This window comes from Littorina saxatilis, linkage group LG2, assembly GCF_037325665.1.
Source record: "Littorina saxatilis isolate snail1 linkage group LG2, US_GU_Lsax_2.0, whole genome shotgun sequence".
Taxonomy (NCBI): domain Eukaryota; kingdom Metazoa; phylum Mollusca; class Gastropoda; order Littorinimorpha; family Littorinidae; genus Littorina; species Littorina saxatilis.
The window spans coordinates 95,229,673-95,372,172 of NC_090246.1; the positions used below are offsets into that span (position 1 = coordinate 95,229,673).

At 41.8% G+C, this 142,500-nt stretch overlaps 3 protein-coding genes across 9 annotated transcripts in view; all 3 read right to left on the reverse strand.

Annotated features, from left to right (window-relative positions):
- Positions 1-2,278: 2,278 nt before the first annotated feature.
- On the reverse strand, positions 2,279-41,421 carry LOC138960228 (wings apart-like protein homolog). Its single transcript, XM_070332016.1, has 17 exons — positions 41,306-41,421; positions 37,395-39,388; positions 36,111-36,176; positions 34,946-35,119; positions 33,967-34,103; positions 33,417-33,528; positions 32,067-32,330; positions 31,526-31,637; positions 28,822-28,925; positions 20,822-20,898; positions 17,562-17,710; positions 16,770-16,885; positions 15,312-15,446; positions 12,749-13,040; positions 11,939-12,027; positions 11,720-11,815; positions 2,279-5,486 (listed from the first exon to the last, which is right to left on the reverse strand). Exons 2-17 carry the CDS (start codon positions 39,384-39,386, stop codon positions 5,421-5,423), a joined length of 3,981 nt encoding a protein of 1,326 aa, XP_070188117.1. The 5' UTR covers positions 39,387-39,388; positions 41,306-41,421; the 3' UTR covers positions 2,279-5,420.
- A 710-nt stretch (positions 41,422-42,131) lies between these two features.
- Positions 42,132-62,988, reverse strand: LOC138960229 (erlin-2-B-like). Its single transcript, XM_070332017.1, has 13 exons — positions 62,917-62,988; positions 62,355-62,519; positions 59,918-59,940; positions 59,127-59,207; positions 58,717-58,763; positions 58,066-58,127; positions 56,560-56,685; positions 55,225-55,357; positions 51,196-51,287; positions 50,116-50,205; positions 49,444-49,523; positions 48,672-48,830; positions 42,132-44,613 (listed from the first exon to the last, which is right to left on the reverse strand). Exons 1-13 carry the CDS (start codon positions 62,972-62,974, stop codon positions 44,602-44,604), a joined length of 1,128 nt encoding a protein of 375 aa, XP_070188118.1. The 5' UTR covers positions 62,975-62,988; the 3' UTR covers positions 42,132-44,601.
- Positions 62,989-70,162: 7,174 nt separating this feature from the next.
- Positions 70,163-142,500, reverse strand: part of LOC138960235 (uncharacterized) — an 83,836-nt gene continuing 11,498 nt past the window's right edge. The window contains exons 1-8 of one of the 7 annotated variants that reach the window (XM_070332034.1): positions 128,053-128,413; positions 110,581-110,733; positions 93,616-93,926; positions 91,460-91,510; positions 82,400-82,558; positions 80,948-82,009; positions 76,828-76,935; positions 70,163-71,604 (exon numbers count right to left, since the gene is read on the reverse strand). In XM_070332034.1, coding sequence (XP_070188135.1) covers positions 71,585-71,604; positions 76,828-76,935; positions 80,948-82,009; positions 82,400-82,558; positions 91,460-91,510; positions 93,616-93,926; positions 110,581-110,681 — 1,812 coding nt within the window. In that variant the 5' untranslated portion in view covers positions 110,682-110,733; positions 128,053-128,413 and the 3' untranslated portion in view covers positions 70,163-71,584. Of the gene's footprint in view, positions 71,605-76,827; positions 76,936-80,947; positions 82,010-82,399; positions 82,559-91,459; positions 91,511-93,615; positions 93,927-95,582; positions 95,964-104,336; positions 105,260-110,580; positions 110,734-128,039; positions 128,414-142,500 lie in introns of those variants that run through there. The other 6 variants (XM_070332033.1, XM_070332036.1, XM_070332040.1 and 3 more) reach the window with 6 other exon arrangements.

The following is a 142,500-nucleotide window of genomic DNA, read 5'->3' on the forward strand; positions in this document are numbered from 1 at the left end:
TGTTCAATGCAAAGATTATACACATACGTTAGGGATTCCACTATGTACGGTACGGCTAATTTAAGCAACGACGGGGGGATTTTGTCAGGCCCCATGGATTTATTATTCTGAAGGTTTTCTATAAATGTTCCAACTTCATGTACGGCAATAGTTGGGATAGAGAATGAATCTTGTGATTTCAATTTATGAATACAAAATTCTTTTAATCTAAACAACAGGAAGTCCCCACCCTCGACTTCTTCATTTACATTTTTAGATTGTTTCAATCGATCAGTCAAACACAGAAAGTGCTCATTGAATTCGTCAGGAGAAATGGCGCTGTTTAATCTGCTATTTCTTCTTTGGGATTTACCTAACACTTCATTGATGGCTTGCCAAAGCGTGGCAACATCCTTTTTGTTTTCAACCAATTTATGAAAATGAAGAGAGAGAGCCGAGACTGAGAGAGAGAGAGACAGACAGACAGACAGAGAGAGATAGAGGGAAGGAGAAATAGCAAACTTGTCTGGGAATCGTGACTTTTTTATGAGAGAAAACAAAGAATCAACATGTGTGTGTGTGTGTGTGTGTCGTTGCGCCGGTGAGCACGGTGCGTGTGGACATCATAGTGTCAGTGCGTATTTAAGGAAGCTGACATTCATTATTACTGCCTATAGTTCCACGTTCTTCAAACTTCCGTAATGGCAGACTGCCGCATAATTTTGTTTATAGAAATGGTGTCGAACACACACACACATTTATGTACAGTAACACACTCAGTTTATTCACACACACACACACACACACTGACACACCCGTGACACGCACGAGGCCGGCAGAGATACACAGAGAGAGAGAGCGTTTTTGTTTTTTTAATTACTGACATGTACATGTACCAACAAACACTTTCTGGTTCAAACTCAATGCGACAACACAAGACAAGTTGACCTTCAAATGAACGATGGATACGGTCGACCCGCTGCTCCACTTGATAATCGAGAAAGCAAGGGAGGGAAGTGCTGCTAGAATCTTCCAAGACAAGAGTTCTCAGCCTCCGTGCAAACGGTCTGTGGCCAGTAACAGTGTTGTTTCTGCGACCGAGTCGAATGCAGTGGGGAAAGTGTAAACATAATTATATGAAATAATGGTCTTTACTCTGGAAACTGATAAAGTTTTGCCTACTTTTTGCACCGTCATGTCTAATGTAGCTGTGTGTGTGTTTTGTTGTGGTTGTCATTTCAGTATTAAACGTTTTGAAGGCTGAAAGTTTGTGTTCTCTACACTTGAACATGGGTGTGCCTGTGCCAGAATGTAACTTGTGTAAGCTAATGTGAAGGCGATAACGCTTGGGTTTATGCTGGTGTGTGCGCCTCTTGCCTTGTCCGAGAGTAAATAATAAATGTCACATTTAATACATAATAGCACTGAACAATGCTTTGAAACATTTGATATATGATATGATATATGATATGATATGTTGACAGACTGGTACTTAGGCTGTTGAGCCTTTGTCTGATCTTTTGGTCAGTTGCTATCCTAGCCTAACTTTGGGCTAGGTAACCTACATGATCTTTTCTTTCTTGACTTATAAATGCTAATTGTTTGTTTGTTTGTTCGTTCATGGGGTGAAACTCCCACGGCTTTTACGTGTATGACCGTTTTTACCTCGCCATTTAGGCAGCCATACGCCGCTTTCGGAGGAAGCATGCTGGGTATTTTCGTGTTTCTATAACCCACCGAACTCTGACATGGATTACAGGATCTTTCTCGTGCGCACTTGGTCTTGTGCTTGCGTGTACACACGGGGGTGTTCGGACACCGAGGAGAGTCTGCACACAAAGTTGACTCCGAGAAATAAATCTCTCGCCGAACGTGGGGACAAACTCACGCTGACAACGGCCAACTGGATACAAATCCAGCGCGCTACTGACTGAGCTACATCCCCGCCCTAAATGCTAATAAAACCAGGTACCATTTGCAAAATGACAGGTAAATTTCCCCCGAAATCGGCGTATGCTGCCTGAATGGCGGGGTAAAAACGGTCATACACGTAAAAATCCACTCGTGCTTAAAACACGAGTGAACGTGGGAGTCTAAGCCCATGAACGAAGAAGAAGAAGAAGACAGGTAAATTCATTGATGCTGGAAGAATGTTCGATTATAACCCACAAGTAAACCCAGGCTTAGCATTGCTTGTATGTCTGGCTTGTGTGTGTGTGTGTGTGTGTGCCTGCGGGCATGCATGCAATACAGATACTCTCTCTCACTTCTCTCTGACACAAGAAAACACAACACAAAGGAGAGTTATTATTTTAAAATACAAGTTCTAATATGACGGACATTTGCCTACAGTAACAAAGAGTGCAGCCATACATACATACATTGGCTAAGGACTGCTGGCTAAAATTCCACAAATACACCACTGCCACTGAAATTCTCAGAGAGAGAGGAAGAGAGACAAGGAGAGGAAGAGATAGAGAAGGAGAGAGAGAGAGAGAGAGGGGGGGGGGGGGGGGGGAGGCATCATCTGAAACCATCATGAATGAAACCATTCAATTCAATTCAACACAAGGTTTGGTGAAAAAGTGGAGATACACGACAAACTTGTTTGTGAAAAATCATAAGTATTCAAACACCAAATGCATTACAGATTATATCAACTGTCAAGACAATTTTTTTTTCTCATGATACACACATCACCAAACTGCGGTTTTCAAAGTTTTCAAACCAAACTGCGCACACATCAAAATACAAACAAGTCAGGCATCCATTTTTGTATCATCAAAGTGCAACCATTCTTTTCATGCATCGTAATGTTTTCCTCGCCCAGATTGTACACAATCAATCAGCAATTCACATTTTAAGAATATGAACAAAATTAAAATTGAAACAAGCACAGCAACAAGGTCAGTCAGAAACTGTACAAAACCCAAGACGGTACAGGTCTGAATAATCATTCGACATATGACCCTAACACCACACCTGATCAACATTTGAGTATGCAAATGCTCCAGCATAATTATCATTCACCTTGAGAGATGAACATGCGTCTACACTTGCTAAATCTTACGATTGATTTAAAGTTACACAAACAGATGAAAGCTATACTTTGTCTGACGTGACTTATAGGCTTTCCAGTTCAGAGACATCCTGCTTGCTGCCGCGCGGGCAGAGAAAATGTTGCCTCTTTATCTTCACCGCGCTGGCAGCAAAACCCCTCACGCGGAGGTGTTTTCAGACAGGCCCGACATAGGTTGTTTCTATAAAATGCCTAACTTTTCCAGACGCACTTTATGTAAGCAGCTTTGCTACATGTACCTGTGCTGGTTTATTCTTGAAGCACAACCCGTACTGATTTGTCTGTTAACCAAAACTAGTGCTGATTTCTTACTCGCCCAAATGTTGCTGATGTCTTATTTTTTCCATTTCCAAATGAACAGGGAGAGTGAGAGAGAGAGAGCTCCCTAAAAGCAAAAAACAAACACACAAAAATCAAGTAGGAACAAACCAAAAATAAAAACATACTGTACAAGACAAATTAAGAGTTAAGAGAAGTAACAGGGCATAAAAACCAAATTGATAGAAGAGCAGCAACCTCTTCTCTGCTATTCTTCCGTCAGCCAGATAATACAGATACAAATGACTGAGTGCAAAAAGTAAGGCTTCTTTTTAAGCCTACTGTCTATATGATACTTACCGAGACAGTACTATTCTTGCACATTATCTATTATAGGCCGAAAAAATTGGACAAAACGCTGAGTGGGTACAATTATCTCCCATAACCATGCGCCACCGTGGATCCCAAGCACTGTCCGAGTGCTTCCCCCTTACAGGATGTAGGTGGCGCGTCCTCTTTCTTTATGCAAAAAGTAATATTCAACTATCATTCATCAAGAAGGGAATTCCATGATTACTAACTCATGAACCAAAAACAGGGTAAACAATATTTTTTCTAAATTACAACAAATGGACGTACTGTTGTTAGTTTAGCATTGTTTTTTGTTTGTTGTTTTTTGTTGGTTTTGTTTTCCTTTTATTGTTACATGTTTGTCTACCATAATTTACCATTATTATTTTGACATTATTTCAAATTTGTTATATTAAAATCGTCCGCCAAATTTAATTTGCTTTTAAGAGTACGCTCATAAGCTTAGCTTGTTGTGCTCCATGTTCCTTATTTCATGTATGCGGTAATAGTACCAATGGAATTTACTGAATAAACTTGTTTAAACCAAATGGACAGACTAGCTTCTGTGACACAAGAAGAAACGTGCATATCAGATAGTATTGTACAAGCTGTTACGAAGACAGTTGAACCAATTTTCTAAAAATCAGGTGAAAAATGATGAATATTCATGTGATTCAACAAATCAAGCAGGGAAGATACAAAGGACAGTTGCTTGGTGTCTTCTCCAGCGAACATTTACACATGTACATAACGGTAAATTAGTAGCTGCTCATGTCAAGTTTAAAAAATTTACATGCAGTGGAAAAATACAGACACCCTTTAAATCAACTGTTAATTATCCATTTCAAAGATAAAAATCCCATTGCCTACCAGTACCAGACAAAAATGAAAATTTTATTTTCCTGAAAAAAGAAACAATTTTTTTTTTACAAGGCAGTCCAGTGATTAACCAAACAAATTACAGACAGACAAACACACACACAAATATCAGAGACACACAGCATCACCATCATCAATAAGCAGTCAAGATTCACATACATATGAACCTCTGAAAATAAATACTCACACCAACAAAAATAAAATGGATACTACAGAAAATTTTCCAAGTAATAAATGCACAGACATGTACATAACAGCAGTCATGAAAAAAAAAATGAAAAAAAACCGTCAGATTTTCTGCAAACTCTCCCTTTTGATTTTCTTAAAACCCAAATTGAATAAGAAAAAAATCCACAGCAATTAAGGAAACACAGAAATAATACAAAACACCTGAAACTCATTAACCTGTACGCTGCCAGAAAATATTTGTATGCAAAGCATTACCTGTATTTACCGGAATTGACAATTTACAGTGTGACCGAAAAGGTTAAACCAAGCTCCCAGAGTGACAGTAAGAAAGGCAAAAGGAAAGAAAATAAGATAAAATGGCATGGATTTTTCTGAACAGAAGAAAAAAATCAAATGAGGACCCCAAAAGAAACAGACAATTTTAAAAGAGTTTTTCATGAAGATCAAACAATCGAGTCACATCATGAAATGGTTATGTGCAAGGAAGAAAGCAGAAAAGCAAAATCATTTTTCTTTCAAACCGTAACGCTCCTGTAGGTTTTATTTACAACGAAACTAAATCCTGTGAGTGGCAGCATAAAATACACCAGTGAACTGCTCTCATTCACACAAGGAGTGTCATATATACTCAAAGATGAACACCCATTTAGCTGATCATTTAACCGATACACAAGTGACGCAGATCTCAGCAGGCCTCCAATGTGTCAATCACACGCTGTAAGGAATTTGCATCTGTTGTCCCAATGGCAGTCTGAAACACAGGGAAAGAAATCCTCAAAGTAAGGGTGACACCTCAACGCATCAGCTCAGTCATGATCACGTTAAAGTGGCTTTCTCTCTTGCACTGTCATTCTCAATACAACATTCAAACAAGTTTCACCGTAAATATAAAATTTCAAAAATAAATTTTGATTTAATTAATATACTTACCAACTCACATAGAAAGCATTAACTTCAGTTAAAGTGCTAGGACACTGAACTACGCTTCACCCCAAAGGGGAAGCAACCCCCTAAAAAAGAACGGCCCTGACCTCTAACCCAAGCTATACAAGAGTCGAGGTCATACCGTCACGTGACCTATCACGCGTGACTCAACCGCCGCCATGTTGAAACCTCACTCCCACTGAAGTGATCTGTTCATTTTTAGGGAAACCCTAAGCAATAACTTCGTTTTGTGATAAGACATTGAAGCACTCTTGCATGGCAACATGGGGAAATAACTCTGAAACAAAAACCGTATGCCATATAAGCCATGGTCCTTAGAGGTTATTTCCACTACCGGTGTACTGCGCCTGCGCAGGATGTATACCGGTGAAACTCATCCCGTATTAAAACATAAACCACCTTCAAAAAATTTGCGGGGCAGGCTGGGAGGGAATTCAATATGTGAGTTGGTAAGTATATTAATTAAATCAAAATTTATTTTTGAAATTTTATATTAAATTACATATTCTTACGCAACTCACATAGAAAGCAGATTGCTAATTTAGGTGGTGGGCAAATGAACTCACAGTTAACATCTTGCAAGTATCTGGCCTGTAGCTACAATAGCTGGCAAACCGAAATTTCTGTTCTGCCGAGCACCAGATACGTCCCCAGGAAAACATAAAAAGACATCTTCTGCAGAAGATGTCTAGTAGATGTGTGCTAAAATAGCGGGTACTTAAAATACCCCGCCGATAGAAACTCATGACTACGTCCCTGAACGTTCAATGAGCTGCATTCATGACTTATGTAAGTCTCTCAGACTTGAGAACAGGTAAAGAAGAGGCCTACACTCTGACCTCTTGAGCCCGTGCTGCCTGAAAAGGGAGGACTGACTGCCCCCACCCCCCCCCCTTTTTTTCTTGCCACCACTGTAGGCATGCCTAATCAATGTGGCAGTCCATTTAGCTAAGGTTGACTTCACTAAATCATTGCCTCTAGAAGAGGCTAATTTTGTCAAGGATTAAACAATCCGAACTCAAAAACTCCAAAACTAGGAGCAAGTCCCAAGTCGGGACTGGAGATTTGCTTTCAGCCAACCAAAGGGAGGTTCCCTTTAATCACGCTGGCTACAAAGAACCCAAGTGAAAATATTTTGCGACCTAGCTGTGTCAGTGCAACTGAAATCACATAAAGTCTTAATTCAGAGACGTGGGAGAAAAATCGGAAAGCCAGGATAGGTGGTTCGCCACCCGCATTGAACGGAGAGAAGTGGAGTTCTTTCCGTTAATATACGCCATTAGTTCCAAGCCAGTCAAAGTGACACAAAACGAAGACGCTGAACCCCTATGGAATCTCTAGACCAAATCCAGAGCTGGGGCAGGAGCCCCTGAGCGTCTCAATGATTCCCTTACAGTAGACACCCGTGTGGCCCGAGTGTAAAAACGGCGCCCTCTTGCCAGCCCAAAGGACTGGCAACCAAGATTGAATGGGCCCATAATGTGCGACCAACAGGCCGCTCAAAGTAAAATCGAGAGTATTACCCGGGAACAGGGAGACGAACATTTAGCAGAAGGTGATAGTACCGAGAGGCAAAACTTCTATCAGCGGCTTCTCCAAATTCACCAGGAGTAGAAGCGCGTAGTAAGATAGGGTCCAATCCGAGTGGACATTCTTGGCCGACTGACTAGAGTCTGCCAATAAATACATAGAGCCTCTCAGAAAGGTACTTCACCGCTAAAAAGATCTCGTGGTGGTAAAAACCACATCAAAACCTCGCATGCTCGCTGTGGCAGTGATAAGGGGCGAGATGCCACCCCCTGCTTATTGAGATAAAAGACCACTGTGGTGTTGTCTGATTGAATCAACACATGTTCTCCCCTGACAAGAGGAAAGAAATCCGCAAGAGACAGAACTGCTTCGCTGGTGGAGAGAGAACCAACGGGAACGCCCTGCATGAGCAGTGGTGTGAGAATCCAAAGATTGGTTGTGTCTGTGACCAGTCAAGAAAAGACACTAACATGTTCCAGCTCTTCATTTGATTGCTTAGAAACGAAACCAGAGCCCTGAAGATCTGAATTAAATATATGCACGATCTATATAAGTGACCCAACAGGAAGGGCCCCAGTGCCTCCCTCAATAAAGTGGAAGTTCTAATCGCCCCTCCAGCCGCTGTGGGAAAACACAGAGGCAGAGAGAAGAGTGGAGCCGAACGCTAAGACTCCAGTTGACAAGTGCCAAGAGTATGCATGAAAGCATGCTATTGTTTGCCCACTGAACCCTACCGCTAAATCGCCTCGAGGAGATAAAGTGGTTGGCGGGTATTTGGCAACGTGCCATGCCGAGAAGAAGATAAAAAACCAAAGCTGAGAACGGCCAGCTTAGCGCTTTTCTCTGATAAGAGAAGCCGAGGCCTGCCGTGGGCTTTTCCTTTTGCTGTGAGATTCTCTCTGTTAGAGAAGAGTCCGTGTGCAAATAAGAGGATTCGCAAAGAAGACCCTCGAGCAAGGAAGAGATTTAAGTCTCACCGACAGAACAATACTGTCGGCCGAGGCCTTTTCCCAGACGAACAGCAAAGCTAAACCCTTTGTATATGTGTCCCGACAGAACACAAAGGCATCCCGTGAGTACGAAACCGCACAAGGGAAAGAACGAATCAAAGTCTTGTACCAAGACGCGGATAATGGAAAGAAGAGCGGCCACAATCTTCCACAGCCAGGAGATCATTGTTCTTGAAAACAGACAGTTTCTCCTTGCTATGAACGTTAAGATGTAAGATCGACAAGTCCGGTGCAACCGGAAGCGGTTCCGTAGTACGAAGAAAAGAATAAACTAAGTTCTTAGGCTTGGTGTAACCTAGGACTACGGATATCGCTCAGCGAGTGAAGCGTTACTTGCGCGGGTGACGCAAGCGAAAGCAACGCCGCATCGCTGCCCACAAAGGAAGTGGTGGAAAAGGAGAATCATATGAGAAAACTTCCCCAAGTTAAAATTCTAGAGCCAGACAAGAAAGCGTCCCTGCGTGTGTAAACCGCAAGTGCGTACAACCGTGCCACGACTGACATTTGTTCGGCTGAAACCTTAGCCAAAGAGGCCAGGAGTATGGGGACGTCTTTCACGCTAGAGTCGTTTCGAAATACGAAAGGATCCGACGACACCGCGATCGACCGCGAAAGAGATCGAAGAAGTGTCTCTGAAAGAGACGCAAGTTCCAACGAGTATCTTCCCGTCTCATCCAAACCAAGTAATGCGCCTTCAGAGTAAGCACAATGTTTGTCCAAACGATAGACATCCTCTCTGAGATTAGCCGACTCCGGAGTGACCGGAAGCGGTGCACTCGGCAAAGCGTAAGTCTCAATAAGACTGTGATGACGACGGGAGAGAGCAAACTTGCGTGAATGAAACGAAGTGCTCGACTTCCGTAACTGGTCTGAGGCAAGCCATGGCTGAGCAGCATCAGGAGCCTGACCGTGTGCAGCCAGTAAAGGCACAGTATCCACAGGCAAGCTATTCTCAGAACCCGAAGTTCTAGCCAGCACCCTGGAAAATTCGTAAGCAACAGAAGGAGACTCGCTAAAACGATATCCCTGAACTTCCATTAAAGCAGGGCGGAAATCACCCACCACTGAGGGTGGTGGTGCCGCAGAGCTTGTCATAGCTGTCACCCCTTCAGCGAAGTACTTGGCAGACACCTGAGCTGCAGTAACCATAGCTGGTTTAAGTCTGAGTGACAACTTGACATCAACTTCCTCCTCAGAAACTGAGTGAGAATCGTCGAACTCCGAATCTGCTGTGGCCGGACCGTGAAAGTCACTGTGACTAGCTGCGTCACTAAAACGATCCACCACAGGCGAGGCTGATTGCAAAACGGAAGGACCGTGCAAAGCCTGCCCGAAAGCAGCTTCCTGCCCAGAGGGAGGAAGTTGAGACTTGTTTACATTCACCGGAGACATACCAGTCTGCCTGTGAGTACAACTGTCTCGTTGTCCGGTGTCGACCCCCCGTGAGTTCCGCTTGCTAAGAGCGATAGCCTCTGGGAAAGTCGAACTTTCACCCCCCGGCCGTGGCGGGGGGGCTACTAGTTCCGGCCCAACTTGTTGTCCGGTGTCGACCCCCCGAGTTCCGCTTGCTAAGAGCGATAGCCTCCGGGGAGTCGTACTTTCACCCCCCGGCCGTGGCGGGGGGGCTACTAGTTCCGGCCCAACTTGTTGTCCGGTGTCGACCCCCCGAGTTCCGCTTGCTAAGAGCGATAGCCTCCGGGGAGTCGTACTTTCACCCCCCGGCCGTGGCGGGGGGGCTACTAGTTCCGGCCCAACTTGAACACTTTCACCAGAGAACCTGGCTACCGGTGAACTTGACTAACCTGTAGAGCGTGAAAGCTCCTCGTATGAAGTAAACACACTCCTCTGCGTGCACGTCAGCCGAAGTGACTGTGCATGAAGGCGGAACCTCGATGCGTGACAACAAGCCGCGTCGCCCACTCCCGCCGGGAGCGAGCACAAAATCGACGAATGGCAACATGTTATACATTTGGGTCGAAAACATCTCAAAAAAGGGAAGAAAAACCATCTTTAACACAAGTATTCTTTCCCACTGTGTTTGCCTTGGCTGAAGTAACCTAAATTTAACCTGCTTCAGCACCGGCATGATTGAGTCCGAAAACTAACGGACATTTTCCTTTCTTCTTTATATGGTGTTTAAATCCATATGTACTCGATGACTATACACGCTAATTGCTTTACCCACAGCAGGAGACATGCTAAATTAAGTTCCCTGCAAGATATTGTGGTCTAGGGCCTCTTAAAAGTTGAGATATTTGAATTCTATTTTGATCTAGATCGTCCTATTTATCTAGATTTGCCAACAGAGGTAGCGTTGACGCAAGGGAAATCCTCCGCGTCTTTGTTGACATCCTCACCTTACAGAGGCTAGAACAAGCTGTAATACATGTATATGGTCCGCGCATGGCGACATATCGTCATTACATGGTCTTATGGTGCGTTTGACATCGATTATGGGCAAACTACACTTTGTAAACACGGGAGCGCGTACATATGCCTTTAACGTCGTTTTCAACCATTCAAGGTTATTTAACAGACGTAGTAGTAAGAGAAGCTGGGTCAAGAACAGAAATGGTAGTGCCTTAGCCTTTCTCTTTATGCGAAACTTAATAGGAGAAACCTCAGCAGCTACTGACTAGTCTGTGGTTTCTATTTCTCCTTGTCAGCCATTGCTGACAAAAAACCAGTCTGAGTTATGATATTGATAAACAACAACCAGACCGAACAACGGAGAAAGAAACAAACGCAAGCAAAAGCAAACAAATTAGAACGAGCTCACCCAAACTTGTGCATGAGAAGCAGGGACCTGTAGACGGGGTGAAACACTGTCCAGAAGACAGTAGGCTAAAAGCCTGCAGCGTAGTGTAAAAAGCGTCCGAGCTATCTGGTGGCTGAAGTGGGAGTGAGGTTTCAACATGGCGGCGGTTGAGTCACGCGTGATAGGTCACGTGACGGTATGACCTCGACTCTTGTATAGCTTGGGTTAGAGGTCAGGGCCGTTCTTTTTTAGGGGGTTGCTTCCCCTTTGGGGTGAAGCGTAGTTCAGTGTCCTAGCACTTTAACTGAAGTTAATGCTTTCTATGTGAGTTGCGTAAGAATATGTAATTGAATAAAGTTTACAAATACATTTAAAACCAATGTTTCTTTCCCTGTTTACTGACAAAAACTATTATCATGTCAAAATACTGGAGCGGCTTCGGGAAGAAAAGTACTCAAGGAATTGTTCTCTTATTTGTTTCTCACTGACCGTAGTCATCGTATTCTAGACAATCATGCGTACAAAATACGGTGAAATCGTACGGGTTCCCAGGTCTGAGACTAGTTTTCACTTGACCTTTTCTCTGTATCCCTCACTCAGAAAATGTAAAGGATCCACCCCCACCCCCTTTTTTTTCTTCTTGTAAATATTAATTAAACAGCAAACAACAAAACTGATGATGCAACAAACCAACTGACCAACTGAGAGAAGATGTTCACGAAAAAGCAAAACAACACTCACGGTAAGACTCATGAATCCCAGGAACTTCTTCAAAACCTTGATCATGGGCTCAAAGCTGCCATCAGGGAGATGTTCCTTCACAATCTCCACATATTCCTGCAATTGTAAAACATATTTTCAAAATACTTCGTACATGAACAAAAATCATGGCTAACTCTCATCTCTAGAAAAAATAAAAACTGCCAGTCAATCACGACAAAGGATCACAAGCCAACTTACCTTACTGTCTTGTATCAGACAGCCCAAGAGAAGCCCAACGTAAGAAGCAACAATGCTGTTCTCCATGTGTTTTCCTGCCTTGTGGAGTGCTGAAATATCAGAATATTGACAAAGAAATATCAGAATATTGACAAAGAAATATCAGAATATTGACAAAGAAATATCAGAATATTGACAAAGAAATATCAGAATATTGACAAAGAAATATCAGAATATTGACAAAGAAATATCAGAATATTGATAAAGTCAAACAGGATATACAGCAAAGATGCACAGACATGAATGCATTATAGTGCACACCACTATCCTAAGAAACTGGCAGGACGGACACAAAATGATCCACACATTTGCTGGTTTCTGAAATTTTCCGATTTCATGAGTTGAACTAAATGACCCTCTCACATAGCATCTACGAAGTAGTTGGTGGGTTTTTTTTTTATGTGCTTGTGAGGTTGGGTTTTTTTTTCTAAAAAAAAACCTTCTGCACCTCTGTCCTGCACTCATGCAACCTATTTTTAAAAGGCAGTTATTTTGTGCAAACTGCAAAATGCTATGGTACTGAAAACAAGGTAGGACTGCACTAGTGCAGGCACGATACTGAGCTAAAAGAGGTTTTGCCCGATTTAATTTTTAATTTTGTAAACTATCTTCTGGCCTTCTTCTGAAGCAATTACATAAACTCAAAGCTTAAGATTTAAACTTTCGTGGATTTCTGCAAAATCCCGGAGATGTACCACGCCTGTAATATTCCCTGTTACTCCACTTGAATACCTGTTTCCGTCTAAAAACTATTTCTTCATCAACACTGACCTTTGGTAAAGGTTTCCTCATCCTCCAGGATGCTGGCACCGTCGATGGACTTGTCCCCGTCCTCGCCGTCTTTCTTCTCCCCCTCCTTGCAAGCTGACCCTCCTGCCTCCATCGCCTCCTCTTTCCGCTCCTTTTCCGCAGCCTTGACCTTCTCAGCGGACTTGGCGATCCACTCGATGCCAGAGTCAGACTCTCGCCACTCTCCGCTCTTGTTGGGGGATTCCCCTCCCTTCACTGGGGTTTCCGGTGCCTCCTCCATCTGGCGAGCTGCTGTTTCACGCTGGAGGAAAACCTGCAAGAAGAAGACATTTGGAGATTGTAATTATACTAGAAAATTGTTGAAAATATCTGTAACTACACATTCTGCCGCCACATACAAACTGTACCTTGTTGCTTAAACAATCCTTCAACAACTCCTTTGTACTGGAAACTTGCATTCTCCCAGTAAGGTTATATATTGTACTATGTTGCAAGCCCCTAGAGCAAATTTTTGATTAATGCTTTTGTGAACAAGAAACAATTGACAAGTGGCTCTATCCCATCTCCCCCCTTCCCCCATCGCGATATAACCTTCGTGGTTGAAAATGACGTAAAACACCAAATAAAGAATCCTTCAACAAACGGAAGTATCAAGACACATTCGAGCAACCTGTTTTTAAACTAAAAAAACAAGAAAGGTAGGTTGTTGGCACGTTTGTTATTGACAAAACAATACATTCACAAATATTTCGACCCAGACAAACAAATATTCACAATATTGACTCAAATAAAATAAAAGAAGAGACAGTTGGGTCGAAATATCTGTGTTTTGTCAATAACAAACATTCCAACAACCTACCTTTCTTGTTTTTTTGATTCTGAATTTTGGAACTTTGGCAGTCGCTTTGTTTTTGGATCTGTTTTTACACTGTTAAGATTTATTTCTTTTGTTCACCAAATCATTTGTCTAAAATGGAAAAATGGATTCTTTCTTTTGTTTACAAATCATTCATACAAAATGGATAACGTGAATAAGACAGGCTAAAACACGACCTGCACCACGAGTAGCACCACAAAGCTTCACATACTCATCCGAATTTTAAACGTACAGTCCATGCAGTGTTCCATCAGTGAAAACAAACATACAGACACATGCACGAATGCTCACACACACACACACACAGGAATACAAATGGTAATAAAACAAGTCGCGTAAGGCGAATTACTACATTTAGTCAAGCTGTGGAACTCACAGAATGAAACTGAACGCACTGCATTTTTTCACAATGACCGTAGTCCGCCACTTGTACAAAACGGAGTGAAACTGACAAGCCTGTTTAGCACAAAAGTGGTTTCGCTGTGCTGCATAGCACGCTTTTCTGTGCCTCTCTTCGTTTTAACTTTCTGAGCGTGTTTTGAATCCAAACATATCATATCTATATGTTTTTGGAATCAGGAACCGACAAGGAATAAGATGAAATTGTTTTTAAATCAATTTGGGAAATTTAATTTTGATCATAATTTTTATATTTTTTTAATTTTCAGAGATTGTTTTTAATCCAAATATAACATAATTATTTAAATGTTTTTGGAATCAGGAAATGATGTAGAATAAGATGAACGTAAATTGGGATCGTTTTATATTAAAAAAAATTTATTACAATTTTCAGATTTTTAATGACCAAAGTCATTCATTAATCTGCCATTTGATTGAAAAATGAGGGTGTGACAGTGCCGCCTCAACTTACAAAAAGCCGGATATGACGTCATCAAAGACATTTATCGAAAAAATGAAAAAAACGTCTGGGGATATCATACCCAGGAACTCTCATGTAAAATGTCATAAAGATCGGTCCAGTAGTTTACTCTGAATTGCTCTACACACACACACACAGACACACACAGACACACACACATACACCACGACCCTCGTCTCGATTCCCCCTCTATGTTAAAACATTTAGTCAAAACTTGACTAAATGTAAAAATGTTCTTAGATAGACAGTCTGAGGGCACTGTACCAACACACACACACAAAATTACATACCATGGACACTGAAATTCAACTTCTAGTAGAAGTTCTACACATCAAAATAATTACAAGAAAATAAACACACGCAAGTACATATTACTGATCAGTATGAGCAACACGCCCACACACACAGCATCCACATACTAAGCTTCTTCTTCAGCGTTCCAGAATTTTCTGGTTACGTGTGAGTTTGTTTGCCCATTGGGGTTCCCCACACTATACTCTGAGAGCATAGTCAGCTTCACTCCACTTTCGTTGAGTAGGCATGCTGGGTATTTTCGTGTTTCCATAACCCACCAAACTCTGACATGGATTACAGGATCTTTTCCATGCGCACTTGGTCTTGTGCTTGCGTGTACACATGAAGGGGGTTAAGTCACTAGCAGGTCTGCACATAAGTTGACCTGGGAGATCGGAAAAATCTCCACTCTGAGTCTTAACCCACCAGGCGGCATTCGAACTCACGACCTCCTGATTAGGAGGCCGACGTCTTACCACCACGCCACTGCGCCCGTCTACATACTAAGCAAATGCAGCGACTAGCAACGTTACCTGTACAAGTGCCTGCACAGCGGTCATCTCGGTGGGGTCAGTGCCTTCCTTGATCTGAGCCAACAGCTTGGTCCCTACCAGCTGGCGTCTGTTCTCTGGACAGTGTTCCATCAGATTCACCAGCAGACCCAGACTCTGTGGAAAATACAAAACAAACATGTCAAACTGCACATGCCAATGACTTTTCTTCTGTCTCTTTCTGTCGTCCCTCCTTTTATTTGCTGACGTATACCTAAGTGTCGAAAAAGCGGTCCATGTTTGTGTTCATGTTTAAATGTCCATGTTTCTGGAGAGTACATTTTCATTGTTATTTTGTTCTTGAGTACATAAATAAACAAAACATTACACATGCACATGAACGCTGCTAGGGTTTAATGTCTTCCGCGAAGTTGCCGAAACGGCAATAACAAAGTTGGCAATTTTCAGAAGTTTAATTCTGGAGTTTGCCATAAGCAAATAACCTGCAAACCAAAGATCAAAGGGAACTGTCTCAAGCACACTTACGCATACCCATTGCACAGACCTGCCATCCCTTGTGAAGGCTCAAGTGTAGCAATTTAGAATTCTGTGACTGCTACTCGGAGTGAGTACCAGGACTCACAAAAAAAGTGAACTGTTGCATGCTTGAGATTATCTATTCAAGTGTAGCAACCTTTAGCTTGGTGTAGTAATTGCTCTTGAAATATTAAATATTACCGTACTTTCCGGGTGACAAGGCGCTTCGTTATTCAAGACGCACCCCCTTCTTTTTAAAAAAAATTGTAATCCAGTCACCCATTGGACGCAGGGGGCCAATAGGGCGCACCAAAATGACCCAGTTTTTGCCATGAGAGGTGGTTCCCCTGTCATATCTGAGAGAGGAAACACTTCCTGCACCGGGGTCAGTGACCGGTCAGTGACCGACTTTAACTGAGTGAAAATATGTGTGCTCTGTGTGTGCGGCCAGATCAAAGGCATTGTGATAGCTGGGTGGCCTTGTTTATAGACACGACCTTCTTCCCAGGGGTCAATGACCCAGTTTTTGCCATGAGAGGTGGTTCCCCTGTCATATCTGAGAGAGGAAACACTTCCTGCACCGGGGTCAGTGACCGGACAGTGACAGTTTAACAGAGTGGAAATCTGTGTGTGCGGCCAGATCAAAGGCAGGGCAGTACCTAGTAGCTGAAACATGCATTATCACAAGTTGTTTGACTGGTACTCAAGCGGTCTCTTTGATTTTTTTCGTATTTCATACACGGATTAGGCGCTTCCTTATACAAGACGCAGGGGTCGAACTCGAGGAAAAAAGTCGCGCCTTATGACCCACTTTCCGGTAAAACATTTTTTTTATTTACATTTTTTTCTTCTCTCTTCTCTTTCTCTCTCTTTACGCTTTTTTGTTTTTTTGTTCTTCTGTTAAATATTAAAACATGAAAGAGTAGCAGTGACAGCTCTGATTGCATAACGTATTTCTCTTACCAGCACAAGGAGGTCAAATCGCTGGTCAGGGGGCACACACCACTGAGTGCTGACCACACATTGCAGCACCGTCTCCATCAGACTCTCTTCCTCCCCAAACCGAGTGCAACCAAGCTCTGGAGACAGACACACAGGTCAATGGAAAATATCACACACAGACACACAGGTCAATGGATAATATCACACACAGACACACAGGTCAATGGATAATATCACACACAGACACACAGGTCAATGGAAAATATCACACACAGACACACAGGTCAATGGAAAATATCACACACAGACACACAGGTCAATGGAAAATATCACACACAGACACACAGGTCAATGGAAAATATCACACACACACAGGTCAATGGAAAATATCACACACACAGGTCAATGGAAAATATCACACACACACACACAGGTCAATGGAAAATATCACATCAGCAAATTGTTCACCATACAAACAAACACTGCAAACTGCTGGCAACAATTCATGTAACAACTAACATAAAGTAAAACAAAGCAGAAATATATCTTCAAACTTGTATATGTCTAGACAGTACATTCCACCAAATGCAAGACTTGAAAAAAGTAACATGCTTAAATTCTTTCTTTTTTCCTCGCGGTGTACATGTCGTTTATCTTGAAATCTGGTACATGTTCTATTCGTTTCATTTGCTGCAACAATCTAACTTTTATACAGTTTGTCATCAACTAAAACAGCAATTTGTTCTATTTGTTTTCAAACTTCAAACGTGACTAAAAGACATTGAACGCACGTATAAGCAAAGCAACACTCACCACTGTCATGGGTGATGTTGAGCATGACCCTAAGGATGGCCAGCAAACAGTCAAAGACGATCCAGCCTGCCTGTGCCTTCAGGTCTTCCTCATTCTCCACTTCTTGCAGTGGCATCGTCGGCAGACAGTCCGCACACTGCCGCAGCATTCTGTTTGAAGGACAAAATAGTTGGACAAAATGAACACATGAGAAAAAAATAAAAATAAATGTTTAAAAATTGTTTTGTTCAGAAATACTATGGAATCAAAAGATAAATTTAAACAAAACCCATGAGACTAATGGTTCAAACTGTTTAAAATTTACCCCCCTCACCCAAATCCTAGTCCCATCATAAGTTGACAATAATTTCACAATAATTCTGTTGACAAATATAAACTGTCTAACACTCCAATAATTGGAGAATGAGGAGGAAACCCAAATGTCTACCTAAACGAAACCTGTGAATAATTTGTTGAACCAACAGTTATTTCAACTATTCACATGAATCTTTTAAGTAGATCTTCGGGTCCTTCTCATTCTCTAATTCTTGCATCGGCATTGTAGGTAGATAGTCAGCACGCTGCTGCAGCATGCTGTAACCCCCCCTCCCCACAATAAATTTAAATTAAATTAATTTATAAACTTGTATAAAAGTAAAAAGACATTCACATTACTTTTCCAGTAAAGGTGCCTTCTTAAATGTCTTTTCAGAACTATTGAGAGAGAGAGAGAGAGAGAGAGAGAGAGAGAGAGAGAGAGAGAGAGAGAGAGAGAGAGAGAGAGAGAGAGAGAGAGAGAGAGAGAGAGAGAGAGAGAGAGAGAGAGAGAGAGAGAGAGCAGTAAGTCTAAAATTAAAAAAATTGTCCCTGTCAGTTAACAGTAATTTTGCTCAAATCACCTTCACAAGAAAACAATTGATAGCCAAAGTGCCAAAATTAACAAATAATTTCATCTCCACAACCTAATTGCCAAGCTAACTGTGCTACAACTAAAAAAAACAAAAAAACCCACTTCCCTATATTAGTTTCACAAACAGCAGACAAAACAATACACCCATTGTATCAACGTTTCACTTGCACAAAAAAAAAAGATAATTGACATTAAATTCATCACAATTTTTGGTTATCCTACTCAACTAAATTCGTTGGTGAAAAAGATAACTGGTGAGCCTACAACTCCACAAGAACTCTAACACTCCCTAAACCCCTTTTCCACCTTGCTGCAAAATTATCTCCCTTGAATATGAGCAGGGAGTTCTTTCTGTCTAATCGAACAGTCCTAAACACCATTTTGGCTGTGTTTCAAAAGGGAGGAAAACTTCAGACTGCCAACACACTTGCACAAATAATACTTGATTTCTGCTTTAAAATGAATGGATTTCAGTAGATTCAGCTCTGCGCGTATTCTGAGCAAGTGTTTTATAGAAGCTTCTTCCACACTATCCTGCTTTCCTTCCTTATTGTTGCCTGGTATACATGACTGTCAACTGCAGCCAAGCATGCATATTATTTCTTGCTCCTTCTAGAAAACCAGTGCTTGGCAGCGCTGAAAGTCCACGAAATGGGCACTAGCCTTTGGCTAGTACTTCTCATAATTTACTAGCCAGAGAGCAAATTTTTGTATTTTTACTCGCCAAACCAACCATTTGTTTCAGCAACTTTACTTGCATTTGGCGAGTAGATTTACATTTCTACTCGCCACACTTTCAGGCCTGCTTGGTAGTGCCACAGTATTGCACAAAGCCACGTGTTATAGTCATCAGATATGATCAAGTTTTAACATTCCTGCTTGGTAGTGCCACAGTATTGCACAAAGCCACGTGTTATAGTCATCAGATATGATGTTTTAACATTCCTGCTGAGCCAAATGGAGGGCGGGGATGTAGCTCAGTCGGTAGCGCGCTGGATTTGTATCCAGTTGGCCGCTGTCAGCGTGAGTTTGTCCCCACGTTCGGTGAGAGATTTATTTCTCAGAGTCAACTTTGTGTGCAGACTCTCCTCGGTGTCCGAACACCCCTGTGTATACACACAAGCACAAGACCAAGTGCGCACGAAAAAGATCCTGTAATCCATGTCAGAGTTCGGTGGGTTATAGAAACACGAAAATACCCAGCATGCTTCCTCCGAAAACGGCGTATGGCTGCCTAAATGGCGGGGTAAAAAAACGGTCATACATGTAAAATTCCACTCGTGCAAAAAACACGAGTGTACATGGGAGTTTCAGCCCTCGAACGCAGAAGAAGAAGAAGAACCAAATGGAGGGGGTACCTCTACCAATTCTGATTGTAGTTGTGCTAGACTTCATCTGAATTCTTATTTCTTGGCAAGTAAAATTCCTGGGAAAATAAATATGGTTTCTCTGATACACACAGGCAGTCTAACCTTGTAGTAGAAATATTTGTGGAGGAAAAACTCTCAAACAATAGACACGTCTGATCTGTGATTTCAAACAGAAATCAAATGTTTATTATTTTTATTGAAGGTTTTTATTTTCTTTATTTTTATTTACACAAGCACATGTGGCTTTTTATTGGTCATAACTGGTGCAAGGTGTGTCCCTGGTAGAGAAAAACAACTTTCTTTGTAAAGTCTTTCTTTTCTTTATTTGGTGTTTAACGTCATTTTCAACCACGAAGGTTATATCGCGACGGGGAAAGGGGGGAGATGGGAATAGAGCCACTTGTTAATTGTTTCTTGTTCACAAAAGCACTAATCAAAAAATTGCTCCAGGGGCTTGCAACGTAGTACAATATATTACCTTCCTGGGAGAATGCAAGTTTCCAGTACAAAGGACTTAACATTTCTTACATACTGCTTGACTAAAATCTTTACAAACATTGACTATATTCTATACAAGAAACACTTAACAAGGGTAAAAGGAGAAACAGAATCCGTTAGTCGCCTCTTACTACATGCTGGGGAGCATCGGGTAAATTCTTCCCCCTAACCCGCGGGGGGTTTGTAAAGTCTGCAAAATCGAGTTTTGTCATCTTTTTTCAAGAGTCAAAAAAAGTTCTAGGGTCGAGAGGAATAAGCTAGGGTCGTCGAGGAATGAGGAACATTGATTTTTTTCTTTGCCTAACAGACCAAAAACTACCATCTAAAATTATCCATGTTCTAGTTCCAACTTTGAAAAGTCAAGAGTAGGCCATAGATATTTCTAGACACGATTAAATGGAGCATCATGGAAACATATTAAATCAAAACAAATTGTAAGTGATAGGGGTCGCCTGAGAACTGTGAAAAGTGAAAAAGAGAGAACGCAAGTTGAAATTACACACCGTCCTGATGCACTGATCAGCAGTCCTTTGTTGTAGCTGATGAGATAATTCTGGTTGTCACTGTTCATAAAGGTGATCTGCACACACACACACATGGTAGGATTGCACTGTACTGTCTTCACATTTTAGCTCACAAAGTACAATGGAAAATTTGAATAGTAAATTTTCATTTGATTAATATACTTACCCAATTCTCATAAATGCATTGATTTCAATCTCACATGCTAGATGTCAAAAAACTACTCAAATTACCTGCCCTTGCAAGGGTGGTAACCAAGCTAAAAACAGACGCCATAGCCGTTGCTATGCCCTGTCCCACCTGGTTACCCATAACCCACCGCGCACCACGTGAGCGCCGGCATCCGGAATAATCATTCGAGACTTCTCAAAAACCCTTAGGAAATTAAGTAGCGGGGATGGATGGGAGGGTATTAACTAATCAAATGAAAATTTACTATTGAAATTTTCCATTAAATTACATATTCTTACTCCAATTCTCATAAATGCAGATTGCTCCTAAAGGCGGAGGGAACTTACTTATGTCCCTGAGAGAACATGTCCAGCAGAAACTAACGAGGGCAAGGCAATGGCCCCATCAAGTTAAGAGCAGGAGATGTCCAGGAGGTAAAAAATTAATGAACACGTCATCAGCCTCCAAAGAGCTGTTGGCAAAACTTCGCATAGGCGAGAGGAACACCACCAGCGAGAGAAGAACACCAGGCTCTGGACTCCTGAAAAGGAACAGAGGGAGGACTGAACCCCCCCCCCCCCCCCCCCCCCTTGTGTTCAATAAGCCACCACTCATAGGACTGTCCTATGAAAGTAGCAACACCTCTTGTGAGAGTCAATAAAGAGAAGCCTCTTTCACCTAAAGTGTAAAGAGACAAGAACATGAGCTTTTTGGCTCTTAGTTCCAATTCACTGAGCGCAAAACAAAAAAGGATTTTAAAACTCTAACCAGACAGTTAGAAAATCCAAAACGCCCAGAGCGAGAATCCTCCCGAGAGGAGGGAATTTAAACACCAGAGGAGATTGACCAGGTTTCTGATTCAAGGAAATCTGGCAGAAAAACAGTGAAAAAACGGAACTATAAGCTCCAAGGATACATCCTCCGGTAAACCCCAACAACGCATGTGCCTCACTACCCTTCGGGGCTGAGGCCCAGAGTAAGAAGAACAAAGTCCTACGCGTTAAATAAGGGGACGCCTCTAAACCTCTTAAAACAAGGTCCTTTGATCATGCCCACAAAAGCGCCATGAACATCAGAAGAGAGGCCTATTTGTTCCTAAGTAGCTGAGATAGCCGAGACGCCGGAACCTCCAAAAAGAGGCCAAGCTGCCCAGAGCCAAAAAGAAACAGAGGTGATTAACCACCTGGATTGAGAGAGGGGCGCTAAGGAGTTGCACCCCCGCTCTATACGCCAATTGGCCAAGGAGGCCAATGAGGGGCATACACAGAGAAAGTGGAGGACCTATGTGCTTCATGCACCAAGACCAGAGTCAAAACCCACGATCTGTAACACAAACAGCACAACCTCCAGCCCTGTATGCAGATGGTCCAACCCGTGTGCAAGCCCTGAGAGGTCCTGCTGAGCAAGTCGGCCAGATTAAAGAGCCGGCCGGAGAGAAATTCCCCTGAGAAATTGATTTAGTGTGAAAGAAACCAAATCAGAATCCCGTAAACTCTGTCTGACAGGGAGTGAGAACTTACTTCTCCCTGCTAGTTCACATAGGAAGCAACAGAAGTATTGTTCATATGCAACCGGACATGCCTGTATATAGCCAAAAAGAAAGGCTAGTAGACTGAGAGCTACTGCTCCTAACTCCAGGCAATTGAGATGCACAAGGAGTTGAGTCTACATCCCCAGCCTCAAAACTGTAATTGCCAATGTAGGCTCCCATCCAGACAGAGACGCATCCATGAAGCAGTCTAAGTCCGGTGGGGAACAAAGCTAGGGAAAACGCCCTGAGCGATCCAATTGGATTCCAGCCACCTACTCGCGTGGAGGAACCCACCCTGGAGGAGGACCCTCTTGTCCCAGACCTGTGAGGCCGAGTCCCAAAGAGACTTGAGGAAAGATTAGAGGGTCAGCATAGCCATCGATTCCGTCTGACCGAAGATCAAGGCTAAGGACCTCGCAGAGGTCTGCTCTCGTGCCAGTCTGGCAGTGAAAAGAGCCTAAAGCCTTTCTATTCTCTCCTGTGAAGGACGAACCTTCCAAGAGACAGTGTCGAACGGCATGCCCGGGTAAAAAACCTGGGATGGGGACAGCTCGGATTTTGCCTGGTTTACTGAGAACGCCAGGCAAAAAGCCTGGATCAACACCATCTGAAAGTGCAGCTGGCAAGCTGATTGACTCTGATAAAAGATCAACCAGTCCCCGAGGTCGTCCAGAGACGAATAACTCTCCAGAAACGGAGCCACTTCCTGTCTGCAGGAACGCATAAGGAAGGCTCGTGTGAGAGCACAGAGGAAAATCTCAGCCAAAGCTGATACCTCTAGACCATGCCGTCCCACCTCCTCCGGAGAGGGAGGAGACACTGAACGAAACACCCACCTTGTGACCGGGAGCGCATCAAAGCGCTGCTACTTGTCCATGAAGGAAGGGCAAGACTGAGGCTTCTGAGTAGGTTTTAACAAACCCCGAAAAAAGCCTGACCCTTGCTTCCTGTAACTGGTGTGAAATCAAACCCCTTGTAAAAGAAGGAGATCACACCTGGTGAAGACAGTGTGGGCATAGAACATCACTGACGAACTCATCTGCTCGGTGACGACCCTAGTCAGAGCTGCCAGCAGCATGGCTACGGCCCTATCCGAGGCATCCCCCCATAACCAAAAAGAGTCCAGGGAGGATAAGATGGCTCGTATGAGAGCACAGAGGAGAGTCTCAGCAAAAGCAGATAACTCTAGACCATGTCGTCCCACCTCCTCCAGAGAGGAGAGGGAGGAGTAACATCACGAAACCCCACGTTCCCTGTGGTCTATTTGTGAAGCCAGGAGACTAGTTCCGGCGGAGTGGAAAAACTAGCCCTTGGCAACGAAAAAGTCTGGATCAGATCCTGAGACTTGACACTCCAACCTATCTTCTTCCACACTAAACGTGAGAACGAAGCAGCCTGCAACCCAGAAGCCAGCCACTGGCTAGCAGAAGGAGGGGCTGGACCATGCGCATGAAGCAGCGGGAAAAGTGTAGGCTGAAGACCACTACCCTGAGGTGCAGGTCAAGCCAAGAGCTGCGACATGTGGTAGGCAATCACCGGAGACTCGGCAAATCAAAACGATTGCGAGTAAGCCCGCGTAAACTCAAAGTCATCCGAAAAGAGAGGGAGGAAGAGAGACACCCTGCTCTGAATCCGCCACCCCATCCGGGAAAAAGTAAGCTGCCACAGCAGCCGCTTTTTGCATAGCAAGCCTACAAGCTGTAGGCAGCGCTACACTCTCCCTCCTCAACCAAGGAGTCCGAATCCCGACCAGCCGTTGTGTCAAAACACAAAAGGAGGGGAGACGGGGGAGGCAGCGCACTAAAACTCCTGCTGATAACACCGCCAAGAGTGAGAGTGAAAAGCTTGATCAGTCTCTGCCTGCCAACCCAAACCGCCCACCTGACAAGAGGGGGGAGAGGGGTTGGTAGTTGGCAACAGCGCCCTGCCGAGAAGGAGGGAGAGTGGGGGTGCGAGACAAAGCCAAGACCGGCCAGCAGAACCCCACCCGCTGTGCGAGAGAAGCATCCCAGTGCTGAGAACCAGTCTGCCTGGTTTGAGCCACGCCGCTCCCTGATTGGGGAGGGGGGTGGTTCGTCACAGCAGTAACCCCTGGAGGGGGGAAAGACTGAATGAGGGACGCAACCGTAAATGGCCGTCCCCCACTCGTCCACCTGCTGACGTCCTGTAGCCCCACCGCTCACCCACCCCGAGGAGGGGGGGGGGGGGGGGGGGTGACGGATGCTGGCTGAGGACAATGACCACTGGCAACGCGAAACCCGCTGTGCGAGAGAAGCGTCCCAGTGCTGAAAACCAGTCTGCCTGGTTTGAGCCACGCCGCTCTCCGAGTGGGGAGTGGGGTGGTTCGTCACAGCAGTAACCCCTGGAGGGGGGAAAGACTGAATGAGGGACGCAACCGTAAAAGGGTTGAACCGAACTGACCATTTGCACCAGACCACGATGCGAAGCTGCCAAGGAGTACGCTGCCACAGTGGGCGGCCAATCGTGCCTGAAACAGCTGAGAAATAAACACATATTTCATCGTTAAGTCCCCCGAAAGTGGAAGACACTGACTGGTTCTCCTTAAGAGGAGAGGAGGGCTGGGAAGAAAAAACGAAACCTTATCCGCACGAACAGCTACTACAAAAGCAATACTACTCGAAGGGTCGACGACCCGCACAGAGATTTCTAAAAACAAGAAGAGCAAACGCTCGATCGAGTCACTTTCGCAGTTCTGAATATTATATGAGGCATCAGATGGACAGGAAGAAATTGCTATTCACAACACAATGAGTCACGTTCACATAAAATTTGAGCCCGGTCACTTTTATAGTTTCCGAGAAAAGCCCAACGTTAAGTTGTGTGTTGCCGAACAGAAAAGGCTAGTTATCTCCCTTGTTTTTCTGATAACGTTCGTAAAAGGCTACAGATGTAAATACTTTGATGTAAAGAATAATCCTACAAAGTTTCAATCACATCCGATGAACTTTGTCAAAGAAATAAAATGTCTAATTTTTCCTTTGACGCTGACCTGTGACCTTGAAAAAGGTCAAAGGTCAACGAAACCATCGTTAAAGTGTAGAGGTCATTGGAGGTCACGACTAAACAAAATATGAGCCCGATCGCTTTGATAGTTTCCGAGAAAAGATATAAAATGTCTAATTTTTCCTTTGACGCTGACCTGTGACCTTGAAAAAGGTCAAAGGTCAACGAAACCATCGTTAAAGTGTAGAGGTCATTGGAGGTCACGACTAAACAAAATATGAGCCCGATCGCTTTGATAGTTTCCGAGAAAAGTCCAACGTTAAGGTGGTGTCTACGGACGGCCGGCCGGACGGCCGGCCGGACAGACTAACACTGACCGATTACATAGAGTCACTTTTTCTCAAGTGACTCAAAAAGGGCTAAAAGCCTTATTCACTTCCTGCCTCCGTCGCGATATAACCTTCGTGGTTGAAAACGACGTTAAACACCAAATAAAGAAAGAAAAGACTTCCTGCCTAGCCCTAAGTTACTGCTTGCTATCGGCCATCTTGTAAAAGGCCGAAATCGAAGTCCACCAGAAAAGTAAATTTCTGAAGCGGCTGTAAACAAGCAGCTACCAAACAACAATTCAATTTACTGACCTGTTTACCCTAAACCCGAGGCAAGAGTACTTTCCCAAAAAGTTGAGTGTATTTTTCAAAAAGTTGGTGTACTTTGCAAGCAAAGCCATATGGGCTAGGGAAAATGTACGCGTGGGTGCAAACGTGTTTGTGTAAGAATAGCATGTCTTGTGAACACCTTCAGAATTTAACTCCTTCCAATACAACAGGAATAAAACAATTTTATTTACCTGTCAGTTTATAGCATTATAACCAGTGTCTTCCAAACAGATTGATAATGAAAAGATGAAGTTCATGAAATAACATCTGCGGTTGACATTGCTTCAGCGCGGGCTACAGCCTTTTCTTCTGGCAGGATTTGCTTTGCGGGAATGAACTTCATAATTCAGACCTGGGAACCCCTGTTTTGCACTTGAGTATTCTCAAACAAACTTGGTGTATTTTCAGAAAAATGAACGTACTCCACACAGCATTTGAACATCCATGATTCAAACATGCTTCACACGCGTCTGCCACATCGTTAATTAAGTTTACCTATACAGTCGAGATCGCTTTACACGAAATGAAAGGGACCAATATTTTTTTTCGAGTTAACGTTTTTTTGCGATAACGAAAATGATCAAACTGATCACTTCTTTTTTAAAAGCAAGATAAAGAAGATAAAACAGTGCCATACCTTAAAAAAAAAAGCCTCTGTAGTGTGCGGCGGACGAAGTACACGGTTCAGTCAGAGTCGGCAGTTTTGTCGTCTGCTACAGTTCATTATTTTGTTGTACACTTTAATTCCCCACAAAAAAGATTAAAATCCATTGCAGTGTTTAAAATCCATTGCAGTGTGTATGAATTCATACAGGACGAAAGAAATTCGCAAACTTCATCTGTTTGACAGGCTCACCGCACTTTCCGACGAACCGTTCAATTCTTGTGTACATTTAAAACAAATCCTTTTTTCAATTTTACTGACAAAAACTGTAATCATGTGTCAAAATACTGGATCGGCTTCAAGATGGGCTTGTGAATAAAAGTAGTCTAGGAATTTTTCTCGTCGTATTTTTTTCCCACTGACCGTACTGATCGTATTCTCGACAATCATGCGTACAGAATACGGCCAAATCGTATGGGTTCCCAGGTCTGATAATTCCTTGGCAGCTTTCAGCGGATTTCTTTGCAGCAACCTTGTCCAGGTGAGTTTTGGAACTGCAGTGTCATTCGATGTCATATTTCCCAGCATGGGCAACGGAGAAATCTGATTTACAATACTTGCAGTGTGTATGACTTTTTCCCATAGTAGACTCCACAATTCCTGGCTTTTTCTTATATTTCTCCAAGAAAATCTGCTGCTTCTGCTGTTTAGACTTGGTACAGTCATCCAAAACGGGCACATTTTTCCGCTTCATTTTGCCACGATTGTCCAGACGATCGCACGTGCCAACAAGTTACAACTGAACAAGGTTTCCACAGCTGAAGACTCGCTGTCATGGTTACCTCCCTTCGACCGAAACCGGTATCAGTTGTACCATTCCGTAATCAGCACACCAACACCGGAAAACGTATTCTAGACTTTTTCTTAGGCGTATTTTGTGCGTGTGTCGCGTATTTGCGTACCGATAATAATTTGGCGTACAAAATACGCCCAAATCGTACTGGTAAACAGGTCTGAATTAAATAAAAAGGGCAGGTCTCACCAAAAGAAAGGCGAACAGGTAAAGGCCCCCCCCAAGCCCATAAAGTCACAAAGACAAGGGCTAGGGAAAACCAAGTGAGCAGACGAATTCCGCATGTCTGACGTGTGTCGTCGAAAATCGAGAATGATTATTCCGGATGCCGGCGCTCACGTGGTGCGCGATGGGTTAAGGGTAACCAGGTGGGACAGGGCATAGCAACGGCTATGGCGTCTGTTTTTAGCTTGGTTACCACCCTTGCAAGGGCAGGTAATTTGAGTAGTTTTTCGACATCTAGCATGTGAGATTGAAATAAATGCATTTATGAGAATTGGAGTAAGAATATGTAATTTAATTCCTCATTTACTATGTGAAAGATTCAAACAAACAACATTTACACACAGCACTGAAAATGTAAGACATTTTTTCCAAGGACATCTGGAAGAAAATAACCAATAGCCAAAAATTGAGTACGACTAGCACATTAAAAAGAAAGGAAAAACAGTACAATGTAGTCCCCTTTAAATTTCAAACCGTTTTAAATCTAAATGTAAGAATTCTACGTTTTAAACTTATGCTAGTGGATTATGGCAATAAACTCTCAGTGACAGAGGACAAACCCACATCAAGGATAGCATATAAAGTTAAGTTCTCAAAAGGAACAAATTTACAATCAAATGGGACTATCAGACGGTGCATCGCCATCATGCAATGCACGACCCTACATCCCTGTGATCGTGTACTAGCTAAAAACAGGGCAGTGTTGTTCCCAAACTCACAAGACGATAGGTCCTGGCTACAAAACCATGTTGTCAGAAGAGCCTCTACATGTCAAAACTATCGGACAGTAGACCTACTAGGGGTCAGACCGATGAGTCAGATAAAAAAGTAAGCATCAATGACCGAAGAACAACAAAACTGATAGGTAAGTAACAAAATTAACATGCGTACTGTTAGTCAGGATTGCATGATCCCACCAAAGCGCCTTATGGTATCTACAGCGTCTGACTATAGCAATACCCACCGATACTTACATTTTCTAAAACTCGTAGACACCGGTCAAGTTTCTTGAGGCTGGGGGTATATGCGTCAAGGTTGGTTGACAGATCTCCCTTCATGGCTGACATACAGCGGTTGACTGAAATCAAAAGACATACCAATCAGCACAACAAAATGCAACAATAAAGTGCTTGAAGAGAAATCATTCGGTTTTAGCACATGCCATAAACAGAAAACTAGAACTACACAGATTGTGTCTGCTGTTGGCATTCTGCCACATTTGATTTTTATATTTAGTCAAGTTTTGACTAAATATTTTAACATCGAGGGAATCGAAACGAGGGTCGTGGTGTATGTGCGTGTGTGCGTGCGTGTGTGTATGTATGTGTGTGCGTGCTTGCGTGTAGAGCGATTCAGACTAAACTACTGGACCGATCTTTATGAAATTTGACATGAGAGTTCCTGGGTATGAAATCCCCGAACGTTTTTTTCATTTTTTTGATAAATGTCTTTGATGACGTCATATCCGGCTTTTCGTGAAAGTTGAGGCGGCACTGTCACGCCCTCATTTTTCAACCAAATTGGTTGAAATTTTGGTCAAGTCATCTTCGACGAAGCCCGGACTTCGGTATTGCATTTCAGCTTGGTGGCTTAAAAATTAATTAATGACTTTGGTCATTAAAAATCTGAAAATTGTAAAAAAAAATAAAAATTTATAAAACGATCCAAATTTACGTTTATCTTATTCTCCATCATTTGCTGATTCCAAAAACATATAAATATGTTATATTTAGATTAAAAACAAGCTCTGAAAATTAAATATATAAAAATTATTATAAAATTTTTTTTTTCGAAATCAATTTAAAAACACTTTCATCTTATTCCTTGTCGGTTCCTGATTCCAAAAATATATAGATATGATATGTTTGGATTAAAAACACGCTCAGAAAGTTAAAACGAAGAGAGGTACAGAAAAGCGTGCTATCCTTCTCAGCGCAACGAATACCCCGCTCTTCTTGTCAATTCCACGGGCACTGCCTTTGCCACGGGCGGTGGAGTGACGATGCTACGAGTATACGGTCTTGCTGCGTTGCGTTGCGTTCAGTTTCATTCTGTGAGTTCGACAGCTACTTGACTAAATATTGTATTTTCGCCTTACGCGACTTGTTTTCTTTTTCATTTGATATATATACTTTATTATCCCAATGCTGGGAAATTCGGGTCGCTTCCTCCCAGTGGAAAGCTAGCAGCAACAAGAGTCGCGCTACCCAGGTGTGTGCGTGTTTAGGTGTAATCAGCCACCTGTACTTATGGCAGAATGACCGAGGTCTTTTACGTGCCACCGTAATGACACAGGGGTGGAACATGGATACTGCACATAAAGCTGACCCGTATCCAACCCGGCCTGGATTCGAACTTGCAACCTTAGGATCACAAGTACAGTGCTCTACCAACTTAGCTACCGGCCCCCCGGTATAAACAGTCAAAAGCTTTACACAACTATCTCACTGATGACTTCACATACCTTTAGTGTTGCCAGCCAAACAAAACTTTATGCGCATCTCTTGCCCAGACCTGGGAACCCCTGTTTTGCACTTTGAGTATTCTCAAACAAACTTGGTGTATTTTCAGAAAAATCAGCCTTTGATCATCCATTGATTAAAACATGCCTCACGCGCGTCCGTCACAGTTTACCTATACAGTCGAACTCGCTTAAGACGAATCACTGGGGATCGGGAAATAAGTTCGTCTTAACCGAAATTCGTATTAAGAAATTCGTCGTGTAAAATTTCTAGCTTTCTCTCAAGAGAGATCGCTCGTTTCTTCTTGTTCTCTGCCAAGATGCGACATTTAAAACAAATGCTTTTTTTTAATGTTAACTGACAAAAACTGTAATCATACATGAGCCAAAATACTGGATCGGCTTCGGAATGGGCTTGCGAAGAAAAGTAGTCTATGAATTTTTCTCGTCGTATTTTTTTCCCACTGACCGTACTGATCGTATTTTTGACAATCATGCGTACAAAATACGGCAAAATTGTATGGGTTCCCAGGTCTGCTTGCCAAATTGTAATTAACATTTCCTGTGAACACGTTCTGGGTCAAAAGGGTGTGTGTGGTATGCCAAAATGGACCCAAATACCATGTTTTACAATTTTCTTACGTAATCAAACACAATATCTTGATGTAAACGACTTAAGATGTAATTAATTCTCCCTCTCGCCGAGACTAATAGGCTTCCATGTAGGCTTTTGACGTAATTAGTTCACGTGCGGGACCTGATGTCACCCTGGCCACATTATCCTACCAGGATAATTAGAGCAAGCCTTTTTAACGAAAGTTTTTGATTTAGCGCTATATAAATGTTCTTCTTATTATTATTATTATTATCCTACCAGGATAATTATGAAAAATAATTTGTAAAAAATTGCAGTTTTCCGCTCCTTGCAGGAAGGGCAATGAAACTTGGTATATTTTCAAATGGATAGATGCCTGAGGTATGACTGAAAGCCCTGGCAGATCTGTGTACCTGGAAGTGTCAAGCACAGTAACTTTAAGGAATTGAATCCTTATAATTATGTAGGTTTTCAAAGCTGTAAAGACACAAGATAACTGCATCGCATATCTTCTTTCAAAAGCAGAATTTCATTGAAAGGAAACAAAATTCTACAAAACCATTGTACCAACTGGGATTAATTAATAATTTACTACATCGCATAAATGAACATTAATGCTCACTTGTTTCGACAAAATGGTCTAGGCCACCCAGTTGACGAAGTTCCTCCTTGAACCATTCTCCAGCACGCCTTGAGGTCAGACTCAGCAAAGACTCCATGGCCAGGTTACCCGTCTGAAATTAAAAGGGACAGTGTGTCATATTTTATGTGTGGAGTTGCTGTTTCTGCAGAGAGAAAGTGTTATTAAGTCAGCAAAGGTAGAGCTGCCACTACCTCAAGTGCTGCACCGTACCTTCCCATGTTTGCCCCACAGAGCAATCATGACTGGAATAGGCCTCATCACCCACCTTTGGACCTATCAGACCGTGAGGACAGATGTCCAGAACAGTGCAGTGCAATTGGCTTGAATGAAGGTGGCGTGTTCGTCATAGAACTGACGCACGTCAGCCGCGACGGTGCCTGAGCTAAACATTGGCAGGCACTGCTTACAGCCTGGCACAATAAACATTTCCCCTTCCTTCACCTCTCTCGCCACCATTCACCCCACCCTTGGTCTCATAGCTATACATACAGTCACGCATCCAGCAGGCAAACACACTCACCGAAACAAAGTCAAGATCAATCTGCTTGGCGCTGGTTTCCTTCTGCAGTTTGTCCAGCAGTTCCTTGACCTTGGCCCGACACTTCTGCAGTTCACTGCTTTCCTCTGTGACCTCCTCCAACTGCTCGCTGTCGTCGCCATTGTTGCGTGGAATGTCCACCTCGTTCAGCTTCAGCATGAGGTGAAGGCTCTCCTTGTCCAGATCCATGTTGAGGCGATCTCGGGACAGCATGAACATCATGGAGGCTGTGCTGAGGGCAAGGCTCTGACAGAACACATGAGAGGTTTCATGCAAAGTTTTATTCAAATTCAAACTTAGGATTGTGAATGGTTGGCATGTTCTTCTTTAGTTTTCTCACATGAAAACCAGCAAAAATACCGGCAATGTCATTGAAAGTCATTTTTGTTTGTTTCTTTTTTTAGAAATTAACAGCACTGTAGAGCATTGAGAAATCAGCAAAAGTAAAGCGTAGGTCGGATACATTTTCCAACAAGAAGAGCAAACGCTCGATCGAGTCACTTTCGCAGTTCTGAATATTATATGAGGCATCAGATGGACAGGAAGAAATTGCTATTCACAACACAATGAGTCACGTTCACATAAAATTTGAGCCCGGTCACTTTTATAGTTTCCGAGAAAAACCCAACGTTAAGTTGTGTGTTGCCGAACAGAAAAGGCTAGTTATCTCCCTTGTTTTTCTGATAACGTTCGTAAAAGGCTACAGATGTAAATACTTTGATGTAAAGAATAATCCTACAAAGTTTCAATCACATCCGATGAACTTTGTCAAAGATATAAAATGTCTAATTTTTCCTTTGACGCTGACCTGTGACCTTGAAAAAGGTCAAAGGTCAACGAAACCATCGTTAAAGTGTAGAGGTCATTGGAGGTCACGACTAAACAAAATATGAGCCCGATCGCTTTGATAGTTTCCGAGAAAAGTCCAACGTTAAGGTGGTGTCTACGGACGACCGGCCGGCCGGCCGGCCGGACAGACTAACACTGACCGATTACATAGAGTCACTTTTTCTCAAGTGACTCAAAAATGGTGCAATACGTACATGAACATCATTATTACATCATGATTATAGGAAAATTGAGCATTTTACTTTTTGAATTTTTGAGAAAAAAAACAGACTTTAAAAAAATGCCCAAGTCAAAGCAGTTAGGCAACTCTACTCGAAGACAGAAGAACTATGCTGTTTTTTCATGTGACTTCTACTCCCCCTTTTCCCATTGTTATAGAAGTGATCGAGGGCAACAGAAAAGACTCTCTGCTTCAAAACTGCATAACTGTGAGTTATGCAATTATGTTAGGACTGTGAAATTTATATCCTGATTATTACTCACAGCGTCTGAGCAAGCGTCATGCACCAGACTGAAGATCTTGGTGACGGTTCCGTGTGCTCGCAGATGCATGCGGAATGCCGGCATGATGCACTTGGCCGCCAACTGGACAGTACTGAAAAACAACGTTTCAAATCAAAAACTGCATCAGGAGAAAAAAAATCTGCTACTAGACTTTTCTTGAATTTCGTGTAATTATACAGACATCAAACCCATCACCTTCGGCTTACAAGTTACACAAGGTAAGCATACTTGCTTGAAGCAATGTTGTTTGAGTCACAGCTCAGAACCTGTTGCATGGGTGGGACTGAACAATGTCATGAATCCTGAAGAATTGTAAGGGGGGGGGGGGGGGGGGGAGGTCTGGGGGCCCCCAGACGCTGAAGGATTTGTATAATTAACAACCCAAAAAACGTCACCACAAACATTACGAATCCGGATTTCCGGCTTATACCGGAAGAATCCCACCCATGCTGGTCTCTTTCTCAGCCTCTGCCCCCCCTACCCTGACATTTCTGTCACAAACAGTCATGCATGCATCCACAAAACCAACCTGAGAGCACGGATGGAGTATGGCTTGTCGTTTTTGAGGTTTTCCAGCAAATACTCCACGTCATCCATGAAGTCTTGCGTCTCCCCAGACTCTTGCACTTCGTGGGCCATCTTGACATTGTGTACCACCGTGTACAGCTGTGGATGACATCAAATATACACATTATTTTTAGGACACTGCCCATGACTGAGGCAAAGTTTCATGTCTCAAGACACTTGGAGATGAACCAAAACTGTTGCAGTAAAATACGAGTATGGTTGTACTTGTAGATGTTGCAAAGTTCTTTGCAGAATGATTAAAAAAAGATCTGGCAGATGAACTTTATTTAGACAAAATAAAGTAATGAGCCGAAATAGATACAACAAACTGTGGCTGTACTTCACTTTGCGTGTCAAAGTGATGTTATACACGCAAAGAATTTGAGCACGATTTTGACTATTTGGGTGTACTGACTCGACTGGAAATGAAGCTTACGTAAAACCAACTCATGATTATTTGGAGAAAAGTCGTTACGAGTCAACTGATGGTCGATCGTATGTCGCAACAGAGAGAGAGAGAGACGGAGGGGGGGGGGGGGGGGGGGGGGGGGGCACGTAATATAGAGGAAAGTAATACTAAGAAAAGGAAAATTTATACGGCAGAGAAAAACGGGTCGTAATAATAATACTGAGGGAGCAGTAAAATAGAGGGGTCGTTAAGGGAGGTACCCCTGTAGCCCTAAACATTCAAATCAGTCATCACCCAAGCTAACTATTCAAATTATCTACAGTCCAACCTGCCCTAGCGACCACCTCTCGATAACAACCCCCTGCCCACAACAACCACCACACATGAATCCCCCCCCATATAATTCACCTTTCTAAAGCGACCACCGGCCTATAATGACCTCTTTGGGTCAGTCCCCTGCTCTTTGGGTCAGTCCCCTGGGTGGTCGCTATAGACATGTTTGACTGTATTAGTATAAGCACCACACACACACCTCCTTATGCGCTTTTTGAACTCTGACAGAAGTGTAGGACTCTTCGTCTTTGTTCCTGGACCAGTGCACAGCACGCGTCAGCTTTGGCTCTTTGGATGCCTTCACCGGAGGCTCATCTTCGTCGGAGAATGGAATTGCCTTCTTGGCTTGCTTTGCTGGTGGAGGACCACCAGGCTGAAATACAAACAAAAAACAAACAGGTGAGTAAGAAAAAATGCACAGCTAAGCACTAGGCCAAAAAGAAAAAACTGCTCGTGTTAACTGTTATGATCAATTAATGATAACTAATATGCACAAGGAACAGTCTCAACTTACCACCTGACATGACGATTATATAATATAGCAAAACTCCATGTAATATACAGTTTTCTTCAGTACTTTCCTACATCCTGTCAGTAGCCAGAATTCTTACATAGCACTGATTCAACTGAATGTTCCCCAAACCTACCTTATCTTACCCCCAGGCACCCTTCCTTCAACAAGGTCTGGTTATCACAAACACACCAAGCAGTCAAGGGAAAACCAGTGCCTGCCTGGCCTGTCTAAAAAAACCTCAGCGTGAGGGATTTTGCAGCAAGCGACAGTGAAGATAAAGAGGGACAACTTTTCTCTGCGCTCGAGCCAGCAAGCAGGATGTCTCAGGACTGCAAGGTTCAAATTTAGAGCGTGTCCGATTGTGAAACCAAACACTGTAATCTCTGGTGAATCAGTGTGTCGGATGTACACCATTCTTTTCTGGTCAAACTCTATTCCTCCTGATTTCTTACTCCCAGCGAAGTTTCTCCCCTTTCCTCCAGCTGCTCATTTATCCTTCTCTTCTGTATTTCAAAACCACTTGATTCATCTTGTCATCAATCTACTATTAGTACTATTACACACCCCCGAAATCGGCGTATGCTGCCTGAATGGCGGGGTAAAAACGGTCATACACGTAAAAATCCACTCGTGCTAAAGTCATGAGTGAACGTGGGAGTCTAAGCCCATGAACGAAGAAGAAGAAGAAGAAGTACTATTACAAATAATCTTCGCTGTACTTTTTATTCAGGGAGGTGAGGATGGCACACAACTTTTCTGAGCAAGGTGCTAGTGCCATACTCAGACAGTCAAATCTGACCCATGAAAATGATTATTTCTCAACCTTTGTAAAAGGTCTGAGTATACCAACCTCTTTTTCTCCGGACTCCTCATCCCTTTGCCATGATCTGGCATTGTATGAGGCTTTGGAAGGGGACTGCACATATACATTGAATGAAAAATCAGCAATTACTCTTGAAGTATTCAGTAACCAGCATTTTGAAGTTTAGCAACTGTCCATCAACTGCCTAATGCCAGTGACTGACAATGAAATATAGATTGAATTAATGCAAATCACACACACACTCTCCGAGTCTGAAAGCATTTTAAAGCCTTCAGGTTTCATACTTCGTAAGTTTTACAAGTTACCCTCGAAACAGTGAATGAGTGATGAAATGTAGCATGAACAAATTGAAACAAAGATGTACATGGCTAAACGCACTTGCCTCGGAAGCGAGAGGTTGCGAGTTCGACCCTGGGTCAGGGCGTTAGCAATTTTCTCCCCCCTTTCCTAACCTAGGTGGTGGGTTCAAGTGATAGTCTTTTGGATAAGTCGAAAAACCGAGGTCCCTTCGTGTACACTACATTGGGGTGTGCACGTTAAAGATCCCCCGATTGACAAAAGGGTTTTTCCTGGCAAAATTGTATAGGCATAGATAAAAATGTCCACCAAATACCCGTGTGACTTGGAATAATAGGCTGTGAAAGGTGAATGCTCGCCCTAATAGGCTTGAGGTTTGCTGGCCGATGTGAATGCGTGATATATTGTGTAAAACATTCTATCTCACACAGTATAAATAAATCCCTGCGCCTTGAATCCGTGGTTGAGATATGTGCGCAATATAAATTGCATAAAATAAAATAAAATAAAAATAAATAAAATGTGACCCTCCACCACGGAATGAGTCGCATGTCATCTTTGCATGATTTTTATATTTTTACATTTTCCTACAGAGTTTTGTATGCTCTATCCAGTGGTGAAAACCGTGTTAGAAAAGAGCGAAAACTGTTTGAGTTATAAGCCTGTGACTAAAGTGACCCTCACACTGTTTCCAGACACTCCCCGGACTTAAATTAAGCCTAGCGCAGAACCGAGCGAGGTGACATGCGACTCATTTCGTGGTGGAGGGTCACAAATAAGATCTGCAAAGTAAGTGGGAATAGTTTTCAATGCAGGCCCTTGTCCTGTAAGATGCTTTGATACCTATTATTTTCAGAGATCTGTAGGAAACTCATATCATGCGTACTGTACAGCTGCCTGAGTCAATTTACGTATACATGACTTGGCTGGACAGTCCTTCATTTGTGTCAGGCTCTGTACACTACTGGTGCTACACTAACATTTCAGCCCACCAAGTTAAGCACTGAATATTACCTTTTCAAATACTTTACGCTGCAAACTTGAGGCACTGGAGGATTTTTTAGACTTGAAGAACCGACGAGGAGCTGCAGAGGTACTCTCATCCTTCTGGCTGCTCTCAGCTGAAGACGGAATCTCCTGTGACAGTTCCTGAGAATCGTCAGATGCTGCAGGGGAAGGTGTGTCCTGAGAATCCATAGGTCTCTCTTGTGAACCGGACAAGTCTTCCACAGAGTCTTGCGTTCTGTTGGACAAGTCTTCACTACTTAGCTGAGATACCTGAGAATCAGTCACTGGAGTGTCCTCCTCGGCAGTAGCAGCTTCAGTCTCGTCCTCGTCAAAGATGTTGGGAGGGTTCTGGCCTGGCCCATCATCCTCGTTTGCCGGATCAGGGACCTCCCTGGTCAGCTCAGGCATGGGTGGGGAGTTGGAGTCTGCAAAAGCCACCTCCTTCGGTGCTGGCTGAGGAGGGCCTCGCGATTTGAAAATCCTATACTGCTTGCCACCTGCGCGTGTCCTGGTATTTACACCAGCTTGAGTTTTTGCACCAGCTGAACTACCACTACTGCTAACAGAAACTACGCTGGAGGACACAACAGGTTTATTCCTCTGTGCTAGTGCGCCTCTGGTAGGCCTTTTTTCGGGTGATGGAAGAGACCTTGAACTAGTACTAGCGGGACTTGAACTGCTTTCATCTGCGAAGCGCACTCGTAGCATCCGTGTCGGTGTGCTGACAGAGGAACCCGACTCCTGGGACGATGCTGGGGACTTTTTCAGACTGGTGGTTGTGGGGGTAGAAGAGACAGGTTCAGCATCTGTGGACGATATCGTGAGGGCTTCCTCAACCTCGGTCTCCGCCGCCTCCAAGTTCTTGTCGGACTTGTCCAGCTCCTTCTTGACGTTCTTGAAGTACTTGGTCTGCACGTCGTCCTTCTTCTCCGACACTTCCACCTTGGGCTTACACACCACCACCAGTGTCGTGCCCGCGCTTCCTTTCAACTCTTTGCTGGAGACCACAGTGCTGTTGAACATACCGGCGGTCGGCTCTCTCCTGCCATGGGTCTCTTCGTAGCGTTTGCGATACTCCTCGATCAGACTGGGGTCCGTGTAACGTGACGGCTTGCGTCCACGGGGCAAACCGCTGGGCCCCTTCTTCCTTCTCTTCGAGGGAGGGTCATCCGAAACATCACTGATGGGCGTGATGATCTCCCCTGTGTACGTCTTGAGAGGCGTCCTGCGGAAGGTTACGGGAAAGATGTCATCTTCGTCGTCATCTAAGACCGACTTAAATTTCGGACTCTCCTCCCAGGAAGAAGAGGGGCTGTATTCTGGTTTGGCTTTCCTGGGGCTCTTCTCTTGGGAACTCGTTGGAGCCGGCAAGTTCCTTCCACTTCCAGGCACCTGGTCGGTCTTGTTGGGAGCATGAGGTTCAATGGAGTACACTACCTCAATACCAGAGTCTGTTTTCATTGTTTTTCCAACCTCTACAAACTGATCCATGATCAGCTGCTGTGATGAGGACCCAGAGCTCACGCGACCTTCTTGCGACCTTGTGTACGTTCTACCAGGACGGGCAATGGCCGGTTGTGAAGACGATTCACTACTTTCCTGGGATGAAGAGTTTCCCGCTGCAGCTGCGTTCTTCTTCGTCATGAGCCTAGATGCTGGCAGACGGGTTCTTGCTACCTCTTGGGTGGCTACCACTACCCGCTTTGTCGGGGTGGCTTTGCGCTTGTCCTCTCCATCAAATTCAAAGCTGAATGGATCTTCTGAAGTTGCCGGCTTGACAACTTGTTCAGGCTCCTGCGGTGCAGCCAGCTTTGATTTCTTTTCATCCCTGATGGCTACAAAGTTTGTCTTCCCCCATTTCGTGTAGGCTGCAGAAGACTTGATGGGTGCAGGTTTACCCGACAGCATCTCGTCAAAGGACCGACTGGCAGGGTTTTCCTTCGCTCTGCCGTAGGTCTTGGCAGTGCCAAAACGCCGCTGAGTACTTGGACTGCTCATGTCTGCACACAAACATATAGAATGACATTTTCACAGATGATAAGACTCTGAAGAGACTTAAAGTTAGAAGTAAAACTAAAGGCAGTAAACATGAAATCGAACCGCTGATGAACAGAACAAATAGTTCATAATATAATCATGAGATATGTGACAAGATGATGATCAGGACACCTTTTTCACTTTCAGTCCAGAATTTTTACTTTATGGGCATAACCAAGGATAGCCTCATGAAACAGAAAGTATCATCCCATTCCCACACTGAAATTGAAAATAAACCATCTTGAGATCTATGCGATTTGGTAATGAACTTCCAGTTCCATATGTACCCATTAGCCCAAATTGCAGAATGTGAATATTTAGAATGACAGTCAGATGCAAAAATATAGTGTCAAAACAAGGACTAGAGAACTTATTTAATTTAAGTACACTCGTGCACAAAAACCGGGAGCGGTTCTATGTGTCACAGGGCCGTTGTGTCACAGGCACACTGTATGGTCTGTGTGTCACAGGGCCGTTGTGTCACAGGGTCTCTGTGTCATGGGGCCGTTGTGTCACAGCACTCAAAGCCTCTTTTATAGGAATTTTGTTACAATACGGGTTTATACTTAAAACCCGGAATTTCTATTTTTTGTCTTTATATCTAGCTCAGTTTATAGAATTTATTGGTGGATCTCTGCAGTGCATATGTGGTTCTGACAAATCTTTATTGTTTAACCCTAACCCCCCCAAAAAAAATATATAAATAAAAAATGTTTTGTTGGTTTTGTGTGTGTGTGTGTGTGTGTGTGTAAACGCTTATGTTCTAGAAATCTAAATATCATGACAAGATGAATCATGATTTGCATCCACTTTGCTCAGTGAAGTCGTAATCTCATACTATGCCAGCAATAAGCTCTATTTGGTGGTTCCTTTGGTTCCTGTATATTTCCTAACAACTTGTGCCTTATGTTGACAGAAGAACTTAGGTTTAAGTGCTGCTGTCCTGGAGCTGGTTGGTCTTTGGAGACCTCCAACAGCAGCCTGTCCTCGTGCCTCAAGGCTGAGAAAGTGGGAACAGGCTAATTTTATGCCAACACACAGAGCAAACATAGTCAGGCCATATTAGTGTACATCCGTCTGAAACAGTTTCAGCGGTTTGAATAAAAATGAAGAAGAAAATAACGGTTTTTTCCCTCTCGTTAAGAAAAAGTATAGATGGTTAAGTTCTGGGACCTGCTAACATGACAACTCACCTAATCTTGAGCCTGTCTGAACAGTGCTTGTAACACAACTGCCCTGTGACACAACGACCCTATGACACAACGGCCCTATGACACAGAGACTCTGTGACACAACGGCCCTGTGACACAGAGACCCGGTGACACAACGGCCCTGTGACACAGAGACCCTGTGACACAACAGCCCTGTGACACATATATATAGCGCCCCCCAAAAAACCATGGGGGTTTTCTCAAGTAAGTGGTGTGTTTTTTAGCATAGTTTCGAGCATGACATGGTCATCTACTGCCAGCATAATATGTGGAAATTAGAAAAATAATATTGAAAAACAAAACTGTTCTGCGGATTAGTCCTCTCAAGTCTCAATCCCCAGAAGTACTTGACTACTTCCAGTTCCATTTTCCGGTCGTATTTCATACTGAAGAAACCATCAGAACTACTGCAACTGCAAGTGGTCATCTGAAGATAAATCACTTTGCATATGATAATAGAATAGCAAAGCTTCCACAAAAATGGCACAAACGTCAAAAACAAGCAGCAAAACCGATGAAATGAAAAGACCAAGTGGTTTCACAGAACTAGTGGACACCGTGGAACAGATTTCACTTGTTTACAAACTTTTGGGAGTCCCTGAGCCCACAACCTGGCTTAGATCAGTCAAAAATATCATTGAAATAGGAAGAATATGATAAACCACGTACCTGTAATGCGTCGACTACCTGAAAATATCTCCGATTTTCCTGCATGGGAGCAAAGTTTGCCTACAAAGTCTCTGGATCGACAACAGTAAGCGCCATTTTACTCCACAAAGCTCTTCTGCACAAAAGCGCAGGCGCAGAAACCTTGTTTAAGAAAAGTTAGCAGAGTTTATGTGGGTTTGTTTTCGTATAAAGTAAGAAAAGTAACTCTAAACGAAATTTAACGATGGGACTCGCTTGTCTCCCCTTTGACCGTGCTGATGTTTGACAGCTTCCCATACCATCCTTCCCTACTTTTGTTGTTTTTCATCAAATAAGTGGATTGTTCAGATTGGCCTGTTGCTGTGATGTGTCCTGCATATGATTTCTTGCAGTTACTGGCATTTTTCTTCACTAAATTGGTAATGTTATGACATTAACACAAGTATAACTGCTTCTTTTACTTCAATCAGAACTTGTCATTTGGGTCAACAAGTTTGAAGAAAACAAACGCGAAGCGAAAGAAAGAACGCGCAGAAAGATGATGAATGATGTACTTTCCATCATGACAATACACAATACATCACGTGCCGTCATTTCTTACTTGTCAATACCTTCCTGAAGATGTCAGAGACAGGCTGTCAAAATGTGATGAATTTACCGAAACTGGTTTCTGTTGTTTTCTTTTTGTGTAAAAACACACTAATTCTACTTGAAAAGAACTTTCACTCAGAACTTGTCATTTGAAGAAAGCAAACTTGTCCCCTCTGTGAAGACTGTAAAAAACAACATGACACAAAAGCACACTGATTCTTTCTTCACCATTCTCACCCAACAAGCACACTTGTAAGGCTGTGTTAAACATTTATTTTGATAGACAAGGTTCAAATAACAGAGGTAATTTTGTCATTTCAAGCATTACAAAATAGGTTTACCACATAAGCAACAATAACTCAAGCTAAAAAAAAACAAGAAGGAAAAAACAAAACAGCCAACAGCAGAACATTCAAAGGGAAACAAAACTGCAGACTAATGCCAAAATCAATGCTTGCCATACATGGTTGTATGTTCAGGACACATGTCCAACATATTCATTTTCATACACATAACACACAATATAATTATTGAATATTTCCGGAGAGTAATGCTTGTACATTTGTATTATTTCCACATAAACAGCAACAATTTCCGTAAGTTATACGCTGCAAGTACAGTACATGTACTCTCAACGCTGGAGCATGTTTTTGTTACATGCATCGAGTGTCTGTTACATCAGCTACTAGGCATGCACATTCCCTCTCTTTCTTGATGTTTACAATGTACATGTATACATTCCTTTTCACTGGCAAGGCACATATACACAAAAGTAATAAGATCAGAAATATACAAAAATATTTAGCATACACACAGACGTTCATAGATTTTCACACAACAGAAAGTGTAACGAAAGTTGAGAGAAAGCTGAATCATTTCATCACCTGTCGACAACAAAATAATAACAGAATAGATTTTGAAAAGAAATGCATGAAACTGCTTGAAGCAAAATTAAAAGAATTGGAATGATACATTAAACAGATTAAAACAAAAACTAAATATTTGAAGCTGAATATAACTACAGAAAATACAAAAAAAATTCCCTTTCCTCTTTCACAAGAAATTAAATGTTTATGGCATGAGAGGGAGGTGTGGCTGTTATACAAAAGCATTATTATGCATTGACACCGCTGCAATGTGAACATTAACTCATCAACAATCTCAAATCATTGCTCTGCATTTGCTTCATTCTCAGTACTCTACGTCAAGTATATAACATTATGCATCTGTAGATTTGAGTGTACACAACAACACAAGAACCACACCATCATAACACTACGCATCTGAAGATTCAAATTCACAAACACACACAAGAACCACATCATAACACTACGCATCTGAAGATTTTAGTGCACAAAACACACAAGAACCACACAGCATATTTTGCATAGCTCAAAAGGGTTTCAACATTACAAAAGAAATGGAACTCGGTACAATGACAATAGACAAGCAATTCATTCACAGCAAAGCTCATTCTTCTCATTAACAAATTCGTCAGTGACAATTAGTGTAAAGTTCCCTAGAATAAATACATATAGTTAAGTAAATAGGAGCAAGACATAATTGACAACACATGGATTCAGGAGCAATTAGCTGAATCAGTTATGTACATGTACATCCAAACACAAGATTACCATTGTGCGTAAGCCAGTAAAGGCTGGTTCAACAAAAATCAAAGTGAGCAATTTTAGTTTGGGCAGAATTACCTTTGTGAAAACAAAATCTTTACTTTGGTCAAAATGCCTCAACGTGTCTGATGATATCTCATTTGAAAAACGTCCCAGCTTATCCGACTGCCAGCATTATCTCTAAACAGTACAACTGCTGTTTTACGACACTAAACATTTTGCTGGACTTTCTCTTTAGTGTCGGTAAATTTACTTTCCTTATTAGGTGACATCTCTTTCAGTATCTGCATTTCTTAGATTTAGTGGAGTCTTAGAACAAAGGTATCACAGTACATCTTCCACACTCAATCTTCAATTTCTTCAAGGTGTTAACATTTAAATAAATAGCCCACTACTCCAGACACTTTTCAGTAAACTGCATGTCTTTGATTACTGCACACACCCAAGGCAATGGTACCACACATCACCACAGATACTAATGCATTAAATTAAATGTCATTTATTCCAAATTCACTTGCAAAAGTATCCACCGAAACATCCACTCTCTTCATGTTCTCTCTCGTTTTTGTGTGGTTGCAGTCGATGATGCTGTTTGTAGAGATCTTGAATCAGCAGGGGTGGGGTTGGGTGTGCTATGATTGTATGTGTATTGTATCTGCTTGCCCTTTCTCTCTCTTGTTGGTTCTCTCTCTCCCTTGTGCTCTTGTTCTCTCTCTCTCTCTCTCTCTCTCTCTCTCTCTCTCTCTCTCTCTCTCTCTCTCTCTCTCTCTCTCTCTCTCTCTCTCTCTCTCTCTCTCTCTCTCTCTCTCTCTCTCTCTCTCTCTCTCTCTCCCCCCCCCCTTCACTCACTCTCATTTATTTATTTATTCATTCATTCACTCACTCACTCACTCTTTCAGTATCTCTCACTCACTCACTCTCACTTTCTCTCTCTCTCACTTTCTCTCTCTCTCATATCTCTCTCTCTCTCTCTCTCTCTCTCTCTGAGAGCTACACAACCACATGGAGAGATGTGATGTAAGATGACTTTGCACTGGTACTTCTCGCAGATAAGGCCTGGAATGTTCCCATAATGCTGGCATGGCTTCTCCACCTCCGTTACCCTTTTACCTGCAACAAGCAGCAGAGAAAAACACACAGCGTCAGAATAACTGTAGTTAAGTATTCAGTCAAGTACGGGTAGCATGGTAGTTGTAGGAGCATGTACGTATTGCACTTTTCAATCCTGAACCTTTGTGTTCCTGACAAAACCAGGCCAGAAACTTCCAGCCTTGTTTCAGCAGGGATGGCCAAATTGTCCGCTCGATCGGCAGGGACGATTAAAAAATCCGCCAAACTAGTAGAAACCGCCTGGAAACTTGCCCGGCTAGCCAGTGAACATTCTGGTCCAATGCAACACTTTTGGTTGTAATAACGAGTTGCCATAAAAACATATAAAAACACTGCAAATGCAGCAACTGTGGTATGTACCGGGCCAGTGAAATTTCTGGCGCGCTAGTACCACTTTCTTGAAGCTACTCGCCTGGTTGGTGAGTTAACATTTTGAGATTTGGCCATCCCTGAACAGTCTTCACTTTCACAAGCATTCAGTCGACATGTGCTACGAGTCTTCGCAGTTTTAGTCTTTTACATGCTTTAGGCCTAGCAACAGCCATCGACTCAAAAACTCCAGGCCTAATAAATAACAGAAATAACACACTTCATGCCGACACATGGGTGTGTGTGCATGGGTCCGCAAGGGTTGCAATATTCGCAGTCAGACCAAGAAGACTTTGTTACAGTCATTAGCTTTTGTGCTTTTGGCCCAGTTATAATATGTCCGGTCATATATTAAGCTCTGGGTCTACTAAACATCATTGCACATACCGTACACCAGGCACACAGCCCAAACTTTAACACCATGACCATTTTTAAACTTGCCAGAAAAGAACAAACAGCAAGAAACACTAATACGCACACAAAATATTTTGATTACTCTATGATATATACTCTACTCATTTCGTCATATAATCATTCATTCGGTTGCAGCTTCGTGGCAGGCAGTAGAAAATTCCATCAAGAAAAGTTTTCGTAACTACGTAATTGTTTGTCTGCGCACTTAAAAGACCGTTGGGTCGATATATTTGTGAATGTAACGTATTTTTGTCAATAACAAACGTTCCAACAACTTACCTTTCTTGTTTTTTGATTCTTTACTCTCTGATACACTATTGACTAATCTTTATACAGTGGAACCCCCCTTTTAAGACCTCCAAACTCTGAGAAAACCAGGTCTTAACAAGTCGCGTAAGGCGAAAATACATTTAGTCAAGCTGTCGAACTCACAGAATGAAACTGAACGCAATGCAATTTTTCAGCAAGACCGTATACTCGTAGCATCGTCAGTCCACCGCTCGTGGCAAAGGCAGTGAAATTGACAAGAAGAGAGGGGTAGTAGTTGCGCTGAGAAGGATAGCACGCTTTTCTGTACCTCTCTTCGTTTTAACTTTCTGAGCGTGTTTTTAATCCAAACATATCATATCTATATGTTTTTGGAATCAGGAACCGACAAGGAATAAGATGAAAGTGTTTTTAAATTGATTTCGACAATTTAATTTTGATAATAATTTTTATATTTTTAATTTTCAGAGCTTGTTTTTAATCCAAATATAACATATTTATATGTTTTTGGAATCAGAAAATGATGAAGAATAAAATGAACGTAAATTTGGATCGTTTTATAGAAAAATTATTTTTTTTACAATTTTCAGATTTTTAATGACCAAAGTCATTAATTAATTTTTAAGCCACCAAGCTGAAATGCAATATCGAAGTCCGGCCTTCGTCGAAGATTGCTTGGCCAAAATTTCAATCAATTTGATTGAAAAATGAGGGTGTGACAGTGCCGCCTCAACTTTTACAAAAAGCCGGATATGACATCATCAAACGTATTTATCGAAAAAAAGAAAAAAACATCCGGGGATATCATTCCCAGGAACTCTCATGTAAAATTCCATAAATATCGGTCCAGTAGTTTGGTCTGAATCGCTCTACACACACACACTTCTTCTTGTCGATCACTCAGATGGAAACGCCGGTTCTCCGCCCATATGTTGCCGTGCGCTGTAGGTCGTCCAGACTGCCATAGAGCTTCCCTTGCACCGTGGTCGCCTCCGCCCAGATACACACACACACACGCACAGACACACCAGGACCCTCGTCTCGATTCCCCCTCTATGTTAAAACATTTAGTCAAAACTTGACTAAATGTAAAAAGGAGGGGCTCTGAAAATGGGAGTAGTTTTACAGAGGTTCTGAACAGAAAGTCTGAGAAAACAAGGTCTTAAAAAGGAGGGAGTCTGAAAATGGGGATCTTAAAAGGGGGGTTCCAACTAAAACAGGAAAAAGTCAGTCCATGCACATACCCAGGCAATCTCCTGAAAACAATGCATCATTTGTTTTGTCTGTAGCTTAGTAAACTTACTGCAAAAATTGCAACCCAAAGGAAAACTGCACTCAGAAAAAATTCTTTCAACTACGTTGAGATATGCTCATGTTCATACTTTCAAATTCAGTCTATGCGTGCGCCCAACAAAACCAGTCTGCCATGACTTATGAAAGACATAACAGTGGTACCTGTGATGAAAGGACACCCTTTGCACCTGTCAAAACTGTCCCTAAATATATTGCAGGTGGCCTCCCTAGACAGCTACATTTTGATAGAAAGAAAAGGGACAACAGAAGGTGTCTTTTGTTGGGAGGTGTCCTCTGATCGGATGGGCTTTAGATGAGATACACAAGTGTATGCGTGTTTAGGTGGTATCAGCCATCTGCACTTCTGGCAGAATGACCGAGGTCTTTTACGTACCACTGTGGTGACATGGGGGTGGGACATGGATAACGTCTCTGGGTCTGCACATAAAAATGACCTGTATCCTAACCCGGGCAGGATTCGAACCCGCAACCCTAGGATCACAAGTCCAGTTCTCTAGCACCTGAGCTATCCGGGCCGCGAATTTTTTTTCACACGTCAGTTACGGGCTTTCAATCCCGAAGGCTATTTCCGACTAGCTACGAACGTAAACGGAAGTTCCGATGTGTTCGAATGCTTATCGATTTGAGTTGTCGTTCGTGGCTCGCTGACCCAGTACACGGTAGCGCTGGAATGAGTGCAATCCGAGCTACGAACTTTGCCGATTGCAATCTAGAAATGATCGTCACTGCTGCAGGGTCAATGTGTGAATTAATTGGATAGAGCGAAAAGAATTGCACTCAGCACTCGCTCAATCCATGCTGAGGCTCAAACTCCCAGCCTGCAGAACATCATACAGACAGCAGTCTTTCTTTCCTCGCACCATTGGCGAATGGAACGCCTTCCCACCACAGGCACCTGTCACGAGCGGGTCGGGATCAAAGTGGGCGGGGCCTGTGCGCCCTCAAGACTACTACTATTAAACCATAAGGAAAGACGACCGTCCATCACAAGTGACATCCAAGTAAGACATAGGCCCCGCCCACCTCGTGACGAGTGCCTGTGACAGGCAGTATCATCAGCCTCGGTGGAAGCCTTCAAAACCCAGATCTAGACACCATGCACTGCAGCAGAAGACCTCTTGTACACCAGAGTTCTCATTTAATTGCCAGAAACACATTCACAGATACTTCAATATGTTGTTACTGGACTCCGAGTGCCGTTTTAGTTTCTACAAAATAATAGCACTGATGATGTAACGACTAACGTGATCATGTTCAGTTAGATCTAAGTTGTAACAGTGTACAGTCAGAATCACCAGCATCAGCGTGTGCCAGTGTGCATGCGGTTTGTGGCTCCCATACGCGTGCATGCTTTTTAATTAGAGGGTGTATTAGTTTTACGACAAGAAAAAGAAGTTCTTTTCTTCAAAATATCCAAAATATCCGTATTAGATGTTGTCGTTGAACATGTGTTGCACACAGCAAACATTTTGAAATCTCCGAAGCTGCTTGCAAAGACAACGCAGAGATCTGTACAGTATCTCTGGATGACGCAAGGATAGTGTTCGACACGGCTCTTTGACTTGGTAAACATCGGAACTTCCGATTACGTTCGTAGTTATTCGGAACCAGCCTTTGGATTGAAAGCCCGCAACTGACGTGTGAAAAAAAATTTCGCACCCAGGCCCCCATATATCAAGAACACGATGCCTCACCTTTTTACCCTGTGGCTGTTCTAGTGCTCCTGCAGCTGTGTGGGTCAAGATGGAAGGGTCAACAAAAATGTCAGGTATGTGGTTGCCAAAGAAAATCTTGGTGTTGGTGGCAAGGGAATGGTATCTGGTGAACTCCAAGAATTCCTTTGTCAGTTTCACCTGTGATGCAGAAGAACAAAATTAGTGAACACATTAATTTCATGAACCAGTCAGAGAAATTACTGCATGAGCAGACAGTTGTATGCAACTGCAGAGATACTGATTTTGAAGCCAAAGTCATTTTCCTCTGAGCATAGTTGATTTATCATGCAGAAATACAAATTACACACATATGCAGGGATGGCCAAATCTCCACATTTAAACTCGCCAGCTGGGCGAGTAACTTCAAAAAAGTCACTAGCCCGCCAGAAATTTCGCAGGCCCGGTACATATCACAGTTGCTGCTTTTGCTGTGTTTATAATGCTTTGAAACTGGATAGTATAACCAAACAACCAGAATTTTCACTAGCCAGCCGGGTGCGTTGCCAGGCAGTTTGCACTACTACTAGCCCGGCAGAGTATGTACTCGCCCATGGCGACCGGGCGAATGATTTGGCCATCCCTACATATGTTAACACAAATACTCACACACACTCATGAAATATCCCAAACACTAGAACAGTCTTCTGCCTGCAACCCACTTACAGACTTCTGGCACTAAATGTGGACATACAAATGTATTATTTGGATCGCAAAGAAAGATAGTTTGGGAAAAAAGTTGTGATCTGTATACCTTGTTAGCTTCTGCATCCCTGGACACTTTGTAAAACTCAGCGTCAGTCTTTGCCTTCTCCCTGGCAAGGTGAGTTGAATCTGGAAGCATGAAAAAAGCAGAGACTATATTCAACCACCATTAAAATCAAAATCGAGCAAGGAATTAAGCGAGTTTTACTTTGTTTTCATTCTGTCCGTTTCTTGTTGCTGCTCTCTGCCCCATTTTGTTTGTTAATCAGTCTATTTTTTGTTTGTTAGTTCCTTTAACACTTTCTACCCCACCTATGTTGACAAACTTTTTTTAGCCGAGACCGGCTGTGTTGCAGCAGGTCACTCAGAATTGTAGTAGCTGTGTAGAAACTGTGTATCAACACGCTGGAATGCAGGCGTTAGATCGACGTTACAGGAAGCGACTGAAGCTAACAGTCTGAGCGAATATATCCGTACCTGGTCAGATAGAGCCAAATGAGTGGGTACGGATATATCCGTACCTGGGAGACAATGAGTTAAGAAACTTTTGATAAGCTTATAAATCAAGTAGTTTCAAGAAGACACTACCAGTATCACATATGTATTCTATACAAAACAATTATGGAAAGTGCAAATGTGACAGCAGTACAATCAAAAAGAGTCAAACCTTGACATTAATCATTTTGTACAAAAAAAATAATTAACTGGGTTTTTTTATTACCTTCGATTTCTGCAATTTTCTGTTCCGATTCTTTCTCCATGATCTTCTGCTGCCAGGTGATCTTTGCCACCTGAGCTTGCTTCTCTGCCTCTGCACAAATTAATATATTCCGCAACAATTACACACTGTATTCAACCAACTTCTAATATTCCTGAAACTGTTTTTAAACACAAAGGGTATCCTGGGCACCAAGCTCTGGAGACCCGCTGCCGAACTGCTGAAGACTGCGGACTTCATGGCAGGTGCCGACCTGACGATATGACGGCCATAAATATCGAACGCAGAAGAAGAAGAAGAAACACAAAGGGGTTTTCACCAAACCACACAAATTTACAACATGCCACCCAAATAGGTGGCCATGCAATAACTTTGAACAAGAAAAACGCGTAGACTGATAAACTGAAACAAAATACAAGGAAATAAATCAAGTAATAAAGAAATAAAGTATGCATTTCCCACAGAACCTGAAGTAACAAGAACAGCTTGTGTTGCCCCTTTTGCTCAACTCAAAATGTTAGTATGATCTGTGATCAATAAAGGTCCATTATCTTGAAATAAAACATTACCAATAACAGCCTTCTTTCTCTATGTCTCAGCTTCCTTTCTCCATCACCTCCTGAAGCATCACCAACAGCTTTTTGTTTCCACTTTTGCTCCACTCAATGTTATCTGTGATTAATCAAGTTCTTTCTTTCTTTATTTGGTGTTTAACGTCGTTTTCAACCACGAAGGGTTATATCGCGACGGGAAAAGGGGGAAGAGGGGATAGAGCCACTTGTCAATTGTTTCTTGTTCACAAAAGCACTAATCAAAATTTTGCTCCAGGGGCTTGCAACGTAGTACAATATATTACCTTACTGGGAGAATGCAAGTTTCCAGTACAAAGGACTTAACATTTCTTACATACTGCTTGACTAAAATCTTTACAAAAATTGACTATATTCTATACAAGAAACATTTAACAAGGGCAAAATGATCCGTTAGTCGCCTTACGACATGCTGGGGAGCATCAGGTAAATTCTTCCCCCTAACCCGCGGGGGGTATTAATCAAGTTCAATCATCTTGAAACAAAACATTACCAATAACGGCCTTCTTTCTCTCTGTCTCAGCTTCCTTCTCCACCACCTTCTGTTTCTGGATAGAAATCAGCAGCTTGGTCTTTTCACCCTCCCTGGAACACACAATCATATAATGTTCAGTCCCCACAACATTAAAAGTGCCTTCTTTCTTGCGTTAGCAATCACATAGACCACCACAGTGGGGATATAGCTCAGTTGGTAGCGCGCTGGATTTGTATTCAGTTGGCCGCTGTCAGCGTGAGTTCGATCCCAGGTTCGGCGGAAATTTATTTCACAGAGTCAACTTTGTGTGCAGACTCTCTTCGGTGTCCGAACCTCCCCCCGTGTACACCACATTGGGTGTGCACGTTAAAGATCCCACGATTGACAAAAGGGTCTTTCCTGGCAAAATTGCTTAGGCACAGTTAATAATTGTCTACCTATACCCGTGTGACTTGGAATAATAGGCCGTGAAAGGTAAATATGCGCCGAAATGGCTGCAATCTACTGGCCGTATAAAATTTCATCTCACACGGCATCACTGCAGAGCGCCTAGAACTGTACCCACGGAATATGCGCGATATAAGACTCATTGATTGATTGATTGATCACAGTTCTGCTCAGGCACAGCTACAGACACTAACGCATGTAAAGTCAATCTGTTTGCTGAATATGCAGGGTTCCACACAACCCCAAAAGTCAAGGGTATTCATACCCTTTCAGGAGAAAAGTACAGTGAAGTCCAGCTATAACGAACCTGGGTATAACGAAATCCTGCTTTTAACGAGCTGCCATTGATTTCCCGGCAGACAGCCTTCTATTTCTTACTTGTTACTTTCCGGCTACAACGAACCTTTTGAACTCATTTGCATAACGAACCCCTCTTATAACAAACACGTTTTCATCGCCCCAGAGCCGTTTTCTCTAAAAGTCACAAGGCTACAATGAACTGATGTGTGAAGCCAAAACCCTGGTGAAAAGACACTACCAAACCACCTGGAATGCCCAACACAGCCTGCCATCTGATGATCAGATGCCCAACTTACAGCGCCATCAGCAGACCATCCTCTTCCGCCTACGGACTGGACACTGTCGACTGCGTGCCCACATGCACCGCCTTGGTCTGTCGCACACACCGAACTGCCCGTGCGAAACAGGCCCACAGACCCCGGAGCACATCTTGCAGACCTGCCCGCTCCACCAGGAAGCCAGAACAGATCACTGGCCACAAGGTGCCACACTGCAGGAGCAACTCTGGGGCACCAAAGACTCCCTGATCCTGACCACTAGCTTTATTCAAGCTATAAAACTTGAAGTCTGACCTGAGGCCAAAAATCCTGGAACGCCGAAGAAGAAGAAGAAGAAGAACTGATGTCAATAATTGTCTCCAAAGACAAAAATACACAAAAATACACAAACACAAGTGCACATCGCGTGATGAGCGAACTCTGAACAAACAGCGGGAGGTGCACGGAACAGCCACCGCGGCTGTGTTTTCACTATTCCTATCAGCTGCTAAGCAATGACTGTGCTCTAAAAAGTCACAAGGCTACAACAGATCCTGATCAGAATGTACAAGTACATGCTTTTATACGACTTTTTAAATTTTACTTCTAAAATTGTGACAGTAAAGTGAAGATTTGAACTATGCCTCTTTGGATTATATTATGAAGCTGTTGAAAACATGCAGAGATTGTACTCTCCAAGGAAAGATCGATGGGACGATCATTTGAAGGTGAGTGGGAAAACTTGTCTTAAGGCCATTTAGGGTTGAAAACTCTGCAGCGAATTACTGATATAACGAACTAAAATGTATCTCCCTTGAGATTCGTTGTAACCGGACTCCACTGTAAAGGATTTTTATACCCCTTCCAGATTTTTCACAGGGTATGAGTGACAATCCGTGTATCTATGAAATGTCATTTTTTTCCCATATGATTGCCTGTCTGGTAGTTATCACCTTTGCCATTTTGACGTTGTGACAATACATGTATATCATAGTGTATCAATGCATTCAAGTCTTTTTTTCTTTCTTTTTTACTTCAATGGATACCTATTTTTCTATCATGTCGTGAGTTTTCGTGTAATTTTCTTTGGAATGTAAAATCAAAATGATGAACTGTCTGAATTGATGAATGTTTCTTTGAAAGTTTACTCCGCTGTGCTTACATTCATTCAAGAACACAATCACAAAGACTGCAGCAAAAAGAGAAACAAAGAATTACAGAATGAAACCAACTGTATTAACTTCAAAAACCAGCATCATTATTATGACTTGTGATTAAATCTTATCAGTAAACAGCACAACTGACTGGAATAGACTGTCTTTGCACCTACTTCAATAAACCATCATCCATCACCATTTACAACAAGCAACAAGCCAGACTTGTAGACTGTCAGAGATCCTCATGACCATCTCCATCACCTCTAGACCTGACGCCAAAGTCAAACTGTGAAAAACAAGGGCCAATGCAGTTACTCCATTTTTTTTCTCAGGCGACAGCACCGGATAGGCTAAAGCGAACAGTGCCATCGAGATGATCAGTTTAAAGATATCGCGCAGTTTGAGGACAAGGGAGGCAACCTCTGCTTTACGGCGTGTCAGTGTCGACAGAGGAGTGGCACGAACACGGCGTGTACTTTAGTGGTCTCAGTAGAGCAGGCGGCCTGCGTGCTGTTGCTTGTAAACTAGCAAAGACTATACCCTTTCAGCGTTTGACTCGTACGGTTTTTTTTACCTCTTTGGAAGAAAACAGTTACGTATTCATACCTCTTCAGAGAGCATCTCGTACGTGATTTGGAGGGTCAAAGGGTATTATACCCTTAATTCTACGTGATGTGGAACCCTGATATGGTAGGGGAATGGACGGCCTTTTCCAGTCAAATAACTCGTTTTACAATAAACAGCCTTATCACACAGATCTGCACTAGTTTTTATTACTTCTTCTTCTTCTGCGTTTGTGGGCTGAAACTCCCACGTACACTCGTGTTTTTTGCACGAGTGGAATTTTACGTGTATGACCGTTTTTTACCCCGCCATTTAGGCAGCCATACGCCGTTTTCGGAGGAAGCATGCTGGGTATTTTCGTGTTTCTATAACCCACCGAACTCTGACATGGATTACAGGATCTTTTTCGTGCGCACTTGGTCTTGTGCTTGCGTGTACACACGGGGGTGTTCGGACACCGAGGAGAGTCTGCATACAAAGTTGACTCTGAGAAATAAATCTCTCGCCGAACGTGGGGACGAACTCACGCTGACAGCGGCCAACTGGATACAAATCCAGCGCGCTACCGACTGAGCTACATTACAACAGGCAGTATAGATTCAAGTGAACAGTAGACCCAAAGCCGCCCCCGCCCCCTCCCCACCAGCACTTTAAAAATTCCCCCTTGTTTCCAGGGATTTTCTGTTTATTACCTCTGTAAATAATATATCTTCATTTCAGACTTCCTCCCTTGAAAGCCCTGACTTTTTTCATTTTTCTTTTTTGTGTGCAAATAAGGCGGGTGCCACTCGTAACGGATCACGTTGCTATGAAAGAGGAGGTTGATAAATGAAAAATCCCTACAGAAATAGCTGAGTCTTACAGACGGACGCAGTGGCGTGGTGGTAAGACGTCGGCCTCCTAATCGGGAGGTCGTGAGTTCAAATCCCGGTCGCGGCCGCCTGGTGGGTTAAGGGTGGAGATTTTTCCGATCTCCCAGGTCAACTTATGTGCAGACCTGCCGCTAGTGCCTTAACCCCCTTCGTGTGTACGCGCAAGCACAAGATCAATTGCGCACAGAAAAGATCCTGTAATCCATATCAGAGTTCGGTGGGTCAGTATAGAAACACGAAAATACCCAGCCGTTTTCCCCCGAAATCGGCGTGTGGCTGTCTGAATGGCGGGGTAAAAACGGCCATACACATAAAAACCCACTCGTGCAAAAAATGAGTGAACGTGGGAGTTTCATCCCATGAACGAAGAAGAAGAAGAAGCTGAGTCTTACAACTGCAGAGAGAGAAAGAGACACAATCAAAAAGGAAAATTGTACATTCAATGCTTACATTGCCTCATAATTCTTGCGAATCTGCTCAGGGATTTTGGGCTTGGTGACACGCACAGCTTGCACAGTCAGTCCCGGGGCCAGCATGTAAAGGTCTTGCTGCAATGCCTGACGCAGGTTTTCGTCAATCTGGTCTGTAACAAGTATAAAATCACATTCATACAACGAATTCCCAGGCTTGCACATATATATATGCTACTCAAAGTAAACGTTTTGCTCCAACCCTTGCCACAGGATTTCATCGATCTGGTCTGTAACAAGTAGAAAATCCCATTTATGCAAATAATTCCCACTTCCAGGTAGACATATATGTTATAGTCTGTCTGAGGGTCCAGTGGTAGATGTTTTTTTATTTAAAAAAAATCAAAGCAACTTTTGTATAGTGCTTTGAGAAGAAAATTTGTTTAAGACGATTAGTACAATGCCTGCAGAAGGTGTTTTATTTATCTATATGATCTGTAAGAAGTTCAAAATCACATTCATGCATCATATATTTAGACATGCCTACGCTAGAACAGGTAACATGTTAACTGAATTTTTTTTGTATTTTACCAAAAAATGTTCAAAAGACACCAGAAAACAAATCGGCGACCCATCACACATACCATGTTATATTTTGTATGACCGGTTTCTTCCTGACAGGTAGAATACAATCACTGCGTTTAAGACTTGGTTTGACTGGTTGGCGTAAAGTAACAGAGTGATCAGTCTTTGTCTGAGCAAGAGTTTACACATGTAAAGTAACAGAGTGATCAGTCTTTGTCTGAGCAAGAGTTTACACATGTAAAGAAATACCGGTTTTGATAATGGTAAGTGGGATCACAGTACATCTTTCTTTCTTTCTTTATTTGGTGTTTAACGTCGTTTTCAACCATTCAAGGTTATATCGCGACGGGGAAAGGGGGGAGATGGGATAGAGCCACTTGTTAATTGTTTCTTGTTCACAAAAGCACTAATCAAAAAATTGCTCCAGGGGCTTGCAACGTAGTACAATATATTATGACCTTACTGGGAGAATGCAAGTTTCCAGTACAAAGGACTTCACATTTCTTACATACTGCTTGACTAAAATCTTTACAAACATTGACTATATTCTATACAAGAAACACTTAACAAGGGTAAAAGGAGAAACAACCGTTAGTCGCCTCTTACGACATGCTGGGTAGCATCGGGTAAATTCTTTCTCGTCCCAACCAATATGGGACTCCCCCTAACCCGCGGGGGGTATCACAGTACAAAAAGTTGAAAACTCTACAGGGTGCAATGTGTGATGGCGTGTCTACCATATGCATAACACTCACACACAGAGAAGGGCTCTGCACAATACATGTATTACCAAACAAATCGATGTAGACTTCCTGCAGGTTGTGTATACTGCAGAACTGGTTGAGCTCGTGGTGAATCTTGTTGTAGATCAGGGTCTTGTCATAGTCCGCCGTGTAGTTTTTCACAATGTCATACACTGCAAAAGAAAGGTCACAACATGTAGCATACAGACACAACATGTAGCATACAGACACAAACAGTTGCAAAACTAAACACGAGAGCTTTGAGTGACAAAGGTGCCTTCCTTCCTATGTAAAACAATTTGTTAATCATCACAATATATCTATCCAGGTTTTTTCACACAAAAAAAACATTCTTCCACTAAAATACAAACATTCTACAGCCTGCCTGATTTCTGGGCAGAGGGATTTTTGTTTTGCTCAGTAAGTTTTGTAAATGACATCTATTTTAATCTGAAAGGTTCTTGAGCACACAACAATTTAAATACAAATAACAAATTCCCACTCTGGACAGAAAGCAGCCAAAGTTCATGTGTCTAATTGGAAAGATGCTCACATCCCTTGTAAAATCATTGACAGGTCTATGGTGGTGTACTTGGCTTCTTGAACCAAAAGGAAGGTATTTATCATGCCATGGCTGATGGCATACTAATTAAAATGTAAAGTGTAGAAGCAAACTATGCGTCTTAATAAAACTTTGCGGCTTATGCCATTATGTGGCTTTGCAACACACGTAGAAATTTGATCTATCGGTCATAGAAGCTAATTCATGAGTAAGAACGTAACATGACGGGTAAAAAAAAACCACCCTGTGGCTACATATGTCGGGTAAAAAAAACCTCCCTGTAGCGACATATGAGGGGAAAATAAAACACCCTGTAGCGACATATGAGGGGTAAAAAAACCACCCTGTAGCAACATATGAGGGGAAAATAAAACACCCTGTAGCGACATATGAGGGGTAAAAAAACCACCCTGTGGCTACATATGACGGGTAAAAAAAAACACCTGTAGCGACATATGACGGGTAAAAAAAAACCACCCTGTGGCTACATATGACGGGTAAAAAAACAAAAAAACCTGTGGCTACATATGACGGGTCAAAAAAACACCTTGTAGCGACACATGACGCGTAAAAAAACAACCACCCTGTGGCTACATGACGGGTAAAAAAACCACCATGTAGCTACATGACGGGTAAAAAAACCACCATGTAGCTACATGACGGGTAAAAAAACCACCATGTAGCTACATGACGGGTAAAAAAACCACCATGTAGCTACATGACGGGTAAAAAAACCACCATGTAGCTACATGACGGGTAAAAAAAAACACTGTAGCTTCATGTCCTGCTGCTAGCAGAATCTTCTTTTTCTTTAAAACCACCTCTGCACTCTCTGGCCAAGTGGAACGACCAACTAATTCAAGCACTTTTGTTTATTTTTAATCTGCTTGGTAAGTCATACATTTACCAAAGACCATCTCAAAACAGGCACTTGGCAATTTTTTTTCCATTCTGCAACACTAACTTAACATGTTAAGCAATTCCCACAAACCTGCAGTGACATCCAGTTTATTCACAACCTCAATCCTCTCAAAGTAGATGATCACACCACCACTGAAAAAATATCAAATCAAATCAACATCAAAACTGAATATAAGATTGGAAAGCAGCAGAACATAGCAAAAACACAAGCACCATCACAATCAGGCATTCATGGCCTCTGTATTTCTGTTATAAATACTTTTTAAATTTATGTAATCACTATCACAATCAGGCATTCATAGCCTTTGTATTTCTGTTATAAATAGTTTTTTAATTTTCGTATCTATCAAACTAGTACTAGATTCAATAAATATGAACATATTGTGAATGAAACTTGTTATTTTGGGAGCTTATTTCATAAGAATAGATGACCCACAATCCTTAATTCCTACATTGCAAAACAGGAGGCATCTGCCTCAGTGACCGACAAGAAGTTGAACTTCAAAGAACAAAATAAAACACACCAGTAACAAACATTTTTGAATTTCAAGTAAAGACTACATGCAAACCGTAGCAGACTTGTACACTGAGGTTTCACTGTTGCGAGTCGTTCGAGTAAACACCATTAAAAATCATTTGTTAAAATCTTCAATATCAAGTTTTTGAAAGTTTAACAAATGTTTGAAATGCCTGCACAACAAAACAAACACAATTCCATTACCTTGTTCCACATGGTACATTTTTCACTTCATCAGTTTGCAGGGTGGTCTGTGGAAATAAACAAAAACGTATCAATAAAACAGCACACACATTTCCACAAGTAAGAGAAAAAAATGTAAATAATTTTTATTTAGCTCTAATTGTCAGGTCTCACAAATCTAACCTGGGAAATAAAATTATTGTGGTGTCTGGCCTTAATTTGAGGAAGGATCAACCATACATCTGCCAAATAGTTGTTCCAAAACATTAATAATCTTGATAATGATATATCATTAATCCATAGAGTAAGAATCAAAAATCTTCAACACGACTTTTCAATGCAGCCACTGAGCCAGAGAACATACAACCTGAAACTGTCCTAACTCAACAGTACAATTATATCACCACATGTAGTGATGTATACAGGCTTACCTGCACGGATCGAAATGTAGTTAAAATTGGTAACATGAAATGGTATCCAGGCCCACTGGTTGAAGACAGTAATGCACCTCCCTGCAATTGGGAAATATCAATTATGTATACAGTATAGTCAGGTTTGCTGTTGAATAAGAATAACTCAAGCTCAGGACATTGAAAAATACAGATACACACATGGCAATAAAACACACCTGCCATCTCAAACTTGATACATGCATACCCGTCTCCCTTCTCAGATGTTCAACTAATTAATTATATCAAGCAGGTCAAACTAATGCACAATATTGCAGGGATTTATATTTTACCTTTTCCTTTCACCGTCCGTTTGCATGTCCCTGCAGTATGCATACCTACAGTTGAAACTCATACTCCCTTTCAACACTTTCTACCCAACCTATGTTGACCAAGTTCTTTTTAGCCGAGGCCAGCTGTGCTACAGCAGGTCACTCAGTATTGTAGTAACTATGTAATAACTGTATCAACACGCTGGAATGCAGGCGTTAGATGGACGTTACAGGAAGTGACTGAAGATAACAGTCTGAGCAGATATATCCGTACCTGGTCAGATAGAGCCCTATTATGAGTGGGTACGGATATATCCGTACCTGGGAGACAATGAGTTAAGAACCTAGTTTACCAATTTTTCTGTTTACAACATCTGTAAAGTGAACTAAATTTTGTTTAAATATCTCCCTTTCAAGACTTGAATTTCTCAGATATGTTGGCGGTCTTACAAAAGGGGTTTCACTATATTTACAAAAAGAATGGAAGAAAAAAAAGCTCACCCTGTAGTAGACTCCCGTATGACCTGAAGCAGGAGAAAACAAACCATACATGAATGAAGGAATTAAAAAATATATATATATGCTGTTGCTGAAATAGCCCCTCTCCCTGGGAATAACACTGAACTAGTATTTATCACATGGGAACAAAGAAATATTTTTTCTCCCAGTAATGACAAAACAAAAATCAGATTTGGGCGAAGTGGCGGTCTACTCTCTGGAAAGGACTCTTACTCAATCTGGCTTCGCGAATTAACAGATAATGTCGTTAGTAGGTGGCATAGTAGGTAGTGAGTGGCCTGTGTCCGTTGGCTCGGGACAGGCCCACTACTGCACACTGTCGGAGTGACTCGGCAGCAGTGCAGTGTCATCTTCAGAGGGTAGCCCACAGAAGCGACCTGATCTCCCTCCCTAAAGCGTCAGTAAAATTGATAGGTCTGGCAGTGGAAAGAACTTTAGATGTGGATGGAGCAGCGGATGCCGGAATGGGGCGGCGTGAGAACACACCGGGACATGGAACAGAAGTCAGGGCAGCACAAACAAAAAAGAAAAAAAGATTTGGATTGAAAATGTTCAACAGTGCAGGGATGTTGCCACAAATTCATACCTATAGGACAAATGTCCTGAGCTCTTCGGCATCAATAGGACATTTGACTGCTTTCAGACATTTTAATAGGACATTATAATTTTGTGCAAAACACAAAATCATGTGCACACACACATATCAGTATATGCACCAACATTGTGTGTATATTATTTTATTACTTTTGTTTCAAACAGGACACACACAAAAAAGAAACAAACAAACTAAAAAGCAACCAAAAACTCCAGCACTCTTAGGCCACCAAAAAAAATAGTCTGTTTACGGTATCCTGACCGACCCTATTTTTTCGCGCGACCCTAGACTTTTTCTTGGCATTTGAAAAAAAAAAAGTTTACCCCCCCTCCCCCAAACAAAAATGTTTGTGTGGGCAAAATCACTTAAAAATATGGGTTTTGGGAAGAAAAAAAAAATCCCGACCTACCGACCCTATTTTTTTTGCATATATTATATGTTACCGAAAACAGACTATTTTTTTTTTGTGCCTTACTTTGAGTTTGATTGGCACACAAACTGTATTATTTCCTGACAGAGCTTTTTCTTGACATATTTGACAAAACAGTTTACCTATGTTTAGATGGTCTCTTTGCTGTCAAATTCTAACCAACTAGTACTAAACAGGGTCAGCCATGAATAGTTAACCTTATTAAAAGACCATTTGTGCGAATTTCCTGTTGTACCGACACCATCTTTAAGTCACGAAACTTTACTTTTCGTGATTGTGGAGATTTCAGCGGCGACACTGTCACTGGCGCTGTCATTTTCCAGAATGATGCTATTGCTAGCCGTGTTTTTCCATGTTATTGGCCCTAATGTAGCACACGATGGCGTTGAAACGCCAAACGTGTTCAGTTTTTGTTGTTGTTTGGCAGGCTTTAGCTTTTTTTCGGTGGCATAATTCAGTGCCGTGGGCTTCAACTCTAACCGAAAGCAAATTAAAGCAGACGTGAGCCTTGGTCAGTTGGAGTTGTCTCCCACACCCCTAACTTTAGTGTGCTGTAGACGGATGTACGCAAACGGCTCATATCGCAAACGGTTCGGAAAACGCAAGATCTGCACTGCACAACTTCAGTGCACCTGTGCGCGAGAGCGCTCGGTCACTTTTTGAAGATTTTTATCATGAAAGGAAAATTATCAAATAACGCGCTGTCCGAAGGAATGGAGTTCTTATCGGACAATGACTGCGCTCAGTTGAAAACGATAGGACATCTGACCGCCATGCGGCTAAGTGAATCGGACATTTGAGCCTTTTAATCGGTCTATGTCCGATGCCTAACGACATCCCTGACAGTGCTGGCAATGGCATTAGGTTCATACTGCATCTCTCGCGGCTTCGGACTTAGTCAGTGGCTGTATGATACATACATGTATGTATTCCTACTGTCGAGGTACAACTCTTTCTCTGTCAAACTTTGAAATTGATAACCCGCGTTTTGTAAAAAACAACAACAGCTATTTGCATTTAAGTTTTAAATCAAACCCTTTCTCTGTGATTTATCACTGAACATCTGTAAGTCGCTTCTCAAGCCGAAGGTCTCTATAACCCACATGTCAGTTACTGAGCCATAACCCAACAATTAATTTATGTAACACGTACTTAACTGAACAGGTCTTCATTTTGTTGGCCTATCTTCCGAAATTGCCTCGTAAAAAAAAAGACAAAGAGTGAAAATTTTCAGATTCATTCACTGATTCAATGTTTCAAAAAATTCACACAGGACTTATTTGGGAGACTGTGACAATTGTGATATAAAAAAAAAAGACTCAATAATGACAAAAGTTACAATGATCCTAGGGCCTGTACCATGGCTTTCTGGAACAACACACATACACAATTACCTTCTTCTATTTTATGGAGAGAGAAGTTCATAAAAACACCAGTCAGCACAGCTCCTATAGCCAAAACCGCTACTGCTTCGTTCGCCATGCCTCTCTTTTTGAAGACACCTGACAGTTCTGCCACTCGATGGTTCTTGCTGCGTTCAATCCAAATCACCAACGCAACTGCAAGATAACACGTCAGTGACTGTTTTAGGTATAATTTCTCACACAGACAATATATTATATATATTGCCATTTCCAAAGAAAATGACACTTAAGACTGGAGAAGAAAGTGTGTTTGCATTTATAGTTTAATTCTGTTAGAATGATGACTGTCAAAGTGTCATTGCCAACTCCAACGACGACAGTTTCGTCACGGTTTGCAAAACAGAGCTCGAAATCACGATCAACCTAGATTTCGCAATGTCATTCGAGTAGCCTGCATTTTAACGCTTGTCTACTCACAAATGTGATACACCTTCATAAGGTAAGCTAGGAGGTTGTCCTAACTGATGAATAATATTTTGACGATGTGCAAAACAGGAAAGCAGGGATGGAAAGCCAGTCAAACCTCACTTACCACACCTCACAAAAACACTACACAGCGTGTGTGTTTGCCTCGATCCGGAAGTGACCATTTACTCAGGGGAGCCTATGAAGAAAATGTGATGAAGAGTAGCTTCCCTTGTGGAGTTTCGATCTCTGGATACTGACACTATTCTGCATTGGAATCAACAGTTCTTTTCTTTCTTTATTTGGTGTTTAACGTCGTTTTCAACCACGAAGGGTTATATCGCGACGGGGAAAGGGGGAAGATGGGATAGAGCCACTTCTTAATTGTTTCTTGTTCACAAAAGCACTAATAAAAAAAATTGCTCCAGGGGCTTGCAACGTAGTACAATATATGACCTTACTGGGAGAATGCAAGTTTCCAGTACAAAGGACTTAACATTTCTTACTGCTTGACTAAAATCTTTACAAACATTGACTATATACTATACAAGAAACACTTAACAAGGGTAAAAGGAGAAACAGAATCCGTTAGTCGCCTCTTACGACATGCTGGGGAGCATGATCGGGTAAATTCTTCCCCCTAACCCGCGGGGGGTAAAGTTCATGATTCTTTTTCATAATAGGTTTTTTTTCAAACACACACACACACACACACACACACACACACACACACACACACACACACACACACACACACACACAGACGTGGCACACACACACTGTGACACACACACAAACTGTGACTGACATATAGCCTACACTGGCACACACATCATGATCGCACATACTCACTGACACGCTCACACACACACACACTGGCACCGACTATGACACACATATCAAACCGATTCTTTCATTTGGCTATCAGGGTCATAAAATACGTAATGATGCATCAGCTTCCCGCTGAGATTTGGGTCTGCGTCTGGTGATCAGTGACCCGGAACTTGACAAACACAAGAAAGAGACTGAGAACAGTGGCGGACGAGGGGGGGGGGGGGGGGGGGTTCTGGGGTTTCCGGACCCCCCCCCCCCCCAGCCACAAAAAAAGTGTTTTTTTTGGGGGGGTATTAGCCTAATCAGTGACAAAATCTGCTGCCTGAAACTCAGTGGTAATGATCATCCTCAGAATGCACCAGATTGCACCATTTTGCATCCTTTTTTTCCCAAATTTTCCGGGGGAGCATGCCCCCGGACCCCCCTAGCAAGCTAGACGCTTTGCGCCGTCGGCTCGGCGCTTCGCACCCATATCTTCACAATATACTTTTGGAATCCCCCCCCCCCCCCCCCATAAAATGAACTGTTCCGCACATGGAGAAAACGGCTGATGCCCACACATTAATGAGCCGAGTTTTCAGAGGCAAAGGCACCCGAAATTGAACACGGCATATGGATGCCGGAAGAGAATTTTTTTGACTTTATGGTGTATTTTTGGGGAAAAAACACTGACCTCAGAAATCTTAATAAAGTGGACACTTTCTCGGTTTTTTGTTTGTTTGTTGTGCAAGTGCCTTTTCTTTAAAATGACGCGGGGTAAAACCGCTCTTTAGCCTGTTGTTTTTCTGATCCCTGTGCGGCAGGTTCGCACTCTGAGAGTAACTCGGAATTAACCAGGGCGCTCCCCACCGACGCCCCCCTTAGTGCGTCCTGGGACCCCCACTCAAGTTCAATCTTTAGAGGGTCCATGGACCCCCACTGCAGAACTTTAGAGGGTCCTCAGTAATGGTTCAAAAGCCGAAAAGTCCCAGTGTATTTATAAAACATTGTGGTTACGTATTGTGTACTGTAAAATATCATTTTCACTGAAATATTCTAGGTGGACATGACAATCCAACAACACTTTGATGAATGGAACACACTCACACACACACACACACACACACACACACACACACACACACGGCACATACATACACACACACACACACACACACACACACACATACAAACAGAAATACACAAGTCACAAGCACACTCATGAACAACAGACACACTAATACCGTGGCATACACACAGTCCCGCCCCCCTATCCACACACACACACACACACTCACACACACACACACACTCACACACACACACACACTTTAAAACGATGAATCCACAGAAAGTACTGAGCAAGTTGTTTGCCACGCTCTTGAGCAGTAGATGTGGGGGTCATCAGGTTGGTTGATAAACACCATCTGATTGGTGATGACACAACCTTCCACCTCTTCGCCTTTGTGGTCAAGATTGTTGCCTTGAATCATGCTTTAACTATGGCTATGCCTTGCTCTGCTGCTGGCTTGGACAGCTTCTGCAAGTTTGTGTTGAGGGCCCGACCGTTGATGCCCATGTTCGACACACCAAGCTCCTGTTCCAGTGGTAAGAATGGGTCGACCTAAACGTCCACAACCCAGCGAGATAGTGTGTGCTAATAAGGTGTCGGAGGATACAGGATGTTTTTGGACATAACCTTGAAAGGGAATCAGGATCAGGTTCTTACTCTTATTTTCTCAGCCCACAGGTTCTTCTTCTTCTTCTGCGTTCGTGGGCTGAAACTCCCACGTACACTCGTGTTGTTTGAACGAGTGGAATTTTACGTGTTTGACCGTTTTTTACCCCGCCATTTAGACAGCCATACGCCGTTTTCGGAGGAAGCATGCTGGGTATTTTCGTGTTTTTATAACCCACCGAACTCTGACATGGATTACAGGATCTTTTTCGCGGTGCGCACTTGATCTTGTGCTTGCGTGTACACACGGGGGTGTTCGGACACCGAGGAGACTGAGTCTGCACACAAAGTTGACTCTGAGAAATAAATCTCTCGCCGAACGTGGGGACGAACTCACGCTGACAGCGGCCAACTGGATACAAATCCAGCGCGCTACCGACTGAGCTACATCCCCGCCCTAGCCCACAGGTTGATTTTAGTAAATTGTTGACCCCACTCACAGACCAGACAGTTGCAGAGAGCCGGTGTGACGTCATCATCTTGGCTCTTTCGTCATATTACCCCCTCGATTTAGACTGAAATGTTGTTTTCTGGAAAAAATAATGAAGTGAAATTATTTAAGGACGAAAGGCATGTCAGTTTCTTGCATACTGGCTGCCTGTTCAACAGAGGATTCAGTTCAAGATCTCCACACTCTGCCTTAGAAACTTTGATCTATCGTCCCCCAGCTATCTTTCTGACCTTCTTGATGTCTACTCCCCCTCTCGCTCCCTAAGATCCGACACCCGCCTTTTTAGGATACCACCAGCACGCACCAAAACATATGGCCAGAGCACCTTCTCTTACCAGGCCCCATCCATTTGGAACCAACTCCCGCACTCACTCAGGCACTCCACATTTATGCAATCATTCAAAACCTCACTCAAAACACACCTCTTCCCTCACTAGTCTGTTAATGACCACCCATCCCCCTCTCCTGCTGGTCCTTAATCTGTCTCCTTCTCGAGTCTCTCCTTCTTCTTCCATTTCCAGCTCTATTCTTCTTCTCTCAACTAACTTTATGTATCCAATAATTTATTTATTTATTTATGACTGTTTTTCCGTCTTCAGAATGCATGTGCCTATAGTTGGTATGAGTGAGTGCGTCGCGTTCTTGCTGTGCGTCTGTCTGCGAGTGTATGAGTCCGAGTGTCTTGGTCCTTGTCGATTTGTGTTTCGTATAATGTTCACTATGTATTGTATATTTTGTAAGCGCCTATGGCTATATTTAGATTAGGCGCACAAATGTTCATAATAATAATAATAATAATGTGAAGAAAATTGGTGGTGAAATGTAATAGATTTCACCCCCAAAATCGATTTCTTCGAAAACGTGTACCGGGGAGTGGTTACGTCCCTTGAATGAGAAGGGAAACATTTTAGGATGAATCACATTTCTAAGTTAAATACAAAATATGGTTGGACAAATTTGACCACATGAATGTAAGGTACCCAAGGTCGTTCATCAGTACTATCGAAGGGTGTTTTTTTGTTCAGTGTGGAGTTTATACAAGATCAACGAGGCCGAGACTAGTAATATGACGGCAGGGCCAAGATGACGGCGTCACACCGGCTGCAGCATCGCAAGATGAGGCAGAGAATAACCGAGACAAATGAGGAGTGTACAGTAATGACAGTCAGAATTCAGTTGCAAGTGTCCAGTTGTCTGCTTGAAAAAATTAGAGTGGTTTCCCCCCTCTAGAAGTGTGACTGTGAGAGCGAGTCAGTGTGGGCAAATATGCGTGTGAACGTTGCCTTGAATGTTGTCTAACTAGGTCTTTCTGGCGACGTAACAAACGGACAATCGTTACTTTGTTGTCTTGCAGGTGCCTTTTTCACATTAGGCTAAGGGGGAAAGCTGTGGTTGTTTCTTCAAACCAACATCTCGGGCCTGTGAGAAACCCAGGCCGCTGTAAGAAACTTAGGTAGAGCAACCTAAACCTGATCCAGTCTGCCGACATGAGCACTTACACACAATCGAGCACCTCTACTCACCTGTATTTTTAGCGCACAGTCATATCAGAGACTGTAGAGTAATATTATGCCTCCACCATCACTTCACACGTACTTCACACACACACACACACACACACACACACACACACCGCAGCAAACACACACACACACACACACACACACACAACGCACACACACACACACACACCAACTCCCTAACACACAAACACACACACACACACACACACACACACACACACACACACACACACACACAAACGTACGCGCACGCAATAATACAGATACATCGCTGAGGTACTGAGATGACTTTATTGATATGTATAGTAACATCAGCGTTGGTGTAAACTGGATAAATGACATGAATATAAATATATATCATTTGTAAAGGGATGGACAGGACCAGACTAAAAACATAATTTTAGCGTTTACATAACTAAAAAGGACATTTAAAAAAGAAAAGAAAAAAAGCAAGACGCGTCAAACAATATCAAAACATTTAGTCAATCTGCCGGTCTGAAACTAAAAGATCGACACTGAAAATATGGAATCAGTCATCGTCCGGACTACTTAGTACTAAGAACCTTCGCCTTATGCAACTCGTCTCGGGCTAGCCAAAACCCGTTTACCGAGACGATTCGAGCTTGTCGGGGCGAAGCATGCCTTCAAAATGACTAAAACATTTGTTTAATTCTGAGCACATTCTCAGAGTAAACATAACATACATTATCTATACATTTCTGGATTCAGGAATTAATAAGAAATACAATGCAATCATTTTCAAATCTTGTTTTCCGCTGAAATCAGTGAACTTCATTCTTCCATTAATTTGATAGTTTATAAACCAACGAGAATAATATCAATAACACAAAAGTCATTTCAGTTTTCAAAAACGGACACAAGAGGAGACTGAGAATTATGAATAAAACACATAAATCGTCTAATAAATTGTGCTTAACTGTAAATTTAGCAACTTCTTCCTCTTTTACTGCATTCATGGGCTGAAACTCCCACGTACACGCGTGTTTTTAGCACAAATTGTTTTTTTACGACCCCGCCGATCTGACATGACGTGTTTCCAACCTCAAGCGCCCTTGTTTTTAAGATGGAGGGTTGTTGGAGTCCGATGCAGATAGAAAAAGATAGACTAATTAAGACTCTATCATGATTAATGCAAGGAGAATGCTACCAAGAGCACCGCAGCAATACCGACTTTTTGAATTGAAGTGTATTGCAGTTTTCCCTATATTTCAATCATGTTCACTGGCTTCTCTTTCCCCTCGATCTCTCCATGTCTATCTCTCTGTTTCTCACTCGCTTGATGTCTGTCTGTCTGTCACACGCACGCACGCACAGACAGACAGACAGACAGACAGACAGACAGACAGACAGACAGACAGACAGACAGACAGACAGACGGACAGACACACACACACACACACACACACATTTATTTAGTTCTGAAACAAATCAAAGTTCCTACATTAACAGCTCTAACACATGTTGTCTGATAAATCAGTTGGGGTGCTTTTGCTTTTCCTAACAACCGATGTCTCATTTTAATCCAATATGGTTTGTCAGTTTGATTAGCGGTATATTTTATGAATAAAATATCAACAAATATTGTTTGAAGTAACTGGCTGGAAGCATGAGGTTTTGAACACACACAATCTATCTGGGAGAAAAACAACAACATTCCTCATACAAACAAGCTAGTTATAACGGAGGTAAATTCGTCACTAAAAAAAAAGAAAAGAAATTAGAACACAAAAATCCAACTGATGTTCATACATTTTCATATTCAGTGATACAATAAATTGATACACAATAATCGGCACATATACTAATCCCTCTCGAGTTTTCTTTGTTGTCGTGTTCTTTGTTCAGATCTGCTCGGGGAGACAACTTGCGCAGCACTAAAACAATGGTAACGTCCCTTTACGGAGTTACGGTGTCAAAAAGTGTCCATCTCTCATAGTTTATGTACATTATTAAATATAAAAAGAGAAGCAAGTTGTATAAAAACGACCATGTTACAGAAGAGCTGTACATTTGCACGTTAAGCTATGGTTTGGAAGATTTTCCCCACAAGGGTTTAGCCAGTATCAAGGACCTGTGGTAAATAATAGGGAGATTTAAAAAACGAAACGTCGGGACGTTTCGTTTTGAAGTTGTGGTAAACGTCATCATTTCGGGGGTCTCTCGCTGGAAAGGTGAAGGTCAACTGAAACGGAACGTGGAACGTCAAAACGCAGTCACGTTTTCCACCCCCAAAAAACGAACAATATTTCGTCAACTTTTGTGAGTATTTTTGCACACTAACAGTTTTATTTGTTGGCCATTTTATGCATTGCTAGATTCATCAACCCTTTCACAGTCTTTCAGCGCTGAGAATGTGTTCATTGGAGGTAGACAACTGTTGTGAACTGAAATATTTTGAAGGGTGCTGATCCTGGTACATTTATCCAACTTCATGGTGAGAAAGCAAATGGCGAAGCAGAAGTAGGTCATCGCATCGAATTTTTATTCTGGCTTCGTATGTGATTTTGTATAAACAAAGTCTGTGTGATTTATTTGGACTGAAAATAATCAAAGTATGCCCGATTCTGGACCACCTCCTAGGGTTTTTTTTTCCATTCTGATCGAGGACAGACGTGATAATTTCACTTGAAGATTTATCGCCCTTCCTTCATTCCGAAACGAAACGTGAATACATCTAAATCTTGTCTGCGGCCTATGCCGTCTCGTTTCACGTTCCGTTTCGCGGGGTGACTCATTCACCAAACGAAACGAGCTGCAAAACGAAACGTGCTGTCCTTTAAATCTCCCTAATGTCCACGCAGCTCTGTCTCCACACACACACTGACACACACACACACACACACATATACACACACACACACACACACACACACACGCGCGCGCGCGCACACACACTCACAAACACACGTTCGCACACATGCACGCATGCACGTAGGCACATTTGAACAACACTGCTGATTTATATTTGACGATGACAACAAAGAACACAGTCAACTGTCAAAGTTACTGGTTCAGGAACGTCGCCTCGAGCAAAAATCGAAACATATTTTAGTTGAGTTTGCAGAATACAAACTGCAAACTTTAAAACCAAGTTCACTTTTTCTGTTTGAAAATACAGTCAAAAGAAGTATACGAAATATAGCTGAAAATAATACAGATTCATTGTTTAATGTAGATAGTAATGTGTATAGATACACTTATGTCAAGTGAGAACATTACCTTTGAACAAGCGTGATTTCAAAAAAGCAATTCACTCAACAGAATCAAATGACCTTTTGTTAAATCAACGTACGTATCTCGACAAGAATTCCGTGGCGTATATTTGAAACCTGTCAAAAAAATATATACGCACGCGCACATACACGCGCCTGATTGTGTGTGGTCGTGGCTGGCAGAGGCCGTACGTACGTACCGGTATATATATGCTTGCATGTTTGTTTGTTTGTTTGTTTGTTTGTCCGTCACTAAATATGCACAACGAAAAACACAAATCCATATCTGTGAAGTGTGTGCACGTCCGCGTGCTTCCTTGTTCAGAGGCTCAGACAAGATCGACTCACACCCAGGAACGATCGAAAGCTCCTAAAAGTTTTCACCTGAGAACTTTGCAGGTAAGTTTTCAATAGAATCCACGAATCCAGTCGCCTCTGTCTGCAACGGGCGGGAGCTGACCAGCAGCTCAAGAAAAATGAAGCAGCACTGTGAAGACCTACTGGTCACTTTCTCATTGTAGAGAGGGCGCAGCTAGCCAGACTCACTGTACTGATCAAAAGTGTTTCCACACGTCGCAGTCCGTGAGGCAAAATTCACGGGATGCTGTCTCCAGATCAGTCTCGAGTACACGCAATACATTGAATAAACTGCATTTCTTGTTGTCTGCGCCCATCCCCCAAAACGAACATTCTAGTTCAGTCCACTTTGTTGTCATCTCATTAACCCGAACAAAGTGCCATCTCAAGCAAGTGCAATTCAGTCAGCTGCGCTTGTTGCTATCACAATCGTTGGTGCAGCTGATGCAACATACTGCACTGCAGTCTACCGAGCAACATGCCGAAACACCGACGATAAACTGCAGGGCTGATCATCGCAGCCCAGGGTAAAACTGGCCGAAAGGTACGGGAACACATTTCACTGTTCTGTGTCGTCTGGAAACTGCAGACGCTGCTCTGGAAAGGTACGGGAACACATTTCACTGTTCTGTGTCGCCTGGAAACTGCAGACGCTGCTCTGGAAAGTGTGTGTTGAGGATTCAGTACATCATGTCACGCTCTGAAAGTAAACAAGTAAATCATGCGTTAGCGTTGTGAAGGATGATACTGGGCGAACTCTTCCATAATCAAGCAAGACAGCGAACAGAGCATTCCGCAAATAAGAGTTAGCAAAAATCACTCCTCTTGTTTTATTTGTTTTGTTTTCTCTCGAGAGAGCAATGAACAGTACCGCTAACATAACAGCAAAAACGATACAACTCCTAAGCATAAAAAAACCACCACAACAACAACAACAACAACAACAACAACAACAACAACAACAACAACAACAACAACAACAAATGAAGTGACCAAATACTACCTAACAAAGTCCAACCAAGCTACATTTAAGCATGGTTAACCTAACCTAATATAGTCCTAACCTAATAACAGAGACCACGGCACCAGTGATTGCTAATATTCCCACATATATTAAACGCCCTCAATCATGACATACTTATCTATCAAATGCCAACAAAAAACAACAAATGTTAAACCCGCGCAACACAGTTCTATAAATCCCCTGCGAGGCATTAATATTTCAACATCAATATGTCAGAGTAGCGGCGCAAATCATGCAGCTATGTATTTGGGAGGTTGTATTTCGTGTGATGCTGACATGCAAATTAATCCCCCCCCCCCCCCTGCGTGCGTGCGTGTGCGCGCATGTTTGCGTGCGTGCGTAAATATGTGTGCGTGTGTGTGTTTGTGTGTGTGTGTGTGTGTGTGTGTGTGTGTGTGTATGGGGGTGTGTGGGTGTGTCTTGTTGTGTTTGTTCAGTGGTGTTTAACGTTCGGTTTTTCCTATGGTTGTCGTAAAGCAAATACATCTCACGAGACGACAGTCTGTCAACTTCGTTTTTGATCGTAATTTGAATCGAATGTGGTGTTTGGAACTTTATTCCCGAAATGTAACTTCTATTTTTTAAGTCATGACTTTTGAACGTCGGCTGTCCGTCAGTTTTGTAATGCATTTGCAACATGTACAACCACCACCACCACACACACACAAAAAGTTTATTTTTAAATAGATGACTAAGTTGAAGCCGAGATTGTGAAAACAGAGTTGTTGCTGACAGGCTGAAGACCTCACGGTGTTACATTGACGTACCCTTCTACACCGAGTACACGTGAGTGGTGTGATCTTACGTGGGCCGTTCGAGGAGTGCTTTTGAAGTTTAATACCGTTTTTTAATTATTTATTACAGGCGTTTCTTGCATATGTTCGCTTTTTATTAAGCTTACTTTGACAAGGTATGACGAGAACTGTCTGAAGAGTTGACATTTTATGCATAAGCCGGGTTCCAGTAAGTTTAACCCAATCCTTAATAATGGAAGAGAATAACGTACGAGCCAGCACGACCCCAACACCCCCCCCCTCCCCCCGGCCACTTTTCACCTCCTTCCTCCAGATCTATATATATATACGATGCTCCCGAAGACTCTCACATCCCACTCCTTTTCTCATTCTTTTTTTACAGACAATCCTCATTTTCCTTTCTAAAACAAAAACCGTGCAAAATTGTCTCGGTATAAAATACATTTTTATCCTACATACGTGAGAGAGACACCCGTGAGATAATAATCGTTCAAATCACACGTGTGTATATCATGTAAATTAGGTCATGTCAAGCAAGTCTGGCAGGGACCTGTTTTTCCACTGCTTATGATGCCAAAGTCACCGAGACAAACGTCATTATAGAAACAAAAGATGCGCTCGCTAATTACCCTCGATGAATCTTTAGAACTAACACGTCACGCCACACTTTCAGAGTGACGTTTCTTTGCTTTGACGTAATAGATTGCACGAGGCTTTAGAAGAGATCGAGGTTCCAAAACAAGCGTCTTCAATTTAGCTGCCTCGTCTGCAGGACATTTTCAGTAAAATACACGTAAGTACAGTATGTAGGATAAAAAACGCTCGCGCTGGACCCGAGTACTCTTCAGACTGGCTCGCTCAATAAATATAAATGTTTGGAATGTCTGTGGTGTGAATGTTGGTTTCTGACCAGAAATGCAGATCTATCTCTGGCCGATTCATAGATTCAACCTACAAACTGCGACCTCATCTGTGATCAGATGGCCAAGCAATGCGTGACATCTTTTATTCTAAAGCCTTATGGTTCGTTTCGACAAGCATTAAACGGATGAAATTAACCACATGCAGTTTATTCTTCAGAAAAATGCACACAAAAAATGGGTTGGGTTCGGTGATTTGTACATAAACGTCTAGATTCGCTTATTATTTTGTCTTATGAAGCCGTCATCAACACGAACACAATGATTGCAGAAGCAAACTCTGTACCTACACGACCGAGACACAAGACTGATTATTTCACAGCTGCAATGAGAATAGAGAACAAAGACGTTTTGGGTAAGCTTACTCACGTCAGGTCTTCACTGACAAGCTAGGAACAGACGGAAAATTCCGAACAAAAGTAAATGACGTCAAAGTCTCTTTCGCTTTGCGTGTAACTTTGTCATGACGTATTTTTGTGTGACGCGTTCGGCTGTTCTATCAGGTCAATGGCTGCGTGTTGCCCCGCCGGTGTGAACTCCTCCTACGGCCAAGTCGTTTTTGTGGTTTATTTCGCATTTAGGTCCCAGGTAACATTATGAAGTTTTAATACGATCAATCGGACCTATTATCAAGTTAGTGTATCAACTTTTGAACGAACTGCGCCCAGTAGTTTCCCAGCAATAAGCTGTTAAGTGGAGAAAGACAGACAGACACACAATTAAAGTCTGCTGAGCCCTAGTACTAGCGTACTCGGGGATAAACAGAATACTACATGGCTTGCTGTGTCGTACCAGATTTACACTCGTTGCTTTTTCAAATAGTGAACAGCTCGCTTTCGCTCGCAGTTCAATATTTAAAAAAACCAACTCGTGTAAATCTGGTACGACACAGCAAGCCATGTAGTATTCTCTATCTCTCGCAACGTAGTCAAGCGTGTCTGTGTTCGTTGGGGTACAAAATGGTACGCAGAGTGCACAAAGAATTCTGTACGGTGGTAAACACACACCTGCTGATCAATCCACGGGCCAAAATCAGTCGCCGTGAACCGTGTGTACACAATCGTTATTAGTAAATCGGGTGTTGATTAGAATCTACGCTGGCTTTTATTATCGTATTGACGGGCGGGAACGCCCTTGCAATCTGGCCAAACTGAAAGCCGTTCTGAGTGACGAAAAACTACAGAGATTTTTGTTTCCTGAATTGAAATTAGGAAAACAAATTCTGGTAAAACGCTGTTCTGAGTGCAGGAACATTTGGGAGATTATTTTAAATGACGAATGTGCTGAAATTTGAAGAAAAAAAATAGAAAAAAGAACATACTTGAGTTTGACAACCTGAGAGTTGTCACTACCATCTGCTGCAGATAAAAACACCACAATAAACACTGATCGTTCAAAATGCTTTGTTCGAAATTTTAAGATAGAAAGATATATATTATGCTGAACTAAACGATGCGCTGCAGTTCGATTTTAACCCCGACATGGGGTGTTGCAGGTAGCTCTGTTTCCTCCTTGGGGATGAAGCTACCAGGGGAAGGGATTGTGTTGGAGGTGCGGGTAGAGGGGTAGCCCTTCCGGTGCTCCCCCTTGGACCTCCCTAGTCTAGGACCCTGGGTCTTCGCGAGGTGGCCATTGTGGCGTAATCCCTCCGGACTAGCATAACGTTTCCCTATCCCAAGAACGACCGTGCGTGGTCTATTAACCACATCCTCTACGAGGTGACCCTATCAACTAGGCAGCGCAAGCCCCTAGGCGAAACACGGCGGATCTAGAGGAGAGAACCTCGATAAAAAATTTGAGCTGCCATGAAGACGGAGCATGTTGGCTGAGGACAGCGGGCAGACCTTCTGTGCCGACACCCATCTACAGGAGAAAACCAGGCATGCACGCATCAAACCCAACATGGCCATACAAACGGATATTCGACGGTATGGTGCTCGTCCCGCGGATTTAGAAAGAAAAAAAAAAAAAAAAAACCCGACAAATTGCCTACCAAAAGAAAAGTTGAGGGGTATTATCTTCCAATTACACACGAAATCGCGTGCATGTACGCACGCATACACGCACATGCGCCAAAGCAACGCACTCACGAACGCCCGCACGCCCGCCCGCACACACACACGCACACGCACGCACACGCACACGCACGCACGCACACGCGCACGCACGCACGCACGCACACACACACACACACACACACACACACACACACAAACACACACACACACACCAATATTTCAGTATCAAAATCGACAACAGAAAATAAACAATATTGAAAGGCATTTTTTCGGACCACAAAGGAACACCCTCAAAGAGGGAAAATCCCTGAAAGTCAACACAGCTCACAGACAGAAAGTCCCGTGACAAATATGCACACAACTTTGGAAAATGCCCTTTCATATTTATACTGAATAACATCGGCAAACACCTAATCCAAGCTTTGGCCTTTGTCTCACTCTGTGGCTACAAGAACCAACCAAAGACACAAATGTACTTTAGCCTTCTGTGAGGATTTTCACCGTCGACAGTCCAAATAAAGCTTTGCTGTTGGATGTATCTTTTCATGTATGTACTGTTACATATATGTGTATACTTCTGTCTGCAAGAAAAATGTTAAAGGCCTCCCGGTTTCACATTATAGGTTTGGCTGGAGAACAGAAAGCTTCCGTATACAAACTGTGCACATTCATGTTAAAGCGACATTATTGTGGACTTGTAAAGGCCAATTATGATTGTGTCCATCATTCGTGAAAATAGATAGTTTTACAGACACAGACTTGGAATGTTAAAATGATTGAGAAAATGTCACAAACAAAGGCTGCGTCTCCTAAGGTTTTGTCTGACATTGCTATTGAAAGTCAGTTTGTTGCTGTGTTGCCGTAAAATTATATTGCGTGGAGAATTGCACAAAACGCTTACGATTTTGTTTTAACTTAAAATAAAGCCTGCAAATGCACCCTCTCCCTTCTCGTTTCTACCCCCCCCCCCCCACCTCCTTCACTTCCTTATCTAACATGAAATATGTCTGTATTTACGCTTCTCTCTTTTCTAGCCACCCCCTCTTTCCCCTTTGTTCTCCAATTGCCTGGTCTCTCTCTTTCCTATTTTCAATTTTTGCCTGCTTCCTACTTCTGAGAAATGAGAAAAGGTGTCATTATTATTCTTAGTCTAATTACCCGTAATATGTCACTAGCTGTAAGGCTTATGACTGCTAATTAACTTACCTGAGAGGACAGGTGATTGTGGAGGGCTGTGGAGGTCCCCTCCGTCTTCGTCAGACAGGTAGGTATCCAGAAACTCGAAGGCTTTTGCAGTCACACTTATGTGTTTACCTGGCGTGACATGAAAAATAAAGAAACATGAAGAAATCACACTAACTATCGGTGAATTTTAGGGAAAACGAATTGTGAACCGAGGGGCAAACTGCGACACGAGAGAGAGAGAGAGAGAGAGAGAGAGAGAGAGAGAGAGAGAGAGAGAGAGAGAGAGAGAGAGAGAGAGAGAGAGAGAGAGAGAGAGAGAGAGAGAGAGAGAGAGAGAGAGAGAGAGAGAGAGAGAAAGAGAGAGAAAGAGAAAGAGAGAGAACGAGAGAGAGAACGAGAGAGAGAGAGAGAGAGATAACGAGAGAGAGAGAACGAGAGAACGAGAGAGAGAGAGAGAGAGAGAGAGAGAGAGAGAGAGAGAGAGAGAGAGACAGACAGACAGACAGACAGACAGACAGACAGACAGACAAATATATACCAGCAATCTACCTACTCTCCCCCCCCCCCTTTCCGAAAAAAGCTCCTATCCAATATGCCGGGACAGATCTGCTACCCAATCGTTTACGCGAGCAGGAAGGTACATTCGAACCCGTATATAACGACCACCCAAGGGACCGACCAAAAGCAGTCGTTATAGACAGGTGGTGAGCTATGGAAAGGTGAATTATATATAGCACAACAACTCGTCTGGGGTCCTTTGGAGTGGTGGTTGTGGGCAGGTGGAAGGTGGTCGCAAATGCAGATTCAACTGTAAGAATCACTGTACCAGTCTGTATGTGACACAGACCCACCACATGCTAAATCACCCTGGGGCAGCCCATGTCAGACAAAACATTCGCATTCAGATATAGATTGTAAGACAGCGTGGCTATCAGCGTTCATCAGACACTACTGCGGAGTTAACATGTCATGGAGAAGGAAAAGAAAGAGTACCGCTCTTCTGTCTTTGTCCACATTCCTGTTGTAAATAAAGATCGAACAGAAAGTGTTTTGGGTGTGTTTGTTTTGCTTTGTTGTTTTGTTTACAATTTACTGTAGGCCAAATTAAGAAGCTTTAATAACACTTATATTTCCACTTTACTTTGTTAGACCACAACCTTCCCCAAAGCGGAACACATTGATTTTTTTACATTTAGTTCCTGGGAATGATATCCCCGGACGTTTTTTTCATTTTTTCGATAAATACTTTTGATGACGTCATATCCGGCTTTTTGTAAAAGTTGAGGCGGCACTGTCACACCCTCATTTTTCAATCAAATTGATTGAAATTTTTGTAAAGCAATCTTCGACAAAGGCCGGACTTCGGTATTGCATTTCAGCTTGGTGGCTTAAAAATTAATTAATGACTTTAGTCATTAAAAATCTGAAAATTGTAATTAAAATGGTTTTTTTATAAAACGATCCAAATTTACGTTCATCTTATTCTTCATCATTCTTTCTGATTCCAAAAACTTATAAATATGTTATATTTGGATTAAAAACAAGCTCTAAAGATTAAAAAAAAATTATGATCAAAATTAAATTTCCGAAATCGATTTAAAAACAATTTCATCTTATTCCTTGTCGGTTCCTGATTCCAAAACCATATAGATATGATATGTTTGGATTAAAAACACGCTCAGAAAGTTAAAACGAAGAGAGGTACAGAAAAGCGTGCTATGCGGCACAGCGAAACCACTACCGCGCTGAACAGGCTCGTCAGTTTCACTCCGTTTTGCACAAGCGGCGGACTACGGTCATTGTGAAAAAATGCAGTGCGTTCAGTTTCATTCTGTGAGTTCCACAGCTTGACTAAATGTAGTAATTTCGCCTTACGCGACTTGTTTTCGTTTACCCTTTTAGTTTTATTTTGAAACACACGATTCTTATGTTTACCTGTTGGAATAAATAATTGTTCACACATATTGTCCAAAAAATGCCTCTTGTGCGCATGCATGTCAAACACACCATAAATAACAGCCTCACGGAACAGCCCTGAAGTGTGCACTCACAAAATAGACGTGCGATGTATGTATATTTGATAAAATAAACGTCAGCACATGAATGAGAAACATGCAGACCTATGTTACCCCTAATACACCCCAACAATCATTCAAACAAGTCTAAAGAATTAGGGCGGTCCTGTACCAGGATGTATACCTTTAAAATTGAACGTATACAAGACAAATACACGAATGTGTACGCTAAACATTCCCCAACAACCCCCGAAAACGATCCAAACAACCAGCGTGGACCGATACTAGGGTGTCTCGCCGTCGTGAGATAGGACGCAATAAGCCACAGGAAAAGCAAACAGAGCGGACAGGGGTCCATCCTACCTCCAGCGTGGCAACCCAGGCATGTCATTATATACGTTCCTTGCTCTGTCCTGGGGTCCAGTCCCCCTCCGCCTACCCCCCTCCCTTCCCCCCACACCCTTTCTCCTTTGGTCTGGCTTGACACGGTCATAAATATTGCCGGGTCCTAAAGCCTTCGCCATAACTGTGGCCGTCGAAGGTGACACGAGCTTGAATGGCTTAAAAGGCGTTTGAGAAGAAAAGTTAAGGTTTGGTTGACCTGACGTTCATGCGAGAATTATTCAAAAAGCGAAATGGCCTTTCTTTCGCGAAGATTATTATTTTGACTTTTGAAGAATATTCAAAGTATATTCAAGCTGTGTTGGTTTCATTAGTCGCGAGAGGAAAAAAGTTTGTGCTCGCAGTCATCCAAAAGAGTTTTCTTTGCCTTACTTTGTTTCTTATGAAGTTAAATAAGCACTTAAAAATTTGGGAATATTGATTGTGCCCGCTGGGTTTTGTCCCCATTTAAAATGCTGAAAACGGACTTCCTGCTGCACCCAAAATAATAATAATAATAATAACGGGCATTTATAAAGCGCCTTATCAGAAGTTCAAAGCGCACACTCCTTCTTGTGTTGTTACACATTTACTCACGTATTCACTTTTCATTATCTTCTAATTTGATTTGGAAACGTCACTACCACTTCCGTTAGACCCCCCCCCCCCCCCAAAAAAAAAAAAAAAAAAAAAATATGTCTGTTTACGGTAACATAGAGTGAAAAAATAGGGTCGGTAGGTCGGCTTTTTTTTTTCCATTTTTTTTTTCCCCCTCTCTATGATGTTTCACAGTTCATTTCTTCTCATCAATCCCTGTTTTTGCCTGTTGAAAAACGTTAATGATACTAAAACTCGCTGGATAGGTACTGATAATTTTCACCCCATCCTTTTCATGACAACATTTATCAAGCTTTACAGCTAGCGGGTGGCGAACACCACTGCGTGCATCCATTTTGAAAGGAAGTAACACGAGTGACGACCCTTTACTCCTAACAGTACTTTGAGCTTACCTCCCTTCTGTCGTCTGCTGTTTGAGCGCAAACAGCTCTATTTTGGATGCGTTTTTTTTTTGTTTTTTGGGGTTTTTTTTTTCAGACGATCCAAAAAAAAAGATTAGGGTCGGGCCTAAAAACTAGGGTCGGTCGGGTTACCGTAAACAGACATATTTCTTTTTTGGGCCTTATATATAATCTACATTATTATATTAGCATATATCACGATTGCATTGATTGTATTTATTGTTCAAAATGCCCCCATGGGTTATGGACCAATAAAAACTTGAACTTGAACATTATCCAGGCGATTGACAGAATGAAACGGCGGTCACGTTGACCCCCCCCCCCCCCCCATCTCTCTCTCCCTCTCTCTGTCTCTCTGTCTGTCTGTCTCGGTCGGTCGGTCGGTCGGTCGGTCGGTCGGTCTGTCTGTCTGTATGTCTGTCTGTCTGTCTCTTGTTTATATTTGAAGCAGGCACAAACATACAGACACAGAAATAGTCCATCCGACAGCCAGTCCACACAACAGTCACACAGGCAGACAGAGAGTGAGACGAGCAGGTAGAAAGACAGACATGCAGACATACACACACAGTCACAGACACGCAGTGGAAAACACACACACACACACACACACACACACACACACACACACACACACACACACACACACACACACACCCTCCCCGCCCCCCCCCCCCCCCCCAGCACAGATTCCTAGACAGCTCATCGCAACGACCAGACACTCACCTGAAGCACCATCCGTGTCAGTACTCCACCGAGATTCTAACTTCGGTTTCATAGCCGTCTCCTCCTCGTGGTTGTGATGATGGTAGCTATCCCCACTGTCCCCACTAGCACCGGCTTCCTTCAGGTGCGTGAACGCTGACGCGGCAGCCACGTCATCAACCACAATGACGTCACTCGAGTCCTCAGCCGCGTCACTAACAACACGCTTCGCACCATCGTTGCGCTCGTCCGTAGCAGCCGCGGAGAGCTCTCTCGCGTTGTATTCACCGCTAGTCCTCACAACCACCACCGCTTCGCTCTCACGACGAACCTCCTCCACATCTTGGTAGATGGGGTTCTGGATGAGAGAGGGTCCCATCATGATGTCTCCTTCCCGGGGCGTGATCAGCAGAGGCTCAGCCGTCTCCGCAATGTCCGTCACAGGGTCGATGACCTGAGCTGGAGGTACGCCGTTGGCTCGCTCGATGACCATGTCCTGCATGCGAGCCAGGATGGGGTTGTCCGCCCTGGACCTCTTCATGGCATCGTCCTTCTCAGGCACGGCGTAGATGTCCCCTCCGTAAGAGTAGTGCAAGGAAGACGACTTGTCGGAGGAAGGCTCTGGTGAAGGGGAACGCTTGGTCTTTGAAGGCTGAGGCGTGGAAGACCCCGAGGAACTCACCACCGTGTACTTCTGGTCGTCCGTCTTGTTCTTGGCCAGGAGCTTCATGCTGTCGGTGGCCGAGGCTACGACCGCCACCTGGACCTTCCCCTCTTCGGCGATAATCTTCTCGCCCATGAAGGCCGGGTTCTCCATGCCTCCTGAAGACTTGGGCCTGGCCTCGTGGACCTGAGCTCTCTCCTTGGTGACGCTGCCGTTCTTGGGCGCCGCGGGTTGCTTCTGGCGGTATTGGTCTTGGGCGGAGGAAGGTTTCGGGCGGTGGGAGCGTCTGACAGGGTCTGCGATGACGTCGCTCTGAGATCTCTCCAGCTTTTTGCCTCCTCCTTTCTGGTGCTGATGGTGGTGATGATGGTGACGGTCGCTGCCCTTGCCTCCTTCTTGGAGAAGTTTGGTTTTAGACCCTTTAACACAAGAAATAGACCTTGGTTATCAATATGGTTGCTCAACAATGGTCACAAAGAGCTAAAATCCTACCTGGAGATGGGGGTTTGGGAAGGGGGGGGGGGGGGGGGGGTAGTTGGCGGAAAAAACAGCACTTATATTCTTCTCTACCCAAACCCATCCAAGCCTCCCGAGTAAAATGCAACTATTTAGATGATTCGTATTCGTCTGCAGCCAATCTCGTTCTTTCTTGTCGACTGTACATAAAAATTACAACAACAGATCGACATATTTGTCTTTATTACATTACTTCGCAAACTCACTTTCCGAACTCTAGCTGGTTATTATGAACCCCTCATCATACCTATGCGGAAATGACTTAATTGAATTCAAATATTTTCTGTGCTCACGTTGTTGTGACTCACCCCCTCCGCCTCCAATTTGGTAGACATCGTAAATGGATCCATTGCTTGGATCCATGACTTCGTAGACTGGAGTGAGGAGTTGCTGACTGTGGTAAATTCGCTGCTGACTGCCTCCCGTGGCGTATACTGCTGGGCCACTGGGTACTGAAAACACCCAGGGAATTTTGCGTTGAGAGGAGGAGAAGGAGGATTCGGAGGAGGAGAAATGAACAAAGGAGGAGGAAAAAAGAAAAGCGAGGAAGATGCAAAAAGAGAGAGAAGCGGAAGGAAGGAAAAGAAGGAGAAGAGGGAGGGGGAGAGAAGGGGGAGAGAAGGGGGAGAGAAGATTGAGGAGAAGGGAGAGGAGGCCGTTGAGGAGGGAAGGAAACAAGACGAACAATGAGGAATAAAAGGCGGAACCTTATGAAGAAGTGGCATGTAGTTTCAAGCAAACTGAAAGACAATTACATCGAAAGACAGAATGGAGGAGGGACACAAGAAAGTAGAGAAAGAGTATAGGACCAATGAAGCAGAAGACAATTACATCGAAAGACAGAATGGAGGAGGGACACAAGAAAGTAGAGAAAGAGTATAGGACCAATGAAGCAGAAGCCTAAAGAGAATGAAGAAAGCAGAACAAGAAAAACAACAAGTCGCGTAAGGCGAAATTACTACATTTTAGTCAAGCTGTGGAACTCACAGAATGAAACTGAACGCACTGCATTTTTTCACAATGACCGTAGTCCGCCGCTAGTGCAAAAGGCAGTGAATGTGACGAGCCTGTTTAGCGCGTTGCGCTATGCCGCAAAGCACGCTTTACTGTACCTCTCTTCGCGTGTTTTTAATCCAAACATATCATATCTATATGTTTTTGGAATCAGGAACCGACAAGGAATAAGATGAACTTGTTTTTAAAACGATTTCGGAAAATTAATTTTAATCATAATTTTTATATTTTTTATCTTCAGAGCTTGTTTTTAATCCGAATATAACATATTTATATGTTTTGGGCATCAGAACATGTTGAAGAATAAAATGAACGTAAATTTGGATCGTTTTATAAAACATAATTTTAATTAAAACTTTCAGATTTTTAATGACCAAAGTCATTAATTAATTTTTAAGCCTCCATGCTGAAATGCAATACCGAAGTCCGGCCTTTGTCGAAGATTGCTTGGCCAAAATTTCAATCACTTTGATTGAAAAATGAAGGTGTGACAGTGCCGCCTCAACGTTTACAAAAAGCCGGATATGACGTCATCAAAGACATTTATCGAAAAAATGAAGAAAAAAAAACGTCTGGGGATATCATACCCAGGAACTCTCATGTCAAATTTCATAAAGATCGGTCCAGTAGTTTACTCTGAATCGCTCTACACACACACACGCACAGACACACGCACACACACATACACCACGACCCTCGTCTCGATTCCCCCTCTATGTTAAAACATTTAGTCAAAACTTGACTAAATGTAAAAACGTGTTAACGATATGCTCTGAATTAATTTACTATTTTTTTGGTGCTGATTCTGAAGTTCAGTCAAGCGTTAATTCTGCAGCACTTTTTGGATATAGAACATAATTAGTATCAATCTGATTCCAAAGGAACAGGTTTTTAGTCTTGTACCTCTTCATTTTAATGTTCATAAATGGCATGCTTCATTAACTGCGTAGTAGACTAATATCCATTTATTCTTGATTGCATGCCATCAGTTTTAATATGGTGGCAAGGTATGAGATAATGATGTGAAAGCTCTATTGATTTATATAATCAACAGTCATATTAGTCAATAAGCGACTAACATGAATTAAGTTCAATGTATCTCACTACAAATCGTTAGTGCTCCTCTCAAGTAAAACACACACTTATATAATACACACAACAACAAAAAATAAATTAAAAAACGCAGAAAATATGTGAGTTTTATAAGTACAATACATATTATGTTTGTATGAAACACATTAGTCACACAAAGAAACAGCATGACTACACTGCATTAGTGATACATGAACGTTAACAGTTGTATTGTAATGTTGTACAACATGAAAAACAAAAGCAAACTATTCGATAAGAATCATCAAAACAAAAGAAAAGCGCATTTAAAAAAAGTTAATTACACCACACGTCTTGTGAATACGATGAAAAACAATTGAAAATATATGATGTGAGTGAAAGCACATCTAAACAGTAAAGTTCTGCTGAATTAAGTGCATCGTCATGAATGAGAATCATAACAGGTATTCGGATATAAATATCAAAGACTGTCCATCATTCTAGGACAATAACTAGTTTAGTAAGAGCATGTATAGATTATAGACTATTCATTATACTAGAACTAGAGGTAGTATTCATTATGCCAGGACTCCAGAAGAAAAACAAAACAACAGTATGTTAAACATAAACACTTCCAGCGCTGTTCAGGTTTCTATACAAAACAGAAACAAGTCGCTTAAGGCGAAATTACAACATTTAGTCAAGCTGTCGAACTAACAGAATGAAACTGAACTCACTGCATTTTTACAGCAAGAGCGTATACTCGTAGCATCGTCAGTCCACCGCTCGATGCAAAGGCAGTGAAATTGACAAGAAGAGCGGGGTAGTAGTTCCGCTGAGAAGGATAGCACGCTTTTCTTTATCTCTATTCTTTTTAACTTTCTGATGGTGTTTTTAATCCAAACATATCACATCTATATGTTTTTGGAATCAGGAACCCACAAATAATAAGATGAAATTGTTTTTAAATCGATTTCGGAAATGTTATTGTAATCATAATTTTTATATTTTTTATTTTTCAGAGCTTGTTTTTAATCCAAATATAACATATTTATATGTTTTTGGAATCAGAACAGGATGAAGAATAAGATAAACGTAAATTTGGATCGCTTTCAAAACAATATTTTGTTTTTACAATTTTCAGATTTTTAATGACCAAAGTCATTAATTAATTTTTAAGCCACCAAGCTGAAATGCAATACCGAAGTCCTGCCTTTGTCGAAGATTGTTGGGCCAAAATTTCAATCAATTTGATTGAAAAATGAGAGTGTGACAGTGCCGCCTCAACATTTAAAAAAAGCCGGATATGACGTCATCAAAGGTATTTATCGAAAAAAAGAAAAACATGTCCGGGTATATCATTCCCAGGAACTCTCATGTCAAATTTCATAAAGATCGGTCCAATAGTTTGGTCGGAATCGCTCTACACACACACAGACAGACAGAGACAGACACACAGACACATAGATAGACACACACACACACACACACACACACACACACACACACACACAAACACACACACAAACACACACACACACACACACACACACACACACACATACATCACGACCCTCGTCTCTGTTTTAGTCAAAACTTGACTAAATGTAACAAGTCGCGTAAGGCGAAAATACAATATTTAGTCAAGTAGCTGTGGAACTCACAGAATGAAAGTGAACGCAATGTAATTTTTCAGCAAGACCGTATACTCGTAGCATCGTCAGTCCACCGTTCAGGCAGTGAAATTGACAAGAAGAGCGGTTTAGTAGTTGCGCTGAGAAGGATAGCACGCTTTTCTATACCTCTCTTCGTTTTAACTTTCTGAGCGTGTTTTTAATCCAAACATATCATATCTATATGTTTTTGGAATCAGGAACCGACAAGGAATAAGATGAAAGTGTTTTTAAATTGATTTGGAAAATTTAATTTTGATAATAATTTTTATATTTTTAATTTTCAGAGCTTGTTTTTAATTCAAATATAACATATTTATATGTTTTTGGAATCAGAAAATGGTGGAGAATAAGATACACGTAATTTTGGATCGTTTTATATATATTTTTTTTGTTGTTGCAATTTTCAGATTTTTAATGATCAAAGTCATTAATTAATTTTTAAGCCATCACGCTGAAATGCAATACCGAAGTCCGGGCTTCGTCGAAGATTACTTGACCAAAATTTCAACCAATTTGGTTGAAAAATGAGAGCGTGACAGTGCCGCCTCAACTTTCACGAAAAGCCGGATATGACGTCATCAAAGACATTTATCGAAAAAAGGAGAAAAACGTTCGGGGATATCAATCCCAGGAACTATCATGTCAAATTTGATAAAGATCGGCCCAGTAGTTTGGTCTGAATCGCTCTACACGCACGCACGCACGCACGCACGCACACACACACACACACACACACACATACACCACGACCCTCGTTTCGATTCCCCCTCGATGTTAAAATATTTAGTCAAAACTTGACTAAATATAAAAAGACGATGTGTTCTAGTTAGTAAATCAACACAAATATATCACAAAGCACGTGAAATACGCGCTTGGCTGATAAACAAAGACACTACTCTTCTAGTTCCCAGTCGACTGGTGTCAGGTTACACACAGCTTTAATGTTTTTGTTTCCATGCTCACACACGAATAATTAAAAGGGCGGCAGCTGATACCATCACTTGCAAGCTTTTTGTTGTTGCCTACATTATCAGTTCTTCATTCGAATCTCAAATCCAAGTTCTACGTAAAATGTTTTAAAAAGAAAAGAGTAAAAACTCCCAAACCCATATATTTGAAATATGAAAATTAAGAGGATGAGTTTCAACCATTTTTCAAATAACTTATATTTCGCACATTCTTATTCTTATATCTTTGTTCGTGGTTTCTCTTCTGAGCTGTCTGAGCTTCTGAGCTGGACGCAACTTAGATGTAACTGTGAACGACGAACGATTGCCTGCACAAATTCATGACTTGTCGCTTGTATTTAACATAAATTTGGCTGTTAATACAAAACTGTAAAACCAACAAGTCGCGTAAGACAAAATTACTACATTTAGTCAATCTGTCGAACTCGCAGGAAAAAAACTGAACGCACTGCATTTTTTCATCAAGACCGCATACTCGTAGTTTCGTCAATCCATCGCTCGTGGCAAAGGCAGTGAAATCGACAAGCTAGAATAGTGCGGTAATAGTCCCGCCGAGCGGGTTAGCACGCTTTTGTGTACCTCTCTTCGTTTTAACTTTCTGAGCGTGTTTTTAATCCAAACATATCATATCTATATGTTTTGGAATCAGGAACCAACAAGGAATAAGATAACATTGTTTTTAAATCGATTTCGGACATTTTATTTTAATCATAATTTTTATATTTTTAATTTTCAGAGCTTGTTTTTAATCCGAATATAACATATTTATAGGTTTTTGGAATTAGAAAATGATGAAGAATAAGATGAACGTACTTTTGGGTCGTTTTGTAAAAAAAAAACCTTTTTAGATACAATTTTCAGATTTTTAATGACCAAAGTCATTTTTGAGCCTCCAAGCTGAAATGCAATACCGAAGTCCGGCCTTCGTCGAAGATCGCTTGGCCAAAATTTCAATCAATTTGATTGAAAAATGAGGGTGTGACAGTGCCGCCTCAACTTTTACAAAAAGCCGGATATGACGTCATCAAAGACATTTATCGAAAAAATGAAAAAAAACATCTGGGGATATCATACCCAGGAACTCTCATGTTAAATTTCATAAAGATCGGTCCAGTAGTTTAGTCTGAATCGCTCTACACACACACACACACACACACACAGACAGACACACACACACACACGCACATACACCACGACCCTCGTCTCGATTCCCCCCTCTACGTTAAAACATTTAGTCAAAACTTGACTAACTGTAAAAAGGAAGAAAAAATATATATCTATGTTCCGTAAATTTGGATCGTTTTATGAAAAAAATATTTTTTTTACAATTTTCAGATTTTGAATGACCAAAGTCATTAATTAATTGTTAATCCACCAAGCTGAAATGCAATACCGAAGTCCGGGCTTCGTCGGAGATTACTTGACCAAAATTTCAACCAATTTGGTTGAAAAATGAGAGCGTGACAGTGCCGCCTCAACTTTCACGAAAAGCCGGATATGACGTCATCAAAGACATTTATTAAAAAAATGAAAAAAACGTCTGAGGATATCATACCCAGGAACTCTCATGTTAAATTTCATAAAGATTGGTCCAGTAGTTTAGTCTGAATCGCTCTACACACACACACACACACAGACACACACACACACAGACACACACACATCACGACCCTCGTCTCGATTCCCCCTCTATGTTAAAACATTTAGTCAAAACTTGACTAAAAAGGAAGAAAAAATATATATATATGTTCCGAAAAAACCCCTAAATAAGACAGAAATGTCCTTCAGACAAGCAAAATGCTATTTTCGAACAAGCTAGCCTCAGGCTGGATGAGTTATGAAAATGGGTATCCAAGAAAAAGAAGCGTTCTATTCATATATGTATATGCGTGTGTTGTAATGGCAATGACAAAGCACTATTTAATCAGAAGGCCCGTTTATGGGTTTGCATTCGTATGCTTTGATGTTCAAAACAAAGTGTGAAAAGAGATAGTTTTTTTGGTCTAACTATGCCATCTCCCATCCATAAACCCACATTTATTCACTCGTCCCCCAAACCCCTCCTTCACAACTACGATAGGTTCCAGGTAAAGAAGCAGGTTTTGGCGAAGACACAGACAGACAGACAGACAGACAGACACACAGACAGACACACAGACAGACACAGACAGACACACACACACACACTGACTTTTTCACCATCTCTCGCGCTCTCTCTCTTCCCCCACCTCATAGCATATCCCATTCTGCCTAATTTATTTCAATTCCTTTCTTCTTTATCACGATCGTGGGCAGACGGTGCAAATAAACTCAACTCTATATGTCTTCACCTCACACTCAGCTCGGAAAGAGAAATTGATTTTCTTCAACCATGGACAAAAGACCTTGACAGGGTTTCCACTCTCCAGGTCAGATTGCAAAACGGAACCACACAAGCAACCGTCTATTTGTTTTTCTAGCTGGAGAAATAAAAAGACGCAAAACAATTCAAGTTCGGTGTGACTCACAAGTCCATTCAGCTTGCTTGTGCAAATTGAATTCACCCCCACAAAACAACGGGTTAACGGCCGGGCCAACAGCCCTTTTTGTGCAGCCCTATCATTGTGGTCATTTAGGGGCCGATAAATGATTTCATTGTTGAAGGAAGCCTCACTATTCATGATGTATTTTTTTCTTTTTTTTCTTCACTTTTTTTCTGGTCCGCAACAGAACACCATTTACCCTTACACGCACACACCAATTGGTAAATAACCAAGCAAATAGCTTTTTCAGCAACTCTCTTGTGATCGAAGCGGGGTCAAGAAAGGATACCATTGCTGAAGGAGTCATCCCATTACATCCTCTCTTCATTTAAAAAATATATCCCAGCCCTTCCCCCTCCCCCCCCTCACTAGCACACATCAATTTTACAGCAGACCCAGTAGCCGTGTTAGTGCAAGTCTTGTGGTCATTTCAGGACCAAGAAATGATATCCTTGTCGAGGGATGCCACACATTCATGCTGTCTGAATCCCCTCCCCCCCCCACCCCGTACAACCCCCACACACATTCAACCAAAGAAGACATCGGGTTAACAGCTAAGCAAACGTTTTTTTGTAACGTTCTTGTGAACTTGAGTGGTCATAAAAGGATTTCTGTGCAGAAAAAGGTTGAAATCTTTAAGTCGTCATTTTGGCTCTCACACGGTGACGATGTGTGTGTGTGTGTGTGTGGGTGTGTGTGTGTGTGTGTGTGAGTGTGTGTGTGTGTGTGTGTGTGTGTGTGTGAGTGTGTGTGTGTGTGTGTGTGTGTGTGTGTGTGTGTGTGTGTGTGTGTGTGTGTGTGTGTGTGTGTGTGTGTGTTCAGCCTTTTTGTGATTATTTTGGGGTCAAGGCATATCGTCTTCACTTTCGTCACAGCTTTTAAAAACTGATTAACGGAGAATATAGGGATATTTACTTTATGTTAAAGCACACTTCAGATATTAAATTTATGTTAAAAGCAAACTTAAGGTACGTGGAAGCGTGAATGAAACAGTAAAACTTCCGTGTGTGTATGAAAGGTGCCTACGTCAGTGCTACGCAGGGATCTCGAAATCTCATGCAGTTCCGTGCCTGTTCTTTTCTTCTTAGAACTGAAAGCGATATGACGGATTTTGGGAGGGGGGGGGGGGGGGTGCGTGTTTGAAATATTCACTCCTTGCCTGTTCGTTTCACCTGGGCAAGCGACATGACTGAGTGAATGTTTAAGGAGGAAGGCTGGGGCAGGGAAAGGTGAAAGACAGTAACATAATGAACTAGTTTTTTCAAAAGAAACCCAACCCGACAGCTCACATGAACACTTTTCATGGAACAATGTAACTTCGCTACAAAGCACACAGGCGTGGTGAGATACGAAGAAGGACTTCTCGTGGTGTTAATTTTCAAGGTATGCACTTATCAACATTCCATTACCGGGGCGCATCAACGCTAAAATATTCGAGCAATTATGCGAGGCGTCTGTATACACAATGCGCTTTTGTCTTGCACGTCCGTCAGTTTTTTCGGGAAATCCAAATCATGTCACTGAAAATTAACTCCTCCTACTTGCCTCCCCTCCCCGTCCCCCCTTCCTATCTTTCTCTCTAACGTACGGGGTCGTGACGTTGAGACAAGTGAAAAATGAAAAAAAGAAGGATTGGTTCTTTGTGCACGGAGACAAAATAAACGTTAGAATGAGAAAAAAGCAAAATCATGATCAGTCTTGAAAGCTAATCATGGTTAGTCTGACGTGAAGCTAGTAATGATCACAGGCGAGAGAGAGAGAGAGAGAGAGAGAGAGAGAGAGAGAGAGAGAGAGAGAGAGAGAGAGAGAGAGAGAGAGAGAGAGAGAGAGAGAGAGACAGACAGACAGACAGACAGAAAGACAGAGAGGGATGGGTTTGCAATGCTATGATGTTATTACACACACACCACCATGATCATCAAAGTTATGATTATGAATAAGTGCAATCAAGCTATGTAGTAGATATTTGTATTATTTGGGACAGGTGTATTCTACTGAGAGAAAAAAAAAACCGTGCACACCTGCAGATATTCTCAGCATGCACAGCAGAATGTCACGTTGTTTTTGTATGTCAGTATAATATCATTTCATTAACAACATTTCAGTTGTGCACGACAACCAACCTCGTTGTAAAGATGCCGACCTCCTGGCAGGTACGTGATAGTTCCTGTATCCTGAATATTACACAGCGTTTTATACATGCTTTAGATGTAGCATATATATGATATGTCACCCTCTATGTATGCAGGGCAGACATCGCCGCAGGCTTATTGTTAATATTGTATGCATTAAATGAAATGTTAACATTCACCAACACGTTTATTTGACGAACAATACAGCTGTGAGTTTTGTAAAAACCTGAGATCGTTTCATCAAAGTTTGATGCAAAATTAAAGCTCGTTTCATCAATGCTTATTTGTTTGTCTCACACACACACACACACACACACACACACACACACACACACACACACACACACACACACACACACACACACACACATACACACACACACACACACACACACACACACACAAATCCACATTAAGTAGGAAGATAGGACATGAGAGGGTCGGTTTTTTTTGCGCTTTGGTGGTTGTGCGGGTGGGGGGGGGGGGGGGGGGGGGGGGGGGGGAGGGAGGGGAATTAATAATCGCGAGCAGGAAAGAGCGAGGACATAGTCGTTTCCAATAGACATAGAAGCATATTCAATGCTATCGAAGTATTCATGACACGAGCCATAAAAGGGTGGTATTTGGAGTTAGGGCCAGGGAAAGGGGATGGGAGGGAGAGACTCGAGAGAAGGGAGGGATCTGGGGTTCTAGTGAAGGATGTATAGCTGAGGAAAGTATAGCAAAGGGGGGTTGGACCTGCACAGGGAAAGGGCCAATAAATAAAACGTCAACCTGCATTGCTCGTTAATCTGTTGGGAATTATGACCACTTCTCACATTTTATCGTCTTTTGACATGGCCATGTTTGGTTCTGCTAGACGTCTTCTTCTCCTGTTAACACATTCTATTTGCGGATCAGTTTGCACAGCTATGGCCATACCTCAGCGAGATTAAGGGCGAAATATGATCCTAATTTCGCAAAGCCTGATGAAGGTAAAACAGTCTGGAGGACATTATTCTTACCCAAAAAAGAGCGCCATTCTATAGCATTATTAAGGCTTCGCGAAGACCGACTGTTTCATCATCAGAAAGCTTAGTGAATTAAGCATTAATTGTCACGATTAACAAATATTGCTGCAATTTTGTTAGAAATGCACATTAGGTATAGCATTCATTATGGTTTAGGTTTGTGCATTTGACTGTAAACATCTTGTTTTCAATTAATCATGTTAACCGTTATCGCATGTACACCCATTCTAATACTGTACTTGTGAGTTAACATTACAAGCAAAGTGACAACATCACCAGAGAACATAAAATAAAACTCAAAATTTTAAATATACCTAAAAGCATCTGCAAAACTACGACACACGGAAGGGAAAATTAAATAGTTTCATACGTCATCACTTCTAGAATTGTCCTTAGAACGAATGTAATGATGGATTAGTTTTTATTGAAATGAGTCTTCTTTCTCTAGACAAGATAGACATGGAGTTCGTAAAAAACGAAACATAACCCATATAACGTGTCTATGCCACTTGATCTTGCTTCTGTGTTCTTTCATATCAATCATATTCATCAATCAAACAGTGACACATTGTTTTTCTTCTTCTTTGACAGATTTCTCAAGCGTACGTTTTTAGCTCACTAATCTTAATTTCGACCTCTGCCATTATTTGTTTACAACACTCACATTCATCATTAAAACAACAAGGAAAATGACATAACAGATTCATAACTAAAAGACACATTTCTTCCAATGTAAACCAACATGTAAACTACCACGGGTCTGCCCAGGATTTTACATGAGATAAGAGCGTCCTTCGGGCCACCTGGACTTATAGCAAAATTCAACAGCATGGCAGAAATTGACATTTTGTTGAATTCATGTCGCAGATCGACACGCCTGTCAGTCATGAAATATATTCAGAAAATTCAGGAAATGTATTCAGCAAAACAATCTTACCCTGTAAAGAAAGTAGACTTAAAGTATGTCTATAAATGAGATGATGCTCTCATTCTAATACGCCTGGACGGATCAATGTGATGTGTAAAATAGCTTACACGGAAAGGAAACTACCTTAAAAAAAACATCAACACTAATTAAACAAACACACAATCCCATAATTCAAAAACGACCTTGACCCTATCTCTGTCCTCTCTCACCTTGACCTCGATGATGAGACGTGGGGATCCTGGTCTCGGAACTGGCTCGCTGCATCACAGCAGGTTGCATAAGGTGGTGTGGCTTCCCGGGCCCCCCCGGGCGCCCGTAATAATAGGCCGGGGAGGGTGTGCTCGCGTAGATACCCGGGGCACCAACCCACAGGCCGTTACTGCTGACCTTGGGTAGGCGGGGGTCCGTGCCCCCGGGGGGCCCATGACCGAGGGTGGAGGGCTGGCTGTGGGTGGGGGAGGTGTGGGGGCTCAGCTGGTGGAACTTCTTCTGGTCCCTCTCCTTCTTCCGTCGGCGTTTTCTGCGAAAAGAAAAACAGGGAATAGGGAATGTTTAAAATGTGTGTGGACAGACTTTGTGAATGGCAGAAACAGATTAAGTGGGGGCGGCGGGAAGGGGGGGGGGGGGGGGGGGGGGGGGGAACAAACCCCTTATTATGAAAACTGTGCCCCGGGCTCCTTTGTTTAATATTTCCGTCACCAAAGATTAGATCGAGAGTATAAATGTTGCTCTCTAAGTATCCTCCTCCAAATTTTGAATCGATGTCATCATGACATGATGTATCTTCTCAATACCTACATTTTCGCCCTCCGTCCTTGACCCAGAACAATCTTTTTCTCCTTTAGTTCCAAGCTTACAATGTCTTGAGCACAAGGCGGATAAGTTGGTGTATGTAGAAGTAAGATGGCACTGAACAGTGAGCAAACAAGAAGAATATAAAGTAGATTTCTTCTTTCGACGTAACTTGTTTGAGATTTTTAAAACAATTCAGCCTGATTTCTCTCAATGTGTTGTTTCTTTGGGAGGACTATGTTGTAATAGATGCTAGAATTCTGTTTCCAAAATCGTACCCTATTTACGCTATGAATATATACCAGCACAGCTTAGGCCTCTTGAAAGTTTCTTTTGGAATAACATATTTTTGTGACAAAGAACTTCTTGTTTGAGCTTGGATTATTTGCATTGTCCTCCTTAATATACTTACAGTCTACCAGATGACAAGAAGCATTTATTGTTTGAGCTAAGAACATTAGCACATATCGCATTATGGTTCGATTTATTTCGCAAGCACATACTGAAAGAGAAGGCTTCTTTCTGACAAGAACTTTGTTTGAGCTGTACAAATTAGCACAGCTTCGATTGTTTTTTCTCATATAATTCTGTTCCTTCGCGAAAATGTATTAAAATAAATCAATTATTTTTGACGTGCATCATGTTTTCTTTTAGCTGAGAATATTAGACAGAGATGAGAGAGATTTAATAAGGGAGGGGGGGGGGGGGATTCGCTTTAAATGGCAATAATGTACACGAATAAAGGAGTCATTTCTTGTCAAGATCCATGTCTTGTTTGAGCTGTGAATATTAGCATAGCTGGGGTCTTTTGACGGGGTCAGCTTCTCTTCCAATAACATATCGTGAGGCGGCGTTTTCTTAATCGATGGGGAGCTAAAACACTGACCGCTAAGGGATGTTTTCTGGTCAATAGACAAGTCAAACAATGTTTGTATGTCCCTCCCCCCACCTCCCTCCTCCCACCCTGCGACTGGCCAGAATATGAAATCAACCCGTAGAGGGGCATGACACAGAGACAAAGACAAAGACAGACAGGCAAATACAGACCCTCTGCAGCGTGAGACAGACACGAGGAAAGAGACAGAGGCGCGAAAAGTGATGAAGATAAACGAGGAGGAGAAGGAATGTCTTGCTCAGTTACTGATCAGGTTATTAGATATTCACAAGTTGATTTTGGTTGATTATTGCTACCACCACCACCACCACCACCATCACTATGGTCATCATGATGGTCATCATGATGTTGTTCATCATCATCATCATCATCATCATCATCATCATCATCATCATCATCATCATCATCATCATCATCGTCGTCGTCGTCGTCGTCGTCAAACACCAACGCAAATTAACAAACACACCCTTCCAGTCAAGCAACACTTACAAATTAAAGCAATCCATGCTTCAGGGGGAAGACAGACAGGTCTATACTCTCACCACAACTCACAAAGCACACATAATCACGCCCAAGTCACGTTTCCTTCTGACGTCCACAGAATCTCCTGTATGTTTCCACGAGGTAAAACAAGACTGATAACGTCTGAGGTCGTCCTTTCAAATCACAAGCGTGACTGGCAAACTGCACGCTTCACCGACAAAACCATCCACTTGCCAGTTTTATTTCTTATGTATCTCACTGAGATTTTTTTTTTTTTTTTTTTTTTTACAACTACGTCAGAAATTCATGACGAAATACTGCTGTCCTGCAATTTACTTGTTTTCTGTAGAAGCCCAGATTAGACACAGCCCGTGAAAGATTTTCTTGCTAAAACGATAAATATTAGATAACTATACGTGTAATGTAGGTCGTTGAGACTGACGAGTTTTGTTACAGAATATGGCCGGGTTTATCTCGGATCCGGTTAAATAGTTTAACAGAAAACAAGGACAGACATGTATACAGAATATTGATAACCACGATCAAGCTTATGTCCCAAAAAGGAAGAAACAGCATTCATTCGGGGGCCATGATTTCAACCATACTGCGTGATTTATTCCTGCGATTAACAAAGAACTACATTATGTCGCACATCTCGCAGTAGGTGAAACAAATATCCACCTGTCACGTTCAACATTCCGACTCGCCTGCAGGGGGAGAATTCCTGTGCTCTTTTTTATGCACAAAACTGCGTGTTCCTACCAGTGTCAGAGATCACTCCACTCTTATTTGCTCAGGTTCGTCTTCAACTACCTAACAGTACACACCACTAGAGTAAGACCGGAGTAAATACACTGTGACAGCACACACAAGCACCTAGGTATACTAGGCTAGGCTGTGACACAGGCCACCGGACCGTTCCTTCTGCATACAGGGTGGTCTTGTAAAACTAAATTCACAGAACTTTTTCTTTGGGGAAAGCGAAAAACTGCAACAAGTTTCCAAAAGCGAAAGTCGTGAATACGCGAGGGGCCTTTAGCTGTCCACGGTCGTTCTGTGCAAAGTCTCGACACACAGCCCGCCGTGTTCTGTAAACGTCACAACGTCGCTGAGACCAGGTGCTAAACCTTGTCACACACATTGCACCCCCACAGCTTATACACCCCCCTTCCCCCTGAGGCACCACCCCCGCCCCCCGACTGAAACGGCCGCCCCGGAGTTCTTTCTGCTATTGTACCCCCAGGGCTTACTCTCCCCCCCCCCCCACCCCCTTACACATCCGAGTTCCCTCTGCTATAGCACCCACAGGGACTACTCCCTACCCCCTCCCCTCCTACTGCCTCCCTCCACCCACCCTCCTGCACCTCGTCTCGTCCCCTGATCACCTTGACCCTCACGGTCCAAGGATCAAAGCTTGAGTTGACATTCGCATTCCTCTGCCACGGCTGAGACCGCAAAAAGCGTTGCGGGTTATATGGACGAGTCTCTCTCTCTCTTTCTCTCTTATATGGACGAGTCTCTCTCTCTCTCTCTCTCTCTCTCTCTCTCTCTCTGTCTCTCTCTCTGTCTCTCTCTCTCTCTCTCTCTCTCTCTCTCTCTCTCTCTCTCTCTCTCTCTCTCTCTCCATTCTCAAAACATAGGACAGCAGTCGGTCGCTATAGGGTCGCAAGACTGCCACCGTCCTCAACTATTATACAAAAGAAAGAGTGACTACTGACCAACCATAGTTCTTGTACGGATTGTTGGTGAATCAATTACAAAGAGTCGAAATGCAACTCTTGAAATAAGGGACATTTTATTGCTCGGTGGTAACCTGTTATGAGATGATATCGGAAGCAGGCAGTTACCTAACCTAAATTATCCTGGATGTTTCATCCAGTAGCTGTAATCGAAACATGTGTAACACCATTTAAATGTTGAAGAAAACTCAAACTGACTACGATATGAGTTGTAAACAATTTGGTCATAAGCATTGTAAACTCTTGGACACTGACAAAAAAACATGTGTCAGTTTGCCTGTTTCTCAATGGAGTCTAGTCTTATACACTTCAATGCCAGAAAGTCGAATCCAAGGTTGTGAATGTTTTTGAAACTTCTGTTGTTAACTACTAGATTTCAGTTAAAAATTCTTGCTTACCTTTTAAGACTATCCCAGGTTCGTCGCTAACGACAAGAACAATTTTATTAAAATATACCGTCATTTTTGTACTGACAATAATGTTAATCAACACAATTACGTTGAGGCATTTACACACGCTACGGACAGCCTTTCATTGAGAAAATCCGTGTCTTTCAAACGCATTTCTAACACAAAGGCTAGTGTTTGGAAGGCAACATCTGGACCCTAAATATCCCATCCTTTTTTTTCTCTTCCCCCCCACCCCCCCCCCCCCCCCCCCAGTTCTCTCTTTCCCCTCCCTCCCTCCCCTCCCCCTACCCAAAACACACATTCCCTCTGACTTCCTTCTTGACAAATCTTTGGGGGAGATAAGAGACACAAAGTCAGGATCAAAAGCTGTCAACAGGCGGATTGTTTTGGAATAACTCAGAAATTTGGACACAGCTTGAGAAGTCAAAAAATAGCATTAAGGCTTGAGACATTATTGTTGAAACAATGTTGACGCTGACAGACTGAGATAAGGAGGAATGGGAAAGGAGGTGAGGGGAAGGAGGGGGATAAGGGGGGGGGGGGGGGTGCGATAGAAAGGAGAACAAAGCGTGCACGCTCACGGGCCTCGTTCCGAACTACAGATAGGAATAAAACGCGAAACTTCACTTCAAAATAAGCAGGAATTTGTATCCGGGGCACAGGGCCCAAACGGGAGAACAATGCACCTCTTTATATAAAACGAATACGATATAATACTAGGCTTTCCATCCCAACAAAGGCAGTCTACAATAATCGTGCCAAGTTGCGTCTTAGAGAAAAACACACTAGTAGATCCCCAAGCATCGTTGGTATCGTGTCTGCAATGACATGCAGACCTCGTTCCAAACTACTGTAACAGATTATAGGTGAAAAAGGGGGGGGGGGGGGGGGGGGGGGACATATTGCCCCTCTAGCAATAACTTAAATAATCACCATATAATGCAAGGCTTTCCATATTTCTACAAAGACTCGATACACTACAGTATTACTGGTAGCGTGTCCGCGATGATATTCCACGGGCCTTAACTGCAAATGGGAGGTGAGCGCGAAGCATCACATCAAAATAAGAAGGAATCTGCATTCGGGGCACATGCCAATGCACCTCTATCCGTATAACGAAAACGATATAACACAGGGCTTTCAATCCACAGTTTCAGTCTACAATAATCGTGCCAAGTTACATCAGAAGTTTCAAATGCAGATTATTTTTGGATCAAAGACTCAATCCACCAAAATCGCTGATCCACCAAAATCGCTGGTATCGCGTCAATGGGTACGCAGAGAAAAACGTTTCAAACGAACGTAATATTCAAACAATGTTTTGGGGATTTCTGGTGTGAAAGCTCAAGTCTTCACAAGACAACTAACAGTAGTTTTACAGTTAGATACGACCTCTCAATGGTTTTGTTTAGGGGGGGGGGGGGAGGGGAGGGAGAGGAGAAGATCTTGTGCAAAATAAAAGTAAACAAGTCACAACTAATATTCCAAAAGCTAACTATGTTACCTTGCTTAAGGAGTGGTGAGAAAACTATCAAAAATACAATTGGAATATACAGTTCCTTTGGAAAATACAATATTTTCACCGCTCAAGTATGTATAAAGGTAAAATCATGCACATACGTGCCGTTGCTATTCAACTAGCTCAACCGTATTGATTAATAGTCTACGATTACCATACTTTCCTTTGAAGATTCTGTTCACTGAAATACTAAGATCATGGAGTAAACTTTTTATAGATGACTTATGTGTGAGGTGAATACAAACAGCACGTGACAAATAAGCTCCCATAACAGACGTAGCGAGACATTTTGTTGATCACGTCAACCTTGCTGCAGTAGATTGAGCAAACGTGAATTTAATCAAATGATAATGTTAAAGCAAAGCTGTTGTTGATGGAAGAAATAAACTGTTAACAAAATGCAAAGAGTCTGAAGCGTATCATAGATGCATTGCTTTTACTGTTTGTTTTCAAACTGAAGTATCAAACAAAAAACTTCGCTGAATGACGTCACACCATCACTTCAACAAATGACATCACTTTCTGCTATATAGCCCTACGAAAGTCACCATGTGCGTGTAACATGACATGCATTGAAACATCAAACCTTCGTGAATCATGTTTTTTCATGTGCAACGTAAAAAGGAAATGATTACACATATCCATGTACATTACTTTGTGTTATCTTCTTTTCTTTTTTAAAAAGAAATCTACTTCGTTCGTTCAGAGTTAGCTTTTATTACTAAGGTTTCGAACTTCTGGAAATGAAGGACGCAGTTCCCTTATCCCTTATCCTACGCAAAAAAAGTGCACCTAAACTCCGTACATTTTCGGGGTGAGAAAGGACATTCATTCACACAAAAGGTCTCTGTTTTTACACATCTTGCGAAAAACCAGATGTACTTGAATCGGGGAAAATAAGTCGTATAAAAATGTTTGACGCTTCGACGCGTTGTAATATTGTAACGATTGTTGAAATCTCATGAGTGCACCAAATCTGCCCCATTTACCCATTACAAAAATTCAGACACATCACAGCCATGACATAAAACAGCACGCCCGAACGGTTGCTGTCATACACACGGAGCGGTGCACAGGTGTTTTCGTCTTGTAGCAATGGCGCTTTCAGCTTCCTTCTTCAGTAAATATCAGCCTTGACACTTCTGCTGTAAGATGTGCGGTTTGCTTGCTGAGAAGCAAAGCTGGTGGTTAAAGGCACATGCAGTCCTCACCGTGTAAATGTTTCGACTCACCAAGTCAGATTTAGCCAGGCTTTGACAAGGGCTAAGACCATCCCTCCAATGGCACATATACCAACAATCAACACCCTGGCTGCTTCCTATGCACAGCTCTTTTATTTTTATATTTTTTTAATATTTTTTTTATATAAAGAAGACATTTCACTGGCTGCAACTTGTGTCCGCGAAGAAATGTATTCATCACCAACTTTCAACTCTGTACAGAGAGAACCAAGGCTGTTGATGGGTGGTACGTGTCCAAGTGGGGGGGATAACCTCATTCCATGTACAATTTCGACCAGATTTAAAATTTCTTTCTTTCTTTATTTGGTGTTTAACGTCGTTTTCAACCACGAAGGTTATATCGCGACGGGGAAAGGGGGGAGAGGGGATAGAGCCACTTGTCAATTGTTTCTTGTTCACAAAAGCACTAATCAAAAATTTGCTCCAGGGGCTTGCAACGTAGTACAATGTATTACCTTACTGGGAGAATGCAAGTTTCCAGTACAAAGGACTTAACATTTCTTACATACTGCTTGACTAAAATCTTTACAAAAATTGACTATATTCTATACAAGAAACACTTAACAAGGGTAAAAAGAGAAACAGAATCCGTTAGTCGCCTCTTACGACATGCTGGGGAGCATCGGGTAAATTCTTCCCCCTAACCCGCGGGGGGTCTCATTCCATGTACAATTTCGACCAGATTTAAAATGATAAGTTGAATTGTTCACACGAGTAGCTCAGTTCGTAGAGCACTGGACTTGTGATCGAAAGGTCGCAGGTTCGAATTCGGGCCGGGACGGACACGGGTCAACTTTATGTGCAGACCCAGAGACGGAAGCCATGTCCCACCCCCGTGTCATCACAATGGCACGTAAAAGACCTTGGTCATTCTGCCATAAGTGCAGGTGGCTGAATACACCTAAACACGCAGACACCTGGGTAGCGCGACTCCGTTGCTGCTAGCTTTCCACTGGGAGGAAGCGACCCGAATTTCCCAGCGATGGGACAATAAAGTAATGAAAATGAAAATGAAATGAAAAAAAAAATGAAATGAAATAGGACTGTGTCTTGACATTCCGAGTCTATGAAAAAGGAGTGGGATTGTGGGGGGTTACTGAGTACACGTAATGGCGTACGTATGAAAACCTTGCACAACCATTTGCATTTTGTGTGAATGAAAGCGTGGTATCGTGGGTGAGTCAGTACGCCTAACGTTCGCACCAAAGAAATTTATTTAGAACACTATTATTGTAAACAACAGCCAAGCGTAAAATTGCACCAGTGCCTAATAAACAGTCTGGTCTGACGTAAGAGCTGGCGTTAATGCTTTGATATTTTCGTTTAAGCACGTGATTTACAGTTGATTACCTGCGGTCAAAATATTGCAGTAACTACGTTACAGATCGTTTGTTCTTTTTTTTTCGTGCAGCATTACTTCAGTCATTTTCTTGATTTATTTTTCTCGGCATCATGCCCTTTAGATTATAAAAAAACCAAAAAAAAACAATTGCGAACAGCACGGTGCTCCTTTTTTGACCGATCTTTTGGTAAACATTAAAGACATTTCACTCACAAAAGACTGCAGCTGAACAAACGAGCAAGCCAAATTCTGACTGAATTTTGCCCAAAAGAAAGTCTGCATTTCCTCCTGAGAACACCGCAGCTTCTCAAACACTCAAAATCCAGTTAGGCAACAGTTTTACGCCTAATGTTTGGCCTAAAAATAACCCATAGCGTTGTTGGTGTTGACATATCTTTTAAACGGTTAACAGATGTTGACAGATCTTTTAAACTGTTGACAGATTTTCGTTTAACTGTTGACAGATTCATCAATTGTCAAACTTTTACAAATCCGACTAACAGAAGACTGTGCGGCTGCGCGAACAACAACAACGGGCCTGAAATGCTTGCCGTTGCTGTGTTTTAAAGCAGAGCTCTTTTCGCAAACACAATCACTCTGTTTGGTTCACACCCTTTGCATTAAAATTCAACGGCCATTTCCATGCCCGCCCGTAGAAGGCGGTAATCTCACGAGATCTCCACCAAAACACACAAACACCGCCAGCCTCGACTGGTTCCGAAGCCTGGTCGCTCTAGCCACGGCTAGGCGCTATCGTCTCCATCTCTTTCTCTCACTGTCTAACACACGGACAGAGTTATTGAGTCAGACAAGCGAAGTAAATGAGTATAGAATGAGTAATTGGATTTCTGAGTGTAGAATTTTTAACTGGATTTCAATTAAAAAAAATATATACACTGATAATTATGCAGTCTACCGAGTAAAATCAGCAGTAGAACCAGCTGTAACGGTGTTGTTTTGGCTAGAAACAACTTCAGTCTATTTTGTGGGTGTTTGTACATTATAGTTTAATTGATTCTGAAGAAATTGTACTGCTTGATCCGGACCTTCTTACTTTGTTTTAACTGTAGTAAAGACAACAAATCTAGCCTTTTTGTTCTTTAGTTGATGATTAGATATGTTCTTTATGTTTTATATTGAACATTTTTGGGTACTTGCGTATTTTTATTACATAAACTGTGCCCTTTTTCATCTCCATATCTTATAATACTATATGTTCATAACAGTCCATTGGACATTCAATGCGGTTATGTAATATGTCCAATACAATTCTATAACACGATGCGATGTCTTGATCTCGACTGAATTTTAAGACTTTATAAATATCGATAAAATAAAAATTAAAATCAATCAATCAATATCAATATGAGGCTTATATCGCGCGTATTCGTGGGTACAGTTCTAAGCGCAGGGATTTATTTACTTATTTATTTTTTTATTTTATGCGATTTATTTATGCTGTGTGAGATGGAATTTTTTTACACAATACATCACGCATTCACATCGGCCAGCAAATCGCAGCCATTTCGGCGCATATATCAATCAATCAATCAATATGAGGCTTATATCGCGCGTATTCCGTGGGTACAGTTCTAAGCGCAGGGATTTATTTTTTTTAATTTAATTTTTATTTTATGCAATTTATATCGCGCACATATTCAAGGCGCAGGGATTTATTTATGCCGTGTGAGATGGAATTTTTGTTACACAATACATCACGCATTCACATCGGCCATCAATAACAGGGCTGGTTAGACAGACGTACCTTGAGCTGACTTAAAACTAGGTGGAACCTTTTTGAATTCGCTGAGCTGTACCAAGACTAGGCATAGTTTCGATCAATAACATTAGACTGCATTCGCTTACTTTCTAACTCACTTCGGAAAAAATTTTAGGCGTTTTTATCGATTGTGTGAATAAACTTAAAACGAAAGAACGAAATGGGAAACGTTTAGGACAAAACCAGCTGCTGGTTAAATATATCCTTCTACCCGCTCACAGTCAAAACCAAATTTGCACAGTCAAAAAGAAAGCACTTGCGTAAAGTTTGTCACAAGAATAGTGTCTTTACCACTGACATAGTTTTCGCTATTTCTACCCCGGGGACTATCTACTACTTTAGAATTTACCAAGCACCTCTCCGCCGAATCTGCTTTTTCATCTGCGCAAAGTTTGTGACAAGTTTAGCTATTTGAGTCTCAGTTTAACTATTTGACGCTCAGCAGTTTGAGTCTCAATTTAGTTATTTGAAGCTCCAGCTGTCTGCCAGTTCTGGAGCGTAAGCAGCACTGTTAAACAGCATCGACCAAAATGGTAGTCACAAAACAACCAGTGGACTCGGTAAACGCTAGGTAAGTCGGAGTGTTTTTGTGTCACGGGCACCCCACTGCTTTGAAAAGCAGTCATGTCCTTTTGACGCAAAGGTGAAACCTGACATTCTTACAAAAGGGCACCTTAGTGCTTGTCAGTTCGGCGATGAATGCCACGAACAAAATGAAAAAAAACGAACCTACACACCACCACGGTATGCATACCATACCGCAGTGTAACCCAGGCCGGCATACTCCTTACTCTCAATACAGCTAGTTTTTTTTAGTCACTGAAGTCCATTCTGTTCACCATTATATTCACAAGCACAGAACAGCACAAACCGATGACGTCTGGCACTGGAACCCTATACAGACACTGTTTAACATTGCACACAATACTCTTAGCTGAACTTTCTACCACCGACACTTTGAAGAAAGAACGAACCGATCTACCCGGTTGGAAAGCAGTTTGACAGTCGACCAGGTAAAGGCACTGTGCGATAGTGATCCGGGTGGGGCCGTCTTGTGTCTACCCCTAGCGCCGTGAACAAAAACCAGGCTACAAAGGCTCACATAATTATCTCCTGCACTGCCGACAGGGCTACCCTTGGTGGTTGCCCCTCACACACAATAACACCGAAGGGGTCAAATTCTATATTGTTTATTGGTCGGATTCGACGTGTTTTCTTTTACCTGTAATGGGCGATCCTGCACTGAGGGATTCCGCAATGGGCGACGCTATAGGCGAATCCAATACACAATATTTCTGTTTTAAGGAACACGAGTTTGGCACAGCTTTTCTGATGTCAATCAAAGCAAAAGTATTTCTTTGGTATTGATTCGCATCGCATGATACTCTCCCACCCTAACATTCTTTAATGCAAACTTTTGTGAAACAGCTTAGTAGAAGATGACAAAGTGACCGCGAGATCTAATCATCCGTTGTGTATGAGAGTCGCCAAGTGTCGCCCATTCGGGTAAGGAGGTCGATCATTTCTGGTAATAAATTACGAATTAGACATCATCCGTCACATTAACACCATACTCTATCTAAAGAAAACCAAGACTTATGAGGAGACATAGGACATCGGGTCATAGAAGATACGTGCCTGTAGTTCTGTCATCATTCTGATCTTTCTGTTCTCTTTGGTCTTGCCCACGTAACAATAAACTTTTTTTTTTTAAATCCGAATTGTGCACAGAAAAGCACCCAGATTTACCCACTCCCCCCCCCCCCCCAATCAAAACCAAAATAGTTCTGTTTTATAGGTTACAAAACTCGTATTAGTCGCACATCGACCTCCGTTGTCACCGGCTAGGTTTATAGATAAACACCACCTTTGGTTTATTTTATTTTATTTTAAAGAAGAACGACAAAAAAGTAACAGCAACGACGACTACAATATGGTGAAAACAACACTACATTCCACAAATCCACAAAGGCAATGAATTTCAAACAGTAAACAATCCTGTCAGCATTTTTAACACAGAAAAAGCAGTCGCGCGAACAAGCTTAGATTCAAGTCACAAAGGACATGTTCCCTGTAAATGTCATCCGTCGCCGTTGTAAGCGGGTTTTGTTGTGTGCGGAGACGCAGTCATGCGAGTCCTAATGCCTGAGTTGGTTCCCGGTCTTGGAGAGCGAGAAAGCACAACAGCCAAAAAGCCAGAGCAGACGACATGGTGGCACAGGTAGTAGTTAATACACTTATTCCAGGCCTGTGGCATTCCCAGAGTTTGGTCAGCCGTGTGTTTTGGTGCTTAATGAATTCAATCGTTTGATTTCGTTAACCTTCCTGCTTCTGTACGGGGGGAAAAGTGGATGATCTAACATTTCTATACTTGGTGTGGCAAATATAAAAAAAGAATACGTGTGAAAAGGTTATCTTTGATGTATCATGTTGCATTTGTGTTCTGTGTTGTTATTAGGGGAGAGAGAGAGAGAGAGAGAGAGAGAGAGAGAGAGAGAGAGAGAGAGAGAGAGAGAGAGAGAGAGAGAGAGAGAAAGAGAAGAACAAGAACAATTCTTTATTTAACGAGGGTAATAGAGTAAGCAGTGATCTGCTTTTTTACATCTGGCCCTCGCCCTAAAGAGGGACTAGTCTAAAGAGAGAGAGAGAGAGAGAGAGAGAGAGAGAGAGAGAGAGAGAGAGAGAGAGAGAGAGAGAGAGAGAGAGAGAGAGAGAGAGAGAGAGAGAGAGAGAAAGAGAGAGAGAGAGAGAGAGAGAGAGAGAGAGTATGCACAGAGGGGGGGGGGGGTCGAAGTGTTTGTGTATATATTTCATTGCCTGTCTTACTGTCTGTCTTTCTTTCTCTCTTTCTCTCTTTCTGTCCGTCTGTCTGTCTGTCTGTCTGTTGGTGTCTCTGCGTTAAACCGACCATGCCTCTACTTGCGAGATAGTTTCAAAGGGTACCAACGTCACTCGTGCACTATAACACTTAGTCAAAACTATACCGTTCAATCACCTGTTCGTTTGATGTTAGTATTGAAAAAAGTGAAGGTGATAAGAGAAAAAGTCTGCCAAGAATTCGTGGTACTCTTATTTGCGCACGTAGGGCCTCTGCTTACTATGGGCGAAAAAAAGATAGAAAGGAACGACTCGCCAGAATTTGAAATGTGTATTGTTCACCGTGTTTTGTGCTTGTAAAAATGTATGTTTAAAAAAGGCTGGACTGCTATATTTGTGTGTGTGTATTGTTTTTTGTTCTATAAAGCTATATAGCTATTCTGATGGACACGTGGGGGAATTCGGGGGCTGTGATTGGATGGTCTCTTCCGATCATCAAAGCATAATGCTACGGAAGTCGGCCATTTTTGCCAATATCCAAAAGCATATTGGCAATAACAAAGACGCATGGTTCCGGTTTACCCATCTGTACCACACGATGTTTTAATCGACAACAGCATACACTGACAACTTGAAATTCTTCTCGGGAATGTTTTTCAGCTTTACAAATGTCGATAGCATACCCTTTTCTGCTAACTTCCCGATGAAACAGGACTAAATCAATTATTTTCTGTCTCTAAACACCACAAAATGCCCAAAGTCGAAAGATGTAGTACAAACAGGGGAGTAAAACGGAACAGCCGTTTTTGTGTGCCTGTGTCAGTTGCCGACTGACACAAACTTTCGCATTCGGCTTTTCTTATCTCGTAACTCCACACTAAATAGCCCCCACTTCCCCTCTGAAGTATTGATGTACAACCCATGGCACTAACATTCATGTAGTCGTTTATAACTGAGGTTGAAAAATTCGCTTCATGACGAGACAAGTATAAATGCCATTCACCCAAACTGAAAACTTCGCTGCCGTCTGCTCGCGATTAGCTGTTCTCTTCTCCTCCCCTTGTTGCATCCTAGTTCTTCAGTTGTTTCTAGTTTTCCGTTGATGTTGTGTTTTGGTCTTCTTCATAAGTAGTCTTGTTCAAAATTTAAAAAACTCAAACTTCTTTTTGTTGTATTCGAATGAACTAATAAAAAGCTGTTTAACAGCTGTGTTGTCAAATCGAGTTATTTTCCAAAGTCAGTGTGGCGCCTGCGCAAAACTAATGCGCATAAGAAACGGGGTCTGCTATCAAACCCTGAAATCAACGCATCGACGCAAAAACTGTCATTTTGCAAGTTTGGAACAACAAATCAAGGTCAGAACAGCTATATAATCGCTATTGTGTTTTCAGCGTAGCAATAGTATGAGTTATTTCTAATATGCTGACTGTTAGCAAATGATAACAAGACATGTCGAGAAAAAAAGATATCAAGCATGAGCCTTTTAGGCGAATGCTGATATCGTTTGTGAGACATGTCTGTTATCATTTGCTAACAGTCAGCATATTAGAAATAACGGTTTTATTACCGTTTAATTCGATCAAAAGAAATTTCGAAGCAACCCCGCGAATTAGACAGAACAGCCGCAATGGGAACTTGAGCGCTTCTACCTGATTATGCCTGTCAGTCAAAGAATTCTCGTGACCTGAGTCAACCAATCAGAGTAACACACCTCACGTGATGAATATTCACAGGTCAAATGCCTTTGACACACAACAATCTCACAAGATAAACCATGTTGAACATGCGTTTCGGTTGCTTCGCTTTTTCTCGTTGAACAGAGAGCGACAGATTTAGAACCGACTCCAGACGGATGGGAAATGACGTAAAGATACATTTGATGTAAAGCGAGTGGCGCAATTTCACTTGATTTTTCCGAACTTTGATCATTTAGATTTCAAGTGAGCGGTCGGCATTGCACACTCAGACGATGGGCGGTGCCTTGCTGTTCCGTTACGCACCCACCGACAAAACTCGCTTTTCGGTATTTTTGTAGATAAAGAGAGTATTACCTGACAGCATTTGAAGTGTCATTCTTTAGAATAAATCACGCTGATATTGTTGAATTACATTTTTACTTTGTCTTGTTAATTTTTAGCGTGATAAAAAAAAGGGTCCCTGCCGCTGAACGTTATAACATTTAGAGGGTCACCTAGAATCCGTCCTGATTGGTCAAAAAGCCATATGGGGCACTGAATTGGTAATAAGGTCCGATATTTAGACTCGAACAAGTATAATGCGACTCGTCTTCGACTCGTCGGCATTATACTTGTCTCGTCTAAATATCGGACCCTATTGCTACGCTGAAAACACAATAGCTGTTAATATTGTACACGTCATTCACAAGAGTGTTACGTACATCCCCAAACCACCGTTTAGACCACAATATATCAACATACCTGTTCAGGCTTATACGTAGGATAAGAGCATCTTTCTACTTGGACAAATTCCTTAGATCCGCAACCCAGCTGCTTGTAGTGCAGACTGGAAATGTCGTTGTTGAAATGTGTTCGTAACTGACACCAACGTCAATACACACAATGATTCAGAAAAAAGAACAAAAACACAAGAAAACAACAACGACAAACCAACAACAGCCAAACAAAAAGACAAAACATTCTGTCCACAAATTAGCCAGGCAGAAGATACTGTTATGCGCTCAAGTGGAAAGTTAGATGTCCTAGCTTTTTCCATGTAAACGTCTGGCCATCCCATGTAAACGTCTGGCCATCCCATGTAAACGTCTGGCCATCCCATGTAAACGTATGGCCATCCCATGTACAAATCTGGACAGAGTCTTTAGTTAATCAAATGGTCGTTTACATAGGAAGAATGATATCTTTAGTTGTTCTCGATTTATTCCCAAATCATTTACTGAATGATGATTAATAGTGCTAGCAAGACCGTCTCAGAACTTGTTTGTATCCGGCTTCCAACGCTAACGTGCTATATTTGACGATACATTCCGTCCCCATCTCGGTTTGCACAGAGTCGGTGACATTAGACATCTTACGTGAATTAAGGCCATAGGTACCACTCAAGAAATGTAAGACCCACTCCCCCATTACACCTGTCTTTATAAGTGCATTTTAAACAGTGTTGTATACGAAGAGGGGGTGCGGGGAGCGGGGGGGGGGGGGGGGTGGGTGGTTACTACAAAAGAACCACCCACATATCAGAACTGTGGAAACGGACCAGAAAGTCTGGGCAAGAGAGACTCTAGCACGAATAGCATGTTTGTGTGGTCTGTATTGCCTTATATACGCTGCCATACAGGGCTATAACAACACGCAAACGCGTATTTAGCTTTCGTGTCAGTGACAAAAGTGGGACCTGGAAGGTATTATTAGCCACGTTTCTTAAGAGAACACTTTATATATATAAGTAGACGGTAAAGAGAAAAAAAAATAAGAGAGAGAGCGAGAGAGAGAGAGAGAGAGAGAGAAAGAGAGAGCGAGAGAGAGAGAAAGGAAGAGAGAAAAAGAAAAAGAGAGATAATGTGTGTGTATGTCACTATGTGTGTGTGTGTGTGTGTGTGTGTGTGTGTGTGTGTGTGTGTGTGTGTGTGTGTGTGTGTGTGTGTGTGTGTGTGTGTGTGTGTGTGTGAGTGTGTGTTGTTGTTGTTGTTCGTTTTCTCCTTTGAAGCACCATAGTGGTCCATGGTCAATTTGTCAATTTTTCTTGCTATTATCATAATGATAATCCACCCTGACACGCTTCCTTTCAATGTTTTCCTTTCTTTCTTTTCTTCACAGTGGTATAGATTCCCACCTTATTACCTCGATTGTTGCTATTGCTTTTATTAATAGTGGAAGTATCAATTCTATTTATTTATTGATGTATTGATGTACTGATTTATTGATGTGTTCATGTATTGATTTGTTTGTTTATTTTTGATTTTTGATTGATTGATTGATTGATTTATGTTTCATACATTTATTTAGTTATTTTAAAGCTCTTTCTTTTGCAACCAGCTCTTCCAAAAGAACCAGAGCTACAGACTCACACAGATGCAATCATGTTGATTGCATTGCACACACTAGTGACTACCATGCATGGCTCTGTCAGCGTCCCTCTCATATTTTTTTTACTCGAAGAAAAATTGTCTTCCACTTACCCACACAGCAGGTAGATAACGACAGCAACGATGGCGATGAAGATAACAGCGCCAGCGACACAACCACCGATGATCGCTGCCACCTCTGGGTCCACAGCCATCTTGGAACGAAATGTCGTCTGTTACTCACTCAGTGCCGTAATTTGGTTTGTTCTGAAACAAAGCAAACCGGTGTGTGTCGTAAAAAAACTTGGCTGGGACAGCTCTACCTCTTAACTGAATTGCTATGGTTTGGAGGAGAAGGAGGAGGAGGAGGAGGTGGTAGAGGAGAGAGAGAGAGAAGAGAGAGAGAGAGAGAGAGAGAGAGAGAGAGAGAGAGAGAGAGAGAGAGAGAGAGAGAGAGAGAGAGAGAGAGAGAGAGCTTGGTTGGGAGAGTGACGGAAGGATGAAAGGGATATCTTGACTAAATACTGCTAAGATGCAAGAGCAAACTGGCCAGAGCTGCCGTCTGCCAAGAAAATAGGGAGGCGCGATGTATTTCTGTCGTCTGCTCACCGGCCCTAACACGCCTACTGCAACACGAGTGAAACACTTTTTGTGTGGCGCTTTTCCTCAAGTTTCTTTCTCCATCTTGTATACAGTATATGCCAAGACACTTTGTTTGATAATGGCTGGTCAGAAGATTAACCCAATTCCTTTCAAAACAGAAACGAATGGAAACAAAACAGACGACGGAGTTTCTCCATTTTGCCCCGGCGCGAAAGACATCGAACTGTTGGCAGTTTTGCAGCAATCGATCCTCGCTTTTTTTTCTTTTATTTAAAAAATAAAACGGTTTTCAGAAACATCACCTGTATTTGTAGTCTGCAGGAAATCCGGGGATTTCATTTTCACAGGTAAATGAATTCAAATGTGTCAAAAATCCAGAATATACGTCAAACAAAAAGGATATGTCGCGGAGGAAAATGCATATAACATACGAAACGAATCGAATGTTGGCTCGACGAAGCGGCTCCAGTAAAAAAAATCAAAAATATTAACTGTATTCTTCTGACCGAACATCGTTTTTACAGAAGGACTTTCAAATCAAGGTGATGATATCAAGGTGATGATATCAAGTCAAGGAATAGAAAAAGCAAGATGCACTTGGACACAAAAAAGGAACTGTCTGAGAAGAGGAAACCACCTGGGGGAAACACCGGAAACACCGTCAAAACACTTCAGCTATCGAACGCTGGCTGGAAACAGAAGTTCTCTTTTAGCTCAAGTAAAAACGTTTTAGAGAAATATCACCTGGATTTTACCGGCTGGATTTCATCATCACACAACGACACTCAGGGCGAAGACAATAAATTCAGGACATTGCGTAGACAAACCAAGAAAGGAAAATGAATTGTCGCCGACAAAAACACCTGTGCGTAACACCAGCAAAACACCAGCAAAACACAACAGCCACCTTACAGTCAAGTCCCAACACACACGTACACACATGGAGACAGTGTGGTATAGCGTTCATCGAGTGATGTATCGATCCTTGCTTCCCTTCTTATAATACCCTTTCATATGACGACATACTAGCGACAAAAGTGAGAATTATACATGTTCTAAGGTGGTTGTGATTTTCTTTTTTATTATCACTGGTTACTATTTTACAAAGAATAATGCCGAATTATTGATATCTAGCGGAGAGAGTACGTATTACTAATTTTAAAGCTAGTTTGCGACCAGAATGATGAACCGAAGCGTTTATCATATTGAGCGCAGTGATGTTTGTAATTATCACTAATAATCACATCCTAGGCTACCGAAGACCTAATTGTAATTGTTCTTCGAGGTAACGGTAATTCGGGAATGTTCTTGGCAATAATGAGCTATAAGAACAAGTGTCACTTTGTCCTTTGTGACTCCCATTCGTGGTTTACCTTTTCGACAACAAACTAGTGCGAAAAGTCTAAATTGCTCTTATTGTGTAAGATATTGGTAGTAGTGCTGTCTTTAACTATCAGTGGTGACAACTGTAAAACAAAAACATAAAACAAGTCGCGTAAAGGCGAAAATACAACATTTAGTCAAGTAGCTGTCGAACTCACAGAATGAAACTGAACGCAATGCCATTTTTCAGCAAGACCGTATACTCGTAGCATCGTCAGTCCACCGCTCATGGCAAAGGCAGTGAAATTGACAAGAAGAGCGGGGTAGTAGTTGCGCTAAGAAGGATAGCACGCTTTTCTGTACCTCTCTTTGTTTTAACTTTCTGAGCGTGTTTTTAATCCAAACATATCATATCTATATGTTTTTGGAATCAGGAACCGACAAGGAATAAGATGAAAGTGTTTTTAAATTGATTTCGACAATTTAATTTTGATAATAATTTTTATATATTTAATTTTCAGAGCTTGTTTTTAATCCAAATATAACATATTTATATGTTTTTGGAATCAGAAAATGATGGAGAATAAGATGAACGTAAATTTGGATCGTTTTATAAATTTTTAATTTTTTTTTTACAATTGTCAGATTTTTAATGACCAAAGTCATTAATTAATTTTTAAGCCACCACGCTGAAATGCAATACCGAAGTCTAAGCTTCGTCGAAGATTGCTTGACCAAAATTTCAATCAATTTGGTTGAAAAATGAGGGCGTGACAGTGCCGCCTCAACTTTCACGAAAAGCCGGATATGACGTCATCAAAGACATTTATCAAAAAAATGAAACAAAACGTATGGGGATTTAATACCCAGGAACTCTCATGTGAAATTTCATAAAGATCGGTCCAGTAGTTTAGTCTGAATCGCTCTACACACACACACACATACACACGCACAGACACACACACATACACCACGACCCTCGTCTCGATTCCCCCCTCGATGTTAAAACATTTAGTCATAACTTGACTAAATGTAAAAGAAGACAAAAACAAACCTAGAGCAAAATGTAAGTCAACATCTTTTCTTTCCATCATTGCAATAGGGATTATTTATAGTGCTATCCACTGGTGTACATGTGCAGGATTTCCACCTACACACAAAACAAACCCACACACATCAAACTTGAACATTGATACGGGACTAAGTTTGTCTACAGTAAAGCTTTTGGTGTTAATATGCCGTCATAGTTCCAGGTAGGGGCTGGGGGAGGCAGCAGAACTCCCAATAAATTATTCCTGTCGCTGTCTGTCAACCTGCCAGCGCAGTCAGTGACCGCGCCCCAGATGCAGGAAATTGCACAGCGCATTATATTTAATTTCTGCACGTGAAACACGAGACAATGTATTGTCCCGGCAACAACTGCTTTTATTTCTGTACGTGTGAACGTGCTTTTAAGGTAATGTCATTCTGCCCTGGGAAAGGAATCAGATTTCCTTTTGGCAAATCGTTCACTTAGAACGATTATCGTACCGTGTCACGTAATGTAATCCGATGGCATATTGGATGAGCTGCGGTTAATTCAATGTAATGGGAAAGAAAGATGTATGTACTGTGTCCGTGATGATCGGCTTGGGGATAAGTGCAGCTCGAATGGCTCTATAGCAAACAAGTCTGAACATATAGTCGAACCTGCCGTGGCGAATACCTCTTAATAACGACCATCTGCCCATTGCGACCACTTAAAGAAACACCGATATTCTTTCCAAAATAATTCACCGTTTCCATAATGACCACCTGTCTTTAAGGACCATTTTTAGTTGGTCCCTTTGGTGGTCGTGACAGACAGGTTTGACTGTAGTAGTAGTAGTAGTAGTAGTAGTAGTAGTAGTAGTAGTAGTAGTAGCAGTAGAAGCAGTAGTAGTAGTAGTTTGACAGTAGTAGTAGTAGTAGTAGTAGTAGTAGTAGTAGTAGTAGTAGTAGAAGTAGTAGTAGTAGTAGTAGTTGTTGTAGTTGTAGTTGTAGTTGTAGTAGGAGTAGTAGTAGGAGTAGTAGTAGGAGTAGTAGTAGTATAAGTAGTAGTAGTAGTAGTAGTAGCAGTAGTTGTTGTTGTAGTCTCTCTCTCTCTCTCTCTCTCTCTCTCTCTCTCTCTCTCTCTCTCTCTCTCGTCTTTCTCATCAAGATGTATTAAATTGGAGAAACTCGAGTCGTCACCATGCAGTTGCAGCTGTTGCTAGGAGATTAAGCAGCTGAGGCTTTTGTCAACATTTTACCCCGCTGTCCAGGGCGTGTCTTTGAATGGAATAAAAAGCCTCGGATTACCGCTTCACACAATGACCGAAGAGCTACGAAATGTGGTTTTAAGAAACTGACGAATATTTGGCCAATGACGCATCGCAAAGGTTTTGTGATGTCTGCTTATATCAAATACCCAAAAGAAAGAATAGTAGACTTGTGTGACAAATTCCGTTCTTGATAATATTGAAGTCCAAAGGTAGTCTTGTGAACTTTAACATTCATGCGAGGGATGTGACCGTCCTTGCTGTAACTACAATTTATATCTGAAAACAACAAATGTCAGCTTACTCTTGTTGACTTTTGCACTCTATTTGGCTTTAGTATTTTCCTTTGGTTTAAACATAAGTTTATTTAACAAAAGTTACAATCATGACATGTATACAAAATACACAGGTAACAGCAACAAGCTAGAAGCTTATAGTTGTGTTCCTGCATGGACAGTAACACGCAAGGCGGTAACGGCTGAACAATTCGTCTACATAAACCAAATCTATTAATAACATAATAAACGTTGCATAATCATTATAAAGAAAGACAGTAAAAAGAAGGAAGGAGGGGAAGAAGAGGAATACAAAGAAGAGGGATGGGTAGGAGATGTGCAGAAATCAAAGTTGTTGTCTAGCTTGCTTGTATTTTCCTTTCGTTTGAGTCCTTTTTAACACACTAAGATATTATTTATCTGAAAGTGTTTATTCCTTGGTTCAGGTGAGTCATCCATGATATGTTTCTGCAATGTGACAAAACGAGCCCGAATTAAAAGGAAAATATTGATTATTACGGAAGAGGTAGGAAAAACTATTACATTTATTATATTGATGTCGTACATGTTGACACCTGTAGACACAATAATAATTTTTTTAACATCAGTTATTGTCCATTTGTGTAATGAAAAAGCATCAAATCAAAGTAAGAGTAGAATTAAAATTAAAAGACAAAACAAAAACATTCGGCAATTTCTATAACATTAACACAGCTTGTCTTTTGTAATCCCAAAACAAATAGAGAAAGCTCATATACGTTGTTTTACCGTGGGATGCCTATAGTTTTCACTTTAAAGACTCAAAGCAGTACATGGATTACAACTTGAACAGGTTTTTTTTTGTTTAGTTTAACAACAAATCATAACCTGCGAAACGTGCAGAAGGCTTGCAGTAAATTCATAAAATGAAGATCCACAAATGTGTCTTTCTTGGACAAATTAAACTACCACGGTCAGGAACCAACAAGATAGCAAACAAAAACTCAGCAACAACAAAAACAAACAAATGAAAACAAAAGAAAACCTAACCCGCAAAACGTAGTACAAACAACCGACTCCTTTTAAAACAAAAGCTGTAAGATTGGTTGTCCACACTATCACGTGTGTTTGCTTCACGTGCAAACATTCCTGGCATTGACAGTCACCTCTGTCATAATGCGCAGCGTCACGTCGTAGATTACCTCTAAAGCTGCACATGCGGTCAGAGACAATTGATGTCACGTGGTGGGATTAGTACGTGACGTCATGTGCGTGAGGGGAATATATCGCAAATGGCAGACGATTTAACAATAATTTGCCTTGTATGCTAGAGGGCGGGACGCCCTGCCTGCAACTCACTGGCTTATTAGGTAGGAGTTGACCACTGTTTAATAAGTATTCGATATGATTTTTAGATAATGAGAATAACCCTCTCTCGCTCGCTCTCTCTCTCTCTCTCTCTCTCTCTCTCTCTCGTTTCCTGTCTGTCTGTCTGTCTGTATGTATGTCTGCCTCTCTCTCTCTCTCTCTCTCTCTCTCTCTCTCTCTCTCTCTCTCTCTCTCTCTCTCTCTCTCTCTCTCTCATGTGTTCATAACTACTACATGTCTTGACATTTAGATCTGCTTGGTTTTCCGCAGTAAAAGATATAGATTGTGCTGTTTTGAACATATTCTTTGTGTCCTATTACCTGTATTCACTGAGGAGTATGCTCCTTTGTAATTTGCTGAAATGCGTAATGCCTTTCGTATCATTCGTTTGATTTCTTTGGTGTTGTTCATGACGAAACATGTGTATGCTCTTCATGCATCATCATGCTCATCATCATGCTCATCATGATCATCATCATCATCATCATGAACTTCATCAAGAAGAAGAGGAAGAAAAGAAGGTCAAAAAGGAGGTGGAGGAGGAGGAGGAAAATGAGGAGGAGGAGAAGGAGGACTTATTTAGACAGTGCGCAATGCACAATATATAATTTCTTAATCTTCTCTCCAGAGATGATCGTTTTCAGATTAAACTTCTTCTTTTCTTCTTGATTTACTCAAAGATACCAATGAGATTCTTTTCTGGAAAATGTTTACATAATTCGGCTAGCTTTCTCCGGTTATCAAATGTCAATCTGAACGATATAACACTACCGGATGCATTACGAAGGAACATTTGACGTAAACCCCCTGCTATGTCCTGATTATTTTTCAGGGAAAAAAACCCATGCCTGTTCGCTTATCTTTTCTTTTGTTGTTGTTGTTGTTCGTTTGTTTGTTTGTTTTTCGGGTTAGCTGGCTGCTTGGTATGTGAACTTGGTCCTTCTTTCTTTGTCCACAAATAACCGAAACTATTCCAAGAGCAGACTTTCTAACAGTGAAACTCCATGTTTTATGATGGAATGGCCATTCTTAATAAAGAAAAGAAGTTAATTGTATATATATGAAAAAACAAAAAAACCATCTACCACTGCTTTACTAGGTGTTGAGATCATACACAATCTTAAAGAACAAGATCCCAATAAAGTGCAAGATATGTGGCCAGACAAGGACGAACCTCTTGAATATTGTCAAGCGTAACCTTACTTAATTAAAGGACATCCTGTTCATAAAATACCGCCAAATTAGCGGATGTGTATGCCTTATCGGGCGAGATGTTGTGATCTCATGAATGACTTGTCGCCGGCAAATCTTGTTTTCCGGACTTGAGGAATTACGGTTCCTAAGAAGTTGTTAACGAGAGCTGTTTTCTATGTACATATGTGTCAGGGTAAATGCAATCTCCGCACGATTTATATCCTCGACGCGTTGAAGATCTAGGAAAAGAATGCACAAACCGAAATGCAGACGGAAAGACACGTAGTCAGAAAGAAAGGCATACGTCAAGGCAGCCAGTCAGACAGACAGACAGACAGACAGATAGAGAGACAGACAGACAGACAGATAGAGAGACAGACAATACAGATAAAGAGACCGGTAGGTAAACAGATAAGCAGACAGATAGACATTTAGAGAGAGAGAGAGAGAGAGAGAGAGAGAGAGAGAGAGAGAGAGAGAGAGAGAGAGAGAGAGAGAGAGAGAGAGAGAGAGAGAGAGAGAGAGAGAGAGAGAGAGAGAGAGAGAGAGAGAGAGAGAGAGAGAGAAAGAGACAGAGAGTGGCTATAACCTGCAGACCATTACAGTATTTGTGTCATCGCTATAATTTTATAGCGTTAAGTTTACACGAACACTTACAAATAAAAAACGGGACAGTCGACTATCATTTCCCTTTGCACACTATTTTGGTGTAAACTATAAAACATGAGGAATCCACTGGAATCCATCATTAAATTCAGACAGTAAGAATCAATAACTAGTGTGTACAAAACTACGAGCATCATTTTCCCCTTTGAACGCAGGACTGAAAAAACAACTGCACAGCAGCTGTCAGATGTCACTCTTGCTCAATGCTGTCATAAAATTGATGTTGATATTGTCAGTATTTGTTTTCGGTTGAATAGCCTTCTTTTTAGTATTTTGGTGCAGTTCGTTACGGTTATACAGCTGTGTATTAGGTTGTGTATTAGGCTGTGTATTAGGTTGTGTATTAGGCTGTGTATTAGGCTGTGTATTAGGCTGAGTATTAGGCTGTGTATTAGGCTGTGTATTGTTCCAAACACGGATTTGCTCATAATACACGAACATTCATGAACATAAAGTAGAACGAGCTTGTGTTTTTGTTTTTGTTTTGTTTTTTTGCTACTTTTTCTGGGGGGGGGAGGGGCTGGTGTTGGTGGGGAGGGAGGGGTGGAGTTGGTTGCATAAACATATTAAGCTTGTGTAATATTTGGGCCATGTACCTGGGCCTAAACCTTTCCTTTTCTTCTCAACCCCCCCCCCCCTCCCCGCCAAAAAAACCCACCCCAAACACTACAGAGTCAAACAAACGCCAAACAGACAATGACATTCAGCTAAAACAAAACCCACATGCTACATAAATGAAGGTAGAACAGACACACGAGAGTTCTTGGATGGAGGGGGTGGGGTGAAACGTACACAACACTGCTGAACTGTAAAAAGAAAACAAAATAAAAACAAAACACGCATGCAAATACATTTGATCCCGAGACCCTCACGCTAATTATTCTGTCTATGGACAGAAAGAAAAGAAAAAAGCTGGAAGAGTTAAAACAAAGACATGAGGCCTTCCTTGTCCTTGTGCTGCGGCGCGAAGTGAAATGTCTCATCCATCAGGGCTTCGTTCCCATGGCAACGGCGGCGCGACCAATCTTGTTTTGCGTTATGCTTGCTTGACTGAAAAGGCTCGAGGTGCATCGTTTATATGGTTGTTGTTTTTCTGCATAGATATGAGCACAATTGGTGTTGTTTATGTGAAGTTTATGACTACGCCTCATGGCAGAATGGTTGTTACGTTTTTGCATAGATATGAGCACAGTTATAGTTGTTGATGTGAAATGTATGACTACGCCTCATGTCAGAATGGTGGTTTTTTTTCTGCATAGATATGAGCACAGTTATAGTTGTTGATGTGAAATTTATGACTACGCCTCAAGGCAGAATGGTTGTTCACTTTCTGCATAGATACGAGCATAGTTGTAGTTGTTAATGTGAAGTTTATGACCATGGCTCGAGGGAAAACATCCCAGCACCTCTTACTATGATTCTGATGGGGAGCGATGTCGGCTACAATGATGCTATCTATTTTCCGCCGTACATTTGGATTAATGCTTACCTGACTATTTTGCATAATTATGTTATCAGCACCATTTTGTTCCCATGACACCTTCAGATAAAGCAGAAATGCATAGTCTTCAGTTTAAGACTAAGTTAACATCAATAAACGTCAACATTACTTTGCTTTTAAGAGTACGCTTATAAGCCTAGCTTGTTGTGCTCCATGTTCCCTATTTCATGTATGCGGTAATAGTACCAATGGAACTTATTGAATAAACTTGTTTAAACCAACATTACTTTGTTAATATCATTTCAGCTGTCAACATCGCTAAATATAGGTTACACACTCCGAGTTCTGAATATCGTGCATATTTTCCCTATAGGGTCGATTTTCAGGTATTACGTATTATATCCCTTGACCACGACGTTTTCATCAAAAGGCGACGAATCATGTCTAGAAAATAATAAATTTTTTTGCGACCGAGATTGTCTTACAATGAAAGTAGTGCCCCGATTATCATAAAAAATACCCATGTAATACGCAACGTAATCGCCTCCTCAGCTAATAGAGAGAAAGAGGCAGGTCATGAGATAATTGTCGATAACAATCCCCAATAAAAACATCCTGGTCGTCAATATGCAACATACGACATCAATTCTTTCTTTATTTCTTTCTTTATTTGGTGTTTAACGTCGTTTTCAACCACGAAGGTTATATCGCGACGGTACGACATCAATAACAACACTTCTAACAACTGCAACAACACCAAAGATAAAGTTCTTTTCAACATTTTGTCGTAAGCTTTAAAGTGTTCTGCGCGACGCATCAAAGTATTTTATACAAGTGTGAACATTCCGCACTGGGTAATAAATTCAAAAGAATCACCAGCTGCCATAAAAACACTTCTTTAAAGCCGTAGTAAATCTTACGCGAGGGCACACACTCTCAACTCTTCGTTGTAGGTGTCTTCCAAAATCGTAAATCCATTCATATGTACCCTGCTGCTGGTAGAGGAAGATCAAAGGGTTTTGGAAGTTTGTTTGCAAACTATGCACACGAAGAAAACCTCAAAATCAAGTAGATCATATTGTTTTTCTTTTATACACTTTTTATTTAAAGAGCAGACCGCACAAATAACCTAAAACAAGCTAAAGTGAAAAAGGGGCAGTTTCCAAAACCACCAGGCATAATTCAACCATAATTGTCAATTGTTTCATGTCATGTATTTTGAATAAAATTGTGTTTAAACCAATTCAACCATAATGTTTGAGGCTTCAGAAGTTTGGATTACCTTGTAAATCCGTCGGACCTTTCGCCTATTGCCCTCCTCTCCCACCACCCCATCATCCTTTACCTTTCACATACATGTCCTCTCCATCACAAAACCTCACCTGGTAACTACACCCCCCCCCTCCCCCCAACGCTCCACTACCTTCACTCACCCCCTCCCCTTTCACCTGCCCAACATCTTCAACACCTTACTCTTACTGCAAAAGGCGGTCAGTATAGTTTGAAGAGAAGGTGATGTTACATTTGACCCAGTTTAAAAAACATGAAACATCTATATTATATATCTTTCTTTCTTTATTTCTTTATTTGGTGTTTAACGTCGTTTTCAATCACGAAGGTTATATCGCGACGGGGAAAGGGGGGGAGATGGGATAGAGCCACTTGTCAATTGTTTCTTGTTCACAAAAGCACTAATAAAAAATTTGCTCCAGGGGCTTGCAACGTAGTACAATATATTACCTTACTGGGAGAATGCAAGTTTTCAGTAAAAAGGACTTAACATTTCTTACATACTGCTTGAATAAAATCTTTACAAAAATTGACTATATTCTATACAAGAAACACTTAGCAAGGGTAAAAGGAGAAACAGAATCTGTTAGTCGCCTCCTACGACATGCTGGGGAGCATCGGGTAAATTCTTCCCCCTAACCCGCGGGGGGTTGAAGAGAAGGTGATGTTACATTTGACCCAGTTTAAAAAAACATGAAGCATCTATATATATATATATATATAATATATCCAACTTGACAATGATGACTCATCATAAGGCGACGTCATTATTGTATGAAGATGAGGAGAGGGATGGGAGAACACATTCTGAGGGGACAGAATGATAAGGAGTAAAGGAGTGCGTGAGATATAGAATGAGAGAGAGAGAGAGAGAGAGAGAGAGAGAGAGAGAGAGAGAGAGAGAGAGAGAGAGAGAGAGAGAGAGTGAGTGCGTGCGTACATGCGTGTGTGTATGTGTGTGTGTGTGTGTGTATGCGCGTGTGTATGCGCGTGTGTATGCGTGTGGGTTGTGTTCGTGCCGTGTGTGCGCTTGTGTTAGATGGTGCGAGCGCATGTGTGCGTATTTGTGTATGCGAGAGAGAGAGAGAGAGAGAGAGAGAGAGAGAGAGAGAGAGAGAGAGAGACAGAGACAGAGACAGAGAGAGAGACAGACAGACAGACAGACAGACAGACAGACAGAGAGAGACAGAGACAGACAGAGACAGACAGATACAGAGACAGAGACAGAGAGGAAGAGAGAAGCAGGAAGAGGAGTTAGAGAACTCAACCACATTAAAATCTATACGAAAAAGTGTCATTTCACCCCGTTACACCCTCTCTAGTGTATTTAGTTACACTCAGTTCTGAATACAGAGCATTACAATCGCAAACATACCTCAGTATTTACACCCTTACAAAAGATCTCTTCAAGACCCAATATAAGGCTTGATGTCTTCATTCAAATAAACTAGTTTGTCAAAGAAAACAAGGGTGAAGCAATTCGCTCGCTGGAAAGGGGACCAGCTTGTTAATTCACACTAACTTGGTTTACACACCCACATTTTTGTAAGGAAACACATCGCTTATATCGTTAAGTGTATGAGCTTATTCAGTCACACTTGTTGCAACTCAAAGTAAACATCGGTATACAATGAATAAGTTAAATATTGGTCCTTGCTTCAAACGATGAGGCACAACGAATTCAAAGGATCTTCAGTATCATTAACCATTTTGTACTATGGACAAAAACATAGTTATACTATGTTATATTCAAGGCAAGTTTATTTTAAAATATTTATCAGTTTTAAATTATGTTGATTCTTCTCACTAACTCTTTCGAAATCCCAAGTGATAATTGGTGTGATTATTGGAGATGGGTAAACATGTATCATCTTCATGAACTAGCTACATATATATATGTATGTAAGATTGAGAAGAAGTGTATGACTCACTCAACTTCTCTATTACTCAATTACGCATCTAACATATTAGCTGCTTCATGACCTCACGATCTTAACAACAACAACAACAACATAAACAAAGCAACAACAAACAAACACGACTAGACCAGAAGAAACCAGTATGTACTGGCACGATCCAGACCACACAGCGACAAAAAGACAAAATTTGATCATACCAGAAATACTGAATAACCGACTGACCAACATTTAATTCAAATTGAATTCTGTCCATTGTTGCCAGAAATACACCACATATGAGACAGAGGGGCCGACAATATATAGCAAACCTGACCAGCCAGATCATACCAGAAAAACCGAACGGCCGATCTACAGGAAGGACAGATACACACCAGTCTAACAATATATTGCTCCATGGTCAACTGAAATTAAATTCTGTACATTCTGATCATAAAGAATTTAAAGTACTTGAGCAGTCCTTTGGGACTAAGGCTCATTAATTCAGTCAGTCAAAATCTGTGGTCAGTTTACGACCCGGAACAATCTTGAAATTATCATCTGTGATGACAGAACGCCTGTGGGCTTATTTGACATATTAATTTAACTTTGAATGGGTTGAGTATGCATACAAATATAACTCATAGCTTCAAGCCGTAACAAAGCAATCAATTCAAATGCAAGATTGAATCTCTTCAAATGAAATGAAAAAAAGTATGTTCTGGGAAAATTTTTGATATTAATATTTGTATGTGGATGTGAAAAGTACTGAAACGTGAATTTGATAACGAGAAAAGCGAAACCAATCGATGTTGTGCGTGCGAAGATACACGGGACATTTTAAGTTATAAATTATATACACATGTGTGCTCGATCATAATCCTCAAGCAATCTACTATATAATACTGGTAGGATTTTCGGTGGTTTTTCGATTCCTGTCACCAAACCGCGCGGATTTGTGCCTTCTCCTTCGGTTGCTATGCCAACGTGACCCAGGAAATCGATTCCGCTAGGTCCCGACTTCCAATTTTGTCCACGAACAAAGTTTGAAGAGGTTTGTCTCGCAAATTTGAGTAGACAACAGTGAACTTTGACCTGAACTTTGACATCGCGGCGAAAGAGATCTGTGATTGGTTCTTCTTCAACTTTCGGTTCGACTAAACACGCGACCGCACCTCAGACGAACCTAGCTGTGTGTTTTATTTCTCTACCCCAGACGAACCTAAAATAATAAGAAGATAGATAGATCTGTTTATCTGTTAATGGAACTCCAAAATATTCCATAGATTTGTTTACTAAATAGTTCGAAACATTATCACCTGATAAGTCGCCGTATAACCTTATAGGTTCCAGCGACTAAATATTTTCCCCCGGTTCAACCATAGACATGTACGTCATCATGATCTCCCCTTAATTTGACCGTTATTTTGGCTGTCTTAGTGAAATGGTAAGATATATCTCTATGTTTTTTACATGTAAGTGTTCGGAAAAAATACAGTTATAGCAGCTATGTACAAAAATAAGCAGCATATGCTCTTTTCGCCAAAGTAAAGTCCTTTTTTCTTCTGGTTTCTTATATGTGTCACAGCACACCGCAAGCTTTTAGGCGAATAGCAAGTGAGTGGTATATATATATCATCAATTTTATAGTAGATAACGGTGTAAAATACTTACCATGTTCATGTCCGTTATACGTTTTCAATATTCCATATGTGTCATTTAATTGTGTGTTGCTTGATGCCATGTGTGTGTGTGTGTACATGACTATAAATAAGCATGGATGGATGTGTGCACTCGATTGTGTGTGTGAACGATGTATATATTTTCTGTTGTCAATGTTGTCAATTAGATATGTTATACTATGCGTTTGAATCATTAAGTATTTTAGACGTCATACTTTTTTTCGTATCTTCACGATGGCTTTTTACCCGTTTAAATTTTAATGCTTCCAACTTTCAAAGCGCTGCACGGCTGGGAAGAGATGCGCACTTTTATCACTGTTGTTCATGTAGACGTAATCATGGATTCATGCAAACGTCATACCTGCTGTATTTTATTTTGTTTGTTTGTATAGTCGCGTGCGGTCGCGCAGTCTTTTTGGTCAGTTCCGATTACCTCCCATTGATGCGAAAACCTATATGACTGTTTTTTGTTATTTTTCTCTCTGTTAATTCACCAGTGGCTATGTAACATGTGTTATACCTTATAGGTTCCAGCGACTAAATATTTTTCCCCGGTGCAACCATAGACATGTACGTCATCATGATCTCCCCTTAATTTGACCGTTATTTTGGCTGTCTTAGTGAAATGGTAAGATATATCTCTATGTTTTTTACATGTAAGTGTTCGGAAAAAATACAGTTATAGCAGTTATGTACAAAAATAAGCAGCATATGCTCTTTTCGCCAAAGTAAAGTCCTTTTTTCTTCTGGTTTCTTATATGTGTCACAGCACACCGCAAGCTTTTAGGCGAATAGCAAGTGAGTGGTATATATATATCATCAATTTTATAGTAGGTAACGGTGTAAATTACTTGCCATGTTCATGTCCATTATACGTTTTCCATATTCCATATGTGTCATTTAATTGTGTGTTGCTTGATGCCATGTATGTATGTATGTGTGTGTGTGTGTACATGACTTTAAATAAGCATGGATGGATGTGTGCACTCGATTGTGTGTGTGAACCATGTATATATTTTCTGTTGTCAATGTTGTCAATTACATATGTTATACTATGCGTTTGAATCATTAAGTATTTTAGACGTCATACTTTTTTTCGTATCTTCACGATGGCTTTTTACCCGTTTAAATTTTAATGCTTCCAACTTTCAAAGCGCTGCACGGCTGGGAAGAGATGCGCACTTTTATCACTGTTGTTCATGTAGACGTAATCATGGATTCATGCAAACGTCATACCTGCTGTATTTTATTTTGTTTGTTTGTATAGTCGCGTGCGGTCGCGCAGTCTTTTTGGTCAGTTCCGATTACCTCCCATTGATGCGAAAACCTATATGACTGTTTTTTGTTATTTTTCTCTCTGTTAATTCACCAGTGGCTATGTAACATGTGTTATACCTTATAGGTTCCAGCGACTAAATATTGTCCCCCGGTGCAACCATAGACATGTACGTCATCATGATCTCCCCTTAATTTGACCGTTATTTTGGCTGTCTTAGTGAAATGGTAAGATATATCTCTATGTTTTTTACATGTAAGTGTTCGGAAAAAATACAGTTATAGCAGTTATGTACAAAAATAAGCAGCATATGCTCTTTTCGCCAAAGTAAAGTCCTTTTTTCTTCTGGTTTCTTATATGTGTCACAGCACACCGCAAGCTTTTAGGCGAATAGCAAGTGAGTGGTATATATATATCATCAATTTTATAGTAGGTAACGGTGTAAATTACTTGCCATGTTCATGTCCATTATACGTTTTCCATATTCCATATGTGTCATTTAATTGTGTGTTGCTTGATGCCATGTATGTATGTATGTGTGTGTGTGTGTACATGACTTTAAATAAGCATGGATGGATGTGTGCACTCGATTGTGTGTGTGAACCATGTATATATTTTCTGTTGTCAATTACATATGTTATACTATGCGTTTGAATCATTAAGTATTTTAGACGTCATACTTTTTTTCGTATCTTCACGATGGCTTTTTACCCGTTTAAATTTTAATGCTTCCAACTTTCAAAGCGCTGCACGGCTGGGAAGAGATGCGCACTTTTATCACTGTTGTTCATGTAGACGTAATCATGGATTCATGCAAACGTCATACCTGCTGTATTTTATTTTGTTTGTTTGTATAGTCGCGTGCGGTCGCGCAGTCTTTTTGGTCAGTTCCGATTACCTCCCATTGATGCGAAAACCTATATGACTGTTTTTTGTTATTTTTCTCTCTGTTAATTCACCAGTGGCTATGTAACATGTGTTACAGAATTGCACCGGTGTAAGGGTTAACATTTTATTTTTCACCAAGAGAATATAATTCATTATATGCGGGATAATGTGCGGGGGGGGGGGGGGAGGGGTGCAAACAACATTTTCACAAGCACATAACCAACAAAATGACATCGCATGCGCAGCACACAAAGTGCGTAGCACGGGTACCACTAGTATCAATATATATGTATTGCATTTCTCTTTCAAACAGCGAAACATTGCTAGGCCGATGGAAATAATGATGCAACCTACTTTGATTTCCTTATAAATAAATCAACCGAACATTTCATAAGAAAAAAGTTAATCACTTGCCCAAGCAACACGTCTTACAAAAGCACTTTTTTTCATCACCATTTGGTTATTGGCAAGCAATTTTGTAAATGGAAAATTATTCTGCTGACATTTGCCTTCAGTCAATAATGAAAATGTACAGAAGGAATCGTGCGGGCTCTATCTCAAGTAATATTCTTAATGGAAACCAGCTACAGGAGTTCTGATGAAAGAAGAGCTAGTATTTAAAAAAAACCAAAAAAACTCCGAGAATAAGACAATGTTATAAAGTTGAAGTTAAGTGAAGAACTTTCATCCGTTAAAGAAAGAAAGAAAAAAACACACACAAAAAAACAACCAACCAAACAAACAAACAAACAAACAAACAAACACATTTTGACAGAAATTACCTGAAAATAAGCAAAAACATATATAATTTACAACTACCAACTGCCACTGTGCAGCTAAAACATAACTTGTTTGCAAAACACTAAACGATCTTTAGTGTACCAACACTACAAAGGGATAAGAAGACCATCACGTGTCTAATATTCACACGAATAGAAAGAGACTGCCATTTGTCTTAAACAAAGCGAAAAGAAAAGGAAAGAAAGGAAGATAAAAGAAAACGCCAGAAAAGAACTGAAAAGAGAAGAAAAGGAAAGAAAAGAAAAGAAAAAGAAATTATTAAAAAAATAAAAAATAAAAATAAAAGAAAAGAAATATAAAAAGGCAAAGAAAATCATAGAAAGCAAACCGTCCCTAAAACATGTACACAGAGGAGAGAGAGTAAGGTAGGCAAAACATGACAATACTTATGAAAACTGTCAACCTGGAGACAACAACAACAACAACAAAACTAACAAGATATACAAAAACTAAGCAGAACAAACTAAGCTTAAAACGTGAACAGGAGAGGAGACAAAGCTAAATACAAAATCAAAAAATTCACTGTCTTCACACAGTCAACCTTGAAGAACACAAAACTAACAAAAAATACAACTAAGCCTGAAACCATACACAAAAACATCACAATACTTACAAAAATAGCCAACCTTGAAGAACACGAAAACCAACCAGACGAAACAAAAAAATCCCAGTCTCTCCTCCTCACCACATTATGCGTGTGTGTGTGTCAGTGTACGACCGTAAATCCTCTTTCACTCTCCTATACACACTGTAGTAACAGTCCGTTCGTCCCCTCCAATCCTGTCTCTGTTCAGCACACCTGAAAGTTGCCGCAAACCTTCCCCTTTCGCTATGCCGTCACTGACTGCCCGAGTGAGTAGAAGTGTATAGTAGTCAGTAGTAAGAGTACAGCGGGCTACACTCCAAAGGTGTAACAACAGGCGGGGCAGAGACGAGAGAGAAAGAATTCCGTGTGTGCGTGTGTGTGAGTGTGGTGACAGTGAAATAGAATAACACTGTCTGTGTTCCTTTTGTCCGTCGTAACATGCGAAGAGGCATGGTCCACGCATACCAGCTAGATTCCGCCAAAACGACCAAGAATGGAAAGCTGCCGGGGGGGGGGGGGGGGGGGGGAGGGGGAAGAGTGGTGGGGATGAGGAGTGAGAATGGGGGTTGTTAGTTTGGAGGGGGATACAACCAAACAAAAAACCCGTTGGGGGGTGAAGGGGGGTTCTGTGGACGAATGACATCTGTTTACAAAGGATAGGTGAGTTCGACATGCCTGACCACCAAAAGGCTACAATGCATTTTGATCGCTTGGCATTAGTGCTTGAGAACAAAAGACTTTATAGTCGTGGCTCGATCTTACAAATGCCGTGGGTGCGTCCACTTCGAGTCACAGTGCGTGAAGTTCAAGTCCTCTAAAGGGGGAAAAAGGTATAGTACAAGGGGGTCAATGGGAAATTTCGTCAATGGGGATCTGAGAGAGAGAGAGAAATGGGGATCTGAGAGAGAGAGAGAGAGAGAGAGAGAGAGAGAGAGAGAGAGAGAGAGAGAGAGAGAGAGAGAGACACACACACACACACACACACACACACACACACACACACACACACGTACAGAGACAGACAGAGAGACAGAGAGAGAGACAGCGCAATTTATAAACCACACATTTCGTGGAAAATAGTTCAATACCTTGGTTATGTCTCTACGGGATAATTGAATATAAATAACACATGTATAAGAGGGCCATCAACACTTTATACTCTTAAGGGGCAGCTTAAAGGTCCTTGTCTACATTTTTATACCGAAATCGCCATTTGACCATTACAATGCAGAGTCTATTATCTACAATTATCAACAATACACCCCCTTTCGATCAGGAAAGACGAAGCCAGTGTAGCCGTTTGAAAATTCATTGTAGTATTCCAGCGTAGTACTCATAGTAGGATATCCTTATTTGGAAAATGCCAATCGCAAAACTCCTCTCAAATCCCGTGCATTTCGTGCGAATAACTGTACATATTTAATGGTTGATGGTGTGTGTGTGTGTTAATGACTTTAAGTCTCCGTGTGTGTGAATGAGTGTATGTGCGCCTTGGGTCGCCTGTTGGTGAGACATGTGCGCGTTACAAATATTCGTATTATTATTATTATTATTATATGAGTGTGCATGAGTTGTTAATGCGAAAGAATGTGTATGAGTGCGCCTTGAGTCGCCTTGTGGTGAAATATGTGCGCGTTATAAATTCTCGTATTATTATGATTATGATTATGATTATGATTATGATTATGATTATGATTATTATTATTATTATCATTATTATTATTATTATTATTATGTTTAAAAAAGAAGCGTGGACAGCGCTCCAGTGTCAAACCGTTGCTGCACTTGTTTGGGCGTAGATATAAGCATAGTGACATGAATTTGATTGGTCAGTATTTTTAGGTAAAGCACATGTTCTCAGCAAACAGAAAACAAAATATTGGAAGCGTGAGTCACGCTGCCCAAAAATAAAATCTTTTTTTGCATATATTTGTTTTTTCTATAACTTTTTTCCACATGGTTCATTCATCATCTGACATAACTTTTTATCGAAATCTAACCATAAGAGTATTGAAAAAAAAATGTAGACGACCACCTTTAATGTCCTTCTGTTTCACAGTTACAACCGATTCACTAAAGTAGATGTTTTAGTAGCCGGAAAAAGGATTATAACGCACACACTTGGCAAAGAATGTTATTTCTTGGATTCAAAACTACATCCGGGACCCGAAACGCCAAAGCTTGCCAGGTGCAAAATCGGTGAGTACATGTACGAGGGTGAACACAACAACTTCACTTCTGACCGTACGAAGGGCTGACCAAGACACACCACACTTGCAACACCTTGGGTCTACAGTTTACATTTGACAGTGCCTTAAGAACACATAAGTGTGGTAGCTTACGGACCGTTTCGGCGACGGCCAAGAATGAGCGACCGCCCATGATTTTAATCCTTCGAGAAAGCCACAGTAGATTACAGAGAATTGACGAGAAGAAAGGTGTCGAATGCTGTGGTCTTTTCGGAGAAAGTTGTCGCCGGAAATACCAGACCTATTCTCCCGTCCACTTTAAATAGTGATCTTGTATGTAAGAAGAACTGAGTTTACAGTGTTTAAAATACACCTTCCAGGAAGGACAAAAAATATGGATCAGCTTTTCCGTGGTGTTCAAAATATGCACACAAAAAAGGTGTGTCTTGTTGGTGATAGCCGACCACAGCCCCCCCCCCCCCTCCCCCCCTCGACGAAATTTGTTTCAGATGACTAAATATAGTATAGTAAACTAGAAATAAAAAAGCATTTTAAACTATGTGATTAGCAACGTAAACTAGCATGTCCCATATGACAATGAGTTTGGAGGTGGGGAAGGAAGTAGCAAAATCTTAACTGCTCATTTTGACAATGAAACATGTAACTAATGCCTTTTACCAGGGAGAGGGAGAGTAAACTTGCGTGGGAGTTCAACTAATCTGACGTAGTTTCAGGTGGTTGTTAGGATAGGGAGACAGTAGACAATCACAGGTGTGTGGTCGGAGGAGAGGGCGGGGGAAGGTAGGGGGAGTGGGGTTGTTTGAGAAAAAACCAAAGAGCGATTTGCTCCCAGTGACTGTGCACCTCTGTTTCCCCAATCTGGTCAGCAATCAAAGTTGTGTCCAGTTCTCCGCCTTGTAGTTTGAGTGACCACTGCGCTCTAATATGCGTGCGCTGGGCTAATAGTGTCTTAAATTCTATGAATCTCTGTCCCCCCTCCCTCCGCACCAACACAAACACGCATTGACTGTCTGTCTGTCTCTCTCCCCGATGTTCACAGATTCGGCAGACCACACGTGACAGAGGTTATGGCGGTTATCTACCTCGTTTTAGGACTTATCCTGCAGGAAGCTTCCTTGTGTGTGGAGTATGGACACTTACTGGTAAACAATTTCGTTTCCTTTGGGGTTTTCAGTTGTAGAATGCAAAGGGCAAACTGATACACAATCATCATCATCATCATCATCATCATCATCATCATCATCATCATCATCAGCAGCAGCAGCAGCAGCAGCAGCAGCAGCAGCAGCATCAGCAGCAGACGCAACAACAGCATAACACAACAACAATAACAACAACAAAAACAACAACAAGCGACTACTAACTATGAATTCCAACTCGTTGGCCTAGTGGTAAGGCGTCCGCCCCGTGATCGGGAGGTCGTGGGTTCGAACCCCGGCCGGGTCATACCTGAGACTTTAAAATTGGCAATCTAGTGGCTGCTCCGCCTGACGTCTGGCATTATGGGGTTAGTGCTAGGACTGGTTGGTCGGGTGTCAGAATAATGTGACTGGGTGAGACACGAAACCTGTGCTGCGACTTCTGTCTTGTGTGTGGCGTACGTTATATGTCAAAGCAGCACCGCCCTGATATGGCCCTTCGTGGTCGGCTAGGCGTTAAGCAAACAAACAAAAAAACAAATTCCAACTCGTGAAATGGCCTTCGGTGTCCTCGTTAGTTTGTTGTCTAACCCCACGTGACCTTGTTTCTTCCTCTAGTCTCGGTATCCCAAACGTTTGTCCTGGCCACCCAAACGATACTCCCACTTCAAGGTTTGTCGAGTCGCAGCGGGGAAAACTTTGCTGGCACAATCGATTTCTGATAATTGGGTCGCGTAGGAGGACCTAGACACCACTAAGAGGGCTAGAGAGGTCTGAGAAAGTGTCTCTGTCCATACTTGTCAACATTGTCTCTGGTCTTTTGCAATCCCTCTGTCTCACCAACCTTCAAGCGATCATGCGGCTAAGTGATGGAATGCACAAACTTGCACCAGGAATGAAAGGAAGAAAGTCGACACCGACGACGATAACAACAACAAATGGGAGAATAGAAAAGACAAGTAGGGCGGGGATGTAGCTCAGTCGGTAGCGCGCTGGATTTGTATCCAGTTGGCCGCTGTCAGCGTGAGTTCGTCCCCACGTTCGGCGAGAGATTTATTTCTCAGAGTCGACTTTGTGTGCAGACTCTCCTTGGTGTCCGAACACCCCCGTGTGTACACGCAAGCACAAGACCAAGTGCGCACGAAAAAGATCCTGTAATCCATGTCAGAGTTCGGTGGGTTATAGAAACACGTAAATACCCAGCATGCTTCCTCCGAAAGCGGCGTATGGCTGCCTAAATGGCGGGGTAAAAACGGTCATACACGTAAAATTCCACTCGTGCAAAACACGAGTGTACGTGGGAGTTTCAGCCCACGATCGCAGAAGAAGAAGAAGAAGAAAAGACAAGTAAGACCGACCGACAGATAGACAGACTTATAACTTCATCTCCGCGTTCATTACGGGCAAAGCATTGAATTGGTCACAAAGATGACATCAAAACAAGAAGATTTGCCATCGTTATTCATTCCTAACTAGCTGGGTGAAAAAATAAAATGTTCTATAACAAGACAAGACATCTCATGCCTGAACTCTGCGTTGACTAAACAACAAATCGACGTGTTTTTTCCCCAGCAGTTAATATGCAATAGCACACAGTCCTCTGATCTTATAAGATGTTTGATGGGTTGTTGACAGACCAGCTTTTTTGTCGGTCCGAGGGGGAGCATATCGTCTTTTGTTTCATATTTATTGACCAAGGCCGAAGGCTGCGGTCAATATATATGAAACAAAAGTCGATATGACCCAAGAGGACATCTCCAAACATCGTTTTTGTCATCATTTTGGTAGTGAGAAAATAAGTGCACAATCAACACAGGGAGCCATGCTTTGAAACACGAGTATCGTTTTGATAAACACACGAGTTCCGTTTTGATAATTACTGGCAATCAAAGCTGGCGTGTGAAAGCAACTTTCTGTGTTTTTGAGTTCATAAAATGTTGGGATGAATATGTCAGGTTTGAGGATGCACAGTTCTGTAGGTTCATCTCGGTATTCCACCCCCTCGGCTTTCAGTTGTAAATATTAAGCTTAGTGATCGAATGTGGAAGCTACGTTGGGTCAAAGGTCACAGAAGATTTGCGTCGTGCAGCGAAGGAAAGAATCGCGATCTTGTTTCCGACTCAGTGCCTCTTTGTTTTTCATTAGACCTGTCATTCTGCTTGCTCGGCTTTGTTAGATGTTTGCATGTCTTGTTGCTATTTTCTTTGCTTTTATTATTATTTCTTATTTGCGCTTCGTTTATCGATACAACGTCTTGTGCACGGGTCAAAATGTGTGTGTCAGGGGTCAATTGGTTTGACTTGAACTTGACGTTCGTGTTTCTCCGAACGTCTGTGTATCGAAACACAGATACACGCACTCCATGACTTTGTAAGAAGACAAAACATTTCGGTAGGTTTCATTTGTTTATGATAAATTTATGACCTTTCATGAAGTAGTTTTGTTTTTTTGTTTACTTTAGCCAGTTTGCCAGTTTGTTTGTAGAACTTTGCAAAGCAGTGTCGTGTCGTCTGTTTAGGTCTGGGGAAACGCCAATGAAAAGAGCCGAAGAATCCCCGAGCGTTTCTATTGGGTTTGCTTTTGATTATCCATGTATAACCTGCTTCCTGCAACTATGGTAACCGGGGCTTTATTGCCTGGGGAACATGAAATTTATTTCCCAGGTGCTTGTGAATGAAAACTCGTGAAAATGATGACAACAGCGAATATCTGATGTGTGTCGGTCTTCCTGCGTTGTGTCTCTGCCTTTGAATCAAAAAGCGCCCATAAACTGTTCATACGATCTCTGTGAAGAGTGACCCTAGAAAATCTATGTGCATATGTCGTCACCCCTTGGCCATCCTGTGTGTGCTCGACATATTGGCTAGACAAACCGCCGCGGGCAGAGATCGAAGAGTCTTGTCAATGTTAAATTCTCACGGTCATCCTCCACACACGGTCAAAATGCCCCCCCCCCCCTTCCCACCGTCCTCACTCCTCACTCTCCCCCATCCTCTATTTATATATTTATTTTCTCTCTCTCTCACTCTTTCTCTCTCTAGCTCGCCCTATCACTGTCAAACACACACACACACACACACACACACACACACACACACGCACACACACACACACACCTTCTCTGTCTTAGTTTTTGGTAGATTGACAGGCAGACAGAGAGGGGGAAACGGACAGACAGATAGACACTGCTTCTCACCTTCAGTCCTGTTTCCCAAAGTTTCTCTATTTAACACTTTCTCTTACCGTTACCCAGTTCATGCTCTCTTTTTTTCTCTCTCTCTCTTTCTCTCTCTCTCTCTCTCTCTCTCTCTCTTCCCCTTTCTCATTTTGTCTTTCTCCCTCTCACTCTCTCTCACTCCAATTGTGGGGGCGGGGACGTAGCTCAGTTGGTAGCGCGCTGGCTTTGTAGCCAGTTGGTCACTATCAGCGTGGGTTCGATCCCCACGTTCGGTGAGAGATTTATTTCTCGGAGTCAACTTTGTGCAGACTCTCTTCGGTGTCCGAACACCCCCGTGTGCACACATGCGCACGAAAAAGATCCCACGTTCATAGCACAAGTCTCAGGGCTTGGAAAACACGAAGACACGCATGCATCATCTTTCGTCTCTGATTATCATGATCGTATTTCGATACTTTGACGAGACAAACCCAATGCTGGTGTGTCGAAGAAGACAGCCACAGCGGGCTTGTTCGAATCAAAGTATCACACCATATCCTCAGCGTATTACCAATACCTGTCCCAATATAGACCAGTTGGTCTAAGAGGACGTTAAACCCTAATAGTCAGTCAGCCCCCCCCCCCCCCAATTCTGTGGCCGCTACGTGTGTCCAAGGGTGGCAGTGTTGTCCGTCAACACTGAATAACTTAGCCAAACTTGGCGCACCAGCTTTTGCGGTTGGTTAGTATGCATAACGTGCGGCAAGTTACACTCGACAAATATAGCTCGGTGGACACAAGGTCAGATTATTACTCTGTCAAAGTGGCTACGCAACCAGTCCAGTCCTCCCACCTGATCCGAAGGAGCGTGTTATGACGGCTAAACCTCACTTTGCAAACAGCGCTTCAAGGTGGTATGGTCCACCAATTGTAAACGTTGAATGGAAGATGCGGACTTTTTCAGCTTTGGAATGTTCTTTCTTTCTTTATTTGGTGTTTAACGTCGTTTTCAACCACGAAGGTTATATCGCGACGGGGAAAGGGGGGGGGGGGGGGGGGAGATGGGATAGAGCCACTTGTCAATTGTTTCTTGTTCACGAAAGCACTAATCAAAAATTTGCTCCAGGGGCTTGCAACGTAGTACAATATATTACCTTACTGGGAGAATGCAAGTTTCCAGTACAAAGGACTTAACATTTCTTACATACTGCTTGACTAAAATCTTTACAAAAATTGACTATGTTCTATACAAGAAACACTTAACAAGGGTAAAAGGAGAAACAGAATCCGTTAGTCGCCTCTTACGACATGCTGGGGAGCTTCGGGTAAATTCTTCCCCCTAACCTGCGGGGGGTCTTTGGAATGTACACGCAGTTAAAACAACAACAACAACAACACCACCACCACCACCAACAACAACAACAACAACAACAACAACAACAACAAAATGGGCGTCCTACCAATATTTAGAACGGATTTAAGCTTTGAAACTTACGCTTTGCTACAACTAAGACGACTTAGATTGATGCAAATGTACTGTACAAGAAATGTGCAGAATTATAGCTTTGACTTGAAACGGGAGTAACTAATGGTAACCAAAGATTCACGAATAAACTTTGTCCGAGGACCTTGCGTTTTTCGTTCTTGCTCAGATTTGTTACATTGATGGAGTGTGTATATTCTGAATCTTGCGTTAATGTTCTACTTTTTGAGCGTCCTTCTGAACTAAGAAAGGTTATCTTTGAATCCAGAACAATTGAAGATTCACCTTTGGTTAACTCCAACCGTTGATTTGACAATGTAGTTTGACACACCCTTCTTCTTGTTGTTTGCTGTTAGATCGTCAGTCCGGACTGCAGGGCGAAACGTGCTGTCCTCTCCAAGTCCTCTTTGGGGCCGTATATCTTCTTTTCCAGCATGTCTCCTCTGGCCAGGTGGTGTCCCTCAGAGCACTGTGGTATGGACAAGCCTGCAGGATGTGCTCGGCTGTCTGATTCTTGCCAGTTTGACACACCCAAAACCACTTTCTCCATAGGACAACCCACAAGACTTCACAGTGAAGTAGAACCTCTTGCCTTCATAGATAGCGTTAAAGCAAGCATAGGCATAAAGCTGTCATCACGGAGACATGTCAGAGGTTGAAACGTCCTCACGGCCCATTATTCATAACTCTTATCATACGGGGCAGGCAGCAACGATCACGGTCAATGCGTATGCATGCGAAACGTAGCTGTGTGGTATTACCTTTCACGAGTCATCGGTCAAGACTTGATTATCAGATTCTGATTCACATACATGTGGGGGTCAGCGTGTCCTGTTGGACTTGTCTTGGGAGGAGGGTGAGGTGGAGGGGGGGGGGGGGGGGAGGAGGGGGAGACGGGATTGGTGGAGGACGATGGTAGTGCTGTAGTCTGGTGGCGTGTTAGCTTCTTCTGTGTTTTGGTTTTTGTTATTTCATCTCTGTTTTGGATCATCCTTTTGTGTGGCTGTTGTATCTCTAGTGAAAACACTCATTGCTGTGATTGGAATCTTGCTAGATTCCGAATCTAGCTGGATAGAAACATAATTCTGATCTCCTGTGGCTGGGATCAAAATTCCGATCTCAACCAGGTGAAATGAATAGACTGGATAGAATCAGAATTCCAACCTTACCTGGCTTTTTAGTGGAGTTAAAATCTTGATGCAATAAGCATTTTGACTATTTCCAGTGAACATTTGGATAACACTGGAATTCCGACCCTAGTCACATTAAATTAGAATCCGCGTTCTATGACCAGAGATCCCATTTCATCTGGTTGAGATCGGAATACTGATGCTGTCTAGTTAGCATCGGAATCTAGCAAGAATCCAATGTCTGCTATGGCATACATTTTATACAATGTATATTTAATTGCCCCAAAACTCTATGTAAATAAAACCTTGAGCCGACGGGTTGTACATTTGTATAACCAAAGTCTGTAGTATGATTGCCTACACTCGCATATATTTCCTTGTCCGGACATATTGGGATAGTGCAAGTATGAAAGCTACCTCGTGTTTTAAGAACAAAGCAACTTCCTTTTAGTATTTTGTTTTAACTTATTTAAAATAGTTCGAGTTTTAGTCGTCGATTGCGACAAAGTCTGATTGTAATCAAGTTTTCCTTTTTTCACAAAGACTTCAGAATGTCAGGGTAACGTAGGCTTACATTTCTCCATTGCAATTGAAAGATAGAAAAGAAAGCCAGAAAAGAAAGCCAGGAACGCGACCGAAAGAATGTCGTGTTTGGCAAAGATTACATTTAGTGTAAAACAAGTTTCAATGGAATCAAAAAACAAGAAAGGTAGGTTGTTGGAACGTTTGCTATTGACAAAACAATACATTCAGAAATATATCGACCCAACCAGTCCGTTTTGAACTGTCTGGTTGGTGTACACTTGTAAATAGGCCCAGTGAAATTGAACACTTTATCTGTACATATTTATTATGATATAATATGCGTGTGGAAGGAGTGTGAAGTTTGGATGCATACACCATAACAAAATCCTGTGCTTTGCATTTGGTAAATAAACTGTGTGACTTTTTTTATTTTTTTTTAAAGATATGTATTCAATGGATATATTGTTTCACTTGCTCAATTTAAAAGCACTCAATGGCCCCAAAGCAGAAACAACTGGTGTTTGTGTCATATCTAAACGAGAGGGAGAGAGAGACTGATTCCATGCTATTGGAGTCGATAAAGAATTAAATCAACGCAATGGAACTGGTTCTAGCTAATCGAGAAATGCCTTGCAGCAGCTGTGTCTTGTGGTGGTCGAGTTATGACTTGTATATATACAATCATGCTGAATATGTGAATATTGGAGTAAGTAAAACGGGAGCTTATCATTATTCGTATTCCTCGTCCTAGACCCCCCCCCCCCCCTCCATTCTTCTATCTCATCACCAAGCCTGATACGATTTTCTCTGTTCATTATTCTCACAACAGGTTTGTTGAAACATGAAACACTGGGTGCTGTTACTACGGTTATTTGATATGAACAGGAAATTCTCACCACGCAACACAAAGCAGAACTAATCAGCATTTCAATAACGCGGCATGATTGTCCAATTTCCTACTGTCTGGCTGTTACAGACAAGATATGCATGATCGATGAACTAAAAAGTTTACAAATCTGTTCAACATTCGGGATGATCCAATATATTCCTGTCTCTATACCACTCCCCTGATACGAGGAGGCTGAAAACAGACTGAGGCAAACTGTCTATCCCAAAGAATGTAGTCTGTCTGAGAACGTGTGTTGTCAGCATTAGACTTGTTCCTTTCATTCTTGGTCACTCTCCATCAAACCAACTTCTGCTGTTTTGTTCTTTGTCCAGTGAACCTGCTGCCAGTGAAACTGGGATACGTCATTGATAAATACATTTTGAATACTCTGTTACCACCAGTCACTTTTCAACAGACACAACAACTCACTTATGCAATTTAACAGACCGATTTATATTTAGTCTGGACAACACCAATGCGGGTTACTCCTACATATAGTGTTTCTACAAACTGCACAAAATCAAGGCCTGGTTTGGTTAAAAATAACACTTTAATTATATTGCAATATCGTGACACATATATACACATCTAACAATTGGGTCAGTATCGAAGGATACGCTTATAATGAAAATGTTGTAGCATAGTTTACCCTAACTTTTTCCTGTTGCGAATACCAGAGGTGCTTTTGAGACTGCAATTTCAACAAAACACGTACAGTAGACGATTGTGACTGTTAAAGCTGTGGTCTATTTATGACTTTCCGGGGCTACGAGGTTGAAAAATAGGGATGAAATCATGTACAGAATTCTGTACAGCAAACGCTACCCGAAACCCCACCTATACGGCGTGTATGACCTTGAGAGCTTCAGTCAACGCTTGAATTTTGCAGTGGTAACATCCGGTTTGCTCTCTCAGAGCTGAGCATATTTGTCGAGAAGGATCGAGCAGAAAAAATAAACGACTTGGCAGGGATTCGAACTCTTGAGCCTCGGGGCCTCAAAATGTCGGGGCCGATGTCTTAACCGCTAGGCCACTTCACTAGTGTTTTCAAAGATAAAAAAAATGATAATTTTATATCATTCTACGCTTGAATTACCATTCATGCGTTGCAAAATTGTAACAAGTCGCGTAAGGCGAAAATACAATATTTAGTCAAGTAGCTGTCGAACTCACAGAACACGTGGAATTGACAAGAAGAGCGGGGTATTCGTTGCGCTGAGAAGGATAGCACGCTTTTCTGTACCTCTCTTTGTTTTAACTTTCTGAGCGTGTTTTTAATCCAAACATATCATATCTATATATTTTTGGAATCAGGAACCGACAAGGAATAAGTTGAAAGTGTTTTTAAATTGATTTCGAAAAAAAAAATTGGATAATAATTTTTATATATTTAATTTTCAGAGCTTGTTTTTAATCCGAATATAACATATTTATATGTTTTTGGAATCAGCAAATGATGGAGAATAAGATAAACGTAAATTTGGATCGTTTTATAAATTTTTATTTTTTTTTTACAATTTTCAGATTTTTAATGACCAAAGTCATTAATTAATTTTTAAGCCACCAAGCTGAAATGCAATACCGAACCCCGGGCTTCGTTGAAGAGTACTTGACCAAAATTTCAACCAATTTGGTTGAAAAATGAGGGCGTGACAGTGCCGCCTCAACTTTCACGAAAAGCCGGATATGACGTCATCAAAGACATTTATCAAAAAAATGAAAAAAACGTTCGGGGATTTCATACCCAGGAACTCTCATGTCAAATTTCATAAAGATCGGTCCAGTAGTTTAGTCTGAATCGCTCTACACACACACACACACACACGCACGCACACACATACGCACATACACCACGACCCTCGTTTCGATTCCCCCTCGATGTTAAAATATTTAGTCAAAACTTGACTAAATATAAAAATTGCTTTCAAAATTTGCCTTTATTTGCAAACATGTTTCACGGAATCGCAGTACATGTTTACACCGTCATGCTACACGACATTCGCGCCATGCAAATAGCTGCGATATCTCTATTTACAACATGCAAGAAAAATGACAAGAACAGTAATTGAATCTCTCTAAAACTCTGTGCAGTTGAAAACAGACAACTAAGAAATATTTATACATGTATTCACTTCTGAACAATGGGCGGATAGAGATATAAATCATGCTGCTTCAAGAATAACATAACATGAATTCATATCAATGTTTTTCCTTCTTTTTCTCGATTGGCGCAGTAGCCTAGTGGTTAGGACATGAGACACGAAGTCTCGAGGTCGAGAGTTCGAATCTTCGCCAGGGCGTTTATTTTTTCCCCTTGATCTCTCTTGAAGATAATAATATGATCAGTCTTGAGAGAGCAAACCGGATGTTATCCCTGCAAAATTCAAGCGTTGACTGAAGCTCTCAAGGTCATACACGCCGTATAGGTGGGGTTTCGGGTAGTGTTTGCTGTACAGAATTCTGTACATGATTGTATCCCTATTTTTCAACCTCGTAGCCCCGGAAAGTCATAAATAGACCACAGCTTTAAGGGCGTTGCAAATTGTGAGACCTGTTTCAGTGCGCGGCGACACACTAGCACAGTTTTTAGTCCTGATGCAAACACATAGCTTACATCTGACCAAACTAACAGGATTAAGTTTGCATTCCTGAGGTCGGCTGACTCGCCTGTCTAGCCGAGAGACACGCATATCCGATACGTTTTCAGCGTTTGTGTTTGTACTATGACATTCCAAGCCTGGCTTATTCGTCCGGTCCATTCATTTCAAATGGAATATTTTTCCGTCTCACCTTATATTCTCGTGTTTGTTTTTTAAACAGCTGTTTTCTGTTTCGCGCTGTTTCGAAATTACGTGACGTTTTCAAAGCTAAATCCAGTTGAAAAGACATGCTGAAGTCCAGTCTTTGTGTTTAGTAATAAGTTTTTGTTTTGTGTTTCACAACAAAGGAACAAGTTACCTTATGTTTAGTCTATTTTAACAGATGTGTTCTGAAATAATTTTGTTTAATTGGTATGGCTATTTGGAACTTTGTAATAATGCAGTGTTGACATCCTTGTAGTTGCAATCGAGGAGTACTATAATCGTACAGTTAGTATAGTATAATGGTTCTAGCGTATACGTTGAAATCATTTAAGCGGCAGATCATCATCAACATCGCATCACAGATCAACTTCAATTCTCGTACTATTAATTGAAACCGTCCCACTTTTCGCTACCTTTCGTGTGTGCAGATGCAACTACTTTGTTCATTCCATTTTCTCTAATGTGGCAAAAGCCGATTAGTTCATAATTTACCGCACAGTATTCTTGTTGTAAGTTATAATGATTGTTCGAAAGTTATAACCATTCTAACTTATAACATCCCCTTCGCATTCCAGATCTACTCCAATTCCCGTACTAACTGTAACCCTCCTATTTCTCGCTTCCTCTTAAGTTTCCAGGCGCGACTACTTTTTCATTCCACTATCTCCAATCTGGCAAAACTTCGGTGAATCGTAAGAGATTATCTTTGGAATGTATAATCATCGTTCGAAAGTCAAAACAATTCAGACCCATAACTGCATCACCGCATTCCATATCTACTTTATCTCCCACACTACTAACTGCAGCCCTTCCATCAAGTTCAACTAACTTTCTTGTGCCCAGGTGGGGCTACTTTTTACATTTAGTCAAGTTTTGACTAAATGTTTTAACGTAGAGGGGGAATCGAGACGAGGGTCGTGGTGTATGTGTGTCTGTGTGTCTGTGTGTCTGTGTGTGTGTGTAGAGCGATTCAGACTAAACTACTGGACCGATCTTTATGAAATTTGACATGAGAGTTCCTGGGTATGATATCCTCACACGTTTTTTTCATTTTTTTGATAAATGTCTTTGATGACGTCATATCCGGCTTTTCGTGAAAGTTGAGGCGGCACTGTCACGCCCTCATTGGTTGAAATTTTGGTCAAGTAATC

Coding starts and splice junctions, on each gene's coding strand:
- LOC138960228 (XM_070332016.1), bottom strand. CDS start 39,386: ATGAGCAGTCCAAGTACTCAGCGGCGTTTTGGCACTGCCAAGACCTAC. Junction 33,529..33,966: donor TACTCCATCCGTGCTCTCAG/GTTGGTTTTGTG, acceptor GTTGTTTTTCAG/TACTGTCCAGTTGGCGGCCA. Junction 17,711..20,821: donor CTGATCAGTGCATCAGGACG/GTGTGTAATTTC, acceptor TCCTTCAAACAG/AATGCTGCGGCAGTGTGCGG.
- LOC138960229 (XM_070332017.1), bottom strand. CDS start 62,974: ATGGTCACTTCCGGATCGAGGCAAACACACACGCTGTGTAGTGTTTTT. Junction 58,128..58,716: donor AATGTACCATGTGGAACAAG/GTAATGGAATTG, acceptor ATATTTTTTCAG/TGGTGGTGTGATCATCTACT. Junction 51,288..55,224: donor CGCAAGAATTATGAGGCAAT/GTAAGCATTGAA, acceptor TGTGTGTTCCAG/GGAGGGTGAAAAGACCAAGC.